At 42.7% G+C, this 128219-nt stretch overlaps 2 protein-coding genes across 8 annotated transcripts; both read left to right on the top strand.

The window, feature by feature from the left end:
- The first annotated feature begins 16799 nt into the window (after positions 1 to 16799).
- LOC105019475 (E3 ubiquitin-protein ligase HECW1) lies at positions 16800 to 83921 on the top strand. Of its 7 annotated transcripts, XM_010885695.4 has the most exons (29): positions 16800 to 17003; positions 26511 to 26568; positions 28484 to 28814; positions 28885 to 28992; positions 31054 to 31148; positions 38366 to 38441; positions 42167 to 42336; positions 52429 to 52571; positions 52904 to 53007; positions 53458 to 54993; positions 58110 to 58214; positions 61294 to 61447; positions 62929 to 63038; positions 63422 to 63543; positions 64422 to 64607; positions 64887 to 65021; positions 65372 to 65486; positions 66661 to 66757; positions 67601 to 67684; positions 68316 to 68422; positions 70215 to 70329; positions 70554 to 70667; positions 70758 to 70910; positions 71901 to 71999; positions 72778 to 72907; positions 73505 to 73651; positions 74154 to 74268; positions 77273 to 77471; positions 80546 to 83921. In XM_010885695.4, exons 2-29 carry the CDS (start codon positions 26542 to 26544, stop codon positions 80655 to 80657), a joined length of 4989 nt encoding a protein of 1662 aa, XP_010883997.2. In that variant the 5' UTR covers positions 16800 to 17003; positions 26511 to 26541; the 3' UTR covers positions 80658 to 83921. The 7 variants fall into 7 exon arrangements, with proteins under 7 accessions (XP_010883997.2, XP_034145266.1, XP_010883996.2 ...); XM_034289375.1 differs by lacking the exon at positions 58110 to 58214; XM_010885694.4 differs by lacking the exon at positions 26511 to 26568.
- Positions 83922 to 85061: 1140 nt separating this feature from the next.
- On the top strand, positions 85062 to 113149 carry stk17a (serine/threonine kinase 17a). The gene is made up of 7 exons (XM_010885699.4): positions 85062 to 85556; positions 99594 to 99806; positions 110511 to 110655; positions 110910 to 111036; positions 111173 to 111221; positions 111311 to 111490; positions 111959 to 113149. Exons 1-7 carry the CDS (start codon positions 85381 to 85383, stop codon positions 112296 to 112298), a joined length of 1230 nt encoding a protein of 409 aa, XP_010884001.2. The 5' UTR covers positions 85062 to 85380; the 3' UTR covers positions 112299 to 113149.
- The last annotated feature ends 15070 nt before the right edge of the window (positions 113150 to 128219 follow it).

Genomic DNA, 128219 nt, shown 5'->3' on the forward strand with positions numbered 1-128219 from the left:
TCCGCATCATAAAACCCACTGCGGTGGTCTCCCGCACCCGCCCCCCACGCCAACGGATCCACGCCAGAGAATCTGCACACTTCAGCGTTCGGAGCTGGAGTGATGTATGGGCGCTTCTCGCCACGGTGGTCTCCACTGTGAACAGCCTGAAGAGTGGCTGATCCACCAGCTGACACCCCCCCCCCAGTGTCTCTAATGATGATCAAACAGGCCACCCCTGTTTCCCCTCCCCCCATGTGATTTCCATGCCAAACAAATTATTCTAATGCAGAAGCGTGAAATTATTCCCTCTGGGAGGGACATGCTCTCTCACCCAAAGCTGAGAGCAGAGGCAGGGACGCACAGGTGTGTATCCACGGGACGGGGCAATGTTTCCATTGATTCCTGACTCTGTGTGTGTGTGTGTGTGTGTGTGTATACATAAGTGATGAAAGAAAGAGCGTGCCTGTGTGAGCGTAAAATGTGCTTACCCGTTTTAATGTGCTTGAGTGCATGCGTGGTTGACTTGTGCATAAGCACCTGTGTGCCGAAACAGCGGGTGTGCCACATCTCTTTTACAGTGGACTAATGTCACGCCGTGGGGCCAACCTTTCACTGCTCTCCTTCACTGGTGTGTGAGATGAGCAATACGGGCACCCGCGCTACATTTCCTATCGGAGTGCCAAGGTGTCTGGCCTCCCAGTAAGCAGAAATGAACCAAAAGTAGGGTCAACATCGACTGAACACGCCTGCGATATTTACAACATATGCTCACACAATTAGCATAGCTGAATTATGCACTAATTGTCCCACAGCTTTTATGTCACACTACAGACGCGGAATATATCACCACAGGGAACGTCTCTATCCCATAGAAATACAATTACAACACTATTATCTCCATGTTCCGTTCTCACTAGACTGTGTGAGTGTGTGCCTTTGGCGTCGCTGGCGTTCCCTTCCAGCAGGTCGTGGTATTTCCCATAGTGAGTAATGGTTAGTGGGGCTGGGTGCTGAGATGAATGGGTATGGGTGACACTGGGGCTTCTGATGAGGGTGACTTTGAGTGAACAGACAAAGCCCAGCTGTTGGATCCAGCTGCTTCACTTGGCCCCCAAACACTCACACCCCCAGCTCGACTGCCAACAATGTGTTCTCATTAGTCGTTCACACAGCGATGTCCGTCCGTCTGTCTGTCGCTGACACAGACCAGACCTAATGAAATCACACTTGGATATACCAATGCAAGCAGTTTAACACACACCGTTTGCTTGGACACGATTATTCTGCTTCATTACGATCTAAAAGGTACAGTGGAGTGTGCCGAAAATGCTCTCCGGTGCGGTGATGAGATGCCATAGGCATATATCAGGAGGAATCAGACAATATTAAGACAATTTCTCATCCCTAACTGCAGCCCCGGAGACGTAATGACATTTTTATGATGCCTTGGTGCCCTGGACTCAATTACAGATCAGAGGAGACGTCTCGATGTAAGACTCCCAGCGAACGCTAACAGTCAACCAGAAGTCACAGTTATGACTCAAACAAATTATCTACTGTAATATTATCATAACTATATGAACCATTTGCTGTTAGCATCATCACAGTGGTTCAGGGACAGCGCGAGATCATGCTTAGGTACGTCACAGCACAGTGGTGGCCTTATTTTTGTTTCACACAAAGGAGAAATCAAATTACACCCTGTAGACTATTGAACCAACCTCTTATCAACGGCGTCTGAGTGGGCTATGAAGTTTCAATTTTATCCATCAACAACTATGCGAGCATTCTCTTTCCCCCCTAACAGGGCTCCGTTCACATGTACTTAACTAATTAGGATGTCTACATGTTAAGGATAATCAAGAGAAAACTGGTAGCATGCTGGTTAAAACTATAACCGCAACACAGGTCTCATGTTCTGGAGACCCAATTATCTCCAACGACATCACCAGCGCCACAGCCACCCAACCGGGCACTGGGCGCCGTCTCCCAAAACCGACACGGGCACAATATCAGATGCTGAGGCAGTACTTGACTTTTCATAATTACGTTGCCTGCCCCAACTGAATAAATAAAGAAACATGGCTGCCGGATAGACGTTGTGCCTCCCTCCAGAGGGCCCGGTGTGTAATTAAAATGTATCCGTCTCGCGGTGGAGCACCGGGCTAGGACAGCGGTGGTAGCTGCAGGTTCCGCGTTGTGCGTTAACGCGGCACGAAACATTCCGGGAGAAAACCGTGTAAAATGTCTACCAAAGACAAAGTGAACAGAGGCCTTACGGTCATGGGCACAAAAGGTCTGCTCTTGTACTTTGTCACAGAAACAAAGTTCCGACCTGTTTCTGGGCCACTGCTGGGGTTTCAGATGGAAAGTCTGTAACTCAGAGGAAGAAGGGGCAGAATGTGACGGCCCTTTATTAGGTGGAATGGTGACTCCGCTTATGACTATTAATTACCAGCGGGAAGTGGGTTGATGTGAGAACAGCAGTACATATCACATTTGAATGTCATGGTCATATCTATCGTCAAGTCCCGAGCAAATGACAGCCTAAGAAAACCCCTGTAGGATAACACCCTTGTAGATCTGTGATAAACTTCATAGTGAAGGTTGAGGAGAAAGAATATATATTTGATTATTTTTTTCTTTTGTGTACCGTAGGTACAGCCCACACAAATTATTATGTGGAGAAATAGGCCACGGTCACAAAAGAATCTCATGGAAAAAAAGGCCCCACACATGAGTAAGACAAGCTTTGCATTCAGGGATGATGTGCATATTTAATTCCAGGCCGTGCATACTTAACTCCAAGATGTTTTCCTACTACATGTAGCCTACCATCAAACAGCTAATAAATGGATGGGCAGTGCCAAAAGGCAGAGTTAGTATTCTAACCCGAACTTTGTTGCAAAGGTTTGTGTGAGTGTACAATATGTTCTTTTGTCTTGATAGACATAACGAAAAGAAGAGTTCACTGAAGTACAATATTATTTTTTTCCAGTGTCACTCTACAGTTGAGTGGGAACACTCGAGATCAGGTAAAAAGGCATTTAAATGTAAAGTTATTGAGATTGAATACACTGGTTAAGTGCTTCATCCTTTGATCAGCGGCAGGGAATATGTCTTTCCTCCATATTCAGTTTCATTCGTCTCCTTTAGAAGAGTAGGTTGATAATACAGGCTGTCCAATGTTATGCAGGGAGAATGATGCAATGGAGTTGGCTGAAGATGAAGCCAATACTACTGGTGCCGGCCCCCCTTCTAGGTAAACATGGAACTCGGTTCTGGTCCAAAAAAAGTGGATGAAATCGCCGGCAGCTTTTATTAAAAAACATTTGTCATTACAAACAATGAGCTAAAGCCGAGAGGCAGATGAGAGTTTCATGCAGAGAGGAGAAAAGGAGAGAGCGAGAGGAAAAGAAAGACGAGAGACAGAAAAAGAGAGGGAGTATGGGAGGGAAGAGAGATCGAGAGAGGAAAAGAGAGGCAGAAGCAAGTAGAAAGTTAATACATTTTTTATTTACTCAGAAATGGTCATACTGCCCCCTGGTGGTCGCAGGCAGTAGCACCATGGGACAGTGGCCAGGTCCAGAGCAGTGAAGCAGACAGCTGCGCTAGTTAAGCCAGTGAATGCGGCAGTGTCTCGGGCCCAAGGAGCAGACAGTCAGTGTCCCCAAGGCCCGGGCCATCCTGGCGTCGGTGTCCACGGTGCCACTGTCCCCATCCTCATTCCAAACATTGCACTTCTCGCCTCCCTAGTGTGTTCTTGCCTCTTAATCTCGGCCATCTTTGATGTCAACGGAAAGATAAATAGATTGTGGGGAAGCCTTTTTTTTTGTGCAAATTAGTCAAGTGTAACGGCTGGGGTTTGACAGAGAACAAGAGGGAGTGGGAGAAACAGATGAGGAGGAAGAGGGAGCTAGCTTCTCACTAAGCTTTACATCTGGGGAAAATAACCGCGGGCAACAGTAGAGGATCATTATCATTATGATTCATCCATTTCCACCATGGGGCTCCTGGTTCTCTCACTGCTGCTCTTCAGCAGAGTGTCCAGGGATGTAATTTCTCTGATGTTCCTCAGACGAAAAAGTCAAGTGAGGCTGGAGTGCTTCTCACCATACTGTCTAATCATCACACCCCACCATCGTACAGCCAATCATCAAGTCACACAACAAGAAGTCGCCACTGGATCAAGATCATTTACCTGAATGCCAGGGCTGCAGGATGAAGTCTCTAATCTTCCTGTTCTGTGTGTCATGTTTGTGTTCCCTGCAGCGGAAACAGACACTAGCGTGAGGGGAATATTTAATCCTCCGGATGGATCGATACAGAAAGAAATGAGAGCCAGCTTGGCGGCACTAGCTTTCATTGGCTCCACTTCTGAATAAAGAGGCCCTTGATCTGGGCCACTTGATGTTTAACACTTTCTTTGGAAAGGGTAAATCACAATTTGGGCAGAAACATGTCATGAGCCAGTACATATACCATGAGATCATTTCCTTTTTTCCCCTTTAGTTTTAGTCGAGAAGTTAGAGAATTAGAGAATAAATAGAGATGGACAGCAAACTAATTCCCTTGAGAGAATGTCCCCTTTTATTCTCTCATCAGAAATGGATGGATGCACCTCTCTGTCTGGAACATGCTGTGCTTTATAAACCATTTGAATGCAAAATGCTGCCCTTCAGTCATTACATTAGCAGTGGCATAAGGAACCCAGCGTGTCTCCCAGCCAGTCATATGTTCCTGGTCTCTCCTTGTTCACGTTGGCACTTCTGCACTGGTAGGGAGGATGGGGACGGTGTAGTCTCCATGCCTCCTTGTACACTAAACACCCAGCTAAGAGGTCTGGACTGCTAGGACACTTCCCCTGCATCGAGGGAGTTGTATGCACACTGTTTTTGTATTCACACAATCACCACAGATATTTGGGTCAACAGCAAGTCATGTATTCGATGTAATTACACAGCCCCAAATATTAATCATTATGACTTTTACCACCAGATGTCAGCAGAGCCTCACCCTCAGCGGCATACCAGACCTACAGGATGCTCCGGTTTGCAGAGAAAATAGAAAAGAGAGATCTGTACGGTGACTGTTGGACGTTAACAAGGCATTATTCCATCTTAACTCCTCCTTTACATTTACTTGATTGGTTGAGTAGTGCAGAAGAGAACCTTCCACCAGGGAACTTCCCGGACATTTAAATCCCTTCTCACCAAGACCATTACATGGGAGATCTAGTTTCAGGCAATTATTTGAACACCTAGTTCAGTACAGACCTGACCCATCACAGGGTAGTGGTATCCAATCATTCAAATGGCCACCAATGCATTTTTAAATAATGTATATTGTATTATACAATATCCTGCATAACTTAGCAGAATAAAAACATATTCAGGATATTATAAAGCAATGATATCTTTCCAGTGGAGTTTTGTCGGAGAATTATCATCATGATGTCTATGAGAGAAAGGTATATTGATCTCTAAAGAAGCTTTTATAGTCTTTCGCATGCCATATGAAAACAATGCTCATGGGTGTACGCACTTATATACAACTTTCGCACGAAGTACGATTTATAATTCAAGACAATTGGATCAACAGCGTAATGCCTATTAGAGCAATCTAAATATGAATTATGTAGCAGGCAGTCATAACCTCGGAGATCAGAAAAGGACGCCAGTTCTTTTTCCCCCTATCATGCTCATGTTCTAACTTAAATACTTATGTTACCCCCAGACTCTCTTTCCCCTCAGGGTAATAAAATAATAATCTGGGACATCGTCCAAGAGCCATCCCTTACATAAAAGTACAAGATTTGTTACAAAGTACAAGATTTGTTAGCCTGTTAGATATCATGAACAAGACACCTTATATGTAGTCAAATATTGGTCAGTCACATGTCAGTATAGATGCCATTCTTTTCTGACCCTGGTGGCAGTGAATGAAAATAAAGTTAACTTGGTATGTTTTTTACATTTGATGTAAGGCAGGTTTACTTGTACTGAAGCAGTGGCAACTCTTCCTGGACACAGAAATAAAAATAAACATACTGATACATTTATAGACCTGTCTTTGGCACACCGTATTTTAAAATGACAGATGGGCAGCTGTGTCAGTGAGAAAACAATCTAGGGAGAGCAAGAATGTCCAGACAGTAATGACCAGAGTTGTTGGGCATGGTGAACAGCTACTAGAAAAAAGTACAAGATTTGTTACAAAGTACAAGAAATCTACTGATAGCCTGTTATTTCCCACCATTTTCTCACACAAACCACAGGCTGTTCATCCCAAACATTGTCTACAATGCTATCTGATTATGTTTATATAAAAAACAATAAAAGCCTGAGTTTAATAATCACATATGCTATGTTTATCTTTGTTCAGAAATGTTAATAGCCAAGTTCAATCAAGGCATATAAGTCCAGATAGTGCATTCCTTCCAGCGCAGAGGGATTACAGTATACATTTTCTGGTTGAGTAAGCATCATGGTAAGAATCAGAATGACATTGGATGTAATTCAGCAGACACAAATCTAGACATTGACGGTGCAGATTCAGCTAGGAGTTGCTCAAATGAAGCAGGGCCTTAATCATGCAATGGATATTATAAAATTGTGTAAAAGTTCAACAAAATGCTTGGGAATTTATTCCCTGGTTTACGCTTGCCATTTAGCAATGTTTTGCAATATTTCTTCCACTAGCAAAAAATTCCTTTTCTGTCAAATTTGTTTTGGGAAAAATAATACAGTTTTCCTAAATAGACAACTAACAACACCATAATGAATAAAATATTCATCTGTACAAGTACCAGTACAATTCTACTCTAGGTTGAAAATGTCAATTGAAATCCAGGGGCAAACAGCTAAACCGGTTTTACAGGATGACACAGTAATCATTAGTTGTATCACTCATTGATTCACAGTATTGCTATCGTGACACTTCTCAAGTACCTGCAAGTTTAGGGAAGAGATAGCAAATGGAGGTCTGATAAGTCTCCTTACTCAACATACTGTAGCTCTACAATGGTTGTCTTCCCAGGGCTGCGCTCACACTACCACTGATGCATTGCTTGAGGCTGTTCTAACATCCAGTTAAAGTAAATGCAAGCATAGTGTACATTTTGGCATATTTTAGTCCTAGGTGAATTTAGTATTAGCCAACTAAACCTCTAAAAAACAGGCCAACTATACTTGTTCAAGGTGTATCTATGTATAACAGAAAATGACATGCTCTCATTAACATTTATGTCAAAACAACTCTTGTAAATTAACATATGTTTATTTCTCCTAGATGGCTGTGGCTGACGTGTGGCTGGGAGTTCTTTTGGGCGAGGTATATTAGCCAAGCACAGCCCAGGGTGATGAGTTGGAACTGTCAGCAGGGATTTCCTCGTCTCCTTATGCTCTTGTGTCTCCATCATGCATGGTTGGGTGCCTGCAAAAGCTAACTGAAAAAAAACAGAATGGCTTAATACCCTAAGCCCACTGGTAGTTGCTGTATTGATATGTACTGTGTAATTAGACCCTGCATATTAATATATATATAGTACATACAGTGCCTTGTATAAAAACCCATGTATGAAACCTATGAACAATTCTCTCATCTTATTGAATTACAAATGTAAGTAACATTTTGTTCCGTTTTTATTTTAAACATACAATGTCAAGTCAATTATTGTAACGCTGGGCCATAGAAGGGCAGCAACCCAGCAGCAGGACCAGTATCTGTTCCTTTGTGTGTGGAGGAACAGGAAAAGCACTGCCAGAGCGCTACAAAATGATCTCCGGACTACTGGTTTCCATGAGGGTGGCATGAGGGCCTGATGTCCTCTAGTGGGACCTGTGCTCAAAGCCCAGCACCGTGCAGCTCAATTGGCATTCGCCAGAGAACACCACAATTGGCAGGTCCGCGTTTGGCACCTCGTTCTCTTCACAGATGAGAGTAGGTTCATGCGCACATGTGACAAATGTGAAATAATCTTGAGACGCCGTGGTGAACGTTATGCTGCCTGCAACATCATCCAGCATGACCGGTTTGGCGGTGGGTCAGTGATGATCTGGGGAAGCATATCCTTGGAGGGTCGCACAGACCTCCATGTGCTAGCCAACGGTACCCTGACATCATCAGACCTTACGCTGGTGCAGTGGGCCCTGGGTTCCTCCTGGTGCAGGACAATGCCCAGCCTCATGTGGCCAGAGTTTGTAAGCAGTTCCTGGATGACATAGCCATTGATGCCATTGACTGGCTCTCACGTTCCCCAGGCCTGAATCCAATTGAGGACCTCTGGGACGTTATGTAACGCTGCCAAGTAATGCCACAGACTGTCCAGGAGCTCACTGATGCCCTGATCCAGGTCTGGGAGGAGATCCCCCAGGACACCATCCACCATCTCATCAGGAGCATGCCCAGATGTTGTCGGGAGTACATACAGGCACATGGGGGCCATACACACTACTGAGTGACATTATGAGTTGCCCTGATGAAATTCACACAAGTTGGAACAGCCTATGATTTCATTTGTCTACTTAGATTTTCGGTGTGGGCTGGAATCCAGTCCTCAATCGGTTGGTGATTTTGGTTTCCATTGACCATTTTTACATAATTTTGTTCTCAACAAATGACACAATGTACATTAAATATTTTGATCTTTAATATGTTTTGTTCATCAAGACCCTGTGTGTGGTTTAAGTGTTCCTTTAATTTTTAAGTGGTGTATATAAAATATGTAGAAATTCAAATAGTTACAGTGTATATAAATAATATTACAAAGCAAGGGTGTCATTGGAAGCAGCAAACTGAAATGACTATCAACCAAAGAAGAACAGGCTTAAAGATGCTTAAAGAGAATTAAATAACTTGGTTCTACTGAGTTTAGTGTTGAATATGAAGGGAGGGCCAATTAACCAGGGTGAAAGGTCACAATGTTGAAGGGGGCAGAGGTCATAAAGTGGATGGCAGAGTCGTAAATTATGTCTACGTTACGGAGTAACTATGTAGCTACAAACTTAAAGATCACATTGCTGTAGTCGAGGATTGACAGAATGTTAATTTTAACAAGTGTATACTTGGCAGCATGTATTGTGGATTTTTCTGGATTTAACTTTCGACTGCAGGTGGGCAATGTGGGTAGTGAATGAGACTCAGAGGTTTTGTCAAATACCAAGGTATTTGTAGGTGTTAACATACCGAAACCCAGTTCCATCCAGGGCTTTCAGTATGTATCCAAGGCTGTGATTAAAAAGCATACATTTAGTTTTTAGGTAGTAGATGGAGGTCAGCAAAGGCATATTGGATGTGGTTAAAGCTGTGTTGAAGGGTGGGCAGCAGTGAGGGGACAGTTGTGTACAACGTAGTTTCAACGGCATAGAGACAGATGAGGGAGTTACCGGGAGCAAGGGAAATGTTTATGGTGAGCACATAATCAGAGAGGTTATGAAAACTTTCATGAATATCATCACTAAGCAACAGCGTCACAAAATATAAAAATAAACAGCTGATTGTTTGGCTGAATGGTCAAATTTTGGAACACTTTAAAGGTGCTTTGCTATTGGGTAGCAGGCAGACAATTTCCTCTAGGCTCCAATTAAAGGTGTTGTAAATAGGCCTGACAAATAATCTGCTATCAACCATAGATTTATACCATCTAGGTTGTCCAGGTGGTTTATGTTCATTGATGGATTGCAATAAGACTTACATTTCTTCACACACAAACTTTTCTGAATTCAAAACTACAGAGCTTGTGCTTCATTATTTCGTAATTGATTCATGAATATACATACATACATACATCATCTTCTGCTTCATCTGGGGCCGGGTCGAGGGGGCAGCAGTCTAAGCAGAGATGCCGTAGACTTCCCTCTCCCCAGACACTTCCTCCAGCTCTTCCGGGGGGACACCGAGGCATTCCCAGGCCAGCCGGGAGACATAGTTCCTCCAGCGTGTCCTAGGTCTTCCCCGGGGTTTCCTCCCAGTGGGACGGGACCGGAACACCTTCCCAGGAAGGCGTTCCGGAGGCATCCGTAACAGATGCCCAAGCCACCTCAGCTGACCCCTCTCGATGTGGAGGAGCAGCAGCTCTACTCTGAGCTCCTCCCGGGTGACCGAGCTTCTCACCCTATCTCTAAGGGATCGCCCAGCCACCCTGCGGAGAAAGCTCATTTCGGCCGCCTGTATCCGGGATCTTGTCCTTTCGGTCATGACCCAAAGCTCATGACCATAGGTGAGAGTAGGAACGTAGATTGACCGGTAAATCAAGAGCTTCGCCTTGTGGCTCAGCTCTTTCTTCACCACGACAGACCGATACAAGACCCCTAGATACTTAAACTCCTCCACTTGAGGCAGGCACTCACCACCAACCTGAAGTGGGCAAGCCACCCTTTTCCGACTGAGGACCATGGCCTCAGATTTGGAGGTACTGATTCTCATCCTCACCGCTTCACACTCGGCTGCAAACCGTCCCAGTGCATGCTGAAGGTCCTGGCTTGAAGGGGCCAACACGACAACATCATCCGCAAAGAGCAGAGACGAAATTGTATGGTCCCCAAACCTGACACCCTCCGGCCCCTGGCTGCGCCTAGAAATTCTGTCCATAAAATTACGAACAGAACCGGCGACAAAGGGCAGCCCTGCCGGAGTCCAACATGCTCTGGGAACAAGTCTGACTTACTGCCGGCAATGCGGACCAAGCTCCTGCTTCGGTCGTACAGGGACCTAACAGCCCTTAGCAAAGGACCCAGGACCCCATATTCTCAAAGCACCCTCCACAGGATGCCGCGAGGGACACAGTCGAATGCCTTCTCCAAATCCACAAAAAACATGTGGACTGGTTGGGCAAACTCAATATCTCCAGCCTCCCTCGGGATCCAGTCGAAGCTCTGCCGGAGGTGGGAGTTAAAGATCTCTCTGAAAGGAGACTCAGCCAGACGTTCCCAGCAGACCCTTACAGTACGCTTGGGTCTGCCGATTCTGTCCAGCTTCCTCCCCCGCCATCGGATCCAACTCACCACCAGGTGGTGATCAGTTGACAGCTCCGCCCCTCTCTTCACCCGAGTGTCCAAGACATACGGCCGCAGGTCAGATGAAACGACAACAAAGTCGATCATCGACCTACGGCCTGGGGTGTCCTGGTGCCACGTGCACTGATGGACACCTTTATGCTTGAACATGGTGTTCGTTATGGACAAACTGTGACTAGCAAAGAAGTTCAATATCTCAACACCGCTCGGGTTCAGATCAGGGGGGCCGTTCCTCCCAATCACGCCCCTCCAGGTGTCACTGTCATTGCCCACGTGTGCGTTGAAGTCCCCCAGTAGAACGATAGAGTCCCCAGTTGGAGCAATTTCCAGCACCCCTCCCAGAGACTCCAAGAAGGTCGGGCACTCTGCACTGCCGTTCGGCCCGTAGGTACAAACAACAGTGAGAGACCTATCCCTGACCCATAGGCGCAGGGAAACGACCCTCTCGTTCACCGGGGTAAACTCCAACACATGGTGGCAGAGCTGGGGAGCTATAAGCAAACCCACACCAGCCCGCCGCCTCTCACCATGGGCAACTCCAGTGTGGTGAAGAGTCCATCCTCTCTCAAGGAGTGTGGTTCCAGAGCACAAGCCGTGCGTAGAGGTGATCCCGACTACCTCTAGTCGGAACCTCTCAACCTCACGCACAATCTCAGGCTCCTTACCCGCCAGCGAGGTGACATTCCACGTCCCTAGAGCTAGTTTCCGTGTCCAGGGATTGGGTTGTCGAGGCCCCCGCTATCGACTGCATACCCGATCCTCTCCGCACCGACCCCTTATGGTCCCTCCTGTAGGCGGTGAGACCATGGGAAGGCGGCCCCACATCACTCGTTCGGGCTGAGCCCAGCCGGGCCCCATGGGGAAAGGCCCGGCCACCAGGCGCTCACATACGAGCCCCAACCCCGGGCCTGGCTCCAGGATGGGGCCCCGGCTGCGCCATACCGGGCAACGTCACGGTGCTCAAAATGTAATTCATCATTAAAGGGTTTTGAACCGCTCTTAGTCTGACCTGTCGCCTAGGACCTGTTTGCCTTGGGAGAATCTACCAGGGGCATATAGCCCCAGACAACATAGCTCCTAGGGTCACTCTGGTACTCAAACCCCTCCACCACGTTAAGGTGGCAGTTCATGTATATATGAATATCAACCTCAGCGTTTGTTGTTGGCTACATATTCTTGTCAACAAAAAGGTAATTAAAGTGGTTGGTAATACCAAACAGCTTTGTTATGAATGAGCCATCTGCTTCAATTAAGGACAGAGCTGAGTTAACATTTTGCTCAAAATTTAATTTAAGGTACTCCAGACCTTTTTACAATCATTCTTTACATCATTAATCTTTGTTTTGTAATCTAGTTTATTTTAGTTTTCATTTAGTGTAAGTGATTTCTCAGTTTGCAATACAATCCACTGAGCAGCGAGACATAAGTGGCATTCCCTTTTACTCACCATTTCTTTCATACTGTTTATCAACTCCACATCGTATCCATAGCATTTGGTAGTTCTTAATGGGTAAATGCTTATCCATAATTGGATGAAGCCATTTCAGGAACACTTCTGGTGCCTCAATAAATACAAGAGGTCAGCAAATGTTTTTCATATCCTCCACATAGAAAAAATTATAAAATATTTTGTATGATCGCTTATTTCCTATTTCAGGCCCAGGCAACAGAGGCTTGTTTTTTCTTGATATTGCTATATCATAATCACAGCATTCTATGGGTGTGGAGTCTGTTTATGAAACAGACTTCTGCAGTATTAGATGTGATTTACTCTCTGTAAATACACTGGAACTGTAACATGACTGCTGACCTGATTATATGCATTGATTGGAGAGGTCAGCTTGAATATATATATATATATATATATATATATATATATATATATATATATATATATATATATATATATATATATATATTATCTCACAAATGTGAGTACATCCCAATTTTTTTACAAATATTTAGTTATATCTTTTCATGCATCTTTCCAACACTGAAGAAATGACACTTTGCTACATTGTAAAGTAGTGAGTGTACAGCTTGTATAACAATGTAAATATGCTGTCCACTCAAAATAACACAACACACAGCCATTAATGTCTAAACCGCTAGCAACAAAAGTGTCAATATTTTGTATGGCCACCATTATTTTCCAGCACTGCCTTAACCCTCCTGGGCGTGGAGTTACCCAGAGCTTCATAGGTTGCCACTGGAGTCCTCTTCCACTCCTCCATGACGACATCACAGAGCTGGTGGATGTTAGAGACCTTGCGCTCCTCCACCTTCTGTTTGAGGATGCCCCACAGATGCTTAATAGGGTTTAGGTCTGGAGACATGCTTGGCCAGTCCATGACCTTTACCCTCAGCTTCTTTAGCAAGGCAGTGGTCATCTTGGAGGTGTGTTTGGGGTCGTTATCATGTTGGAATAGTCTCCGAAGGGAGGGGATCATGCTCTGCTTCAGTATGTCACAGTACATGTTGGCATTCATGGTTCCCTCAATGAACTGTAGCTCCCCAGTGCCAGCAGCACTCATGCAGCCCCAGACCATGACACTCCCACCACCATGCTTGACAGTAGGCAAGACACACTTGTCTTTATACTCCTCATCTGGTTGCCGCCACACATGCTTGACACCATCTCAACCAAATACGTTTATCTCGGTCTCATGAGACCACAGGACATGGTTCCAGTAATCCATGTCCTTAGTGTGCTTGTCTTCAGCATACTGTTTGCGGGCTTTCTTGTGCATCATCTTTAGAAGAGGCTTCCTTCTGGGACGAAAGCCATGCAGACCAATTTGATACTGTGTGCAGCATATGGTCTGAGCTCTGACAAGCTGACCCCCCACCCCTTCAACCTCTGCAGAAATGCTGGCAGCACTCATACGTCTATTTCCCAAAGACAACCTCTGGATATGACGCTGAGCATGTGCACTCAACTTCTTTGGTCGACCATAAGCTCTGGGTTAAAAGATAGTTGTGGTTAGTATTTATTGGGCCATTGTGTAATGATTAATTGGATTTCTGAGTGGAATCTGTCCTGTTAAACCGCTGTATGGTCTTGGCTCAGTTCTTGGATCAGTTTCAGGGTCTTGGCAATCTTCTTATAACCTAAAAAAGGAAGAACATGCAGTTTTAAAGATGAAATGCAAATTCCACTATTGTGGCTAATCCTCTTCGTGGCTAATATCAAATAGTCTGGGAAGCCAATATGTAGCTAGCCATCAACTAGCTAGCAGCAAAATGCTAAAGAATTGAATTAACCCACAATCAGCTGTAGTTAAAAGAAAAATAATACTGCCAGTGCCAGCCAGACTCAAAGCCATTTGAAATTATTTATGTTAGCCTGCAAAAAGCATGAGAATGACTTTGAATTCCCCCAAAACTTCTCAAAACCACAAAGTAGGCTTAGTACCTGGCAGAAGTACAATATGAGCAAGAACTTCAATTGTCTATTAATTGTCATTTGAAATGGCAGCAGAGGTAGGCTAAAGCATCATAAGAAACATGCACATTCCTCTCTCTTTCAAGGAGAAAGCCAAGGTCCTAATGATTAGTGCCCCGGTGCGTTTAACCGTCATCAAGCGCTTAAGCAGGCTTGTCATGGCCCACATTAAATGCAGTTTACCAGGATCACTGACCCACTCCAGTATCCCTACCTTAGCAGATCCAAGGGTGCCATTTCCATTGCTATTCACATAGCCACATGACACGTAGAGAAGAGGGAAATGGTCCAATATTTAACACTAACGTTCCTTATAAACCCATTCTGTGCAAGCCTGCACCTACCCAAGCCATAGCGTAACTTGTGGAACTCCATGTACTCATACCCCACAGCCATCAGCCAATCAGCATTCAGGATTCAATCAAATCGGCCTATAATGGCTTAAATACCCTGGTTATGACATCACATCCCTTTGACCTGCTCTAATTGTGTTGGTCATCAACGTAGGTTTGTATAGTATATATACCAAAATACCACAGCTAAGTGCTATGTTCAGGCACTCTGGACAATTCCCCTCTGAACTGTTCTTAGTTGTGTTGTATTGACCATGTACCACACCCTTTCTTGTCTTATTTTTAAATATCATTTGGAAGGCAACTCCCTATATTGCCTTTAGAAGGTGCGATTGTATAGTTCATGTGGGCATGCTTTGAGAGCGTACCCAAATGTGCCAGACATCATTCCCTCCTTCAGAAAAACGGGGTTATAGACATAATGTAATAATAATATTTTTATAAAAAAAACATTGTATCTGCCTTTCCCATGAAAACTAGGATAACAAAATAGTTTATAGCAAAATATTTGTTTCTGGATGATGCGCATATTTGCTATGTTGTTGATAACAAAATCGCATATTTTAATTCGATTACAGCCGCTCCTCCTAATCGGTTTTAATCCTAGAAGGTGACGGAAAAAAGCCTAGTTTCTCTCGGTCTCCCGTTGCTCAACTGTCTTACTATAGCAGTGTGAAGGTAATGTGGTAGGCTACTAATCCTACTGATATACGGGTTGCAGTCTAATTACAGTTAAAAAAGTGAGGATTCTTTTCTGGATTCGCACAACACTGCGAGAAAAAAAGACATACCATACGCAATATCTGGGAAACACACATATCAGTTAACAGAATAACAGTGCAAGAACCAAAAACAAATTACTGAGTAAACTCTCCCTCCATTTTTTATAATTCATGAGGATTCTAAAGTCATGTGCGACGTAAAATGTCCTTGTTCCGAGACAGAAACGTTTTCCAAAATGGAGAGACAAAAGCCACTTTAGTCAAGGGTGAAAATAAAACTGACTAGCACCTTGCCTGCCATGTCAACTCAAATTCAGTTTACAGTTTTTCTCGATTGCTTGAGCACTTTTGTACAAACATAATTCCCTTTTTCATGACAGTTGAAACGCAGGTCCAAACAAAAGAACATAATACAGCAAGACAAATACAGCAAGACAAAGGTTTAGAAATAAATAACACACACAAAATATTAAATACATAATACAAACTCAAGTATTTGCATCAAAAGATACAACTTTTCATCTCATGACAAGTTATTTAAAATTATCATTAGACAACGGCCCAATAAATATTAGCTACAACTATTAACCCATGGCATGGTTAACATTTTTCCACATGTTCATTGTTTCTGGATATTCATACTCTTCAGTGACATACTCCATCCCTTTTAGTAAAAATTATTTTAGAGAAAAATAAAACATATGTTTTTTTGACTTATACAATACAATATTGTACAAAATATATTTACAGTATCCACAAATGACCTATACATGTAAAGAAAAGTGTTAAGCACGCTCTGGGTTAAAAGATAGTTGTGGTTGGTATTTATTGGGCCATTGTGTAATGATTAATTTGACTTTTTTTCATGAGATAAAAAGTTGATTTTGTATTATTTATTTAAGATTTTGAGTGTGTGAATACATTTTGCAAATGAAATGTGTCATTCTGGCCAACGCTGTTTTTTGTTTGGATCTGCGTACTAACCCGGTTTTGAAAATGTGAATTCTGCATGGACAAAGGGGCTTAAGCAATCGAGGAAAGCTGTATTACCATTATAGGCCCTAGAGTAGGGCTTAATTAAACCTGACTTTTGTTCCATTTCACACTTTGTAGATTCGCTATAATTTCACCACTTGGAAATATTTGTCGCATCTTTTTACATTTATAGTTCCAACCCCCATTATGGCAATATTGTAAAATGTCGTTTTCGTCCAGTACGAAAGTGGAGGTTTATGGGGGCAGCAGAGAGGTGGGGGGAAGTAACGCAGTTGAGGAAGCAAATTGGGATTGGCTGCTGCTACATGGTACCCAGAGACGAGCTGTCGGATGGGAGTATGCGCTATTCATGTGTCGATATCAGCCAGGACGTTTGAGCTTTAATTTTCACATTTTAAACATGGATTTTCCCGAAATCCACCGCTAGACGAATCACGGATTTATTGCTCGTTATTGGAGTATGATTCACCGTCAGGTTATTTTATCCCAGGTAGGTCGCGTTGTCTCTCTTTTGTTAAATCATTGCTCCTTGGACACATTAAGCAGCCTGGCGTTGGAGTGATCTACCTCGCTCACACGACTGGATGTGCTTTGCGGTACTGTAGGCTACCGACAGTCTGACAAAAACATTGTATATCTGGGTTTAGGCAGTGTCACTCTCATTCGATTATACGGTGCCAGTGTGAGTGTTTCTCTGTCTGCACGCGAGGCTGTCCCCTATTCCTTTGTGTGGGTCTCCCCATATAATCCTCTGGTTGAAAAAGACCCCAGTCATTCCTGTTAAGTGGGTCACACGTGATATTTGATGACAGACACATGTTTATTTTACCGTGTACCAAATTATAATGACATCCCCCTACAGAATAATACCAACTCAGTGTATAATAGATTTGCTTTCAGGTACTGTATATTCCAGTTTGTGTTCTTTCTTTCTTGGCATACGAGGTAAATATCAGGGATAGTTTCATACAGTACATTTCCTGTAAGCGTTAATTTGATTGAATGTGCAGCCTGTGCAATATGCCTGCCTACAATTTTGATTTGGTAACACATAGCATTTTCTGTAGGCCTGTTGGTTATTTGTTAGCTGTGACTTTGTAGCTGTTATGTACCCCTTCATCCGACTGCCCTACTGTAGGTTTCAAACCGTTGGTCCATCACACATGTGACCGCTCTCCTTAACTCGGTTACACTGGCAATGTTTTGACTACATTGCAGATGTTGCTGTTCTTGTTAAACCCTTATCTCAAACTCATCTGAGCTGTCAATAATTTACCAGTGATTAAGCAATCTTAAGCAGCTACAGTAGCGCTAGCCAAGAAAAGTGTCATCTTAAAAGAACACAAATTGAGCCTGCATGATCAGTAAGTTAAGCTAATTTTAGGTAATTTAGCAGATTATGTTATCCAGAGCGACATACAGTGGGGAAAACAAGTATTTGATACACTGCTGGTTTTGCAGGTTTTCCCATTTACAAAGCATGTAGAAGTCTGTACTTTTTATCATAGGTACACTTCAAATGTGAGAGAAGGAATCTAAAACAAAAATCCAGAAAATCACATTGTATGATTTCTAAGTAATTAATTAGCATTTTATTGCATGACATAAGTATTTGATACATCAGAAAAGCAGAACTTAATATTTGGTACAGAAACCTTTGTTTGCAATTACAGAGATCATACGTTTCCTGTAGTTCCTGACCATGTTTGCACACACTTCAGCAGGGATTTTGGCCCACTCCTCCATACAGACCTTCTCCAGATCCTTCAGGTTTCGGGGCTGTCGCTGGGCAATACGTACTTTCAGCTCCCTCCAAAGATTTTCTATTGGGTTCAGGTCTGGAGACTGGCTAGGCCACTCCAGGACCTAGAGATGCTTCTTACAGAGCCACTCCTTAGTTGCCCTGGCTGTGTGTTTCGGGTCGTTGTCATGCTGGAAGACCCAGCCACAACCCATCTTCAGTGCTCTTACTGAGGGAAGGAGGTTGTTGGCCAAGATCTCGCGATACATGGCCCCATCCATCCTCCCCTCAATACGGTGCAGTGGTCCTGTCCCCTTTGCAGAAAAGCATCCCCAAAGACTGATGTTTCCATCTCCATGCTTCACGGTTGGGATGGTGTTCCTGGGTTTGTACTCATCCTTCTTCCTCCTCCAAACACGGCGAGTGGAGTTTAGACCAAAAAGCTCTATTTTTGTCTCATCAGACCACATGACCTTCTCCCATTCCTCCTCTGGATCATCAAGATGGTCATTGGCAAACATCTGACGGGCCTGGACATGCGCTGGCTTGAGCAGGGGGACCTTGCGTGCACTGCAGGATTTTAATTAATGACGGTGTAGTGTGTTACTAATGGTTTTCTTTGAGACTGTGGTCCCAGCTCTCTTCAGGTCATTGACCAGGTCCTGTTGTGTAGTTCTGGGCTGATCCCTTACCTTCCTCATGCCCCACGAGGTGAGATCTTGCATGGAGACCCAGACCGAGGGAGATTGACCGTCATCTTGAACTTCTTCCATTTTCTTATAATTGCGCCAACAGTTGTTGCCTTCTCACCAAGCTGCTTGCCTATTGTCCTGTAGCCCATCCCAGCCTTGTGCAGGTCTATAATTTTATCCCTGATGTCCTTATACAGCTCCCTGGTCTTGGCCATTTTGGAGAGGTTGGAGTATGTTTGATTTAGTGTGTGGACAGGTGTCTTTTATACAGGTACCGAGTTCAAACAGATGCAGTTAATACAGGTAATGAGTGGAGAAACTAACAAGTCTGTGAGAGCTGGAATTCTTACTGGTTGGTAGGTGATCAAATACTTATGTCATGCAATAAAATGCAATATAATTATTTAAAAATTATACAATGTGATTTTCTGGATTTTTGTTGAAGTGTACCTATGATAAAAAATTACAGACCTCTACATGCTTTGTAAGTAGGAAAACCTGCAAAATCGGCAGTGTATCAAATACTTGTTCTCCCCACTGTACATGAGCAATTAGGATTAAGTGCCTTGCTCAAGGGCTCACCAAGAGACACCAGTGGGTGAAAACGTAGTTACTGGTGCGGCGCTCTAATCACTAACCTACAGTATATTCCGCTCCTATCTCCAATTCTTTATTCATTTGAGTCCATAACTAGCCTGGCTGTATAGTTATAATTCTTACATCTTGCCGATCTTTGTCATATGCTAAACATAGCTCTTCCACAGGGTGGATGGGGTGGAATGTTAGCTGAACAGACCAGAACCCGGGCTAAACATAAGCAGATGAAACCTTAAATCGTCATCATTTAAATCAGTTTAGTTCACTATGATCTCTGTTAGAATATAAGGGTTATGTGTTTATTGGGTTGCAATTGCATCATGCTGCTGCTCTTCCTGAGGTGCCCACCTCAGCATCCATATCTGCGTTGTCTTCGAGTTCACCTAGCATTTAACAGACACACTCTACAGATCGGCACGCTAGAGGAGGGTTTGCTCGGACAGAGCAAAGTAGGCCGGTATTATCGACATGACGTTGTCTGACCCAGCGTTCCTTCACTCCACGCTGACCCGACCCGGTCAGACGCGACTGTTCAAGATCCACTCTGACCCCAGCCTCTCTCCTCTTCGTGGACTTGACTGGTGTTGCCTCTTACGAAGAATGACCTGCCAGGAGATAGTGGCTAAGCTAGTTTGATGATAACACGTGTTGTAACCAACAAGGTTCATATAGAATTGAGCAGATTAAGTTCAATGTGAACAGAACAGACAAAATTGTACAGCCACACGAGGAAAACTGCCAGAACAGAAAGAATAGCTTGAAACAACTGCTGCACTTATCTTTCAATGTGCTGACCTGACGCTATACTATACTGTTAAACTGATGGCACTATTTCAAAAGTGTCTTTTCACAACGACTTGCCATTGGTAGCTTGAGGCATGTTTTTGTCATAGGCTGCTGCTGACATGGCACATTCACGGTTAGGGTAAATGAAGAGACTTGGGATTGGGGTGCCATTTTGGATGCAGACAGTGAGTCTGAGTCAGATTTGAAACATTACCATTGATACTGTCACCCTGAGTCAGGTTTTACTCATCAACACTGATAGTGTCAAACAGAGTCAGGTATTACTAAATCAAAACTGATCTCACATGGAGAGACAGAGGAATGAATATTTAGCTTGACTGATTAACATAAATCTTTCCTCCGAGGGTGGATGTTATGAGACTCACCATCCAGATAAATCGTATTACTAAGTTGTGCTAATGTAGATGAAATGAAGTCACATCACCATGCTCATTGTGGTGACCAGTAAATGCACTGAAGGCATAGAACACACTATGAGATAATAAATAGGGCTGTGGCTTTGGTCTCTGAACGTGGTTTAAACTTGATGGTTTGTGAATGGACTTTTGTTTTGACTGTGTGCAGGTGGCTGTGTGGCAAAGACGTTAGGCCAACTTCATAATCTCATCACCCCGTGGGAGAATCCAGATGTGTCGTTCGCTGCCTTTTCCTGGTTTTGTAATCTTATTGGTTTAGTATGAAACATGGGCTTTGCCTGACACCAACCCAGTTGTATCGATTGTACTCTTCAGGAAAATTTTAGGACAGTGTTGTTGGTTCATAGATTGCTGATTGTATTCTGTTCAAGCAGAAAAACAGAACAGACTCTTATGTTTATACCGTGAATATGCAGAATGATATGTTAGTGTCACAAAATTTACACTTAAGTGAAATTAATTAGTGAAATTGGTTTGGTTTATATCAAGGCGCTTTTCATTTTAAAATGTTCTCCAAATCCTACAACTGTAAATCAGTGGGGTTCTGTGTAAAAGCAGTATTTTTATACCACAGTAACCCTCTGAGCTCTAGTGTAGATACAATAAATCTGCGCTTGCTTGTGTATAATGTTGAAAGGTAACACGCCAGAGGCAGAATATAATCATCTACTTGTACTCCCATTGCAAAAAAAAGATGACCCATATAGACGTGAGTCGAAATGCTACGCTTCATGTAAAGCCTATTCAGATGAGGAACCTACTGTATGTTTCTGGTCCACTTCCCACTGAGTCTGCAATATGTGTAGCTTAGCAGAGAAGATGACTGAGTTTGGAAAGTTTCCACTAGACTATATAGCTACAATGCCAGATTCCACTGCCACAAATCCCAAATTAGGTTTAAAGTTAAGGTTAGTTTATATTTAGGGTTAGGCATGAAGTTAACAGTACAGTTTTATCAAGATCAGGGTTAGGCTGAAAATGAAATGTCACAAACGCAGCGTTATTTTGGAGATTGTCTATTAATAGTGGCATCCTTACACCATGTTAAGTTCACATTTACTTTACTTATCGATTAAATACGGTTCTGATTCTAATTGAATGTATCTCGAGTGTAAAATTCAGTGAGGTTGTAATTGTTATCAAGGCGTTTTGTGTTAGGGTTTACACTCAGAATCTTCCCACTAGATATTAGACTGATGTCAGAATTAGCCACTGCCCATTTTCCCAGAACGCCTGAAACCATTTGAAAGCTTATCTACAACAGCTCCACCGCCCCTCCATCTCCGCCCACCTCTGGCTTTCGTAAGCTAATGCTTGCATATTTTATTGTTTTTCCTGGTCCTGTTTTCTCTGTCTTAGGTAATGGACACTTGATTGAGTAAGGTACGCATTTTCCTGGGATGTGTTTGTAGTCCCATCTAGATCTCTTCAGATGAACACCGTAACTCTATGTTGCTCTGGATAAGACTGTCGGCAAAGTGTTCAGTTGTACAACCAGTTTACAGTGTGACTTTATTCGCTCTTTACTGAAATGATATGGTGGCCTAGTGGAGTCAAGTGGCCTAATCGGCTGGCTCTGGTACACATCTGCTGCTGCAGCGTGGGTTCTGGACCTACTTTTGACCTACTGCTCTCTCAGCAAAACAACCCTCTATCTTTCAACTCTTTCCCGTCCAAAAAAGTGTATCTTTAAATAAAAAATGAAAACACAGTTTAACAGTCAGATGTTATTCTGTGTGTTTGGAGGAGGACATAAGGCTTTGACAATGAATCATTGACAGTGTACAGACCTGTCTGCTGTATGAGGAAGGCTACCCATGGGCCAGCCGTCTAGGGGATTCATTAACACTATGGATGGAAGTTAGCAGCATGGTGTAAAGCTTTGTTGAGTCATCACAACTCTAGTGTGGGAGGATTGAGAATGCAAACAGGCAGCAAACAGGCAGCCTGGCAAGTCGTTTCTAAGTTGCTTAGATTAGAACTCAGGCTAGAATTTTGTGTTACAAACATCTACATATCGTTTCTGTACATTAATGGCTACAATGCACCGTTTTCTTTTAATGTAAGAATCTAATGTGCCCAATTGTAGATATCCATACAGCTTCATGCACATACCATGTTTGTACATAGCCTTTATTTTTCAGATATACCATTCCTGGGTTTGATGGAAAGATACAGCTGAGAAAGATAGATGAGAGTCTAACAACAACAGACCAGCTTCCCCGCCCGGTATGACTGGGAGTGATTGATAGCAGAACAAATATACTGATGTAATCAAAGTGAATAATAAATACAATTGTAATGAATGGCTACTCAACAAAGATTTTGCCTAACTGCTTAACTGTTGTGCTGTTATTTAAGAGTTCTAAAAAGACAGTTTAAACTCTTTCCTGACCAGTGGTCATTATGTCAGTGCTGATTACATTAAAGAAAGAGGACTTGTACGTTCCACACACATATAGAAGCATTGGCTGTTGAAGTTGATGCTCATTATATATGGGCCGATATTAACCATACTGTAGGTCGATCTTTGCCAACATCTCAGTTTGCCTTGTGGCAAATTGCCGTTGAATTATGCACAACGATAATGATAATCTTCCCATGCTCTTCTACTAATGCGACTACATGTAAAACAGGAAACATAATGCTGTAAGGGGCTTTGGTCTCTTTCCTACTCAGCCGTGAAAGTGTTGTTCAGAATGCCGTTTTCTTCTAACATGGCTTATCAAGAGTAGTGTCTCAGAGCAAACAGAAGTGTATTTCCCAGAACAGGTACACTACGTTTGGTTGTGGTAAATGTACATATTATTAGGATACAGCATTAAGCAGCATTGTATAAAATGTCCATCATCTGAATGTCATTCCACTGCAGTTGTGGTGTTTGGGACAGTGTACTCAAGAGGTTATGTTTAATGTCATATAGGGCTTTAGACATGATTAGATTAGATTCCACTTTGTCATTGAACAAGTTCAAGTACAGTACAATGAAAGGCAGTTAGCCTTATGTATAATATATGTGACAGATGTGACGTACAGATGCGCAATGTATGGATGAGCAATGAAGGCAAATGCAGTACAAATGGCAATACTAAATGTGCAATCGAAGCAAATTGGAGGTGTGGCATTACACTGATATGTACTGCAGGGATAGCAGCAATGAGGTTCACGAGGTAGACGTGCATGTGACAACTGAAAAATGCAAGTACAGTCCCATTTCTAAATGTGTAATGGAGGTAAACTGAAGGTGCAAGGTGGCATGTGCAACTGAATTGCAGGGATAGCAGCAATGATGTTCCAGAGGTATACATGTGCATGCAACAATTGAAAACATCATTATAATACTTTACAAAGCAGTTTCAGAGTCCAGTAGTACAAAGGGAGTAGTGCAACAAGGTCCCTGAGTGGCAGAGAAACCCATGGATAGTGATGGGTCATAGAGTTCAGCAGGGTAACTACCTGATGGAAGGAGGGCAAACAGTTTGTGGCGTGGATGTGAAGGGTCCCTGATGATGCCACGCGCCCAATGGAGACATCGCATGCGCCAGCGGTCTACAATGGCTGGGAGCTGGGCACCAGTGATGTGCTCAGCGGTTTTCACCACCCGTTGCAGGGCCTTCCTGTCGGCCATGTAGCAATCGCCAAACCACACTGTGGCACAGTTAGTCAGAATGCTCTCAATTGTGCAGCAGTAAAAGTTCACAAGGTTCTTAGAAGGCAGGCTGGCCTTCTTCAGCCTCCTCAAAAAGTTCAGGTGCTGCTGCGCCTTTTAGACCAGGGTTGGGTTCAAGGGCGCCAGGCCCTTGACCTCCCTGTAGACTGACTCGTCATTGTCACTGATCAGGCCTACTACACACTAACGTCGTGTGCGAACTTGACGATATGCTATGTTATACTATGTGGATAAAGCTGCGTTGCTGAGTGTACATTTATTGGATCCCATGGTTTTGTGGAATCTGTTACCAATCTGCTCCTTGGTTTCCAGTCATAGTAGGACGCTCATTGTCTCAAGTGCTGGAATATTTAAAGCATTGTCCTACGGTCCATCCTCGAATCGTCTTCTGTTGTCCTCTCGATCTGTCCACCTTCTTAAAGAGGGGAGAAATCAGAGAAAATTAGATTGAGGTCCACCTTGCAGCAACAGTCATTGAATTCCTGCCTATGGTGTCTTTTCAGACACTGTTCCCTGCTGCGTTAATGTGATCTGTGACTGTACAATTCAGCCGTGAGCTCAGGCCCTTTTAAAGCCTGTCTCATCTCTGCTCCACTGTTGCTCTTAGCTTTTGCTCTTAGCTATGCAGCCGACTATACTGTTACCACAAGGCCATCTCTTTACCATCTCTTTAGCTGTGTGTATTCAAAAGCAAGACCCCGCAGTTTTTAATCTGCTTAGGTTACACAGCTAGCTGTCTTTCTAATACAACCAATTCCCTTCACACCTTAAAGACATAAGACCACTATCTAAGCTTTCTTCTTTAATCTTTTTTTTTAGGCTGTGTATAAATGAAGTATTTCTGTCTGAACTGCTGGTGGTTTCCTGGAGAAATCCTCCAGACTGTAGTCCGCCCAAAAGAAACAGCAGAATAATTTCTTTTTACCTCTCTCTCACCAGGCTGTTGTCCGACTCCATTAGCCCTGTTACTGAAAGATCAATGCTGATGAGAGCGCGTTGGCTCTTCCAGCAGAGAATGGAAATGTGCTTAGTCTCCACTTAGAACGAATAACATTTGAAACCTGATGAGCCATGTGTCTGAAATACTGTTTTATTCACTTATGCAGTGGAGGAAGAGACGGCGAGAAGGAAAATTACAGAGAGATAGAGTTAACAGGGTTTCCCCTAGTAGTTTTGTTGGTGGCAGTGAGTGGATATGGCCAATGGTGCATCCATTTTTTTTTTTATGAAGGACACAAACATTTACAAACAAACAATAAGAAAATAGGGAGCCCATGACACCATACATATGGATTTGTGAATTCTTCCTGCCTATTTAATATTATGGAAACACAGATTAAAGAGACTGTTAGGGATAGTGGAATTGATCATAGACGTCCCTCCAATTATTTGACCTTCATTAGCAAGTTTTTTTTTTACCTGCCATTTACCTGTCACTAGGTAGTCAATTGAAGCATATAAGTAGTCTAGACTTCAATGCAAGTTGGCTGCCATGTGTATACTGGAGTCTAGGCTGTGCAAAGTATCTACCCTAGTCGGCCTGTTTTTCTTGCATCTATATTCTTCTGTGTTTGTCCCTTCGAATCAGAGTCTACATAATGTGTTTATTCTTCTCGTCTTTCATCTGTCTGTTTTAACGTGGTCTGTTTGTCTTGTTCTGCCAGTGATCTGTCTCTATCACAGTTCTAATGCCCGTATCAATAGGCTACTCCATATTTGATCTGATGAAGATCTAATATGAAACTTTTGCTTGCTTTCTCATACCACTAGCTCATTCCAGGATCTGCACATCTGGGACATTAGTTTAGGTATATTTAGTTTAATCCCAGTAAAGCAGTTCGTTTTTAGTAATTTAGTCCCATGTAAGCAAGCTCAGTTCGTAGAGGATGGTGCTTGAAACACAAAGGGCGGTTTGCTTGATTCCCACAGGGATCACTTTGATAACATCCAGGTGTATGGCCCTGGATAGGAGTGTCTGGTAAATGACTTTATGCAGTTTAGGGATGCCCCATGAAATACCATTGTGGCTCTGTGTTGCTTTCCATGCTGATTAACCCCATGACCTTTTCCTCAGGGTTTGATGTGCTTTGAGTTGACGACTCATAATGCTGCTGCACCTGTGTAGTGTGAAGGTCAGTGTCTTCCTCCCTCAGTACCATCACCATTCCCCATCAGCCGCCACCACTCACCCGCTGCAACTCACCCGCCGGGCTTCTTCACAATGTGTGTGTGCTCCTTCGGGGTTCTGGTGTTACTACCGAAGCGTCTCCATCCCCCTGTCACTGTCCTGATGATGCATCTGCCCCTGGGGTCAAGCTTTTACCCTGGGTCTGTTTAGTAGGGAATTGTTTTCACTCGACTCTGTGCATTGAAATACACAAACAATGACCTAGACCAGCTAAGTTACCTATGACCCCCCCCCCCACACACACACACACACACACACACACACGCGCACACTAAATCTTAGGAATGCTACATACTTTGGGACAAAATATTTTGGGACTGGTAGAATAACGATAAATCATTCAATATGATTTGTGACAGACTGTAAATGTGTAATTATATTGATTTCACCGTTATAATGACTAATTGGCCTAAAAATGCTAAAAACATTGCTTGTGCTCTGAATGACTTGTCTTCGGAACTGAATCTAGAAAATCAGGTGTGCTAGTCAGTACTTGAGGATTAGGGCTTTTCACTAGAACTGTGTCTGAGTAAGATGAGGTAAAGCTGGATAAGTTGATGTTAATCTGGTTGAGTCATTAGTGTGTTCCTTTTAGGAGTGAGTTACATGGTCAGGTGGGTCATCGGTCGCTCTTTCACTGTGGGACGGTTGCTTCTCCACACGTAGAGAGGTCTTGTTCTCCGTCTGATGCTGTATTCCGGGCGCCCTGTTCGCTCTGTTGATGTGGGCAATGAGGCAGCGGGTGTCCTTAGGCCTTTATGAGTGTTCTGTGCGTGACAGATAAAGAACGAATTATCTCTGGGCGGTCAAAACAAACGAACGCAGCCTGGTTCGTCATCATTGCTGACACTTTGCAAGGATCCAATGAAGCTTCCTTAAGGAAGACTGTGGTCTATCTTTCAGCCTGTCTTTTTCCAAAACAAACTGTTCATATGGAACCATGGCCTATAGATTGGGGTCTTGTGTTCCACCTCAACTGGCAGTTAAGAAGAGTGACATGCGTGGAATTCCGTATATGAGTATATTTAATCTAAATTCATGTCATTATAAAATGGTCCTGTAATTTAAACGACCTCAGTCCTCAGTCACCATCGTCTCGCTGTAACAGATTCAGTAATATGTTTTAAAGATTAACAATATTTCAAAACGTTTCCTCCCTACTGAACAAGACCCAGACTGTGTTGCTCGCCATCAAATGAACATTTCCGTCAGTGACCGAACTCCTTCCACAACCCACCAGTCCATCGTGTTTGTGTGTGTGTGTGTGTGTGTGTGTGTGTGCACGCCTAAATGATGTTTCTGCCAGGTCCTCTGAATTACTGTAATTATCCTGCTACAACTAACAGCTAATAACCTCCGTATTTATAATGACGTGGAGTGGCTTGCCGAATGGTTACAACTGCTGCTGGGTGGAATGATGCCACTTATTCAGTGAGGGACGTTCACTTAACTTTTCATTTGCTGTTATCAGTCCATTAATGCCATGCTGGAAAGCTTCAACGTCTAAACAGATTGGCAATGATCGCCCATTGGAAAAGGAGTTGCGATAAGTGCTCCACATTGTCAACCGACAAATCCCTGAGCTGGCACTGGCAGAAACATTTTCACTGCATCAGTCAGGATGTGAAATGGTAGTATCCAGACCTTAGGATCTGTCCAATATGATGGATGGGTTTTGTCTTCTTGAATAATGTACCTAGAGAATGTGATGGAAATAGTGCTTCCTGATTCACACCTGACCGAGTAGCTCTATAATCCCTTACGTTAGAGGAATAATCTGATCTGTCTTCCTGTATTTACACTACCCAGTAGTACATGGTGTGTCTGTTTTGTCTGTTTCTCACCTGTGGCCCCTCCAGAACTTGTACCAGAACAGGTTCCTGGGCCTGGCCACCATGGCGTCGCCGTCGCGGAGCGCTCAGAGCCGGCGCCGCTGCAAGTTCTCTGGGTCTCGCTACAGCTGTAACCCTGAGCAGTACCAGAACGGCGGGCCACGCCATGACCACGCCACCTCGCTGGCCCTGCAGCACCGCTCCACCAGCGACGCCGACCTGGTCACCTCAGACAGCCGCTCCGCGCTGACGGTCAGCACCTCCCACTACACCATCGGCCAGTCCCAGGACATGCTCATCTGCTGGGACATTAAGGAGGAGGTGGATGCCGGCGACTGGATCGGCATGTACCTTGTCGGTGAGTAGGGCTTCCAGTCAGAATGATCCTCGGAATGTCCTCATATATAATCTTGTCTCTGTTCTTTTAGATGAAGTGCTGTCAGAGAACTTTCTGGACTACAAGAACCGAGGAGTGAATGGCTCCCACAAGGGCAGGATCGTGTGGAAAATTGATATCAGCTCTTTCTTTGCCGATTGTAAGTACCTTCCATAACCCACAATACTGTTTGAAATGTTGTCGTTTGGTCAACTGTTTGTAGGTATTTTGTACTGCGAAGAATCTTCCTGTTTTTTGGTGTTTACGATGTTTTGGTTCAGCATTAAAACCCGGACTGTATGTAAAGCATGTTATTTTACACTGGGAATGGGATTGCTCATTTCTATCCCTTAATGTTGTTTTCTTAGTAATTATACTACATTGGAATGTTTACTGGCCTAAAGAAGAGAATTCTCCCCTCTGCAGCTCAAGTTTTGCTCAGGGTGATTCATTTACACATTCTTGTGGGACATCAGGCTACAGCAAGCAGGCAGGCTGATTTTTTCTGAGGGCTGCTGACATTACAGTAAGTCAGACTCCAAACTGGGTTGAAGATGTCTGCAACTTGACAACTTCACTACCAATTCATCAGCCCAGGAGAAGTTTTTAAAGATATATTCTGTGATTATGCAATATAGCGTGTGTACCATTTTATAACATCGCTAAACTAGTGCATAGACATTCATCGCTATTCATCTCGGACCGGGAGATAATTAGCAGAACTAATGTATATTGGTCACATGGCTGATTAATGGCTGGAACTAAGGATCAGTGCAAACAAACCATCTGGTACAATTAGATTTTTTATACTTTTCAGTTCAAACGCTTTAGATTTTACATTGCCTTATCTACTAGTGTGACAGCAAAAAGGCACAAGCCTAGAGAGAAAAAAAGCCTGAAGCCCCTGTGGTGTCTGAGCCAGGTGACTGTGCCAGGAATGCCTGAATAAGGGAAGCCCTTTTTTGCGTGATAGTGCGGCTGCGAATTTCCAATGCTAGCCTTCTGAAATAAATGGTTGAAAATGGTACCCTATTAGTTAGCTGACAGAGGAGCAGGTGTGAGCTGTTCTCAGACAGAGCCACACACACACAGGGAAGGTATGTGGGCCATTTCATTTTTTTTGCTCGTCTCGGATGCTCTGTTTTTAGATTGTGTGGTAACGGCGTTAAGAGATTTTAGCGGGGCAAATTCACCTGAGACTCGTTCCTGGTGAACACCACCACTCACCAGTGTGACAATGTGTTTTTGCTTACTAAAAACCTAGTGTGGGTTCATTACTCTTTCTCTCTACCTCTCTCTCTCTCAATTTAAAATCATATTACTTTATTGGCATGACGTGACAACGTGCACAATTGCCAAAGTATATCAGCAATAACATTAATTACCAATAGTACATAATTTAATCAGCAAGAATAATTATTAGAAGGATAATAAAACATATAATCTCTCACTCACACAACGGTCAAGAATACACAAGTCTACCCCAAATTGATTTCCTCCATCACATATGAGAGCCAATGGCCCTTATAGCCAATGTTGGCTGTGTTGAAAGAATTGCATTACAATTGATAGGAAAACTCCCCGCCCAGATATAATACAGTGATGTTGGAGTGATCACTGGATTATAGTGTCTCCCTAATCAACGGTAGGAGCTTGTCATGTGGGTACTTTTCCACCAGCCTGATGGTGATTTGTCAACAAAGGAATTAGGGTTGGATCATGTTGTCTGGAATCCTGCCATCACCTTACTGACTCCTATCCTCTTTTCCCTGTAATCCCTTCAGTTCTCCCTCCCTCTCTGTTCTTCCCTCTGTCCCTCCCCTCATCCGTCCAAACCGGGGGGGTCACTAGCTAAAAACAATATGCTGTTGCCTGACCTTAATCTCCCCCGTTTCCCTCGTTGTTCTCTATCCCCTCTCTTTCTGCTCTTTTCCTTTCTTCTTTCTACCCCCAGGCTCTGTCTTGTTATTGTCTCAATTTACCCCCCTCTCCCCTTTCTCTTTCTTTCCCTCCCTCCCTCCCTCCCCCCCTCCCTCCCCCCCTCCCCCTATCTCTTTGTGACACACTCACTGGATTTGATTTTGTAAGCGCTGTTCATGTTTGGGTGGTACATTTGGCTGTGTATTGAAACTAGTAATTTTCTTTCAATTGTCTCCCTTTTCTCCCTCTCTTTCTCTCTGTGTGTGTGTGTGTGTGTGTGTGTGTTTTTCTTCTCTTGCAGCAGAGACAAAGATCTGTTTTAAGTATTACCACGGTGTAAGCGGAGCGCTGCGCGCCACCACCCCGAGTGTGACAGTGAAAAATGCATCTGCCCCCGTGAGTGTCAGCACAACAACACACCCGAGTCTGAACCACTCTCCTCTGTCCGCCTCCCAAATGCTCTGAGTAGACGTTGCACTTAATCACATCACATCTGAACGCGGCTAGTGTTAACAGCGTTATAGGTACAGATCTAGCAAAGATCTAGGATCAGCTTATGCGGGTGTTTTAAAAAAAGGTCAATTTCAAAACCCATTGGAACCACACCGCCTGCTATATAAAGTAATGTCTGTTAGTTCTTATAGTAGCTAAATCTACAGTAGTCACCTACTGATCTATGACTGCTGCCGAGAGGGTGCAGCTACGGGGCTCATCTCTCAGGAACCTCTTTTCTCAGGCACCTCTGTACTGCCACCTACTGGGAAATAGGTAATAACTATGTAGTTACTAGTTTATCAGGCCTTTAAAGATCCTATTAATGCTTTCCTTCAGCCAATTTAACTTTGTGTTATTTTTTTAAGTACAAATGCACTGGGTGATGATTCTGAATTCACTGACGCTGACTTTGCAGAGCTACTGCACGGTAGATTGTGGCCTTAGTTTGCCTCTTCAGTTGCCTAGCTTGCTGGCCTGTTTAGCTTAGTGGATTGTTCATGGTGCAATGGTTGTGTTGTTTGATTTTCACTGGAGGCCTGTACAAAGTAGAACAAAGTATTGAAATGTTTGCAATCAGTGTAAGTCACTATGAATAAAAGCATATTATGCTGAATTACTGGAATTAAAAGGTTTCTAATTGGCTCGCTAGCTAACTGCTAGTTAGCTTTGCTATGATCTCAGCTTCCTCGCTTACTCAGTTCCCTCTATTTTTGTGCCTCTTTTGCCATTTCATTGAGAAAATTCTCATTGTGCAGGGAAGTAGATGCATACCAGGTTGGTATGGCTAGGTCCACTTTCAGGTTTCAATCAGATGAAGCTGTTGTCACAGTTACTCTTGGGGAGAATGAGTGTCAGCGTCTCACGCATGCAACCCGCCAAACAGAGTTCACATTACTGTTCGACCAAATCATGACATTTGAAAAAGGTTTAACTATGAAGGTCACACTGAACTAAAAAATCTAAGAAAAGTGTCTCAAAGGGCAACCATTTTGGTCGCAGTTTAGAGATCTGTTTTGCATGTTGGCCAGTCATTATGTGGCTTTTTTAGACCATTTCCTGTCCTTTTGCATTGATTACTGAAGCCCATAGACCTGCAGTTGACTATTTTTGCTTTCTATATCAACATTGGTTTCTGGCACTTTGGGCAGTCTTTAAGCTAAGCTAGCGATAGAGTTACCGCCTGCCGTTGTGCTGAAGTGGGCCCGGAAATGCTGATCAACCGTAAACCTGATCTGACTCTGGTTAAAAATAACTTCACCTCCCGGTCAGAGAGAAGGAGCCAGGCAAAACTGAGTTGGTTGAGGTGGTGTTTATCACGCGGGTGTGGGCGGAGCCTAGGGCCACTAGCTTCAGTGCTTCATTACAGTACTAAGGTCTGTCAGGGAGATGGATGATGGAGGAGACACGCTTAGCTGCATTGGACCGATGAGACAGTGTGCGTGAGTGGACTGTTAAGGCATAGCGTGTGTGTCTGGGATTAATGGAGTGGCTGCCAACAGCTGTGACCAATGATGTCTCCTAGAAGCTCTGAGAGGAAGAGCGGCAGGAAGAGGACTCTGCTCACCTGGCTTGCCTGGGTATGGCCTCTTTCTCTCTTCTGCTCTTTCTTCTTCTCTTTCTCTCTCACTGTCTACTTTTTCTCTCTCCCCTTCCTTTTCCCTCCTACTCCTTCCTCCTCTCCCTCCTCTCTCTCCCACTCTTTATTGTCTCTTACTCAGTCTCTCTCTTCTGCTCATCTCTATCCGTCTTCTATGGACGTGACAACATTTCTTACATTTTAAACTGCTGTGTTCTTATTGATTGTTTGTTTAAACAATAATAAATAATAATTAAATTCCATGTGAATTGGCACATGTAGTTTGTTGTTTTCGTCAAATCACATTGGCATCAAAGCGCACTATACCTAAATTCATTATAGAGCCTCTGTGTTGCATTTGATAAGATATAACCCAGCAAATCAATTGTAGATGGAATTAAATAGACAGAACTAAATGTTATAATGAAAAGGGCATGCTGTAGCACCAAACAGGTAGGCTGGCTATTGAGCTGATAATCTGAGAGGTAGTGGAATGTAAAAAAAAAAACATTATATTCTCTTCTAAACTAATGTTAGCTAGCTAACTTTATCTTATTTCTGTTTGATGGAGTCACCAAAGCTGCTATGTAATAAGAAGAGATGATGCATAACAATATGTTAGTTTACCAGGCCAGGGGACATGGTTGTTGTGTCTCTGTCCTCTCCTTAACTTACAGTACACCGTATGCTCTGGTCTCCAGAAGGTTAATGCTTCTCCGGTCGCAGAAATGTTTTAGTACAGTTGCTAAAACATGTTGATTTTTTATTTTTTTATGATGATTGGGACCTATTCGTGGTAGTAATTTTTTTCGTTTTTGATTGGTGAATAAATCAATGTTTTTTAGTTTGGGCATTTTCATTAACTTAAGGGTTCTAACATTACACCCTGACCACCTTCTACTCGATTTCTCTCGCTTATATCGCTTTTTCTCTCTTCTACTTGATCTCTGTCATCTACTCAATCTCGGTCTCTTCTACTTTTTCTCTCTATTATCTCTTTCCTTCTGTCTTTCTATTTATTTCACAATGTCCCTTTCGCTATCACTCATTTAACCTTCATTTCTCTTCCTCAACATCACACTTTCTCTGTTTTCTGTCTCTCTGTCTGTTTCTCTCCCACTTTGTCTTTCCCTCGCTCATAACCTGCGTGACTGGATCTATTCCCTTGTTTCCTGTCACAGTGTGATGCTTGACATCCTGGTATCTTTGCTCTCTTCTGCCCGAGGGCGTAACGGTTTAAAGGATGGAGCGATTTGGCGTGCTGTGTATTACAACATTTGTATTCAGCGTTGATGTTGTCAACAAGTACCAGCTGTCAATCTTCTAAATCAAATTCATTTTTGGTTTTCTTCTTTTCTGAAATCTACAAAGTAATGTCTTTGTCATGTGTTGTTGTTTACACACTGCCAAGCGGCAGCTTCTTCAGTTTAATCTCCGATCACACACACACACACATGCACCAAGTCCTATCTGTGTTGGCTTGGGTTTTTCCTGTCGAGGGACTCTCATGCCAAGAATTAGCTAGATAACAAATGGCTTTCCTGAGCAAACTAGTGTTATTTTATGAATAACACCAAACATTTTCTATAGCAACTAGATGTGTTTTGTAAATTACACTAAATGCATTCTAAAACATCTACTCCAGACATGTTCTATAATATCATCCTTAATGCTAATTTGCTGAAAACTGTGGTCAATGAGACCTTATAAACCAGCTGATCTGAATGCTGCTTTGCTGATTGCTGTGGGAGATGAGACCGTATAACACGGGTATGACATCACATCACTTTTTACTGCTGTCATTTAATTTGCAACATACCACAGCGAAGCACAGTGTCCAGGCATTTCATGATGAGTCTTACCTAAGAACCGCTCTTAGCTGTAATGTATTAGCCATGCAAAACCCCTAGTGCCTTATTGCTTAACTAGGCATGAACTATAGCTATTACTCCAGATGTTTTATAAATAACACTGAACACTTTCTTAAGCATGTACTTTAGATGTTTTATAAATAACAGTTCAATAAAAGAAAATATCTTATCATCCACAGAGCCAGAATGGAAACATATATAGAAAAAGTCCTTTTGATCCATTGGGCAGCCATATTGTTTAAATCCCAGATCCCTGACTCTGGATGATCCAACCATATTGTGCTATTGTTTTGAGCATCTAATCTGCATCTGCAGGGGACAAGATTTGTTTTTGTGAATTCATTGGAATGTTATTTATCATCAGGGCCATCTGCTTCCCATTGCCATCACAGTAACTATTTGGGACTTTGTTGTCTCCTCCAGATGGAGGGGGAATCAACCTATTTCACTCCCACTCTGACCACACATTCAAAGCCCTCTATTTTATATGGAAACCTGGGTAGGTTTCCTGGTTGCTGAATGCTGGTGACATCAGATAAAATGCAGAAAATGTGAAGCAAAAGAACCAATTTATAATAGCAGTAAGCGTTTTTCGTTTGTAGTACACGACCAATAGACCAGGGCTAAGGTTGTAGCGTTACACCACACCACCTCACGTTTTAAAAAATGAGAGGAAGTTATTTACAGAAATTATTGTTTGTCTTTACTCTTCCTCAATTATAGAGTTGCTGTACTACGTGGCTCTGTAGTGCTGTTCCCGTACGGCTCTTGACCGTACGGTTCTTTGTGTACGGCTCTTCCCGTATAGCTCTTCGTGTACATCTCTCTGTATACGGCTCTTCGTGTACGGCTCTTCTTGAATGACTCTTTGTGTACGGAAAATCTTTTAACTAGTGCATAGGTCTTCGTGAACAGCTCTTCGTGAACAGCTCTTCGTGAACAGCTCTTCGTGAACAGCTCTTCGTGAACAGCACTTCGTGAACAGCTCTCTGTGAACTGCACTTTGTAACATAAATGCCTCTTCATTTATGCTGCTAGTTAATGAGCTTTAGGGGTGTTTGTGGCTGTCTGCTTGTTCTTTGTCATGGGTCTGGTTCTGAGGGGTGTCGTTATGCTCTGTCTTTTGTGAAGTTTTGGTTTAATGTGATGCTGAAATCTGTGTTTGTGTTTGTTTGTGTGTGTGTGTGTGTGTTCATGTACAGTGTCAGCATAAAGTATACGTAGTGTTTATGTCTCCATCCTCACTGTCCTCTAGTCCAAGCCATTTGTACCATTAACTGGCTGACTCAGGGGGCTGCTGTGTAAGCTTTTCACTCAATGGTCCGCACTGCAGAGAAGCATAGCCCTCTCTTCTTCCCCTTTCAATATCTGCCTCTGAATCTGCCTCTGAATCTGCCGCTTTGCCTCTGCCTCTCTCAGTGTGCCTCTATCAGGGACCTATTTAGACCTGGAATACTAGGTGGTAAAGTTAATTATTAGGGTAGAATAGAAACCATTGTTGCATTTGATCTGTGACCTAAAGCTATTTTTCACTCAGAGGTGGAAAAGACCTGAGGTGTAAAAAGGACAGGTCTCAGCCCACCTCCCAGTTTGTGGCTTTAACAAACACATTTCTACCTGTGTAACAACATCTTTTAACAGACACCCTTCTATTTGTTTAACGACCTCCTTTAACAGACACGCTTCTACCTGTTTAACGACCTCCTTTAACAGACACGCTTCTACCTGTTTAACGACCTCCTTTAACAGACACTTCTACCTGTTTAACAACCTCCTTTCATCAGCAAACCTCCTGCCTTATCTGGGTGGAATGTGATGACTCTAGTCCAAACCTGCACGCTCTCTTTCTCTTGTGAATTCTGTCTCTCTTCTCTTTCTTTTGTCTCTCTGTCTTGTATCTTTCTTTTCTAACTCTTCTCTCTGTCTATCTTTTTTCTCTCTTTTGCCTGACATGGTCTCTATTGGTGTCTCTGCTCTCTATATATGCTGTATATTGTGATGATTCTTCATTTGAATTTGATTATATCTTGTATCCTCTGAACTGGAAGATGACAGAACAAGGACGTTGATATGTTGGAGGTGTCGGACAGCTCCTCTGGCTTCCTGTGTGTAGCTTTTAGCCTTTAATTTAATCCACTTTCATGGAACAGAGTACTTAAACATTTGTCCAAATTGGTTCAGTCACCTTTGAAGGCCCAGTGCAGTAAATGCAGTGGATTAACCCAGTTTTCTTGATGACACTAGGTCATCAAATTAGGATGTTCCCTAGATTGGTATCCATTGATTGCTCGAGGAAATGCTGATCTTATCGCAATTGACCAGTGACTATTCTATCCACATAAGCGGGTGGGCTCTAAACCAATTTATTACCCAATTAGGGGTCTATGTATCTATCGTTCTCAACAAAACGGTAAGATGATATATCTTTCCCCATTGAAATATGTGCAGACTATGATTATTTGACATACAGTGATGATTTAAACTGCATGGGCACTTTGCTGACTGCTGGGCGATGCATGTTGAGATATTACTTCAAATGTCTTCCATTTGGTAAAAACATATTGCATGTCTTTGAAAAGCAGAAATGACAAACCCAAACAGTCAGATGGCCATCAAATGTTTTGATTCTACTCCTGTCCCTTCTCTTGACCTAAATGTATTATAGAAAACAGGACGGTTGATTACTGCCACTCATTCATTATGTTTGTCCATGTTGTATTTAATGTGTGTTTGTCTTTTTTTTTTACAATTTGTTATTGCCAAACTAGTGCCATTTATTTTTGAAACATCTGGGGTATAATCTGTTTCAATAGACATATTCTGTTGTTTGTACTCGTCAGGGCCTAGCCTCAGATTTATTTAAATGTCTTTACCTACAGCTGATCCTGTAACCTGTTGTTGAGGTGTTTGCTACCTTGCCTACACTTTGTGTTTCTGTTCATTTGCATTTAAGGCTTTGGTTTTAGAATATCTATTTTTAAATGTTCATTAAAGTCAGCTTTAATCAAGAAATTAAATGGGTTGTTGGTTATATTAGATTTTTGACTCTGTTAATCTCTATTGTCCAGACATGGACTGTACACCCACATGACGAAGGCAGACAGACAGACTGTACACCCACATGACGAAGGCAGACAGACAGACAGACATAGACTGTACACCCACATGACGAAGGCTGACAGACAGACATTGACTCTACACCCACATGATGAAGGCAGACAGACAGACAGACACACACACACACTCCACTGTGTCAGAGCCAGCTGATGGGTTGCAGGTGTGGTGTCTTCCCATTCAGAAAGGCATGGAGGAAAGGCCCTGATGCATAGACACTTCTCCCTGTTCTGAGAAGGGCTGTCCCTGGGGACCTCGGCCTGCTCCTCCCCTTCCTTCCTGGAGACTGGATCAATGGATCCCTAATGAATGCAAGGCTATTGATCCCCCGGCCCTCAGACTGGCCCACTGTAATGGCCCTTAAGTACTGGATCTCACTTCTCAGAACAGGACAGCATGGGAGGAGGAGGAGGAGGAGGTTTAGAAGTGAGGAAGGAAGTAGGCAAGGGGAGGTACTCATGTAACTCACTTCCTACTGAATGTTGCTTCTTTCGTCCCTGTCTCTCAGCCATTTTTTTTTTCATTCCGTTTTTCTTTCATCTGTCTCTTCCACACAGGTGCTGAAGCCTGTGGCAAGCCAGGAGGTCACGTCAAGTCTTGGCAGTAGGAGGCTCATCAGCTTTTCGCTTTCAGGTGAGACCCTTTTATTCCCTCCATCCTTCCATCCCTCCATCCTTCTATCCATTCATCTGGGCCTGCTGCTGGGTATTCAGATTGTTATTCCTTGGTACCATTCCTTGATTGTAGTGGGGTATACAGAATTACCTGGCAGTACACACATGTAGTGCTATTTATTTCTAGTGTGAATACAACAAACTTGCGATTTCCCATACCAGAGACTAGCTTAGTACCAACAATTGCAAACTTACAATCTAGCTGGAGGGCCCAGACACTTAAAAGAGGAGATGTATAGAAGCTACTCTACAAGTTATAGTCAACTTTAGGCTATGATACAGTAGGTTGCTATGGGAGGTTGACATTTTAGGTGCTCCAAAAACGTGTTACTCTTTAGGGTTTTAGGCTTGGTGTCTGTATATGCACTTTGTGACAACTGCTAATAGTTGATTAATTGACTGAATGTTTGAGTTGTTTCAATCATGGAAACTGTCTATAGAATCAATTATTTCTCCCTTTCTCCTTCCATAGTAGGGGGATAGATTTCATCTTAATCCAGAGGTGAAGATACAGATATTCTCTCTGTTTCAAGGCAATATGTGTCTGTGGTGTTTTGTATGTTTCTTTTTAGAGGTTGTTTTCACTGTGCTCTGTTGAAAAACCAATCGACCCTGGACTGCCTCGTGTCTGGTTCCTTGACACGCCATCCCTTACAAATATCAATGAAACTGGAAATCTCACTTAGCATTCTATGGATAGGGTTTCTGGACCAGGCTGCTATTATGATATCTACTTCCAAATATAGGTTGTCTTTGATAGGCCTATTGGAATGTTCCATTTCCTTTTTTTGAACACATTTAATATAGGTTTTCATTTCCTTTTTATCATATGTACTCTTCAAATGTGAGAGACGGAATCTAAAACAAAAATCCAGAAAATCACATTGTATGATTTTTAAGTAATTAATTTGCATTTAATTGCATGACATAAGTATCTGATACATCAGAAAAGCAGAACTTAATATTTGGTACAGAAACCTTTGTTTGCAATTACAGAGATCATACGTTTCCTGTAGTTCTTGACCAGGTTTGCACACACTGCAGTAGGGATTTTGGCCCACTCCTCCATACAGACCTTCTCCAGATCCTTCAGGTTTTGGGGCTGTCGCTGGACAATAGGGACTTTCAGCTCCCTCCAAAGATTTTCTTTTGGATTCAGGTCTGGAGACTGGCTAGGCCACTCCAGGATCTTGAGATGCTTCTTACGGAGCCACTCCATAGTTGCCCTGGCTGTGTGTTTCTGGTCGTTGTCATGCTGGAAGACCCAGCCACGGCCCATCTTCAATGCTCTTACTGAGGGAAAGAGGTTGTTGGTCAATATCTTGCGATACATGGCCCCATCCATCCTCCCCTCAATACGGTGCAGTCGTCCTGTCCCCTTTGCAGAAAAGCATCCCCAAAGAATGATGTTTCCACTTCCATGCTTCATGGTTGGGATGGTGTTCTTGGGGTTGTACTCATCCTTCTTCTTCCTCCAAACACAGCGACTGGAGTTTAGACCAAAAAGCTTTATTTCTGTCTAATCAGACCACATGACCTTCTCCCATTCCTCCTCTGGATCATCAAGATGGTCATTGGCAAACTTCAGACGGGCCTGGATATGCGCTGGCTTGAGCAGGGGGACCTTGCGTGCGCTGCTGGATTTAAATCCATGACGGTGTAGTGTGTTACGGCGTAGTGTGTTACTGTGGTCCCAGCTCTCTTCTGGTCATTGACCAGGTCCTGTCATGTAGTTCTGGGCTGATCCCTCACCTTCCTCATGGTCATTGATGCCCCACGAGGTGAGATCTTGCATGGAGCCCCAGACCGAGGGAGATTGACCGTCATCTTGAACTTCTTCCATTTTCTAATAATTGCGCCAACAGTTGTTGCCTTTTGTCCTGTAGCCCATCCCTGCCTTGTACAGGTCTACAATTTTATCCCTGATGTCCTTATACAGCTCTCTGGTCTTGGCCATTGTGGAGAGGTTGGAGTATGTTTGATTGAGTGTGTGGACAGGTGTCTTTTATACAGGTACCGAGTTCAAACAGGTGCAGTTAATACAGGTAATGAGTGGAGAACAGGAGGGCTTCTTAAAGAAAAACTAACAGGTCTGTGAGAGCCGGAATTCTTACTGTTTGGTAGGTGATCAAATACTTATGTCATGCAATAAAATGCAAATTAATTATTTAAAAATACAGACCTCTACATGCTTTGTAAGTAGGAAAACCTCAAATACTTGTTCTCCCCACTGTATATAGTTAAAGGGTGATGGGCTATTATGAGGAACAAGAAGTGCCAGAAGACTAAGCATTTGCGTTCTTTTTCACGCCACTAATCCCTACCCCAGAGTCAAAATCTAAAAGCTGTCCCCACTCCATCCCAGCTTTCCTTACAAAACAAAAAAAATCACCCCAAACCAGCACTCCAGACGATTCACCACACGCAGTTAATTCAACACACTCTCTTTTAAACACACATCCATCTTTTAGGTCTGCCACTCCGCGCGGCTATAGCAACTGGTCGTGCTGTGTCCTCATATTTCATTCATAACCACTTATTTCCCACTAAGTCACCCTAAGGTCCACAAGCCTGCTACAACCATGTGAGCGTTAACAGTGACTTCTCTACCGAGCCGGATAGCGGTAACTGCCATCTCTCATCCCCTCAAACTCCCCCACCCTCCCTTCTGCCTCTGTTCTCCCTGTTCGCTGCCACGGCCACCTCCCCCGAGGGATACCCAGTTTGTACAGTCCTATTAATTTACAAACAGACAATTGGGTTTATTTGAGTAGAAGGGAGGGGAGGGAGTGATTGCTCCTAGTCAGAAAGGGGGCTCTCCTGGCCCAGGCTGTTGTTCGTGATTTATCGAGCGGCCCAGAGGAGCTAAAGGCAGCGGTCATGCAGAGATAGAGAGATGGAGAGAGAGGTGGAGGGAAAGGAAAGGAGAGAGACAGATGGTTTTGAGGCTCTTTTACATCCCCAAACAGTCCTCACATAGCTCCAGGAGAGCAACACAATTAGACCCAAACTAAGCATGCTGTTGCTATCGAGAGAGGATGCCATAGGCAGAACTGACTCTTGGTGGAAGCTAGGCTGTTTGCACACTGGCCACTAAGAGCTAAACCCCTGCCAAATGTATGACCACATAGGAGACATGTTTACCTTCGATCATACACGAATAGACTCCCATATGTTTGGTGGAATTTCCGATGCTTCATTTTATTAACGTTTTTACCTATGTTATTCTTTATTTTTAGCTTATTTTCCAATATTTTGCCGTGTCTAAACATTTTATTATATTTTAATGATAGGCCAGACTTAGGACACAGAAACGTAGAGGGTGATGGATGGATGGATGGATGGATGGGTGGAGGAATAAGGAGAGAGTTTGGGATGGTGGGGGCAAGATATAGAGAAAGAAAAAAACCTGCCACCACAAGGTTTGATCAGTAGATTAGACTAGACAGCTGGTGTAAGGACCAGGGTTTCAGCCTAGAACCATCAACTTTCAGATCCATAGCAGTTTAGAGGAACACAATTTAATTAGGTGGAGGTATTTGTAGTTTTTGTATTTGTAGTTCTTTATTCTTTCATACCCACCCTTCCCTTTCATCATTTTATGTATACATTAAATCCAATAAACTTATTTGACACAAAACACAATGTTAATATTTTCTCCCTCTCTCTCTCTCTGTGCACAAGACATCCAGGCGGTAGGGCTTAAGAAGGGGATGTTCTTCAACCCTGACCCCTACTTGAAGATTGCCATTCAGCCTGGGAAGCACAGCCTGTATCCTGCACTGCCCCACCACGGCCAGGAGAAACGCTCCGGCATCGTCTGTAACACCATCAACCCCATCTGGCAGAGAGAGGTAAGACTCACTCATATGGTTGACAGTGGTCAAGTGGTTGTCAGTGGTCGACAGTGCTCTGATGTTTGACAGTGGTCTTGTTGTTGACAGCGGTGTTGTTGTTGACAGCGGTGTTGTTGTTGACAGTGGTGTTGTTGTTGACAGCAGTGTTGTTGTTGACAGTGGTCTAGTGGTTTAGTGATTGACAGTGCTTGACACTGGTCTAGTGGTTGACAGTTGTCAATAGATTTTTTGTGGTTGACAGTGGTTTAGTGGTTGACAGTGGTCTAGTGATTGACACTGGTCTAGTGGTTGACAGTGGTCTTTAGATTTTTAGTGGTTGACCTCAGTTTGTAGTAGTGCATTAGTTGACACTGGTCTAGTGGTTGACACTGGTCTAGTGGTTGACACTGGTCTAGTGGTTGACACTGGTCTAGTGGTTGACAGTGGTCTTTAGATTTTTAGTGGTTGACAGTGGTTTGTAGTAGTGCATTAGTTGACACTGGTCTAGTGGTTGACACTGGTCTAATCATTGGCAGTTGTTTAGGGGTTTTGTAGCGATTACCTTCTTTCTGTTGAGGTTGGTTCCTGCAGAGACATGTTTTGGGTAGCCTGGTTTTTCGAGGTTAAAGCTGAGGACAGACCTATCCACTCCATGCCTGTTGACTGGGACATGATAACAACATGTTTTTCTCCTTAACGGTTCGAGATTGATGGCTTCTCTAGGGTGTCATATGCTGTGTTTGTTAAGGTCCCTTGTGTCTCTCTGAATTGAATATAGTTCTACCCTGACACATGTCTTCAGTGAGTGGCAAAGCTGAGAAATGGATGATATATATGAAACAAAAGCAGATGTTTGTTGTGTTTCTGAGCTGTGAAGTAAAGGGGACTGTGAGAAAAAGGACTGATGGGCTTCTGACTGACAGGTGGTAATCTAGACTGGTTTCCATCCCTCTCAGACTGTCAGCCTGTCCCTGCTGCACTTAGCCTTTCCCTGGAATCACTTCTGAGTAAGACCATTGCAGAGACAGGCCACTGCAGACCATTTCCCTGATAATGTTTAGGCGGACCTGGGAAACACATTTCACCTTGATACTGTACCTGTAAAGTGTCTTCTTAACAACGGGTGGACGCACTCCTTGTTTGACAAGGTGCATGGCTTTTTAGAATTCATGTGGTGCATGCTAATTTCAGTTGCTTGGTAACGAAGGTCATTTTCCAAAGTAATGCTTTGTCCTTGAACAAAGTGCCGAAAGGCGAGAAGTAAGCGCCACAGTGGAAGTTCAGGAACTGTGTCAGACGAGCTGCCGACCTGCTGTGCTCATTGGGTAAGCTGTGTTGTCGCCGTGTGTCTGTCGAGGACTCGCGTTTGAGATCGAGATGTCTGACTTCTTCACGCAGAGCAGTGAGAGTCTTGAAAGAGGGATCCCCAGAGAAGCAATGTCTTTGAACAGGATGAAGGACTAAAACATCAGCCCTTGACGCATACTGATCTGATCCCTCCATTTTGTTCCAACACTCAGTCTGCAGTCTGTACAAGATGTGCCAGTCTTCACACTCTGTAGCAGGGATCAGTGAGGCGATTCTAGACAAAGAGCCATTACTGATTGATTGTTGGAATTATTTTCGGTTTAATTGCCCTATTGTGTACAATTGTTTTTTTGTCACAGCCACACTGGTGTTTGATTTAATGGCTTACAGACCACCCTAAACGGAACATGTATGTTTGTATGCGTCTACACATACGTGTGCTCAGGAGTTCCTCTGCTGTCATCACAGACTGTGTGGGTTATGCCGTGTCTACGTCACCACCCACAGTGTCCCTGTGTATCCCCCTGGGCCCTGAGGCAGAGGACGGCTTTGGCACCGAGCCCCTCCCCGCAGAGCGTAAACAAAAAGCATCTGTTCTGCCCCGGAAATAACACCAGCTCCAACTGGGTGACTTTGACAGTGCGAAAGAAGTGTAACTGCATGGACATGTATTTACTGCTATTGTATTTTCTAAACTGAATATTCAAATGTTGTTGTTTTTCTGAGTGGAGTTTAGCTAGGACAAAGAGTAATGTGGCCGAATACATTTATTTTGAATGTGTGGATGTTCTTATGTTCACTAAGTTTTGCTGCTATCCCAAGTGTGTTCCGTTTCAAACAGTGTCTTGGAAATGTCAGTCATGTTTGGCAATACCACCTAATCCCCCTGTCTCTTCTCACTTCACCAGCTTAGCTGTACTGGGCTTAATTACACATTTGGTGGTGTTCATTTTATGGCAACCCACATTCTCCGCTTTCAAATTATTTACATAAGGTTTGCATAACAGAAGGCAGGAGTGATTTGACACCCAGGGTCCTGCATTACTTGGTAAATTATATTTTCTGGTTTTCTGATATGAGGCACATAACACACATTTTATTTATTTCTGAACCTAATCAGAATGATTTGCTCTCAAAGGTATTCAGCCCCTTGAACACCTTGAACCCCATATTTACGCCATTCCAGCGTGGCTTTGGTAGTATGTTTTGGGTCATAGTTCAGCTGAAAGATTAATCTTTTCCCAGGTCTCTTCACAGATATTTTTTACTTTTCTGCATCCATTTTGCCCTTTTAACAAGCTTTCCAGGCCCTGATGCCGAGAAGCATCCCCATAGCATGATGCTGACACTACCATGCATCACGTTCGGGATGGTGTTCCTCTTTTTCTTGGTCTCAGAGTCTCCCACATACCTTCTGAGAGGGATAAATCCATTAGCTATGCTTTGGGGGTGCTAATACAGTACAGGTTGTACTTTGAGCGAAGACTTCAGGCTGTAAGCTTCCTCTGTCTGTGATATAAGTGATTGATAATGTGAAGGGCACCCTGACATGACTGTCGGTTAGATCAGTAGTGTAGAGGCAGTGACATACACCACACGTTCCCTTAAAGAGATTGATGAGAATGCCATTTCACAATTTACATTACCAGAGGAAGATGACAGAACCTCGGAGAGGGCCTGATTGAGAGGGACGAAAGAATAAAAGCAGAGAGGCGGAACGATAGTCAAGGAGAGACAATAAGCAATAGAGCAAGCAAGTGATCATGACGAGGAGCCGAGACAGAGAAGTGATTAGCTTTCATGGAAAGATGGAATACTGGTAGTAGCACAGGATTGAAAAAGATTGAAGAGGAGGCTTCATGTTTTTCATTCCCATCCCTTTTTGATTGCCCTCAGTGAATTGGTTCCATGTGGGCCAAGTCAGTGCTTTTTTATCTTTCACCATAGATAGCAGCAGTAACATCAATGCAATGCTCCCATTCTGACCAGACATGCAGTTTATATGTGCACCGATGAGACGGCACCTCCTCTATCATTTAGAGCAGTGTCTGAGTAGTCTGGTCATTTATATACATCGTATATGAGGGGATTTTTGGCCAACATAGCTTGGTTAAGGGATGTCCTTATTAGTGTCTGTACATCTTACCAAGACAAATGTCATTGATTTCCGGAATAGTTCAGAGGATTCAAAATACGTTTTAAATACTTTTTTTCAGTAACAAATAGCTATGTTGAATTACTTAAATGGGAATGGCCGAATATCTAAGATTTGTTAAAGTTCTTGCTTTAAGACATTTGTTGAACTGTCTCAATGCACATAACTCTCTCACTCAGGGAGAGCAGGTCCAAAACGGCGCAAGGTCAGTGTTAGACGGTAACATTGCTCTCCCCAGACTAAAGCCATTTGAGAGAGCTTTGTGAAATAATTATCTAAATGAAAACTGTCTCAGTGAAAACTATATTGGGGAACTCAAATCAATTGTGTTACATTACACATAATTTTTGTGATGGATGTCAGTTAAAGGTTTTTAAGTTTGTCTTCTCCATAGACGACATGTGGGCTTAAATATGCTATACTGTTTAAACGAGAGCCTTTGCTCATGTAGCAACAAACATTATAACTGACAGCTAGTTCGACTTTGGTGAGAGGTGGTATTGATAAACTAACATTTAAAATCCTCCAACTTGGTTTAAATCTCCAGCGTGGGAGCATTTTGGCATTCCAGTAGGCTACAAATGTGATGGACAGATAGGAGTTAATGAAACATTAAATGCGTGTTAGCACTGCTCGACGAAAGGGGCAACAGCTGCTAACACCTCAAAAATGTTGACGCATCCACGCCAACATCATCACCCCGTTTTCTTTAAGGATTATGTATATAATTCATTACTTTTTCTTTAAGGATTATGTATACAATTCATTACATTTTAATTACATTTTCTTTAAGGATTATGTATATAATTCATTACATTTTCATTACATTTTCTTTAAGGATTTTGTATACAATTCATTACATTTTCTTTAAGGATTGTGTATTTAGTTCATTACATTTTCATTACATTTTCTTTAAGGATTCTGTATACAATTCATTACATTTTCTATGAATTGGTCAAAAGATGGCATTTTGGATGGAACACTTCTATTATGCTGCTTTTGTAGACCTTGCTTCTACCCAGTTTGATTTTCTCCCTACAGACTCTAGTGGACTAGTGTAATTTCTGTAGACATCGTTGCCTTCTTTGTCTTACTGTGGCTGTCTTCTCCATGACCATAAATGTCCTTTAGGCTTACACCCTCTCTATGCCAGTAAAATGTACTGCCTGCCACCTAATTTATATGGCCTACTCTCACAATTGCTCAGAGGGAGAGAGTAACATTGAGGGTGTATTGCAGCTCAAAATGTGGTCAACATGATGCGTTTTTGACAGAGGTGGGTCACTAGATTCAGCTGATCTTTGTTGTTGTTGATGGTCAGGTTGCCGGAAAAATATTTATAATAATAAATGTGGATTTTAAAGCCAAAAGTCTAATTAGCGACAACCAGCATAACCTTTAGCAACTTGCTAAAACTAGTCATAAACGTATCCGTAATTCGCCTAACCTATATATTATTTCTTCAAAACTAGTTATCCAGTTGTCCATAGGTTTACACCATCTATCCAACAACCTACAAGGTATAGTGTATATGTTTTTTTCCTGTCTACTTGTGGTTTATGCAGCTGTAATTCGAAATCCCTGCATTTATGAAAGACAAACAAACACACAAACATGAATGCCCATACATACATACATACATACATACATACAACACTGCTACCTAAAGATAAGAAAGAAAAAATGAATTAATGAGGCATACATAGTGTAATATTATGCCTCATTAATTCATCAGCTTGCGTTTTTATCAGTGGTATCAAGTGTGAATAGTATATTCAGGAGGTGCATTTACTTAAAGATGTTTAGTAAGTAAACTGATCACATTGAAAACACAAAGCGGTACCTTTACTGTGAGATTGAAGAGTAAAAGCAAACTGGTTCACCGCAACTAGGAGATGTACTGTACAGGTTACCAGGACAACCTCCTGATATCCTCTGAACATCCTAACAACTCTATATTTATTTACAGGGTTTTCTGTTCTGTTTAACAAGACAAAAACTGAGCGTAGATTCTTTAGATCTTAGTGGCTATTCCCGTCCTGAAGCTTTGTCCTCCACCATCCCTTCATTTTGTGTCTTGTCGGAAGTGTTTAGAATGTGATATAGTGCAGACAACCCTGTCATGAATCAGCCCTGTGACCTACCCCTGGCCCTAGCTAATCTTTCACACTCTGGCTCCTCCAAAGCATTTAGCTCTTGTCACAATCCATCCCTTCTGGCGTGTTTCCCACCCCCTGATTACCTACTGTAGCTGTAGTTACCTAAGCGCTTGACTAAGCAGGCCTGTCTGACTCGGCAAAAGGCATTCAATCATCAAACGCCCGATGAGGAGTAGAGCATGTTGTTGATGCTTCTTGAACATTGGAACATGCTGTCTGAACACCGATAGATTGTTAATGATTTGGTAAGAGGGAGTGTTAATTCCCCTAGTGACACTCCATGCCTTTATTATAATGAAAAACATGTTTTGAGGCCGATTGTTTGTTTACAAACATTGTAGTTGTAAGCCGAAGAGGCATTTAAAAGTTGTATTCTTTACGGGGGAAAAATATCAACCAAAACAAAATATATGTAGGAGATAGCCCCTTTAAGCCTAGGTGTATACATAATGTTAACTGCTAGCTCTAGGAGTTGGTTTGAAATTGCCATTAATTCAGAATTGTGCAACAAATCTAGGCACGTGCTGCCTCTCTTTTGCCAAAATGATTATTCTAGCCTGAACTGCGTGCGTTTAGCGTCGCCCCACTGTGGGATAGCGTCACAGATGGAGCAAGCCGCTCCTGCTAAACATGCTAATCAGGACAGCTGCCACACTTAGTACACAAAACTTTATTAATGCCTACTCTAGGGGTCATGGGGAGGCTTGGAACTGATAGAAAGACTTACTCGGCCCACCACAGCATTTGCCTTGCTTGCATCCAGTACTAGAACACAGCAAAGGCTCTGGATCCTCTCCGGTGGGCTGGTTTGTTTACTCTCTTTTATGTGTTTGCACGAGGAAGTAAGGCTAATGATAGCTAGCACAGAGCATGTTGTTGTTGTTGTTACTCCTTAGTGACTACACATCGCCACGTAGCCTAGACTAGGCAGAGAGGTTTACTTGAGGGGAACCATCTTAATTGGACTGGAATGTTAGAAACCTCCCTTGCCGGACTTTAAGTGACAACAAACAATGTTGTGAAAGTTGCTCTATAGAGAGATGCTTTTGTTTTGTGGTGAGTTGCTAAGTAATACACTCTCCCCTAGCAACTGGTCTGGTGGGCTTTGCTAAGTTTAGCTTGGCAGCTGTGGTTAAGCAGTGTGACTCAATAAAACGACACAACTGTATAGTACTGTATGTGCTAGAGGTTATTCCATAGCGAGCCAAATATTTTTATGGCACACTGTATTGCACAGTAGGCACTGCGCTAAGGCAGTGTTTCCTCACTGCAGTAGTCCCTCTGCTAGATGGATGCATGCCAGAGGAATGCCGAGACATATGGAAAACACATTTGCACATGTGCAGGCATAGCCATAGCTTCCTCAAATCAGGTGTGTAATTACACACCGCATACATAATTTTTTATCGTCAGGGTAACAAAAAGCTTGCATCTCAAAAAAGTCTACTGAGACAAACATGGTTTGTGTTTTGCTTATGCCTTCTTCAAGACTTAATTGAGCCAATTTAGCCAGCTGTGCCTTTAACACTCCCAGCCTCCATTTGGCAGGCCTGTTGCCACAGGAATAGAATTAATTCTATGTATATGCGTGTAGTCATTGGTGTGCAGTACCTATAGAGAAAATAGTCCTGGGCTAAAACATTGTTTAGCCTATAGATTCTAAATGGAAAAGCCTCCTTCTGCTCATTGCGTTGGGTGCTGGTGTAACTATGTGTCTGTCTACCGTTATGTGGTTGTTTTCCTGTGCGTTGGTTCTCCGAGATGGAGGAAAGGGCTGTAATTTTCAATTAAAACCGAGCGCTGCGGATGATAAAGCCATAGAGGGAGGCACTGCTGGGTGCAAATTACATTCAGCTGCTACAGATTGGATTTTAAGGGGTGGTGCAGAGGGGTATGGGGGTGCGGTGCAGCGTTAACTAGGCCAGCACACGGAGAACAGTGGCTTGGTTTGTCGCTTTCAGTGAGTAGCAGCCAAAGCGCAGCAGCAGTCCAACCCAGCCGGGTGTTCCATTAGAGAGCAGTCCCATAGTGAATCGGTGTCCTGGAACCATGACCCGGTCAGACAGTCACAACTGCTTGGTTCAAGGTGCACCCACTCAGCCATCCTCTATGCCAAGGCCGTTTTTAATTCTGCTGACCTGCGACCGACTGGCTGCTCCGCAGCAAATCTACTTTAACGGAGGACAAGCCTTGTTATGTCTCCCAATAGTTACCTGTGCTCTGGGAGATTGCAAACACACGTTGCTCTTCTTACGTACATTTGAGAAGCTCCTGAGCACTACATTGATAGGCCAGTTAGTTTCACGGTCTTGGCGGCTGTATTGCCGGGTTCTCTTCATCTGCTTTGCTCACTAGGCTGAATCCTCCTCCGGTCTCTCCAGCCTCTGGGTGGTGTTCAAGGCTTTCTCTGTGGTTTTTGGCTGAGGAAAGCACATTTAAGAACCTTGGACAGCGCTTAGATTCTGCCACTCCATGCCTGCCTTCATTCAGTACCCTGGGCAGCGGCAGTGAGAGGGAGGGGAGACCATGGAGCGACCGTATAGATTTAAAAAATAAATGAGAGTGAAGGAATGGAGAGCATAGAGGGATCGAGACAGAGGGAGTGAAGCAGTGAGACGTAGAGGCAAGACATGGAGGGAATGATTTTACATTTCAAGGCCCCGTCCGCCAGGAAACCAGTGTTGTCATACATTAATCATGACATAATACAAGCTCTGCGCTTCATTACAAAGATTGCCCTGCATGACGTCATCTCCTGCACAACAATACTATTATTTATTTTTAAGTGTAAGTGATTGTGGAAATCTTGGCCCCCGTGTTGACCATGTTTTTCGAAGGCATCACCTCAATGATCGCTCTTTGATGACTTTCACTGTATAATAATTTGTCATTGGCAGAACCATGAAAAGTTGAGATACTTTTGAAGGGATTCATTATTTAGGGTCCACTTAACAAAGATGTGCTGCGTCTCCTGCTGGTTCTTGTTGCTCCTTTGCTAACCCACAATGCCTGGCAGTAAAAAAGTGTCTTTAATTATTAACAGTTGTGCATGGAGTGTGTAGAAATTATTCAAGAAATAAACTTGAACATTCCTGGTAAAATGTCCATATACCACAAATCTTAGATATTGCTAATATAAACCGACTACCAACATAATTAGAACAGCTAGAAATGCTTTGCGGGTTAATTTTCAGGATCAATAACTAAAGAATTCCACAGTAGAATTGTCTGATCTGGTTCCAACCTACAGATAACAGTGTGGAGTTGCTAGATTTAATCCTCCCAAAATGTTACCTATTGTTATTTTGGTATGGTTGCATGTTTAGTGCAGTTACAAACAGTCAAAATTGTATGGCGATTTTGACAATAATTCTATAGATTTTTGGCCTTATCTTGGCCTTAGATAAAGATAGAGGCAAGCTACTTCAGTTACTCCTTCAGACTTAGCCCCCAGTTGACATATCCAAAGCACCAGTCTCAACTCTTAAGCTTTCATAGTTTTCACAGAGGTCAGGGGTCGTTCTGTAAGGATAAATTGTGCATTTACAAGGGTATATTGCAGGATCAATAACTGAACAATTCCCCTGTAAAATTGTCTCATCTTGTTACAACCTATAGATACAACTATATGTAGTTGACAATTTAAAAGTTACAAACTGTTACCCATTGTTATTTTGGTATGGTTGCATGTTTAGTGCAATCACAAACTGTCAAAATTGTATGGCAACTCCTTCAAGACTAGTTTCCAGGTGACATATTCTAAGCAATAGTCTCAACTTACAAGCTTTCATATTTTACACAGGGGTCAGGGGTCGTTCCATAAGGATGAATTGAATGCTTTGCGGGTAAATTTAGCTAAAGAATTCCTCCGTAATATTGTCTGATCTGGTTCCAACCAATAGATTTTATACTCCCACATAACTAATTTGTAGATTTGTTACATTATCTTGGGTATTGAACAGGTTAAAGGTAGGCTACTTTTGCCATTACTTCCAAATGTTGCCAATTGTTGTTTTTGCAGCATTGCCTGTTTTTTCTAGTCAGGGTTATTTATGGTAATGGCCCTATTGGAATGATAAGACATGGTTCTAACAGCAATGAAGGTATGTTTTTAAAATATCTATTAACATAAATTTAGTTTTTAGGGTTAGGTTAGGGTTAGGTTAATAGAGTCAATGAGTTTTTGTGTAATTATATTACAGATTTCTAGTTTTAATGGTTTGTAGTTTACAGGGCATAATTACAAATGGACAGGAGAGATATGTAATCTTACAAGGAATACATTTTGGTCATATGTGTATTTTTTCATATGAAGCAGTAATGGCCCATTGACATGAATGAGAAATGAATGGGAAAAGTCCAGAGTGCAAAGAGGCCCTATAAATATTGAAGTAGCCGAGATGCCCTACCGAGTAGTCGAGAGGCCATGTTTCAGGTAGCCAAGATGCCATTACAGATATCTCTCTCTCCCTCTCTCTCTGTCCTCAGTGCTTCAACTTTGTGTCTCTGCCGACGGACGTGCTGGAGATCGAGGTGAAGGACAAGTTTGCTAAGAGTCGGCCCATCATCAAGCGTTTTCTGGGCAAGCTCTCCATGCCCGTGCAGAGGCTATTGGAGAAGCACGCCATTGGGTAGGTGACCTGAGCTCACAGCAACCCCAGCCACTAACACACACTCCTGCCCCTTGGTCAATTCGCTGTTGAACCCTGCTGGTTGATCTTGTTCCCTCCGTGTACAAACTGCACGTTGGACCAGTTTGCAAGTTGGTTGGGTGGAATGTTATGAATTTAAACACGATGTATTTTTCTGTACCGCATTTCTCTCCCTCCCTCCCTTTCACTCTCTCTCTGTCTCTCCCTTTCTGTCTTTTGCTTTCCTTTTTCTCTCCTTTGAACTTTCTCCCTTCCTCTTTTTCTCACTCTCCCATTCTCTTTGTGTCTTTCTCCCTTGGTCTTGACTCCAGGGACAGGGTGGTGAGCTACTCTCTTGGCCGCAGGCTGCCGACAGATCATGTCAGTGGACAGCTACAGTTCAGATTTGAAATAACCTCTTCAATTCACCCAGCAGGTCAGTAGCACTCCTTTTCTTTGACCCTTGACCCTCGGCCTTCACTCCTGACACAGTCTACTTGAAACCTAATTTAAAACCTTAGCAGCAACCTCAAACACACTCAACCACAATTCTGACTTTGTAGCTGTTATTTAATGGAAACCCTTAACCTCCCATCAGTTCATACAGCTCACTATTTTATCCACTTTTACTCAATTACTTGATTAAAGTAATCAAGATGAGGTCAGGTACTGTTTTATGGACCATATGATTAAGAACATTGATCTCAGTGGAGGTTAATGAGAACAAGATTATTGTTAATTGGTACTGGAATGTCAAATACATTTATTTTATGCCATGGTCATAATTCAATCACTGATGTTAAATCCAAAGTGTGTTTTCTGCAGTTGATTACATTGGGTCCCTCCCCATGTCTCCCTTCTAAGATAGCCATTCATCTTCTTTCAGATGATGAAGACATCTCTCTACTCATGGAGTGCCCTTTGGTCCTCCAACCTAACCAGCTAGAGGAAGCCCAGGAGGACCCAGATCCCCCTGTAGATCTGCCCACTGATGACACACTGAGCCTAGGGCCCGACACTCCCGAGCTCCCCCTGGATGGAGCTCCGGATCAAGAAGAGCTGGAGACCTGTTGCAGCCCAACTGAAAACACAAACGCCTCCCCCTCAGAGGAGGCTCATCCTGGGGCCGAGGAAGCGGTGGAGGAGCAGGTCACCCTGGTTGAGATGGAGGAGAGTACAGTTAGGGAGGTGCAGGTGTCCTCATCAGAGCCACCGACTGAAATTGAAGGCCAGGACCAGGAGAGAGGAGAGGAGGAAAGAGGAGAGGAGGAGGGGGAGAGGAGAGTAGAGGAGGAGGAAAGACAAGGGGAGAGGGATAGAGGTGGGGTGGGGGAGAGAGTGGAAGAGGAGCCTCCAGCCCAGTGTGGGGAGACGGAGTTGAAAGAGGGGGAGGTCCATGGGCATGCTGGCCCTGAAGGTGTGGAGAGACAGGTGATCAGTGAGGAACCTAACAGTTCTCCGGAGGAGCCACTGGAAGGTGCTGCGGGGCCCGAGCCGACTAAGGAGGTACCAGAGGTGGTGCAGGAGCAGAGACAGCCAGGAGTAGTAGAAGCCGGGCCCCGGAGAGTTGACTGTCGCCGCCCGCCTCGTGCCTCCCCGCCCATGCGGAGCACCCTGCGGCGCAAGAACCGCCCCTGTTCGCTGCCCGTGTCGGAGCTGGAGACGGTGATCGCCTCGTCGTGCGGCGACCCGGAGACGCCTCGCACGCACTACATCCGCATCCACCACCTCCTGCACAGCCTCCCCTCAGCACGCCAGAGGCAGGAGGATGGGGGCGATCCAGTGACTCCCACCGAGGAGGCCACCACCGTCAAACCTACTTCCAAGGAGGGGGAGGAGGAGGAGGAGGAGGAGGATGAGTCCCAGTCCCTGGCGTCCCCCTCCCAGGTGCGTGAGTGCCCCGGGCCCTGCTGTCGCAGTAGGACTCTCCCCCGCAGTCTGTCTATCGAGCGCCTGTCGGAGCTCAACCACCTCCTGGATGGCGGGGAGAGGGGAGGGAGGACTCCACACCCACGCCTGGAAAGCGAGGAGGCGGAGGGAGGCTGCCGAGGAGTGAGGGGCAGCGAATGTGAGTTGTGCGACAACTCCTGCTACAGCACCTCCTGTTACAGCACCAGTTGCTACAGCACCTCCTGCTACAGTAACTCGGGCTACGAGGGGAGAACACGCTACTGCAGCCACACACGGCTGTCCTCAGTGGACAGCACACGCCTCTCAGAGAGCACGGTCTTTTCCTCGCAGGACGAAGAGGAGGAAGAGGAGGAGAACAGCGCATTTGAGTCAGTGCCGGATTCGATACAGAGCCCCGAGGCCCAGGAGCCTGGAGACGATGGGACCCCTGCAGATTGGAGGGAGGAGAGGAGGAGTGGGGGGAGTGAGGAGTCGCCAGGGGCCGGACCCAGTCACAGGGTAGCAGGAGGAGGTGAGAGGCTCTTTATCATCACTTTTTCACTTTGTGTGTATATGATGCCTGCTAGGCTAGGTTACTGGTCATAACGAAGGGAAATGTTTTCTACTACACCGTTTAAATGGGGAGAGGTTGAGACTGAGTGTCACCTTGTTACAGTCTAAAAGTGAACATTGTTGTATCCAATTGTTGCCAGCTCTGTGGATGCTGATTTTGGTTGATTTTCCTCCTGGTAGAACTAAGTGAGTTCAGCTTGTGTATACCAGGTTTATACTTGGCAGGTCAACACCCAGCCAATAAGTAGGCACAAACCATGCCCCGTCTAACACCTTGAGCCAGAATTAACCAGAATCAAAACACACCTTCTCTACATCTTTGCTGGACAAAATTACGTTATTGTTTATACTGTACAACACATCATTGGTGCCGGCAGAATAATAATGAGTTACTCAGAACCTAATGCGTAATAGCAGGTCCTCCTCCAACCCACCATGAATAGTCTGTCAGAAGGAGGGAAAGAAGGGAGTGGAGAAGGAAAGAGAGACTGAACAGGAGAGAAAAGGGTTACAGACTGGGAAAGAGCGAGAGACAGAGGGAGGTTTTTATCATGGTTTGACAGAGCAGTAGTGGGTTGCACAGGAGAGCACATGTTTGTTCAGTACAGACAGGTGCGCCAATGCTGTCAGGGCCGCTCTTATTATTTTCCTGCCTACTCCCGCTATCTGGCTGACCTCATTTCAGTTTCACAAACAAAAAAAATGAAACAAGTGAATGTCAACTCAACCATCCCACCTGGTTCTGACTCTTATCATTGTGTGGTCGAAAGGTGACATGATATCAGAAGACGGAGGTCAGTAGAGGGGGGTGAGGGGTTTTAGTTGTTTTTAGGCTTCTGGCAGCCAGACCAGACACATGGGGCCTGGCTGTTGTTTCTGGTCATAAGCGGCTTTAGTTCTGTCGTATTGTTTTTCTGTCTAGGTATTTTGTGTCCATGTTTGGGCTCTGTAGCGTTTGGTCTTGAAATTGTGGTTCAGTTGCTGGTTAAGTTAATAAGAGAAAACACAGCTACACAAAGTTTTCACACTATAGCTTCATTCACGTTAATCACCTTGACATTGCTGATGTTGAGGGCCATGCCTTGTTATTTCCACTGGCTGTATTTAGCCCTGAGAGGAAGTTAGTTTTAGGGTAAAAGCTGAAAATTAATTGTTTTCTTTCAGTTTAAACTCCTGTGTTCTGAGCTTCCCAAAAGTTAAGTTTTTTTAGCATGTTGACTCTCAGCAATAGGCTATGTAGGTCACGAAACTGAGCAAAAAAAAATCACAGCCCATTTTTTCTACCTCAATCAGCACACGGCAGGATTGTGTCTGGGTTTTATATGTTTTTCCTCTCCGTTCCCATACACTTCAAAGTCTTCCTTCCTTAATTATAGTTGCTTACGAATATTTCTTTGAACTTCTGTCACTGAGGTAACTGGCTGTTGTTATCACTGTAACAGCAGGAAATGTATTTGTATTTGTGGGGTGGTCATATATGTGACTGAATTACAACCTGCTCAGTAGAAATCCTGTAGTTACATGTTCAGTAGACACCCTGTAGTTACAACATGTTCCGTAGACACCCTGTAGTTACAACATGTTCAGTAGACACCCTGTAGTTACAACATGTTCAGTAGACACCCTGTAGTTACAACGTTCAGTAGACACCCTGTAGTTACAACATGTTCAGTAGACACCCTGTAGTTACAATGTTCAGTAGACACCCTGTAGTTACATGTTCAGTAGACACCCTGTAGTTACAACATGTTCAGTAGACACCCTGTAGTTACAACATGTTCAGTAGACACCCTGTAGTTACAGCGTGTTCAGTAGACCCCCTGTAGTTACAATGTTCAGTAGACACCCTGTAGTTACATGTTCAGTAGACACCCTGTAGTTACAACATGTTCAGTAGACACCCTGTTGTTACAACATGTTCAGTAGACACCCTGTAGTTACAGCGTGTTCAGTAGACACCCTGTAGTTACAGCGTGTTCCGTAGACATCCTGTAGTTACATTTCCAGTAGACAACCTGTAGTTACAACATGTTCCGTAGACATCCTGTAGTTACCACATGTTATGTAGACACCCTGTAGTTACAACATGTTCCGTAGACACCCTGTAGTTACAACGTTCAGGAGACACCCCATAGTTACAACATGTTCTGTAGATATCCTGTAGTTACATGTTCAGTAGACAACCTGTAGTGACAACGTTCAGTAGAAACCCTGTTGTTGCAAAATGTTCCGTAGACACCCTATAGTTACAACATGTTCAGCAGACATCCTGTAGTTACAGCATGTTCAGTAGACACCCTGTAGTTACAGCGTGTTCAGTAGACACCCTGTAGTTACAGCGTGTTCAGTGGACACCCTGTAGTTACAGCGTGTTCAGTAGACACCCTGTAGTTACAGCATGTTCAGTAGACACCCTGTAGTTACAGCGTGTTCAGTAGACACCCTGTACTTACAACATGTTCAGTAGACATCCTGTAGTTACAACATGTTCAGTAGACACCCTGTGGGGCCAAGCTGAACCAACCCAGTCAGTACATATGACATTCTTAATGGTAAAGCCATTTTTGTTGGGGTCCCTTTGTCTTTTTCTCTTTTCTTTGCTCTGCCACACATCACAAAAATAACTGTGTATTTAGTTTATGGCCCCCTGAGCTGTAGAGTGCTCCAGAAATAGCATGCAGCATTATTACATTTCAGTAACACAGTATCCATTCTGCACAGGTAATCACGTTTCTACCTCCAGATTTATGTAACCCCTTCCAATAAGACATGCTGACTACAGGGGAGGGGGTCCTTTCCCTCCTCAGTTTGCTCACAACCCTTCACAGACTCCGCCCCTGTTAGATCAGAGGCTCCTCCCCTGTTAGATCAGAGGCTCCTCCCCTGTTAGATCAGAGGCTCCTCCTCTGTTAGCTCCAGCCAGGCTCCCCTCCTGTCAGTTCACAGGCTTCCCCTTGTTAGCTCACAGGCACCCCCCTTGTCAGCTCACAGGCACCACCCTTGTCAGCTCATAGGCTATTTCTCTGTTAGCTCACAGGTTCCTCCTGTGTTTGTCCTCCTTCTATGTCTGCATAGGAGATAATTCCCCGCCATGCAGTCATCCTCCTTCTGTCAGCCAGGTTCCTGCTTTGCGACCTGACCCGCACCATTACCCAACAGTAGATGAACCGTTGCCTCCAAGTAAGCCTACATCATTCATCACCCTTACTCTGGAGTGTGTGTGTGTGTGTGTGTGTATGTGTGTCTGCGTGCGCATGAAATGTGTTGTCACATTCATGTGCATGTGGTCATTTTTCCTAACATTGATCCATAGGGACAGGCATGGCCGTCTTCCCTATCCATCTCTCCATCTGTCACTAGGTTGACTCATCCCAGATGTTTTCAGGCCAGAATGGCTTGACCCTGTAGTCGTTTCTGGTCCTTCAGCTCCCACTGGAGTTTCATGTCAGACCCGGGGGATTTCCTCACCTGGGTTGCAAGAGTTGGTTTATTTATTCTGCTATGTGGCACCCTGGGGCGCTGTGCATCTGATCATCTTACATATAAAGTGCCACAGCTCTTCACCGCGGCAACCGCCGTTTCCATAGTGACATGCGGTGGAGAGGCAGTGCAGGAATGGAAGTCTATTATATGTTATATCAGGTTTGGCCTCATATGAAGCTCTGGTGGACTACAAGTACCATGAAACCAATTGATAAGATGAATGTGACTGATGCTGACAAAATGTAGTTTTCCAAACTAACATCCGCATTTGAATTGCATAATAATTCAAAATATGATCCTAATCAAAGATCAGTATGAAAGTTTAAAAATAAATCCCAATTATGACTTTCTCTGCAAGGAAAGAATTTCTCCGGTTTTGTTCTTTGTCTGTATTGATATTGGGACTTGGTGCAATGTCACACCAGCCTATCCCTGCTGAGCTTTGGGTTTTACAATTAAATGGGCAGCCATTCAAACTTAAAAATAGCCTCCGAAAACCAAGTCAGCAGGGAGTTACTGGGGAGAGATGTGACAGCCACAAATAGAGTGCTGCTGTAGTAGATGGGACATTCTCCCAACTCATTAGCATTATGTAGAGCTGCTGCTGAGAGGTGTTTTGCAGAAGGTAATGTTAGTAATGTGCTCACAACCTGAAGTAAACACTAAGACTGTGTTTGTATTTAAGTGCATGCATGATTCAACACGTAATGCTAACACACACACACACACACTTAATACAGTACATGACTGTAGACTGAAAAAATCCTCAATTTAGCCAGTGGTGTATCTCGGGTGTCCATTTCAGCTCTATTTCAACAATTATTTTGCTTTTTGGGGAATAAAATGTTCTGCTGATTCTTGTTAAGTTGGTCTGCTCTGTAATCTGGGGGTTCCAGTCCACTTCCTGGATGAATGTGATGACCTGAGAAGACCTCTATCTTTCTCACTGTGTGTCCTGTCTTGTTGTGGCATGTGTTGTTAAAGCCAGCGGTAGGTTTCTAATCCCTGAAGGAATCCTGGGGGAGGGGGGGGGGGGGGTGCAACAATGAGGAGAGATATGGGACAGGAGAGAGTGATGGATGTAGGAAGTGTTGGGATGAAGATGTTGGCGTGTTGAGCAGTTGCATCAAGTGAGAAAGAGATGCGGAGGGAAGGACAGATGGACTACAGGGATTTGGCGAGGTTGATTCTGAACCCCCCTTTTATTGAAAAAGAAGATGGAGGACAGTCAGGGAAAGGGAGCAATGAGACAGAAATGGGCTGCAGGAAGGTGGAACATGGATGTGTTGAGAATTATGCTTTTGAATAGGCAAGCTTAGTCTCAGACACTGGTCTGGTTTTGAATTGTCAAGCTTAGTCTCAGACACTGGTCTAGTTTTGACTTGTCAAGCTTAGTCTCAGACACTGGTCTGGTTATGAATTGTCAAGCTTAGTCTCATACACTGGTATGGTTTTGAGTTGTCAAGCTTAGTCTCAGACACTGGTCTGGTTTTGAATTGTCAAGCTTAGTCTCAGACACTGGTCTAGTTTTGACTTGTCAAGCTTAGTCTCAGACACTGGTCTGGTTATGAATTGTCAAGCTTAGTCTCATACACTGGTATGGTTTTGAATTGTCGAGCTTAGTCTCAGACACTGGTTTTGAATTGTCAAGCATAGTCTCAGACACTGGTCTGGTTTTGAACTGTCAAGCTTAGTCTCAGACACTGGTTTTGAATTGTCAAGCTTAGTCTCAGACACTGGTCTGGTTTTGAATTGTCAAGCTTAGTCTCAGACACTGGTCTGGTTTTGAACTGTCAAGCTTAGTCTCAGACACTGGTTTTGAATTGTCAAGCTTAGTCTCAGACACTGGTCTGGTTTTGAATTGTCAAGCATAGTCTCAGACACTGGTCTGGTTTTGAATGGTCAAGCATAGTCTCAGACACTGGTTTTGAATTGTCAAGCTTAGTCTCAGACACTGGTCTGGTTTTGAATTGTCAAGCTTAGTCTCAGACACTGGTCTGGTTTTAAATTGTCAAGCTTAGTCTCAGACACTGGTTTTGAATTGTCAAGCTTAGTCTCAGACACTGGTTTTGAATTGTCAAGCTTAGTCTCAGACACTGGCCCGGTTTTGAATGGTCAAGCTTCGTCTCAGAAATAAGCTTAGTTTCAGAAACGTCTCAAAAACATTGTTAAGTTCGTCCTACAGTTTATTCCTACAGTTATTCCTGCAGTTTTAGTGCTAGTTATTCCTACAGTGTAATTCCTAGTGTTATTCCTACAGTGACCACCAATCTGGCAAGGACTGCAGTCCTTGAGGGAACATATTACCTACTTTGGTGCACTACTTTTGACCTAAACCAGTGCACTATTTGGAGAATAGGATGCAATTTGGGATATTACCAAATATAGGGTTTGATTATTCAGTATGTAAGTTCAAAATACTGTATTTCGTTGACCTCAGCCAGATTACTTTGACACAGACAATATCCCTCTTTCAAATCTCCCTAAGTCTCAGGATCTCCTGTCTCTGTCCTTTACTTCTGGGACTTCTGCAAAAAACATGCTATTTTGTTAATCCTCCCATTTTGGTCTGGATGTGTAATATGTTGTTTATACGTGCATAATGTAGAATCATCATCCCACCTCCGTTAACCACGACATTCCAGGATAAAAAGTGAGTGGTTTTGATGACATGGCACGCGTTATTCCGGGTGCCCGTCTTTACAACCAGTTGGCTGAAACTCCCGGAAGGCCTCTAAGTGTCCCAGCATCTCTGTACGTGTGTCCATTTTGGCAGACTGGGAGGCGCGGATCGACAGCCACGGGCGGGTCTTCTATGTGGACCACGTGAACCGCACCACCACCTGGCAGAGGCCCACCCACGCTGCCTCCAAGTGTGCCGGCATCCAGCGCTCCGGCTCAACCCAGCAGATGGAGCAGCTCAACAGACGGTGAGACGGCGAGAAAGGAGGCGCGGAGGAGTCGGAGAGGAGGGTTTAGTAGGGTCCCTGTTAGGCCCTGTCAGGGTGTCTGCCTCTCTGTACGGTATTCTTTATTAATACTCCATACATGGTTTGGGTGACTAATAAACACGTGGACGTCACATCTGTCAACATGTCCACATGACTTCATGAGCCCCACGGTTTCAATATGGCCCCCGAGAACATGTTGATGGACTGCCTGTACAATCGTCGCTAATCTTTGCCGTACCTAATTCAAAGGCTAGACAGTGAGATTCAGCCATGGGTCTATTCCGAAGGTCGTGCTGTGAAGGATAATTAGTTTTCAGACGACTTACCTGGTTAAATAATGAATGGTTAATCAAAATTAAACCTGGCCTTCATGAGACAAAAAGCAAGACATGAGGAATTGATGGTGATGGAAGGAGGATGGGATTGGACTGGACCACTGGGAAATAAAGATTAAAAGAGGAGGCGAGAGAAATGGGGGTAATAATGAAAGTAATATTAAAGGATGACAGCCCCACATAAGACTGCGGTATGTACAACAGAGTATCTCTTAGGGTGCCTTGCCTTAGTCATACGATGTGCTGTCCAATTGGATTTCCAATGATGTGCTTGGTAGCTACAGTGAATAACCTCAGTATTAAGGTTTGTGTTGTGCTTCCATCTAGTGGCTATGCTGAGAGCTGCAACCTCAGTCCCCACCCAGCAGCCATTAATATGGATGTACTTCCTGTACTGTATATGGTGTGGTGATACCTTGCCTCACACTTTGCTATATTAATGCATTTACTGTCGCCAGGGCATTACCTAATAGGGATCCTAATTAATTCAATTGAAATAAATCTCTACAAGTGTGTGCATGTTTGTGTGTGTGTGTGTGTGTGTGTGTGTGTGGACGTGTATGCTGGTTAGTTTGTAATTTGTTTTTAAGATGCTGAGGGGCCCTTTTCTTTAATCTTACAAGACTAATTTGCCCACATTAGATTCAGGACACACCTTCGAGCATGAACTCATTTCTCTTTCCACATGCTGACCTCGTTTTACAAGGGTCCCCCGCTGACCAATGAATTAAGAATAATAATGTGAGTGATGATGGAAATTTGATTAGACATTGCCCAAAAGGCCCTAAGTGGATTCCCTGCATTAAGTAGAGCGCTTGTTATTATACATTAGGATCTGTCGTGGGATTATGCTTTCAAAGTGTGAAGTCAAGTTAATTACTGACAACAGGTTCATACTACACACTGCCAGAGGGGTCAAGAGTTGCCCTTGTAGTAAAAAAATATGTTTGAACGAAAAAATGGTCTATTCCTGAAGGCGTATCGTGAATGTAATGTGGGCAGGTCACTGTGGAACATTAAACACAGGAGGCCAATCAGAGACAGTCCGATGATGCCATCACTACATCATCACAGATTTCATTGTTCCACTGATGTACAGTGACATCATTTCCTGTTCCTATCCAGATACCAGAACATCCAGAGGACCATGGCGACGGAGGAAGAGTGTGGGGTTGGGAGGTTGGAGAGAAGTGGAAGCATGGAAACTGAAACTGCCTCTCCTCCACAGGCCACTGGTGTGTAGCTAGACATAATTCTATATGATTACATGGTCTGTATAATGTAATACTGTACACATCTGCTGGGCTCCCAACCATCACTCCGTTTCTGTTGGAACAGATGGTCGGGGGCTGGTTGATTATTATAATAATTACAACAGATCATTGGTACCCTTCAAATTGACCACTAATAAGTCCTAAAAGACAGTAATAAACAACAATAATGCCTTGATTACTTTGAAAATAAATGACATGTTGTCTCTTTATTTAAAATTCCTTCCTTTTCTAGATAGTATACTAATGTGCTTCATACCTACAACCTATACTAATAGTATTATAGAAATTGTACGTATTGTACAAAGGTTATTATGCTGTGTCTACCCCTGACCTCTGCTGTGTAGAGCCAAGAAGCGAGGCCCCTTCCTCCCCCATCAGCAATCAGAAAGTCACCCTGCTCCTCCAGTCCCCAGCGGTCAAGTTCATCACCCACCCCGAGTTCTTCACCGTCCTGCACGCCAACTACGTAAGTGCTATTTAGTAAGTGCTATTTTCATGATCAGGTGGTCCTGCCAGGCTTACATATGTGCTCTATGTGCTATAGCCTGGTGATGGGGTTCTGCCTTTTGAGTACCTCATGGTTCTGCCCTCTTAACAAATCAAACTTTCCTACAGGGCCGGCACATTTGGTTCAGTCTCTTTGTATATTTAGAGTATGTTCAGAGTATTGCAGCCACTATCAATTTACAGTGTCACCCGTGTCCTGCCGCTGTCCCCGACGACACAGTGTGTGTTAACAATGACCTTGTTACCGTAGTAAAAAGGTTTGCCTTGTTCACCTTCCTCCCTTGGAGCACAGAGCAGGCCTACGCTTGTTGCCCTAGTAACAAGGCCCCAAGGTTCCTGGTTCACTCTCTTTCCTCACAGGACATGTCATACACTTTGGCACTTCAGGTCTATTTTCAGACAATATGACACTGCTGTTTCCACGGTAAACGGTTGTTGGTGTGTTTTAGAATCACTGTCCTTGTGACTTTACTGTTGTCTTTGTACCGATGGGAGATCTATTAGTCTGGTTATTGATCTTTCAATGGCTGGAGTCAAAGCCAGCAGAGCAGAAACAGACGTTAGCTGTGTGACGTGTGAACTGAGGGAGTTGCGGAGACTCTTCCCTGGGTTCACAGTTGATAGATAGTTGATCTGCTGGAAAGATCACGACTCTATGTAGTGCCGACAGTCAAGTGCCAGCTCGGAACTGGCGCTCGAAAATCTGTCTGACGCTGAGTGAAGTTTTTGTTTCACGCTAACGTCAGTCTGACATCATACTGTACAACGCTGTAAACACACCTTGTACGTCTGGACTGAAAGAACACGTCGCAACCACTGCTTGTGTCTCCAACCCAGGGTGCGTACCGGACCTTCACCAGCAGTACTTGTCTAAAGCACATGATCCTGAAGGTCCGACGGGACGCACGCAACTTTGAGCGCTACCAGCACAACAGGGACCTGGTGATCTTCCTGAACAAGTTTGCCGACACTCAGCTGGAGCTTCCCAGAGGCTGGGAGATCAAAGCGGATCCACAGGGCAAGGTAAAGGGTGCCTGGGCCCGTTGTCGCCGAGCTACTGTAGGTGACCCGGGACTGTCGCCCGTTTATCCTTACCACTAAACCAGAACCCAGTAGAAACAGATGCAGCCCATGTTGGTTCTGCTGGTAGAGCGCAGAGCTTGTAGAGCCAGGACCGTGGGTTCCATTCCTATGGGGCTCCGGATGTACTCGGTTCTGGATAAGGTTGTCTGGGAAATGGTGGTGGTGGTGGGGGGTTCTGCGGGAGTTAATCTGTTTGATTTTTGTTTTCCTTCGCTCTAGTCGTTTTTTGTGGACCACAACAGCAGGGCCACCACCTTCATTGACCCCAGGATTCCCTTACAGAACGGTCGTCTGCCCAACCACTTAACCCACAGGCAGCACCTGCAGAGGCTACGGAGCTACAGTGCAGGAGAGGTGAGTGGGAGAGCACTGCTGAAGAAATGTCTACATTTTAACTTGACTGACAACTCATTGATAATAGGTCCTTCAAAATTCTTGACCTGGGGTTTTAGTTCACTCCCCAAATCTTCTATTAGAATAGACCCACTGCTGTGAGTGATCATTCAGCTTATTAATATTTATTCCTATATAATGATGATGAGGACGGTGGTAATTCATTAAGAAACAATATAGCATTTATTTATTTTTTTATCCTTTTGACATTATCAAACTTTTTTTGTGTTGATCAGTGACAAAAACTCCAGATGAAATCCGTTTTTGATTGCGCGTTGTAATGGGCCACTGTGTTGTCATGTTTGTCACAGGCATCTGATGTGTCCCGGAGTCGAGTAGCGTCCCTGATTCACAGACCTGGGAACAGCCTGGTTGCTGCTATTCGCAGCCAGTACCAACAGGACTCCACAGCATTAAGTATACCATGTAAGTAGAACCAATCGTTCTCTTCTTGTCGTGACTTTGCAACACATTCGATAGTTATTTCTTCCTAGTCATAGTCAGCTTTACTTTGTGCCTTTGTGTCCTGGCATTCAGCAGACTTTCCAGCAAATATTCCAAATAGACCACATGTATATTATTAAGTATGGCTGGTTTCATGCCAGAATCCAACTGTTCTACTGTACCAATGCAAGCACTTTAAAAAGCGCCTACTGACAGCAAAAACAAAACCAGAAGCAGCCCTTCTGTCTTTGACGAAGGTTGCATGACTCCAGAGCTGTATATTTAGTGACTGGGACCCGTGTGGTTTTGGCATGAAATTATGAAAGATTCACGTGACACTTTAACTTGGTGTAGCACTTCATCTGTAACTGAAAGTCAAGAATTACAACAGCATTCAAGCTTCTAAAAGATGGTCTACTTCTCAACATGCATGACTGTACATGATTCCATGTTATCCCCTGAGGAGTGATCATTTCTCTTTTTTCGTAATGACCCTTTAAACTGATCCTGAATCAGCCGGTCCAGCCTTAGTCCCAATGCAACGGTGCTCAGAGACAGGCTGGCGTGCCACGAGGATTTCTTTACCCAGCGTTCAATCCCTCATGCTGTAGGTCTATGCATGCCCCCCAAACTCCCCTCTCTGTAATGTCTGGGGCAGTTTAGCCCTGGAGCCCTCTGTAATTATAAAGCCCAGAGCGCTGCAGAACACCTCTTCTCTCTTTAGCCATGATTAAACTAGGACATAAGGAATAGGGTTTCACTATGACGGCTGTTTTTCAGCGGATGTGACATTTGTTTTAGGCTTTTAGTGTGTTGTGTGAATAGAATTAACTGGGTGGACAATCTCATTAAATAAGTTGGACTGTACGAGTAAGCCAAATAATTTTGGTATTTCATTGATCAGACCAGGTCTTCCCGGAATTATGCTCACAATCTAGCTGCTGTCCAATGGGCACCTGCATGCTGATTCTGAAACTCAGCTTCGGCCTGCTGAGAAACTCAGCTCCTGCCTTGAACTTGGGATACCTCGTTTGCCGTCTGTTTCTCTGTCCGATGAAAGTCATGTGTTTTCATTTTTGTACTGTTAACTGTAATATTTCATTGGAAATAGAATTGCAGCTCTTTATTCCTGTTCCCCGTGTCCCCCATGCAACAGCTTACAATGACAAGATAGTGGCCTTCCTTCGCCAGCCGAATGTCTTTGAGATGCTTCAGGAGCGCCAACCCAGCCTTGTTAGGAACCATGTCTTAAGGTGATGCTCTATAAGCCATGGTTATATTCCATTACACATTGTGTTGAAAGAAGGTTGATTAATACATTGTTATGTCTATATACTTTTTTGTATTTTTACCTTTTTGTGTTCAGAGCGTTCAGATCCAATATGTTCAGTAAACCATTTATATGTACTGTTATGTAATATGACTTAGCTTTTAATTATTTGGATAATATACATTTCTTATGGAGACTTGAAAGCCATATTAAACCTTCATGCTGTTAAAAGTGCAATTGCACAAGTACTGTACATTCCGACTCCATTGTAACAACTAACGGCCAGGGATTTAGTTTCCTCTGCTTGAGTGCTGTGCTTATGCTTAGCATTTACAGCCTCAGTAGTGTGAACAGGCAGGGTCTCATAATTGGAGGGCGGTACAATGAGTTTCTGTTTAGTATGCCTGAGGCCTATTTGCCTTGTCTGGGAGGTGCAGAAAGCTGATGATTATCTTAAAAGCATTCCTGAACACAACCTTATCATGCTCCACTCAATCATCTGGAAATGTAATGCATTAGGAGACCCACTGAAAGAGAATTAACTTTTCAGGAGACTTCTGCGTGTTTAGCAATCACTCTTTATCAAAGATAAAGGGAAAGGAAAATCTAAACATGCTATTTTGAGAGGTTGCAATTATATAGTTCTATATCTGCATTTTGGTCTACCTGCTTTTCTAAATACCCCGATTCAATTTATTTAAAAGTCTGCCAGATAGTCCACACCTTCCACTACTAGTGTTCTGAACATTCAAGCCAATCACCTCAGAATCATATTTTTTCACAACTGGCTGAATGTTTGAATGCTCCTAATTTGTCTGCCTCTTAGAGAAAAGATCCACTACATCAGGACGGAAGGTTCACAGGGGGTGGAGAAGCTGTCTTGCGATGCTGACCTGGTCATTCTGCTGAGGTAATTGTTGTTGTTGTTTTAACACTAGACGGTTGTTGTGGCCGGCTCAACGGGGCTCCGGCATCTGCTGCCTGGATTACTGTAAACCCAGATCCTCCAGGCCCACAGCAGATAAACAGCTCATTTACTGTGTCTCGCAGCCAATTGGATTACACCCTTCACGTCAGCATGCTCTATTACTGTAGGCGTAGTACAACCAACAGCCAGCAGTTGTAATGTGATTGGTTTATACTCCACAGATCTGCCAGCAGCCATAATATGATTGGTTTATAGTCGGCAGACCAGCTAACAGCCATAATGCAAATGGTTTATATTCCACAGAACAGCTCACAGCCATTATGTGATTGGCTTATATTCCACAGACCAGCCAATAGTCGTAATGTGATTGGTTTGGAGCCCTCAGAACCAGGCAGACATAATTGCTGATTGTTACAGTCTGTCCACCATGCTGATGAGATGAGAGCGACATCCTGTAATCTGCACAATCTACCATAGATCTACTGAGAATACACTTCAAACACATTCAGACATTTTTGCTTTACCATGAAATTGGATGGAATAAAGATATCTCTTATTTGGGTGAACAATCCCTTTAACAGTCTGTGTGCTCTCTGTTGTGTGTCCTTGATAGCCTGTTTGAAGAGGAGATCATGTCCTATGCCCCACCCCACTCCTTCCAGCCAGGTTACAGCTTCTCACCCCGCTGTTCGCCCGGATCTTCGCCCCAAAACTCTCCAGGTGGTCCTTCAGCCATTTACTTCAGCAGCCAGCCAATTGCAGGGATAGGCACAGACCTGTCAGGCAGGGATAGGCACAGACCTGTCAGGCAGGGATAGGCACAGACCTGTCAGGCAGGGATAGGCACAGACCTGTCAGGCAGGGAAAGGCACAGACCTGTCAGGTAGGGATAGGCACAGACCTGTCAGGCAGGGATAGGCACAGACCTGTCAGGCAGGGATAGGCACAGACCTGTCAGGCAGGGATAGGCACAGACCTGTCAGGCAGGGATAGGCACAGACCTGTCAGGCAGGGATAGGCACAGACCTGTCAGGCAGGGATATGTACAGACCTGTTAGGCCCACCTCCAGGCCTTCAAAAGGGAATGTTTCTTGTATGAATAGGCACAATTTATTCAAGTGAGGGAAACCCCTTGGTGCACACTAAGGACATAAGCCAGTCAGGATCCTAAGGACTAAATGAATCATGTCATAGCAAGCACCACTTAAGAGTTAACCTCATTAGCAAAGTGGAAACAGCCAGCCACCTCTTGAACCAGAGCTTTTGTTAAGCCCAAGCACCACTCAATGCAAAAAACTATTAGTGATTTCAATGAGCAGTTGGGTTGATGATATCAAAATCCTGTCCTAAGCCTTTATAAAGATTGCATACGCATAATTGCTCTAGCTACAAAAGGTCAGTGAGACTGTCCTGTGATCTCCTAGCACCAGTAATTAATTAATATGATCACACTGTGAAAGAGAATCCAGTAACACACTGCAGCAAAGAATAGGGAAAGAAATCTGGAATGCTACAGCAAACGTGTACAAAAGTCTTTTTTTGTCTTTGACCCATGTGATCCTTGCCAGAGATATACTATCTTGATTGTTGCTACCTGACCATTTTATGCAGGTCCACAGTAGTCATGAGAAAGGTGGCCAGTTATCTGGAGTACTTTATCACATAGAGGAAGCAGAGCAAGGGGGAGGGGGATGCAGAGCAGGGGGAGGGGGAAGCAGAGCAAGGGGGAGGGGGAAGCAGAGCAAGGGGGAGGGGGAAGCAGAGCAAGGGGGAGGGGGAAGCAGAGCAAGGGGGGGGGAAGCAGAGCAAGGGGGAGGGGGAAGCAGAGCAAGGGGGAGGGGGAAGCAGAGCAAGGGGGAGGGGGATGCAGAGCAAGGGGAGGGGGAAGCAGAGCAAGGGGGAGGGGGAAGCAGAGCAAGGGGGAGGGGGATGCAGAGCAGGGGGAGGGGTAGCAGAGCAAGGGGAGGGGGAAGCAGAGCAAGGGGAGGGGGAAGCAGAACAAGGGGGGGGGGGATGCAGAGCAGGGTGAGGGGGAAGCAGAGGGGGGAGGCCAGCGGAACTAGACTGGCAGGTTGCAGGCTCAAACTTACAGTCATCACACAGACAGATTAGCAGACTGATGGAGTCGTTAAGGGACTATTCAGGAAGCGACTGGGTCATCTCAGGTCAGGAGTTCACGATGAGTGCCTGGGGGTTCAGGTAATATTAGTCTGACTATTGATGATAGCAGAGGAGCTATTGATGGATAAACGAGAGCAGGACACAGTGAGAGGGAGACAAGCCTGAGTTGGAATGAGGCTGCATCTTCTCATTTCTCTGTCCAACCTGAGCTTGAAAATAACACAACAAACCACATTTGATTACACTATCTGGAAAGGTCTGTTTATAGCTGATAGATGGTCTTACTGAAGTATATTTGTTTAGGATATTACAGTCAGCGTATATTTGTTTGGTTAAAAGCTGTCGCTTACTCTTTGTGTGTGTGTGTCTGTGTGTGTGTGTGGTTTGGCAGGCTTACAGAGGGCCAGAGCACCAGCTCCATACCGCAGGGACTTTGAAGCCAAACTGCGCAACTTCTACAGGAAACTGGAAGGCAAAGGCTATGGCCAGGGTCCTGGCAAGATTAAGTAAGTGTGTGTGTGTGTGTGTGTGTGTGTGTGTGTGTGTGTGTGGGTTTGGGGGTGCAGCTATCGATACTGAGACACTGCTCACTAACACATTTTACGGATGTGAATCTCACACATCACATCAGTTCGGAGTGCCTTGAAGCACCAGTGTGACAGTGTTCTGAATTTGAATGACAGTCCGCCTGCCACTGACTCTTCTCTGGTTACCATTCAACGTGTCCCAGACTAATCATCAGAAGGGACCATCTGTTGGAGGGCACCTTCAACCAGATCATGGCCTACTCCCGCAAGGAGCTGCAAAGGAACAAGCTCTATGTAACCTTCATGGGAGAGGAGGGGTAAGACTGTGTGTTTGTGTGTGCGTGGGTGTTTGATTGACCAGGTTTCCATTGACATTGACCTCCATCTCCCATCTCCACCTTCTCCAGGCTGGACTACAGCGGCCCCTCCCGGGAGTTCTTCTTCCTGTTGTCACAGGAGCTGTTCAACCCCTACTACGGCCTGTTCGAGTACTCTGCCAATGACACGTACACTGTTCAGATCAGCCCCATGTCCGCATTTGTAGAAAACCATCTGGAATGGTGAGGACCAGAAAAATGGAAACCTGATTCCAACGCCACACTTTCCCCCTTGAAAAGCATTGAAGCAATTTGGAATTGTTGGTGTTGTGATGGGGTATGACAAAGAATACATGTACTTTTTGCTGTTCTTATGTAACCAGTTTATACTGTCTGAAATGACTGAAATGTAGGAGGATTTGACCCCAACCCTTTTAAGGACTGATACACCAATGTAGCAGAGTGGATGTTTTATATTTGGATTAGCGTCATGGTAATTATTCCTTTGTTTAACCATTGCAAAACAGATGTATTTTTCAAGGGAGCCCTGACCAATTAACTATTCATTGATAGGGTTATATTTTTGGCATTGTAATATCACCGTTCAGCTGGCATAGGCCATCAAATTGTATAGAGTAATTAAGGTTTATTTGGATTTTACTCACGGAACTAGGGGAGTCATAAAAATCTAAACATTATTGAACCTCAATATTTATTCCCTTCTTGACACAAGACTCTATGACAGTTCTAGTAAAAATGCTGTAACTACTGTGTGTTAAGCCTGAAGTTTAGATCCTTTGTTATGAACGGCTCAAATTACTGTGGGCTCTGGCTGTATATTAGCATCGGTTGTAATTCTGAGAAAGGTGAAAAATTGTTCTGACACGTAGGCGACACTGTGATATTCCCTTTCTGAATTGAGATCGAAATGCAATGATTATTCTTCTAGCATACAAAATGGCCACATTAGCATCCCAATTAGCCTGTTAAAAACAAAAACAGAAAGGGGAATGTTTAAAACCTCGCATTTGGCATTCTGCCAAGTCGGACTTGAACACTCTACTAAATTAGTCCATTTATATGATCGCCCGTTAACATTTAGTATGTCTTGAGAAAATCAACTTTCCTTGAATAGGAGATTGTAGGTCTTCTGATGTCACATTTTGAATGATGAAGTCATTTTTGTTCGGTCCAGGATCATGACCTGTCTCCCTTGCCTCCTTGCATTCATAGGTTCCGCTTCAGTGGGCGTATCCTGGGCCTGGCCCTGATTCACCAGTATCTGCTGGATGCCTTCTTCACACGTCCCTTCTACAAGGCTCTCCTTAGACTGTGAGTGCATTGACCACACACAGACACAAACAGCTACACACACGTTGTACCATAATCTATACTAGGCACTTATATACCTTAACTAATCCCTTTCAATTTATTCACTTATATCTGCCTTTTGGCACATCTACCCCTCAGACAACTGACAACTAACTCGGTACAAATGCCCCCCTCCCAAACATTACCCCCCTCCGACACAAACAACTTACAACTGCGTCTGTTCAGTTACCCCCCTCCCACACAAACAACTTACAACTGCTTCTGTTCAATTACCTCCCTCCCATACACACAACTTACAACTGCCTCTGTTCAATTACCTCCCTCCGACACAAACAACTTACAACTGCCTCTGTTCAGTTACCCCCCTCCCACACAAACAACTTACAACTGCCTCTGTTCAATTACCTCCCTCCCATACACACAACTTACAACTGCCTCTGTTCAATTACCTCCCTCCCACACAAACAACTTACAACTGCCTCTGTTCAATTACCTCCCTCCCACACAAACAACTTACAACTGCCACTTTACAATTACCTCCCACCCATACACACAACTTACAACAGCCTCTGTACAATTACCTCCCTCCCATACACACAACTTACAACTGCCTCTGTACAATTACCTCCCGCCCATACACACAACTTACAACTGCCTCTGTATAATTACACACCACACCATTTGTACAGAAATTGCACCACTCCGCACTTTGACTAAGGAGTCCTACCTTAACATAACTATCAATCGAATAACCAATCAATCTGTGATGTTCCTACAGAGCTACTGACCTGAGTGACCTGGAGTACCTGGATGAGGAGTTCCACCAAAGCCTGCAGTGGATGAAGGACAACGACATCACTGACATCCTGGATCTTACCTTTACCGTCAATGAGGAGGTCTTTGGCCAGGTGAGTCTGAGTTAAAAGCATATTAGTGTCTGAAACATGTGTGCTATTACACAGCAATGTTGGAAAAATGATGTAACTGAACACTTTATTGCTTTTTATTACTTAAGGAATTGTTGTCATTGCACACTATTTATCCAAACTTTGTCACTTTAACGTGAATAGAGGACATGAACACGGAGATGTTTGTTGGACTTTCTGGGAAGTGTTGCACTGCAGATGGTGGTCTTAGAACATGGATATATCACAGTGGAGCGGCAGAATATTAGGATTTAGTGGTTAGTCCCAGTGAGGGGTCTGTCTGAGGAAGGCCCAGAGGACTTTGACTGTCTCTGCGGTGCTTGACCAGTTACTTTGTGGTATGACGTAACTGTGGAATACTCTATCTATAAAGTATTACATTTTACTGACCAGGACAAAACACACAAAATGATCTGGAAATTAAATGTCATGGTTAATATCTGCCTACCACAGCATATTCAATGTTTTGCTGAGAGGTCTAAGAGTCAATAGTTGTTTTGGCTACAACCTGGTCCCTGTGTCATACACACTTCATACATACTCAGTACTCTGACATCAGTGTTTCTTTTTCCATTTCAGGTGACAGAAAGGGAGCTGAAGTCGGGCGGCTCCAACCTGCAGGTGACGGAGAAGAACAAGAAGGAGTACATCGAGCGCATGGCCAAGTGGAGGGTGGAGCGTGGGGTGGTGCAGCAGACTGAGGCCTTGGTCAGAGGTTTCTATGAGGTACTGGACCGTTCCAAAACCAACTCACTTGTCCTTTGGTGTTGGGTAAAGGATTCTCTCCATCATGTTGCCTCTGTAGTTCCTTCAGGTCTGAAAATGTCGAAGGAATGTAGGGTCTCTAGTTGAGTGGTCTAACTTGTAGTTAGTTGTGGCTGTTTGTCTCCAAAAATCATAATAGTTGGGGAGTATTATTGTACATGTACATACATTCTGACAACGCACTTTGCTTAGCATTGTAATGGGCCGGTTTCTATTACTTTCACAAATAGAACTGACTACATTTGAGGAAGATATTCTATGAAACAAAAATCAATGACTGCGTGAATGCTGGTCATCCTCAACAGCTTTCGACTGTCATTTGGAGGTCCCCAGAAGGGAAAAGGTTGGAGAACCGATTCTCTGCAGGAAGTTCCAGATGCATTGTTCCATCTGGTCACTGCCTGGTGAATTACATTCACATCCACCGACATCCCTAACCTTGATTCAAACCATCCATACGCAGGTGGTGGACTCTCGCCTGTTGTCGGTTTTCGACGCCAGAGAGTTGGAGCTGGTCATCGCCGGGACGGCTGAGATCGACCTTCATGACTGGAGGAACAACACTGAGTACAGAGGAGGTGAGGACGTTCAGTCTAGGTCAGCGGAGGTGTCTGATCTACCACCACATTTCATTGTGTTTGTAAAATGCAAATAGCAAATGGCGCTTCAGTATTTCTGCACATGTAAAGCACGAAGTGGTGTGGTGTATGGCCAGCGTGCCGAAACCTCTTATGTGTAATATTCCTGTTAGAAACCAGGTACCAACATAATTGGTACCAAGGCTTTCAGCCAGTAAGCAGTTAGGGTTCGAATCACTTTGTGATGTGTTGTGCCAAAAACAGCTGTTGGTCATACACAACGTCTGCTTGTGCATTTTTTTCTCAATTATAAACCCAGGTGGTTTAAATAATGAAGGCTAAATGGCTTGAAGCCGCGTTATTTAAGACAATGTACACGGGTTATGACCTCACATACATTTTACTGTTCTTATTGCGTTCAGAACCAGTTTACAATAGCAATAAAACTTATGGGGTTTATGGTATGTTGCCAGGATGAACATATAAACGTGAATTACTTTTATTTTGAAGTGCTGAATCTTTAAAGGTAAAAATACTACACACCACTGAGTAAATTGTTTTTGAGGAACTCCAGGGTTTCCTTTAGGATTCCAGGGATACTCAAACTATCAATAATTCCTAGAGTGATGTATAGTTGAAACACTGTAATGGTAGTTCATGCTCTGTTTAACATATTATATGTCACTTTTTGGAATAATCAATCAATGCCATTTCTGCATACATTTCTGCAGTCCAGATGTTCAGAATGTCATGCCTGCTAAAATACAGAAACAGTAGTCTATGCCAAGTAAAACATCCATTTCACAGTTTCTTTTGGTTCATATGGGCCATGTAACCTGATGTATAGTAAGGGAATGATATCACCTGATAGACAGAACCTAATGGACAGTAAAATGGCCTGATGGATGGTAAGAGAACCATATCACTTGATGAAGAGTAAGTGAACACGATGGACAGTCAGAGAACCATATCACCTGATGGACAGCCAGAGAACCATATCACCTGATGGACAGCCAGAGAACCATATCACCTGATGGACAGCCAGAGAACCATATCTCCTGATGGACAGCCAGAGAACCATATCACCTGATGGACAGCCAGAGAACCATATCACCTGATGGACAGCCAGAGAACCATATCACCTGATGGACAGCCAGAGAACCATATCACCTGATGAACAGTCAGAGAACCATATCACCTGATGGACAGTCAGAGAACCATATCACCTGATGGACAGTCAGAGAACCATATCACCTGATGGACAGTCAGAGAACCATATCACCGGATGGACAGTCAGAGAACCATATCACCGGATGGACAGTCAGAGTGTGCCCCTGGGCCTGACTGTAGCCATGTCATGACTTCTGAGCCCTGCTGCAATTTCTCTTGAACTCCTTTCAACTGACATGTGGCACAGAGGCCAGTGGAGGGGCCGGCAGAGGACGAAATGCCCATAAATATTCTCACATCATTAATCACTCGGACGGTCGTGCTCCAACTGCCAGCCCTCCCATCTGGCTGTCATTAAAGCTAAGCTCCTAATTGGCCAAACTCAATCAACTGCTCAATTGGAGCTGTTTGACCCGTTGTTTGGCCACGACTTCAGTCTGCTGTGGATTCATGGGATCACGAGCAGGACTGGATAGCCTGCAGCCAGCCCCTTCTCACCACAGGCTCCAAAGTAAACAGTGCTCGGTTTAGGCAGCCGTTTGTCCTATAAAGTTGGAGACGTTAACATGGAGAGTTACTGGTAAAGATTACATTTTCCCTCAGATGGAAACTGTCTTGACAGGCTTATGAGTATTGACAATATTGGGCTGTTCTGTGGCAAATTTCTCAAACACTAAGGCTGTGTTTATGAAGAGAGACACTTTTTCTTTAGCAGCTTTGGTTAAGCACAGTGTTCAGTCCACCAGTGACTACACAGCAGTCCACCAGTGTCCACCAGTGACTACACAGCAGTCCACCAGTGACTACACAGCAGTCCACCAGTGACTACACAGCAGTCCACCAGTGACTACACAGCAGTCCACCAGTGACTACACAGCAGTCCACCAGTGACAACACAGCAGTCCACCAGTGACTACACAGCAGTCCACCAGTGACTACACAGCAGTCCACCAGTGACTACACAGCAGTCCACCAGTGACTACACAGCAGTCCACCAGTGACTACACAGCAGTCCACCAGTGACTACACAGCAGTCCACCAGTGACTACACAGCAGTCCACCAGTGACAACACAGCAGTCCACCAGTGACAACACAGCAGTCCACCAGTGACTACACAGCAGTCCACCAGTGACTACACAGCAGTCCACCAGTGACTACACAGCAGTCCACCAGTGACTACACAGTAGGCCACCAGTGACTACACAGTAGGTTCCACAGAAAGCGTTGCAGGATGGGAAGATGGAAATGTGGAAATGGGTCGTCATTTCCTTCAACGTCTGAAATGGAATACTGTTTTGGTATCCAATCAGCATGGTCCATTAAACCTGAGGAATAGTAACAAGGAAACATATTTTATACATTTAGTAGAATCATTTTAAGATCTAACAGTATTGTGGGAAATGTATTATACTATAAACCATTTAACTATTTGACTGAATGAGATACACTTTCTGCTGTTTTGATTTCTGATGCCTTTTTCTGTAAATTCACTAAAACCCCAAACTGTGTTTTCAGGACACATAAAATACGCGCCAGTGTTTACATTCAGTAACTACTGTACTTTGGGTGTTTCGGGCTTCCTTTGTCAGTTTAAAAAAAACATTCTGTGTATGATAACACTTACATTTGTGTTTAAATATGAACAAACTCCAACTGGATCTCAGGTTGGTTGAACTATATACTTTCATGGTATCATTAGACAATCATACTTCTTTGTATTTCTACTTGTACAGTATCAGGTTGGTGCAGTGAGGATATCCAGGGTGTGGAAGTCAATTACAACCACACAAACTGACCTCACCAACGACCCCACTCTCTTCTGCCATTCCACAGGTTACCATGACGGCCACATAGTGATGCGTTGGTTTTGGGGTGCAGTGGAACACTTCAACAACGAACAGAGACTGCGTCTGCTGCAGTTTGTGACAGGCACTTCCAGTGTGCCGTATGAAGGTTTTGCTGCCCTACGGGGAAGCAATGGCCTGCGGCGCTTCTGCATCGAGAAGTGGGGCAAGGTTACATCGCTACCCAGGTATTGGACAGGAAATATAACCAAGTACAATCTAAATGAGCATCTTCATTTGGCTTTAGAATCAACTCCTTTTAAGATAATTACACCTGTTCAAAACAAACTTCATTATTATAATCAACTAGTACAACCTTATTTAAAGCCACTGGACTACCTAATTAAAATCCAACTGGACTGGCTTATTAAAATCCAACTGGACTGCCTTCAACAAATTCAACAACATTGTGCGTATGTACATATGTAACCAATATTGTGTAAGTCTGCATACTTTTTAATTTTTTTTAACCATAGAGATTTCTTTTTCAAGTGCGCCATTGCCAGTAAAATAGGATATATAGTCAAAATTCAAAAGAAACAAGCGATTCTTATAAACAGTGGATTGTTTTGGATTTTTGCAATGAACAGTTAATTTCATTGAAGGATATTGGAAAGAAAAGGCAGAGAGAACCGTGAACCTGGTTATGGGGGCAACTGTCCGATAACCATATACAGCTCCGGAAAAAATCAGAGACCACTGCACCTTTTCCAAAAATGAGATGATACATTTTGAAATAATAAGAACTTTAACTGGCAGTGTTATTTCTAAAGTCAACACCGCAAAAATGCAGTTAGTTTAGTTACTGTATCATTGGAATGCAGGCTTAAAACCAAAATGTTCACTTATTTCAGGTATTAGTCCTTTTGACCCAATTCACTTTCCTTACCTTAGGCATACCTCCTTTAGAGTATGCGATAGAGCAGTCAGCTCATAGAACAGGCTTTTAGTGCCAGTCAGAGAAACTGGTAGAACCAGGTTATAGGACCAGTCATAGAGACAGGTAGAACCAGATTTTAGTACCAGTCATAGACCGTTAGAACCAGGTTATAGTACCAGTCATAGAGACAGGTAGAACCAGGTCATAGTACCAGTCATAGAGACAGGTAGAACCAGGTTATAATACCAGTCAGAGAGACAGGTAGAACAAGGTCATAGTACCAGTCATATAGACAGGTAGAACAAGGTTATAATACCAGTCATAGAGACAGGTAGAACAAGGTTATAGTGCCATCCAGAGAGGCAGGTACAAACAGTTTTGTTCTAAAACATTTTGGAGAAATATGAAATTTTTTAGATGAAACATTAACAATAAAGGCATATAAAGTAATGTAAAATGTATTCTCATCAGCAGTTTGTCAGTTATATGTGGTGTATTCCATTATCTTCTGTTTGTTTTCATTTCTTTTGTTTTGTAGATGTGGAGTTGGATCATGCTCAGAAATAATACCAGGATATGAATATATACTCTGTAGCAGATACATTCATCATTTTTACAAATGGGTGGTTTAAACCCGTTTGTAAAAATCAAGCCCGCTTTCTCTTCACAGACACTTGGGTGTAGAGAACTGTTCACATTCATGTTGAAGTAATTCAACATGCTCTATTATCCAAAGCCACCTACAGTTAGTGGGTCCATATGTTTTGCATTTTAGCATACTCACCTAAACCGTTTGATAACACCTGCTTGCTGATGTTTTCAATTTTAACATTGGCTTTGTGTGCACTAATGAACACTGCCCCGGTCACACAAGCGTCATTGGTGTCTGAACCAGGCGAGCTGCAAGGTAGGGAACACAGCAGTTATTATGACCACTCGCTACTGCCAGATGTGAAGAGAAAATTGCTCATATCAGTACTGAATAAGTGTTGTCATGAAATTGCAGAAGTGCTTTGTAACACTTGCTTTACCCTGGTTTCAAAGTTGAATTACTCACATTCACATAATAGCAGATGTTGTTGCAGGTGTAGTAAAATGCTGGTGTCTCAGGACCAAAAACAATGTATTGGGTTAAGTAAAGTAGGACTAAATTAACCAATATTAAAGAGCATACCATTGCATCGGTACTATACAAAGATTATAAACAGGATGGAAAATAAAGTTATATTTGCAGTCCCTCCACATTGATAAGATTGGTAAGATAAACAACAATGACACTTTTTCACTCCTTTTTGTTAATATTTACCTAGGGTGCCAATAGTTCTGGAGGGCACTGTATTGGCTCTCTTGGTTTAACATTTAGTGTGATATATGGCATGTCAATGTCCACACCCATACATTGGGTGCTGTTATAGGATACTTATAACTGTATCAGGTAATTTGACCTTGCCAGACCTGCTTTGTTCATTCACTTGGCTAACAAGCCAAGATCTAATTTAAAGCTTAATGAGTCAGCAGAAACGCGAGGGGGTCCCATTTCGCTGTAGAGGAAAAGAAACTGGCAATGTTTTTCTTGGTATAGGAAGTACAGCATCAGCAGGAAACAAGCTTAATAAGGCTGAGTTGTAGAACATGTTGGCCTTTTCAGTCATGGAGACATCTGCCCCAAAGGCTGGAATTATGTGATTAGTTTAAAGATGAGGGCGGAGTTTACGTCACGACTGTAAAGACACCCAGTTGAAGTTGACATTGAAAAACGGTTAAGGTTAGAATATGGTAATAGTAGGTCTCAAGTTTAATGTTCAGGTTTAGGGTAGGGATAAGCACTACCCTGGTCAAATGTCCTCTCGGAGCTTACAGCCCATTTGAAATCGGTTAGGATTAACATTGATGAAACCAATGACATCATTTCTGCCCTGGGGCCAGATCTGCCTCCACTCCAAGGTTCCTGACAAAAAAATGGCAAACTGTAATTAGCTCTGGGAATGACTTGACTAACAGGGAATTATTCAAACATTTCTCACGGCTTTCTCATGACTGATGGAAGGGGCAAACACTGTGCATGAGTCAGCAACTGATTTACAGATAAACACCTCATTCAGTGTGTGGCCATGCCAGACAACACTGCAGTATAAGACTGTTACTCAGCATGAACATGACTCTCGTATTCAGAATGACTTACGCGGTGAGTGCATACATGTTCATACTAGCCCCCCAAATGGCAATGGGAACCCACCACCCTGGTGCTGCAAGCCGCTTTACCAGGGGAGCTACACGACTCTGTGGTCAAACTAGTTCTGACAGATGAACATCTTGGGCACTAATTCAGACTGGGGGCTCTTTTGTGACACGGTCGTTTTACACTGCGCTGCTTTGTTTCAGGGCCCACACGTGCTTCAACCGGCTGGACCTCCCCCCGTACCCTTCCTACGCCTTGCTGTATGAGAAGCTGCTCATTGCCGTGGAGGAGACCAGCACGTTTGGCCTGGAGTGACCCCGGAGCCCCGCCACTCATCTTTTTTCATATGAACTCTGGACAAATGCTACCGGCCTTCTGTTTTCTTAGAGTAACGTACCTGAGGACTGGGTTTGAAATAAGTCGTATCAAATGTATTAACAACGTGCATGCGCCGCGTCACCTCATCTGGGAGAACAGTGTGCGTGCAGTCGCTGTGAGGGGGGCTAGCACAAACCGACATGTATGCAACGGTGAGCCTGGCCCACGCACCCCCCTGCTTCGCCCGCCATCGTGATCTCATCCGTTTCACGTCGCCCATCGGGCTGTGACACTATGCAGGGGAGGGGCTTGCTCCACCCACCAACCGCAGCCCGCGCACCCATCGCCTCTGAAATCATCACAGGAAGTGACATTCGTTGCAACCCCCTTGAACAGTTGTCGTGTCCTTTGAGGAGCACCACAGGAATTCTTCTCCATTCCCTATGGTACAACCAGTGACAAAACCCAACCGTGCTTTTGGGGCGTGTGGGAATTCATGTAAAATGTAATGAACATGTTTTTTGCATGTTTTAATCCATTTCTAATCATAAGGACCTCACTGTTTTCCTCAGAGTGGATAGGCAGGTACTGAAGAACTGTCACTCCCGCAGCTACAGATGTGTTTTGTCCAGGAAAGATACAGTGCCTGAGTGACTGACTGTTTTTGCCTCAATTACTCATTGTATGTGTTTAAAAAAAGCACACCTCCTACTGGAGATTCCAGTGCTGTGGTGCATCATAGATGTTGTTGCATCATGACAGTAGTTATAGACACAGTACTAGGAGAGGAATGCCAGGTCAGCTGGATGATGATCATGATAATGTCACTGGTACTGGGTTTGAAAGTAAAAGGCCTTGCTCTTTCCCTGTAGGCATTACAGGGACATTGGATTGATTTATACAGGTAGCCCAACTACTGGTCTTTCGACCAATTAGATAATATGTTTACCAATAATGTGAGGCAAATGATTGGGCTTTCTGTGTAAACACAGTCATTGAGCTCACACTTAAAATAATAGCCTTGTCATTCCGACCTTTTGGACATGGCAATTCAGGGCCAACAGCTTATTGACAGAGCGATCTCAAATGTAGAGGAATATGAAGCAGCTGAGGACGCACTCAGTAACTTGGATGGATCGTAACACTGTTAAAAATCACTGTTCCCGGACGGTGTTGACTTCCATTATTTTGAAGGTCTCATCCTTCGCCGTTTTTGTCAGAGTATGCACCCTGAGTGGCAGTTTCCCCAGATACCGATTAAATCTGGTCCTATGTTGAAGCTAGCTCAAAATTAGATTCTCCATTGACTGTGATTTTTATTTCAGGGCCTGTATTTCACAAAACAACTAATATTAAGAGTGCAGCTTTAAGATCTGTTTTTTGGATCAATTGTCTAATATTGATTTAAAAGGCTAAGCTGCTTCTAGATCTGCACTCATTCAGAGATGCTGTGGTGGAATCTGTGTTTTGGTTAGTGGGCCCTCAAAGGATCTAGTTATACCGTACAATACTGTAGGTTGATGTTAATTGAAGCTACGATGCGCACTATGATTAAACAGATTGTACATGTGGGAAAATGGATGCAACCCGAACCACTGCAAATATAAGAAATGTTCAGGGAACAAAAGGTGATTCATGTTTGTTTTGTTAGTTTTGTTTTTAAAACATGTTACATAAGTGCTGTTATTTTTCTATGATGTGTATTTATTTTCAAAGCTTGTGATGCATTATTATGGTTTCTGGTGAACCATGAGGTGGAAAATAATTGCAATGTTTTGTTTTGTAATGATTGTCCAGTATTGTTTAAAGGTTTTTATAATTATGACATAGGAATTTAAATGCTTTCAATGACAATACTTTTTTTCAATTTGTACATACATCTTTTTGTTGCTTATGCCTTCATTTTATACCTTTAAAAACAAAACAAAGACGTTTTATGTCCAAGTGCGTTGAATTGTGGGGGAATGTCGGTGTAGTCTTCCTTACCTTTGCACTGTAAATGTAACATGGCCTGTTATTTAATGTTTCATTCTCAGTATTAGGGTTAGGTCCCAGTCAAATTGAAGGCAGTCAAAAACATTATGTTTTCAGTTTGAGAAAGCATTAAAATATAAATGCCCTTTTTTAGATGACTGAAAATCAATTGACTGCTCTCAATTCATTCTAATCCAAACCCTAAACTTCAACCGTCTTCTATTTTGGTGGTAACAGATGGAGATACTGGTTTATTTAAGATGTTGAGGTAAATATTGAGTCTTTAGTGGTCCAATACACAGAATATCTGCGTACAAAATGGCCGCCTGTTCCCTATGCAGCACACCACTATTGTCCAGGGCCCTGTTGGCCCCGTTTACTATGGTCTATTCACGATGGCCCAGTTCTCTATTGACTGTTCACTGTGGGCCTTCTATGGGCCCTATTTACTATGGAACTGATTGATAACGCTGTGTACTTTATGGACCACATTCCTAATGGGTTCAGGATAACAGGAGTGCACTTTTGGATAGCGTGCAATTTGAGATGCAGACGTGTTGTGTAGAAGTAACTGTGTTGGCGTTGTTAGGGATTGTATTTTAAAAGAAAAGTGTCGTTCTGTATATGTAGTCTATTTTTACTGGCTTTATGAAAAACATAATCTATAGCATACCACAGACATCTATTATTGTCAGCCACTCTATATTAGGATATTTATTTAAATGAAATGGCCAAGATTGCCCTTAACAATTCTAAAATGATCTGTGTAATGATAATGATCTATTTAAATGCATTGATATTTTTAACTAATCAAATATTTTAAATCCTTCCAAAGAAATAATGCACCGATAATCAATATGAAATTTTGCAGTATAATGCATTATCTAACTGTGCAACAGTTGGATTATGGGTACCTTATTTTTGTTATTTTTTTATTGTCTATCAAACTATTTGCCTATTTATGTTTCATGTTACATCCCTTTGAAAATAGATTATTCTAAAAGTGGCAGGAAATTGTGATGTAGATTTCTGTTTGCATCTTTGCTGGTTGATATAACTTGGTGCAGTGTCAAAAGCAAGAGCCGGTTGGGAAAACATGGGTCTTTTGTTCCTTCACTTCTATTTATCCGTATCCTTAATTGGTTGAGACATTTTGAAAGATATGTTTATGATTAAGTCAGATTTGCGTAGGTGTGATAAAAGTTCACGAATGGTAAGCCTGCGCTTTCGCTCCATCTACTCATATCACTGTACACGAATGTCAATAAACAATCAGTTTGTAATTCATCTACTGTATTTTTCATTCTAGTTTCCTGAGTTGAATTTGAGTTGAGTTGAGTTTGACCTTCAGGGCCGGTTTCGCAGACAAGGATTAAGTCTAGTCTAGGACAAAAAAAATCAAGTTCAATAGAAAACTCAGTTGAGCTTGTTTTTTTAGTTCTAGACTAGGCTTAATCTGTCTGTGAAACCGGCTCAGTGTTTAGACCACCTTCAGCATGGCCCACACAAAACTAAAACATCAGATTTTCAGGGTTATCTTATTCAGCTTCTGTCTCCCTTGAAAATAGTATGTTTGAACTGTTAGTTGTTTCTTTCATGCCTGTTCCCTTACATTAACTGAAACAGATAGTATAGTCCTTTACAGCCACTGAAGCAAAAACATTTTCAGTTTTTTTTTTCATTTGTTCCACACACACACACAAGCGGACTGGTGTGAAATGAGCATGTTTTTACATACATTTGCGTCACAGCCAGAGGATCAGACATTCATTGAAAGTGTTTAATTTAATGGCCTAAAACTAACCACTACAGTAGGCTATCCGAGTGGGATCAGGATTAAAGACACTGGTGAAGTTTGCTCTGGTTGCAGGGGTGAAGCAATTTTAAGTAGGCTAGCGAAGCCCATTCTACTGAATACTGAGGCTGCAGATATGTGCTGCAGATGTACACTCCTGTCCTTCACCAGAAGGAGAATTCGATTTTGACAAAAAATAAATGGCCATGCAAACTGCCATATTATTAGAATCGGCTGAGATAGGTGGGACAGTCCTGCACATGTAGCTGTCTGGTAAGACAGTAGCTCTCCCGGAGCCGTATTGGAAAGCCATGGTAAAGATTTCACCATTACCAGTACTATGACAGTTGATGGAGATCAGATCTATTTTCATGTTATTTTTTTGCCATCTATGAACTCTGTGAGCTAGCGGTTGTGTGCTGTTTCCGATAACCAGTTACGATAAGCTAAATTAAGACAACTGAGTCGGACTTGCCACCGCGCGCACAGGCACAAGGCATTATCTAGCTGTTGCGAAGAGCCCTCCCCCTGCCTTCGGTAAAGTTAAATGCGCCACCTTATTAGGTCAAATGGCTTGTCAATCAAAGAGTGTTACCACGGTGACAGGGTGCAAAGTATCTGAATGGTGAACTTGCATTCGTCCGTTGTTCAGACGGATGAATGTGCTGGCTGCCTCGCAACACACTCAATGCAGTTTAAAAATATTGAAACGTAGTTGCGCGCTTCGACATCCAATGAACATAAAAATAATTCCCTCATCTGCAAAATTCGTGAAGCATGAGTCATTATTTTGTTACTCCTAAAGCAGTTACAAGTACACTTACTGCTTTTGTAGTAATTTGAGAGCAACGTTTAGCCTCCCGGACTTTTGGGTTGTTAGCTGTTTGCTTTGTTTGAAAGTGACTGGAGAATCCAAGCTGTAAAATATTCAGTCTTCACGAAATCTACGCGATGATTCCTGAATGTACCCGGAGCAGCGAAACAAGGAGCCGAACGCGTTGTCACTATGGTCAGGCAGCCGAACCAAACCAGAACCGTTGTGGTCTACTTTCCCAAATCAAAACTCCTATCAACAACGAACCATTTACTGACCACTACACCATCATTCCGGGCAAAGAGCTTGGCAGGTAACAAACTAAGTCGTTAATTGGAGTGGTAGTGCCATCTGGTGCTGAGCCTATCTATCCGACTTGTGAAGTTTTCTCTGGATGTTTCTGTATTTGCGGCATATTCTGGCTTTGTCCCAAACATGTTATACTTTTTTTTTATATAGCCTATAGCAATGCTCTGTGTCCCAGCTGTCATGTCATAATTGTATCTGAATGCACACACGTTTACTAGCATTTATTTTGTATATTTAAAACATTATGGAATGTTTTTCGGTAGGCAAGCAAGTTTTTGAATTTGTAGATCTGTGTGAATTGCGTCCGTTTCAGACTGGATATGGAATCAAGCAATGAGTTGATGCAGTGTTTCATTTTGCCTATATGTCACAGGCACAGCTGCAAAATCATGCAGCCCTTGTTTGTTTGGTTTGAGAATGCTAAAGCCTCAGACTATAGCGATGGGCTTGTATTTCCCCCTTTAAGGTCACTGAAAGTCATATCTTTGCTAAATGCTTGAATCACAAGGTTGGCTAACAAGTTTGGATGTCTGCTGAATCTTAAACTACCCAGTTGAAATACGCAGTTCTTAATATTTTTTAAGTGAGGTTCTCAAGAAAAAGGTTCCCCGGAAATGGTTTACTATGTATGTGCGCATATGTGCGTATTTTTGCCCCATGTCATCAAAACCACTTGGTCTCAAACTTGAAATTTCGTAGCTAACTGATTTATGATAGTGATTATACTTATAGACTAGGCACATTCTGTATGAAACAAAAATATTACACATCCTAGACTGCATCTTAAATTACTTTTATTTAATATTTTACTTACCCGTAGGTCAGGTCCAAAAGTCACTGTTGTAGGTGGGGGGAAAAAAAGAAAATACTTTCTGGTACTGTACTGCTGTTGGATCAGTTGACCTGGGCATTGCATTAATGAGTTGTGTATTGCAGAGGAGTTTTTGTAATCTGCTGCAACTGAAGTTTTGCATGCGCACTTTGTAAAACATACATATATGTATGTATATGTGTGTATGATTCCTCCCACACAGGTAAAGAGAGTATTTACTTTCAAAAGTGTGGTTCTTGCTTTGCATTTATTATATCTACATGTCTGTAACCCTTCAGCTACTCTGCATGTGTTCCATTGTGTAGCCATCATTATGGTGTCAATGTGTTCTCTACCTCCTGAAACATTTTCAGCTCATGACCCAAAGAGAATTCAAATCTTTCTCAAATGACCCAAATTAAGAAGAGTGTGTAACGCCACTCACTTCTTACGTGCCCGTGGGCAACTTTGGGTCCTGACCCATAATTTAAGAAACTCTGATCAGCTATCGAAATGCAAACATTATTGATTATTGGGCTTGGATGCCGGCAGTCGGTGTGATGTAACTCAGTCAGTACAAAAGCTTTCAATGATTTCAAATGTTCCATCAATGCCAATGCCTGGCACCGATGGCTGTGTTGTAGCAGCGCCATAAGGAAAGTATATGGCAAGGGCTGTATGTTTCAAATTGCCTTCCAATTTAGCAGCATCTTAAGGTGTCCTCCAAGTAAAGGTTGATTACCTTTTCCCCTGAGTGACGCCAAAGAAAATCCATCATAAAGTTTTTTGCCATTGGCTCTTTGTACATCCAAGCATCATCACTGAATGGCTTTAGTCCACTGCTTTGAAGTATGTGCTGAACACTAGTAGGTTTCCATTTGTTTGGTGACTCATTCTCAAGACCACATTTTTCTTTATGAAGAAAATATTTGCATGTTTCCGCGAATCTAACTTTCTGGATGAGGACCACTGCGTGTTGATGGAGTGAACAAAAAATTACTTTCATCAAGTCTCATTCATTTTCTACTCTACTGATAGTTTTGTCACAAAATGTTGTGGTAAATGGAAAATATGCCATCTAATGTTAGTCTGAATTTGGCACTTACCAGCCAACAGCTGTGGGTAGGCTTCACTAGGCTACATGATGAAGGTTACTATGGATTAGAGCTTTCGGGATAATTTCTGTTTGTTAAAACAGGAGCCACTTATCGGTCATAGCAACCAGTTAATTAGGAGTGTCGACATCTTTAATGTGCAGTGGACACCACCCTGTAAATTAAAAACAATGACGAACAAAATTAGTGAATAAAAAAATGTTGGACTACTAATGCGTAGACTGTTGATTTTGGTGTGTTTTTGTCGGTAGAAAGATCTAGGCCATGTGTATTCACTCAGCTCTGCTAACATGGCTGCTATAGTCACAGGATGGTGGCATTTGTCATTCTGCAGAGCAGCAATCAGACTACCTGGCAAACAATACTCAGCCATCTGACAAGCACTGTGTTGACCCAAGGAAGACCAAGTAGAATAAACATATTTGAGATTTGATCAAGGGCAATTCCACGCAAACATCAGCCTGAGCATCACAATAAAAATAAAACACATATAGTGCATACAGTCTTCAAGGTTTACAGTATGTTGGAATTGCATGAATTCTGTCCTTTTTGGCGTAACAAATTATTCCAGTCAATCATGTTTCCTCTCAGAGCATTCTTTCCCAACTCAAATCTGTTCTGAAGTGTTAGTTTTGACGATCATATGTGAAAGGCAGTGCAGGCCAAATTGAAGTCTTGTGAGTTTTGTTTGCTTGTTTTACGGTGTTGTAAAGATGGAAGGGGAGACTGGGACTGGCAATTGAACATTAAAAATGCTTTTCAGGAAATGTTTTTGGACTTCATCAACATGTCTCTTAAAGCAACCTCTTACTTAAGTTTAACATCAATTGTTTTCTCTCTTCCATTATTAGTCTTCTCTTGTAGCATTTTGATAATCCTAACTTCATAAAGGTTGTGGATGTGATAATAATATCAATGTCTTAATATTAAAAACATTGTGACAAATGTTTTATGACAAATCTCCAATTTTTAAATGTCTGTTGAGAATGACTAAAACACACTAGTTTTTAGCAACCAAAGGCATTCACTTCAAAGTGTTCAGCTAAGCCACATCTAAATCAGATCACCACTTCCCAGTGGTCAGCTGCTGAGGAAGTGTACTTCTGGTGACTGGTCACAAACATACTCAATATGAATGATACACCACACTACAGATGCTGGTGTCTTAGATTAGAAGAAGGGAAAAAAAACATTAATATGGACGCCAAATGTTGACTGATTTGCTAAGCCACATTTTTGATTGCTTTAAAGTGAGGTGGATTAGAAGTGAACAGACTCTTCCCTTTATCTTGGTTGTTGCTGATTAGCCCTGTGAACCCTTTGGTCATGAGTCATGTCTGTGTGTGTTTTTATGGAATACACATCTAGTTACTGGCAGGAACCAGTGGGACAGGGAAAGGGCAATTTTGCCAGTGGGGCATTTCATGGATCATGGGGTGTTTTTAGACTAAGTCCATAAGGACTTTTTTCAGGTCTCAGATTCTGCTTAAATTCATGGCTGTCTTGAAATTACCTCTGTTAATGATAAACCAAACATTTCCCATTGAATTTAATTAGGCCAAATCAAGCATGAATGGCATAGTTAGCTGGAGTTACATAATGGTTAACAATTTGATAATTCCCATTAAATTGAATTAGGCTGAGCCTACGCACATGATCAGATTATACATAGATACAGTACAGTACAGTCATAAGGCATGGATGTCATAGAAGAAGCTATAGTAACTTGTTGCTTAATCAAATGTTATTTTTCATACACAATGCATATAAAATCAATACAAATAAAAGCATTACAAATTCAATTAAAAACAGGATGTCAAATCAAAATAAGAGGTTAAAAACTTAAGAATTAACACAAATAAGAGGGAAAAGCAAAGTGGGCACTTAAACCAGATTTTAATAAATGAAAATACAGTTGTAACATGATTTCACAGTTTTAAAAAGCTGCTCTACAGTTTGCTACATTTGGCAATGGCTAGTATGAAGACCAGTAAAGTTTTATCACTTGGGCAAGGAACATTAACCTACCATGTTTGTCTTCCTGCCAGAATTCATGCACTAGCTTGGATCATGCACAGATATATAATTTGTTTGTTTTGCCTTGTTTGCTAATGACTGTAAATAACGTAATTAAGTTATCTGGTTGTAATGCTGAAGTGAACACTTGACTGATTACCCTAGTAAGCAGTCTGTTTTCTGCATTTCTCATAATATGGTCTGGTGGTTTTCGTATGTTTCCCATCCAGAGACTATGAAACTGGATATGTAGGCTGAAATTACAGTATAAAAGTATTCACCTCCCTTGTTACAACATAAAATGAAAATAGATTTTCCCCAGATTTATTCCCACTGATTAATTCCCACTGATTTATTTTAAATAATGTCATGGTAAAAAATTAAAAATAATTCTGAATTAATTCAATATAAAATAAATTGATTACATAATACGTAAGTATTTCCCCTGTTGCTATGACACCTGCATAAACTGTAGTGCAAACAATTGTCTTTTAGAAGTTACGTAATTAGTTGAAATGAGTCCCCCCCCCCCCCCACGCACAATTAGTGTGTCACATGATTTCAGAAAAAATGCAGCTGTCCCTGGGAGGTCTCAAGGTAAGTTAGTCCCATTAACAAAAACTACAGTGATGATGAAGGAAAATTCAAAGCAAATCCAAAATAAGGTTCCTCAAAAGCACCAATCAGGAGTAGGGATGTAGGAACATTTCCAGATCAGACCATCCTCAAAAAGTATCCGGACTAGAAGGGTACTAGGCAAGAGGGCTATGACAACTCTAAAGGCGTTAATAACTTCTATAGCACAGCTGGGAGATACTGCATATTGCAACATTAGCCAAGTGCTTCCCAAAGGCAGACTTGTATAGGAGGGGGGCAAAAATTACAACTATTTACATTACATCTTGGCTAGAGTTTTCCAAAAAGAGAACATTCTATGATCTGTTGAGACCAACATTTAGCTTTTTGGCCTCAACAATATGTGCAAGTCTAATAGTGCACATCATCCTGAGAACACCATCCTTACCATGTGAAGCATGGTGGTGGCAGCATCATGCTATGGGGATGCTTCTCTGCTTCATGGCTTGTGATGATGGAGGTCAAAATGGATGTAGTAAAGTACAGAGAAATTTTGTATGAAAACTTGCTTAAGGTTTGCAAGACACCTTGGACTTGGGAGAAGATTCACCTTCCAGCAGGACAATGTAGATTATATTTTTCGCTGACATTTGACATTGCTAATTAAATCCATTTTGCTTTCATGTTGTGAACCAAAAATGTAAAAGTCCAAGGGGGATGAATGCTTTTGACCGCCACTGTATGTGTTGTGCGCATGTCATCTTTTACTTCAATGAACTGTACAGAGACAGAAGTGTACAGAGACCTGTTGAGGATAAAAGCATGAAAGATGAATGCCTGGCTGAAGCTCTGAGAACGTTCCATCTGTGGCGTGGCATAAACCCTCTGCGCTGTATGCAGCTGTTAGGTGTGAACTGCGTGGTCCTGTGCTTTCCAAACTCTAGCACGTGGATAATTGCAGATCAGCGCTACAGCATTCCACAGGCTTCCTGCTCTAGAGGAACCTCCCTGTCCCCATGGATCAATACCAGAACCAGAACCTTTTCATCGCCATCCAAAATTACCACATTGGATGCAGGAACATTTGGTCGTATAAAGCAAAACACTGCCCTAAGTGATTTTGGAAGAATTTCTATTTACAAGCTTGTAGTTGAGCGTTGAGCTCCTTGGTTATTTTCAACTTGACTCAACTTTGTCTTAGGCCTATATTTCTATGGCTATTTGAAGCTTTTAACTCTTTTTTAACTTAAGCCATTTTCATATCATTGCTACTGTTGAAACAGTGTTTCGGTGCTTTCTCTGTGTCCATCACGTGCCTCTGACAGCAAACTAATGAAATCAAGATGGTCCCCTGTGATGATTTATACACAGATCATAAGGAGCGGCCCTAGAGATCCTGTACTTCATATGTCTCTGTCCTGTGAAATGCATCAGTTTTTATTTCCATGTCACATCATCTATTTTGGTTAAGTCCTTTTCAAATTAATAAAAGTAGGTTAGCCCTACATCTTCAAATTATAGCCATGAGAGAGATTCTGTCCTTTAACACGGTTTCTGTCCTTTAACCCAATTGAAGCCTGTGCACAAGACTAAAGGCTGAAGTGCATTTTTTAGTTGTTTGTTTATTTGCATAATTGTCTTTGAATGTGTAGAGGAAGGTAGTAATGTTTTGCCCACAGCATTCCAGTGTTCAGGGGAGTCCTCAGTCTCAGAAATAGTTTTTTTTTTATAACTCTAAGGACCTCTGTGCCTAGAATCTTGACAGCCAGGCAAAAGTACACCATAAGGTAGTCAACCCGGTTAATAATTTTGTTTGGATTTCACTGCTGGGCTTGCTGGCAAAATCTGCTGGACACCAAGGAAATACACAAACGTAGAGCAGGAGAGGGGGACCTTTTATCCACAAGATCCCTCTTTGCTTTCACATGTGAGAAGAGAGGATGGGAAGCACAGTCACGCTATTACTTCCTCCTGTCTCTCCAGTGCAATCTAATTAAGTAGATTTCACTTCCTACATCTGTTACATTCTTCGGCAAGAAATCTCACAGTTCCATCAACAACTCTGCATTATGTTTTGTAATCAACACAAGGAATGTCATTTTTTTTTGCATTTTTTTTCTTTCTCACAGATTTGAGGTCCTATCTGATATTCTGTTACCTTGTTCTTTCAGCCATACTGAAAAAATCCTGGTAATAAAGTCTGCACAGAAAGTGTTCATCTCCATATAGGTGTGGCATCTCACCCACATCTCTTATTTTGGCTGATTAACCCCTGTGTAACAGAGGCTGAGTCACACTGAATCAACACTGTGGTGTTTTGGAACAGGCAACACAGGGGACAGCTAAGAGCTAATGCCCCAAGGTATTCAGAAAATGTACCTCTCTACCCAAACGGCATGTGAGACTCTAACACCCTCCTCTTTCTTTCTGTCCCTCTCTACTCCTCACAGGATTCAGAGTTCATTCTTCCTCCATGTTACAGCCACAAAGTAAACAGGCCTCTTTCAGTCCTGGCGCTGGTTAAACGCTCAGAGGGCCCCTTTCCTCATTGGGGAAAACAAGTGGCTGATCAACAGGAACACTTGGCTATGCCTTTTTGTTCTCGAGGTGAGGAGTCTATCCTCCTTCCAAATTCAGCCAACTAATCATTACCTAAGACCCACGCTCTGTGTGCCTGTTTCAGATTAATTGAGCTCTTTCAGAGATGGTGGCAATTATGCTCTGCAGGTGAAATTGCAAACCAGTGATAACAGGCTTAACCAGTTGATTAACCAAAAACGCGCTGGCATTGACAAACTGGTGAAACAGGATAACCAAACCTGGAGCTCCTTTAGTATTTTCATATTTCATTAGAATCCCCATTTGCTACAGCCAAAAAAGTGTTTATCCTGGGGTCCACAAAAATCATCAAACTTGACATAATACAAGATATTAATGGAAAAGTAAAGTATTGAATACATTTATGTAGACAATAAAATATTGCAGTCATTTTTTACAGAGATGATTGGCTGAGCAGGCATTGATAAATTCTGACTCTCAGCATCTTGTTTATCTCAGGCTGTGACCTTGGATTTTCCATTAGCGTGTGCGTGAACCATTCGTAAAGACCATCTTTATAGGCTTTGCAATTATTTGTGAGATGAATGACGACAGTCTGAGGCCTCTCAAGCTCAAGCCATGAAAGTGCAAATGTCATCCGCACTGCTCCGTGAAGTCCTCCTTGTCCATCATTTCTGTGGCACGTTTGTGTCAAAGGTGAAATGACGCGCCGAATGTTTTCACCATATGCCCATTGACACATACCAGTTAGATAACCAGGTCACTCCTTTAGTGTTTGACCAAATATCAGCAACTTTGGCGACATGATTTTAGAGGTGGTCAAAATCCGGCGTCCAAACAGGTCAACTTTTTCAGCATATGGCTGTCCACATCCAGCCGATTTACAGCCACCTGATGACCTCTTCATTAAGTGTGACTCTGCCCTCCTCAGCCGTGTGTCACTCTACAATTGGATAAAGCTTGTAGTGCAGTTAGAACCCTTTCAGAGTGGTCTGTTTTGCCCAGGTTAAATGAATAAAGCAGATGGTTGAGATATGTCTGCAACTTTAGTCCAGAATAGAGATTATATTCTTGGCATTCCCCCACTTCTGTATATTAACCTACAGATTTGCATTGAGGTTTTCCCTCTTACTGAGTGGAATGTTTTCATATCAAGAGGAGAGGAGCCATTTATTCGTATCTGGCATGGTGCCAGCAGCACTGTCTCATTAAATCCACCTTCGGTTTGGATGCCTGCCAATGTAAAAAGTTGGGTGAAAATAATGAGAATGAGTCAGGAAACTGAGTGTGAATATAAATATGGATCTTTAGCTAAGAGCTCAAATGGACCAAAGCAGAGGCAGAAAATGTACTGCCTCTTTGGGTCGGTTGGTCACTAGATATAAACTACAGAAAAGCCATCTGCTCTAAATCAGACTGTTCCTTTACATTGACCTTAACCCACCAGTCACCCCCAGTCTCTGCACAGATGAAAGCCATCTCTTTCAGGGTGTTGTCCGTGAGGCCACTGGCTTTGGAAATGTGCTGACGTGACTGCAGAAAATGCCGCGGTTTGTTTTAAAAGGCACCGGAGTCCCAGATTTGACCAGTCTCTCCAGCATGCATGTGCATTTAAATCAAAGACGTGTGTGAGCTGGCTGAACTTTGAACATTGGTGTGCTGCTTGCATTTATGGCAGTCTGTTGTGTCTTTTTCTCAATTCCCTGCTGATCGTTGCCCAGTTATATAATAAATAATTTGTCTCTCACTTGAAGTGAGGCAAGCCATAGTACAATATTCCGGACCTAGGCCTTCCGCCCTATCCACAGTGTCTAGCCTCCACCTTAAGCACAGCACAGATTCATGGTTGACTTGATGAACTTCACACACCAGTAGACCTGGAAAAGGCATCTGGAAAATGTTGCATCCCCGCCTCATTACTTGTAGCTGTTTTGCAGCTGGACAGAAACAGGCTACTGTGGAGACTTTCAAGTCTGGATCGCACCCCTGTCACCACACCATACCGCACACAAGTTCTACATGGCGGTGTTTTCCATCAGACCCTCATCCCAGCTCCCCATTTCTGCACTGCGACAAGCTTCCAAAAGCGCCTGCCACAGCCGCAGAGTCTGGGTCAGAGCGTCAATAGTGGTGGAGGTACGAAGGAATCCTCAGTCAAGCTGTGAAGTGCAGCAAAAGCCTATTAGATCTGCTCTTTAGCTAGTTTCAAAGGTGCGGAAGTTGCCTTATAATGCCAAAACAATTTCCTCTGAACTTCAATGACCACACAGCCCACTAAGTTTGGTTATTAGTGCCAGGGATTATGAGATTACGTCTGTTCCCGGCATTCCTTGTGGGCTGTCATGGGACGCTGTGAATAGGGGACCCCCACCTCTGAAGAAGTTAACGTCAAGTGCATTCCTTTTCCCCAGCTCCAGTGTTCAAAGTGTCACATCACCGAATCAGGATCATTGCCACAGTCTCTTTTGTCTTGTCCCGTTTCTTACCGTTCCCCTGTCTTCAGTGGACCGCCCGTTTGTGTTTCTCAGCACTCGCCCGTCGAGGCAACTAGTAGAACTTGAATATGTCTATGTGAAACTTAAACATTCCAAGCACCTCTGCTCTGTCAGCTGACAGCAGCTGTTAAATTGCTTCTGGAGTCATGGCTCTCTCGCCTTTATGCGCACAAACTCACTTTGGAGTGTTTCTGGGGTGAGGAATGACGGGACTTACAGGGAGTGACAGGTACTGTAATCTTATTAGGTGTTTTAGTAAGATTGTATGTACTGTACAGGTCCCTGGCCTTGTGACATATTGGCCTTGCTCTGACTGTGTCAAAGCCCTGTCACACAAATGTCAGACAATTGTTTTTAATGGAATATCTCGATAGACATACAGAGCCACCGTTAGTCCTGTGCTCCAATGGCATGTTGTTTGCTAATCCAAGTTTATCATTTTAAAAGGCTAATTGATCATTAGAAAACCCTTTTGCAATTATGTTAGCACTGCTGTAAAATGTTGTGCTGGTTAAAGATAACTGTCCTTCTTTCGACTAGTATTTTCAGCATCAGCGTTTCTGTGTTTGATTACAGGCTCAAAATGCTCAGATTTTTTTTTTAATCCATCAGTCTATTCTTGTTCTGAGAAATTAACGCTATATTCCATACCGAAAATTGCCAATAAACCAAAGATCGCGTGCAATGATCTGTAGTACTTCCTTCACAGAACAGCACAAACTGTCTCTAATCAGAATAGAAGGAGAAGTGGGAGGCTCCGGTGCACAACTGAGCAAGAGGAGAAATACATTAGAGTGTCTCGTTTGAGAAACAGACGCCTCACAGTTCCTCAACTGGCAGTTTCATTAAACCGTACCCACAAAGTCTGGGGTGCTGGTCTTCAAGGAAGATGACTTCCCCTGTCCAGTGTCTGTGTTCCTTTGCCCATCTTAATCTGTCCTTTTTATTGGCCAGACTGCGGTAGGGGTGTACTCACTTTTGTGGCCAGTGGTTTAGACATTAATGACTGTGTGTTGAGTTATTTTGTGGGGACAGAAAATTGACACTGTTATACAAGCTGTACACTCACTACTTTACATTGTAACAAAGTGCCATTTCTTCACTGTTGTCAAATGAAAAGATATAATCAAATATGTGAGGGGTGTACTCACTTTTGTGAGATACTGTATATAGTATTTGCAATCATGTCTACATGTAATCAGTGTAATGAATGACATGGTCTGTTTTCACCTGCACCAATGCAACCAACTCCAATGTTCTAGCTAAAGTTAGTGAGGCTAGCTAAACCTCTCTTGTTATAGCGTTAGCTAAATAACAAAGTTAATAGAGGAGAAAATCGGACCAAACCAACCTTCTCCACAGCAACCCAGGCTGTCAATGGTGGGTCATTTAAACAGTATCAATGTTTTACTTGACATTGGGAAAGCGTGTATATTACCAGTACATTTCTCAATAGATTCTGTGTTATACTGGCTGCACTACATTGCACACCACCCTTAGAACCAATGGTAATTTAGGTAAATAAGCACTCAACTTTGCTTTGACAATGAAGAATTTCTTCTCTTTCACCTCCCAAACAATTGCATTATTGACCCACCCTGATCGAATGTACAGAGCTGTCTGTACTTCTGTGCGCTTTTATTTTGGTAGCAGTGTGTGTAAGAGGATTGATTCTCCACAAGGTATGTACACATCCCCAAAGTTCAGCTCCAGCAGGGATGTCACTGTTTTTAACCATGTGAATAACACAATGGGTGCTGTCACGTGACTGCAAATTATGAATTCATGCTACTGTGTAAGAGCCCCCACTCCAAAGAAACCCAACTCGGGAATTTAATCTGAAACATTTAGCCTAACTCAATGTACTAGGCTCTGTAGATTTCCCACACAAGCCAAAGAGGTTGGATTTATAAAAATCTGTAATAAATGTGTGTGCACTAGCCTTGTTCTACCTGACCCATGACTCTCACATGAGCTATGACCAGCAGCGCCGACCGCCTGTCCTTCCCCGAGGCTCCAGGCTCTCGCTTCATGGTGTGTTATGAACACTATGGCTTTGTCAAATCAGGAACTATGCAGTTTTTGATTACAGTCATGTAGGGATAATTCGTTTTTGCAATTCATATGCAAGTCAAATCTAAGTCTCTTCAGACATTTGCTTCTTGTTTTCCCCTTTGAGCTCAGTTGTCTGAACGTCACCAATGAACTCAAGACACAATTGCTCTCATGTCCTAACAACATGACCATCCCAGCATGGTGGTGTTAAGCAGACATGACTGCCCTGAACTTGTCATTGCAGCTGTTGCTGGTGTTTTCTCTTGGCTGGCGTGGTGATGGCAGATTTATCCCTCTTTACATCCAAGTCTCTTACAGCAGCCCGATATTTGAGATGGTGCACACCAGTTGACAATACTTGCAGACTTACCTCAACCTTACAGCAGTTGCAACCTGAGACATACAGTATGACCACTGTGCCCATTTCACAGTAACTCATCCTCCAAGGCCATGTTTCCTTTTCTTATTAGACAGATGAAAGATTTTGGCAGGTGGTTAGAGAGTCTGACCAGCGACTGAAAGGTTGGTATATCAAATCTGAGCTGTAGGAAGTGAGAACTCTGTTCTGTCCTTGAGTATGAGCGTGTTCCCTATTTGGTCCTACTGTAGGTCAGCAATGTATGTTAATGTGTTCTGAGTCAACTTACCTGGGGATAATAAGGGTAAATGATAGGTAGTGAGATTTCTGTGGATGTTCAAGGCTGGTGGGGGATGATGTTTAGCTGGATGTTTACTTAACAGCTTGACCCATTGTTTCAGAGGTCAGTCTCCGTAGAACTGCCACTTTGTCTCGGCATGAGCTGCAAAACATTTTGTGTGCATTGGATATCGCTCGCAAAATGCTTTATCAGCCACCCGAAGTAACCTCAGCCAGTGATTCATTCTTCAAACTTTTTTACAAGAGTTTTATCGGCTCTTGACTTTCCCGCTGCTAACCTCTATCAGTTCACGTAACCTTTCCTTGTCCTGTCAAACACAATTCCCCTTAGGTGTAAAGTCAATACCATTGTACTGCACAAGTGTACATTTGCAGCATGCTTACGTTTGTTGGGCTGTAAATCATGCAACAAACAATAAGCAGAGGCAAACCGTATCACGGTTCACAGCCTACACTGTTTAGCAGTGTTTTACCCACATGTCTCTTCAGCATGCTTAGATCCTCAGGCTGTATTATCACAACTCTTTAGTTACCAAGAGTCCTGAATCTAATGAGCCCGTAGGTTCCGTGTTAGAGCATTAACGGTGAACAGTAGCTGGGGACGGGGCTGATCTGGTCTTGTCATCTTCATAAACTCCTTTCTCTCCGAAAGGTCCCCTGGGCAACACACTTCCTGCGTCCCAAATGGCCTGTGTATCGCACAATGTCTGTCCAATCTGATAGTAACTATGGTTAAATGTACACTAAATAATGAATAGGATCCCATTTGGGACCCACGACACTCTGTGTGTTTTTCACACCAGACCAGGCCACTGCATCTTTGCAGTTCACTTTGAAAGTGGGTCATTGCCACAAAGCAGTCTGCTGTAAGAACAAGGGAAAAAGGGCCAGTTTGGGTTTGGGGGATGAGGGATGACTTCATCCTGTAGTAATGCTGAAGGGACAAAGAAAAGTTAATCTCCAACGATAACAAGTGTTCTGGTCTCAGAAGCATTACAGCACTTCTCTCTCTCACTCACACACACACACACACACACACACACACAGTAACTTTTAAATTAATTAATAAATTAATAAACCGAGTCAGAATTGTTCTAGTGGTTCAACTTAATGATTTCATTTGGTTTGACTTCCTTCAGTTACCACACTGAAAAGGCTTTACCAAAGTCTCTAATGATGTATAGCTAAGTTTGTTCTACATTGCAGCAGGCCTTTCCAGGAACCCTCTACAGTAGCTTTATTCTCTTCCATAATAGAATGCTAACTGACAGCTTGTTATTGTAAAAGAGAATGTGGTGTCATTCGCTCACCTGGATACAGTACAACTTTACATCACCTACGAATGTTTGTTTTTCTTCTCCAGTAGAACTGACAGTGTTGTTCAATGGAAGCTTCCTGAATGTCTGAGATGTATGGTGCCCCTCAGGGAAGCTGCCTTGGGCTGTTAACTTCTCAATATTTACAGGAAGCTCAAATGGGGATGTACGCTGATGATTCCACTAAACATGTCGGCGCCCAATGCGGGAGTCTCTAAATAATGTTACAGTCCGTATCAGCATGAGTGATAAATAAATGCCACAAGCCTGGAAAACCAAAGGTTTAGGCTGGTGGCATCTCTTTGAATCTAGATGTCTTTAATGTAGTCGCCGTGGCATCTAATGTGTGAAACAAATGAAAACATAAAAGCAAATAAAATGATTCCAACAGAAGAAAACACAAAATGAATGAACCTAATGCCCTCTGTGCCTCTCCTCAGGGGGAAATTTGCGGTGGTGAGGAAGTGTGTGGAGAAGTGCACAGGACGGGAATACGCAGCCAAATTCATGAGGAAGAGGAGGAAGGGGCAGGATTGCCGGCTGGATATCATCCACGAAGTGTCTGTCCTGGAGCTCGCCAGGGCCAGCCAGCGCGTGGTCAACCTGTATCAGGTCTATGAGATGGCCTCAGAGATGGTGCTTGTCCTTGAGTTGTGAGTATAGTACCGTATAGATATGAAGATGCATCGTAATCATAGATGATGATGATGATGCATAGACTTATAATGTTCAATAAAAATGTTTCTACACTGTAGATACCTTAGTAGTCTAACATTGCTTCATCTCTTTCTTATCGACACTCAACAGAAAACAGATTAGATTAGATTAGATTCAACTTTGTCATTGAACAAGTACGAGTAAAGTGCAAGGGAACGCATTTAACATCTAACCCGAAGTGCCAATATAAGAAGGCAGAAAATGTAGTATTGAGTACATGTATTATAAGTGGATGTATAGATGTGCAATGAAGGCAAATACAGTACAAATGGCAATACTAAATGTGCAATTAAGGCGAATAGAGGAAACTTAAGAGACAGGCTTCACCCTATATAGAGAGTGGAATGGGGAGTGTTAGAGTGGGCTGTAGTAGAGTGGAATGGGGAGTGTTAGAGAGTGGGCCATAATAGAGTGGAATGGGGAGTGTTAGAGAGTGGGCTGTAGTAGAGTGGAATGGGGAGAGGTAGAAAGCCATAATCCGGTCCCAAAGCCCAGGGCGGTACTTCATATGCCTCACTGAGCACTGGTTATTCCAACAACGTGCCCCCCCCCCCGCACCCCTTTGGCTGGTGTCTGCTGCACGAGATTGGGTGCGCACCCACACAGGCATTGTGTGACATATTGGGTTTCCCCTGTGTCACATGCTGACATTGAACTTTGGGGTTGTTAGAGTGGGACTGTTAGCTGTGGTAGTTAGCTGTGGTATCCATCACATTGACTGACTGGCTGGTTTCCCAGACAGGATCCATACTGGTCATTGGGTTCCCTGGATTGTACCTAATAATAACCTCTATCTTGCCTCTGTTGTCTATTCTACAATGCTAGGATATTTTTTTTATTACTTTGCTTAATGCATGTCATGAAAAATCTGTGTTGTGAACCACTACGACCCAGTCCCTGAGAAAGGAGTTAGAGGTCACAGCTCTTTCATGAACAGATACAGTATTTTATTTTTCATTGAGATATTTCATGTTGTTAGATTGCCTCCCCCCGTGCCTGTCCTCCCCCCGTGCCTGTCCTCCCCCCGTGCCTGTCCTCCCCCCGTGCCTGTCCTCCCCCCGTGCCTGTCCTCCCCCCGTGCCTGTCCTCCCCCCGTGCCTGTCCTCCCCCCGTGCCTGTCCTCTCCAGTCACTGCTGCTTGCTCAGGGTGTGGCACGGAGCCATTGGAATCATTCACACACACATATCCCCTTGGTGGTCACATTTCCCGTCTACAGACCTGGACCCTTCAGTTACCGTGGTCCCTCTAATCTGCCCTCCCCGCCTGCCAATGGAGTAGTAGTGGCGCGTTCCCTATTGATATGTCCCCCATCCATCATGGCCCACTGCTGATCTCTTCTTACTCAGGGCAGCCTGTCACTCTGGAGCAGGCTAAATGCTTAAGCTTTCTTGCTCCTTTGCGTTCGCTCTAGCTTACAAACAAACACATACACACACACACACACACACACACACACACACACACACACACACACAGACTGATCCAGCCCAGCATTACTGACACATCAGACCATAAATTCTACTGTTGATTGGACTATCCTAGCACCATCAATTTCTGCAGACTGTTTTTGGAACAGCGTTGCTGTTTTTAATCGCTGTACGTGTGGGTTTCTTCTGTTTCTCCCACTACTGTAATGTTCCATAGAGCCAGTGGGGCGCCCACCTAAGGGGCGCATACACACGCGCTCAGCCAGTCCAGTCTGATTTTTAGAACCGCCGACGCTGACGGTCCCCACAAGGACGTTTCAGTGAGGTCAGTTGCTGTTCTGTGGTCCAGAAGTCATGTATCCAGTCAGGAAGGGAGAGCGGGAGTGTAGCGGGCACGAAGCCTCACTGTGTCTCACTCACCATGTGAATGCTTTCAGTGGACCATAAAGAACATGCCTTTTAATCTATGGGTTTTAAGGACCACAGTCGCAATGCTTCAAGGCAAAGTTTTCCTCTTTTCCACCATCGCTTCATCTCTTTGCCTCCACTGTTGATGTCCATGTGCGGGCCTAAGCATCGATGCCAAAACATTGCCGGATAAAAGCTGGCTACGGTTCGTTTCAGTAGAGTGATCCTTAGTACATTTGTATTGGTTTGTTTTTCCTCTTAAAAGGTGCCTAAACGTGTTCCAGTACAACAGGCTGACTGGGCATCCTTGTTGTCTCAGGGCTAAAGCAGCTTGGAGTGGAGCCCTGTGGTGGCTTGGTCTGGGTGGGAGCAGGGGGTTAGCGTTTGCAGCGAGATAATTGATTGGCCTGATGGATTAACATCCCAAGCTAATGACAAGGGTACCACACTGCTGACCTCCACTGACGGTCACTCTGGTCCATATAGAGCCTCTCCGTGACTTGACTGCTCAACTACACAGTGCTATATTATTTGCTTTTTAGTGCTTGTACTAAACTTGAGCCTAATGTATTTTCATTTGATTAGAGTCAGATCGGTCTGTTGTTAGAAATGTAGGAATTACATTTTGTTTGTGGCGTGTATTAGAATGTAATCTTTCAGAATAGAGTCTGTAAATTGCAACTGAACTCCCTGTAGTATTGTTGACCTGTTACAATTCAGTTGACTTTACCCTAGCCCTTCACATGGACTACCCATCTATCCTAACTCTCCACATACAAACATGTGAAGAAGGAAGTAATCAATGATTTATAAAAAAAAATCATGGTGCGGATACAGTGCGGATTCAGTACCTGTTGTTCCCCCTTTGTTTGAAATAACTTCATGTAGCTATTTCATGTAACTGTTTATCAGAGCTCTTACATTGACTGGGGAATTTCTGCCCTTGCCCTTTCTCTACAGTACTGTATTTTCGAGGGATCTCCAGCATGCATGACCACTTCATATCTGCCAATATTTCAATAGAATTAAGATCAAGGCTTTGACTCTGCCATTCCATAATCCTCCATTTCTTCTTTTTGAGACATTTGGTTGTAGCTTTGCTTCTTTGTTTTGGATCATTGTCCTGTTGCAAGACCCATGTTCGGTTAAGCGTTTTGACAGATGACCTCACATTCTCCTCAAGAATTCTCTGGTACAATATGTAATTCATGGTTGAGGCAATGATGGCAAGTTGGCCAGGCCCTGAGCCAGCAAAGCAGCCCCAAACCTTAATGCCATCACCTCATGCTTTATGGTTGCTATGAGGTTCTTCTGTTCAAAAACAGTGTTTGGTTTTTGCCAAAAAATGTAATCTGGCATTGCTTCGGAACCACTCCACCTTTGATTCTTCTGTCTAGAGCACATATTGTCCCAGTAATTTGGGGCTTTATCCAGAGTTATTTTTTGTGCCAATGTCAGTCATGTCTTCATTTTCTTTTATGAGGCTTCCTTTGCAGTTTTTTTCTAACAGTTTTTTACTTTAACATTGTGGCAAGAGTGTCCTGTATATTTCTTTGATGTTACCCTGGGGTTCTCAGAGATTTCTGTGAGCTTCTTTTTGTCTGCTCTTGGGCTGAGTTTGTGCGGGACAACGTGTCCTACATGGATAACCAGTGGTCCAAACTTTTGTCCATTTGTAGATGATCCATCAGACAGTGGTATGATGTACTTTAAATTGCTTGGAAATGGCTTTGTATTCCCTCCCAGGCTCATGGTACTCAGTCTTTCTACTCAGTCTTTCCTCTGATAGGTCCTCTAATGGGTTCTCTGATCATGGAATAAGACCAGAGTAGAATAAGCTTCTGATCTTTATGGAAGGCCAGACCCTCCCAAGTTACTCTTTTATTTACCTGATCAGTGCTTTTATGCTGTAATACAGGGCATGGTTGTAAAACAGACCTATGCCTCAGTTGATTTCTTTGTATATTTCTTTGCCCCTGTTATCAGATTTTAGCCATTTTATATTATTGTAAATTTAGGGAAGTACTAACTTTTTCAGCAAAAGGATATTGCATTCCTATTCATTTTAATTGCATAAATGCTTTCAAAGTGTATTTATTTATTTTTGTTTTAATTTTTAAATTGGGTTGCCTTTAAATAGATGTGCTCAAATATCCATGTGCACCTTTCAATATAGATAACTGGGTTTTTTATAACATAGAAGGAACTAGAGCGGAATGCACTTAGCCTTTATTGGGATCTGGCACATGAAATCACTGGAACAAGAGGAGGGGGAGGCAGAGAGGACGGGCTGTAATAGACGTTTTTCTTCCCTTTTTCCTTGTGTCTTTTTTTGGGACTGCTGGTGGATATTTTGGGGCACTAGGACAAACCGTGAGGACTGGGGGGGAGGGGTGGGGATGAGGGTCAGCCTGTTATTATAGAGCTATTCATACAATTACAGTGTGAGGTGGAAGGGGGAATTTTTGGGAGGGTGGAGAAGGAGGTGGGGCAGTTAAAGAGCCAGGGTCATAAGCTGTTTTCCTGGCAGGAGGGTGAGGGGGAATGGGGGCGCATGGGCTGAGGGGAGGGTTCATGTCCTGAGCGAGGGGGGTCGCCCCTCCAGTGAGGTTGCGCTGAGCCCCTCTGCCCCCCGTGGCAGTCAGTCCCTCCGCCCACTCTATCTATTCACAGCCTTTTTTATTCTCTCTATTCTCCACCATCGATTGAAGTGGTTAGCCTTTGTGTCATTTATCCAAGAAGCCCCCCCAAAAAAACTTACCGGAAATCTAGAGTTAGACCGGGATGGATACTGCCTTTGGGTTGGCTGAAGTGGGTCAGGGATCGAGGCTAGATCAATCCCACCCCAGCAGGGTATCATTGATTTAATGGATCTATGGCAGGGACAACTTTCTCTCCTGTCAAACTGAATACCAATTTGTGTCACTGTCAAATCATCCCCCTCAAAGATTGAAAAGCTTTACTTTATGTATCATGGAATGTCATTACATTCTTCTTCATTGCTTTTTATGGGTAGCTTATTGTATATCATTTGTAATTAATCTTATGTTGGATAGTTTTTGGTTTGCACACCTACAAAGAAACCACAAGGGGACCATTAGAATAATACAGTACTGTATAAAAAAACACTCTTTTTACAGTCATTTTCCAGGGCCAGTTTAACCTGTGGGGACATGCAACATAGGACATATTGCGCCTTGAAACAAGTGTCTATTTTTACCTTACTACTAGCTTAAGAACAATCAGAAACAACCAGTAAATATCCACAGTTAATGTTTCAAAAAAATATCTTCCTACAGAATTAATGACTGACATAAACCATTTAAACTTTTTCACAGGTCCATCTATAAGTTTACATTGACTTTTAAGGTCCTTATACTTGCTTTAGCCCCTCACGGTACTATCCCTCCCAAAACCACCCTGGACTAGCCTTTTCCCCTAGATCTCTCACCAGGCCTCTAAGAGCAGCTTAAAAGTCATGACCTCCTGAGGGTCATCTAATGTCAGATTGTCACCAGGTCATAAAGGACAGGACCGTTAAAATGGGTTGATACACTGACAGGGGTCCTTGTTGTTTTAAGGTCCCTTAAGTAATTATTCATTCCTGTTGCACTGAGAGATGGAGCATTAATCCTATAAATGATTATAGCCAGAATATGTAATTTTTGATTTACACAAGCAATAAGCTATGTCATGTTTTGTGAATGTGGAGTGCCGTTACAGTGGTTGTCCACACGTTCCTATTTTATAATTTAAATAATGTGGAAATATATGACTATCATATCTTTTTTCTGCATGTCATAGTTTTGGTTATTTAGCAAGCAAAATGTTACCTTTGTGTAAGTGTGAGGTTCAAATAACCGACAATGCAATGCTTTCACTAGACACGCTAGATAGAAAACTTATCTACAGTATGCAATAATGTCAGCATGTCTAAGTTAATGAAGCTATTTTAATTAGCTGAAAGTACATTATACATTTTGTAATTCTTTCACTTCGTAAAGATCACTTTTCTATTTGTGTGAACCAGGTTCTTTTGGCATTTTGCAACATGTGCTGCAAGTCTGCTAGCATATTGATGCAGCAAGATTAGAGAACACTGCTTTGCTTTATGGTAGTTGGTGGTTGAAGGAAGAAAGGGTATTCATTTGACGGCACACTGCATATTCAATACGTTGGCATGACAGATGGATGCCTGTTTACTGGCTGATTTTAACTGCAGATAACGTTCTTAGGAGTGTTATGAAATGTGATTGCACTTTATCCCCATCTCCAGGGACCAGTCTATAGCTATGATGCATTAATACACAGTTTTTTAGATTTCAACGATGAAGCACTCAGAGGTTAAATCATGGTGAAAAAGATATTTGACACTCTGATGGAACATAGGCTTTGACCAAATTCATAGGAGTTTTATGGTTTGTTTCTGGGGGCGGATTACCCGTTTAAGTGTTCGTGTCACTTTGTGTGTGAGTTTGAGGATTTGAAGTGGGCTTCACTCCAAGCCCCATCACACCACAGGAATATAGCAGCAACTGGCCAGACGTGCCCTCATCTTTAACAGCAATGACTTTGTTATAAATCTGCCAGATTTCTTTTCCCTCTCAAACTCTGGTACACATAGTGTTTAGACTAGAGGCTTGAAAAGGCTGAGCTAGGCTGTAATTACTGGCCATGCTAATGGAGAAGCCAATGTGAGCCTTCAGTGTCTGTGGGGAATACAGAGATACAGAGAAACTGTCCTTATAAGCCCCAGCTACTGGGAGCCATTTTGGTTCTGCTCCATGTTGTGTCTAATGACTTGTCAATTGCTGGGCTTCATACTGGTGCAAAAGTTCTTCTTGAATTAGCTCTGTTGTTTTGGCTAACAATTGTCAGATTCGGATTGATACTTTTGGAGATAGCCTACATGTGTCAGTTTCTTTATCCAAATGTCACCTGCCGGTCCAGCATGCCGGTAGTGCCAAAATTGTGGGATCATGGTAAATAAACCATCATCGTATAAATAAAAGTGGGTTTTTTGCCAGCCCAAGGCAAGTACAAAGAAATCCACTCAGCTCAGTCCACTAAGGTTTTACTTAGGCATGTCCAGTTTGGCACTTAACATGAAAAAATAAAGCGAAAGAAAGCCACATGGACTGTCCCTCATATTCCGCCCTTAAGGGACAATGAAGCATTAGGCCGACGCTAGGCTTATACCTGAGAGATGAGCCTGAGACACTGAGCCGAACAACTTCTGTTCTAAAAAGTACTCATAACTGGTGAACTACTGTAACAAATGAATAAGAAGCGAACTAGAGGCACGAGAACTGGCGTTGTCGTTTCCTGACCCGTAGCTGTTGCCTCCTGTTGCGTATTCCGTCTGGGGCGGTGCTTCACCTCCCGGAGGGGATCGGCTGCACCTGTTTTATGATGGACAGGGTGATAGCCGGTTACTTCCCCAGGTGTTCTCTGTGATGTCTCACTCCCCTGTACTCACACGTCAGGCGGGGCTGCTACTGGATCTTCCATTAACTGTCCCACCAAATGACAGGTTAGGACTCTGGACCCTGACTATACAGAGCAGATGGTTTTTACCATGGAGTCAGGAGGTCTCTCTGTGGAGATTTCTGTTTCAAATCCGCTAGTCACAGACACTGCTCCCACTCCATTACTACTCTGCTCTTGACTGACCTCCCCTGGTCAGGCAGTAGAACTGCAGGCGGGTTCTCTCAACCTCGCCGTTATGTTAACAAATCATGTGTAGTTGTTGAAGGTATATTCATCTGCTTGAAAGTTGTTTACACAGACCAATTATGTTATCTTCACTTCAACACTGGAAATTGCCTTATTTTTTCAATTGCATAACTAGTTAAGTTAGTTTAAATATGTCCTAATGTTAAACAAATCCACCTGGATTTATAGCTAGAATACCCTTTAGGCACATGTCACCCTGAGACTGAGTGATATCCTGGACCCAACGAGGGACACTATGTCAACACAGTAGCCATTCATGTGTGCAATACAACACAATAAAAAAACCTCGCCATAAAGAACCATACCAGAGAATACAACACAATACAAAACCACACCATACAGAACCATACCAGAGAATACAACACAATACAAAATCACGCCATGAAGAACCATACCAGAGAATACAACACAATACAAAACCACACCATACAGAACCATACCGGAGAATACATCACAATACAAAACCACACCATACAGAACCATACCAGAGAATACAACACAATACAAAACCACATTATACCACAGTGTATTACCATACAGAACCACACCATACAGAACCATACCAGAGAATACATCACAATACAAAACCACACCATACAGAACCATACCAGAGAATACAATACAAAACCACACCATACAGAACCATACCAGAGAATACAACACAATACAAAACCACACCATACAGAACCATACCAGAGAATACAACACAATACAAAACCACATTATACCACAGTGTATTACCATACAGAACCACACCATACAGAACCATACCAGAGAATACAACACAATACAATACCACACCATACAGAACCATACCAGAGAATACAACATTTTTCACCCTTTTTTTGGGTCTCTCTTTCCAATCTAATTGAGTTGCAGTCACTTCAGGTGGAAGGAAATTGAGTTCCTCTCAGGTGTCACGTTATGTGTGTTGCAGTGGTCACATGGGGTGGTGCATTTGTTTCCTAATAAGGACCTAATAATGTATACAATTATTATCTAATAAGGACCTTTTAGTTCCTTTGTGATAATTTTAGGCAGTGGTTTAATACAAAAAATACAGGGTTTTTATTACCACCTGAATAGGACCTTCAAAACTCATTTTATCCCATGTTATGCAAAAACGACGTGGCATTCATGTGTGGAGTCAAACCATGTCAGTAGTGGTATTGTAGTCCAGCTATTTATAATCAGTGGGCTAAGTTAGGCTACAGCCCTAGTTCTAAAGATCTCTCTAGCCAAATGAAACATGGCCTGGGCCTTCCACACACTCCCCTGATCTAGATACTGTGGCTGTCTATTTCCTGTGTCTCCCATGTGGGATGCTGGAATAGACTGAAGTTCAAGTGCTTTTAAAGCCTCGATGAGTGTTGCAGTCTTTTTCATAGATATTCTTCATTAGCTAGGACAAGTTCAATTGGTTTTGACTGACATACCAATTTAAGTTTTGGAAACAATTGCATTCCATACAGCTGTACAATATCTTGTGCGTACACACACACACATGCACAAAGATACATTATGATGCCTTTGAAGCGCACCTAAGGAGTGACCTTGGCAGGTGAACCAGCAGGTTTTACCTCAGACTCACATAGAGGACCCTTGCATCATTATAAAGCACTGTCTCTGTCAAAGTCTGGAACGGATCACTCGACAGCTAGCATGGCCCGGGGTGACATCACCTAGGTGGAGGGATAGGCTGTGAACACTCTGGAATTTTTACATTTACTTTGTTGAACTGCAACAGATCTGTTCTCCAAACGGTTAAGTGCATAGCTCAAGGGCAAATCAGTTTCACTCTTCACCTTGCATTAGGGATTCAAATCAGTGACCTTTCAGTGACTAGCTCAACGCTGTAACCTGTACAGTAGTCTTCTTGTTACCCTGTATATTAACTCATTGTATTGTAAAGCAAAAATATCGACCCAGCTGGAAGGCATCATGCTATCTGACTGGACAAAACCATGAAAAATTGTCATTAGTCATTCACAACGTGTTTATTTAGGACAGGCTCCCCCTGAATACAGAAAACCCCTGACCCAGGTCAGGACTTATCCAGATGTTTTCCAGACATTATCCGGAGCCGTGGATTCAACACGGATGTGCCTTAAAGATGCAGTCTGCAATATTTGCTCTCTGGCTGATAAAGTGGTGTTATCGAGCCAAAGAGTGTACCAGGTCATGTATGTGCCGATTTGTGCCGCATGTCATCAAAACCACTCTCTTTCAAACATGGAATTTCGTGGCTTACTGATGTAATTTAGTGATTCGGCACATACAGTACCATGAGTAAGTATTTGCCCCTTCCTGATTTCAAATTAAATGGTTTCATCTTCATACAAAATGTAATATAAAATGAAGAGAACCTGAGTAAACACAAATCAGTGTATAAATTATTATAATTGTATTTTTAGAAGGGGAAAAAATTATCCAACACCAACTAGCCTTGTGTTAAAAAGTGATTATGCAGCAGAACATTGACGGCGAATAGTTCAGCGTGCCACTGTCCAAGAAAGGTTGAGAACCACGGCCTAGATGGTGTGGAGAAAAGCCACCAAGAAGGTTTGGTGTCCTGCTGAAAGTCAGTACTTCATACAAGATGTTTTTGTGTGTGTTGTTGGTTCTGTGTTACATTTCTGCATTGAACTAAAACACATTATCTGACCCAAGCATTTAACATGCCTAGCTAAAGAAAACACTATACAGGAAATGTACCGTATACAGGAACGCATACAGGAAACGTACCGTATACAGGAACGCATACAGGAAACGTACTGTATACAGGAACGCATACAGGAAACGTACCGTATACAGGAACGCATACAGGAAACGTACCGTATACAGGAACGTATACAGGAAACGTACCGTATACAGGAATGTATACAGGAAACGTACCGTATACAGGAATGTATACAGGAAACGTACCGTATACAGGAACGTATACAGGAAACGTACCGTATACAGGAATGTATACAGGAAACGTACCGTATACAGGAAACGTACCGCTTGTGTCTGTGTACAGAAAACCGGCAAATCCTTAAGCTTTGTTCTTCATGTCTGTTTCTCAGTGCGGCCGGTGGGGAGATTTTTAACCAGTGTGTAGCGGAGAGGGATGAGGCCTTTAAACCGGATGACGTCAAAAGGCTAATGACCCAGATCTTAGAGGGGGTCTGTTTCCTCCACCAGAACAACGTAGTGCACCTGGACCTCAAGGTCAGTCTTTTACCAACGTTTTATCAACGCTTCCTTCAGTATGGCCATAACCTAGGCCAACATTTAGTCTATTAAGGCCTTGTTTCTACTTTCCCAGATTCACATGGATACGTACAAGTACCTAAATGTGTGTGCGCAATTTCTGAACCCATGTCTGAATAGTGAAATGGCTCGAATGCCAAAGTGTTACACCATTCCTTTAACCCACCTAGACCTCTGCATTAATGCTGCTGTCTCCCTGTCCTTATCTCCAGCCCCAGAACATTCTGCTGACCAGTGATGTTCCTCTGGGGGACATCAAGATTGTGGACTTTGGTCTGTCCAGGATGGTGAACAGCAGCCAGGAGCTCAGGGAGATCATGGGAACCCCGGAGTATGTGGGTGAGTAGAGCATCAAACACACACTGACCTGACCTACGGACATTTTGTTCTGACCACCATGTTCACTGCTGCGCTTAGCATGTCCAAGGTAACTAAAGGGATACCTAAATTGTATGAACTGATTTCTCTCTCACAGCTCCGGAAATACTGAATTATGAGCCAATTAGCACAGCAACAGATATGTGGTGAGTGGGATTTTGAGAGGTGGGCTTTTATAATGATTCTTAAAGAACGTGTCGGTCTGATTTTCAGCGTGTCTGTTTGCCTTTGACAGGAGCATTGGGGTGCTGGCCTACGTGATGTTGACCGGCATCTCTCCATTCCTAGGGGAAGATAAGCAGGAGACCTTCCTCAACATCTCCCAGATCAACATCAGTTACCAGGAGGAAGAGTTGGAGCATGTAGACAGGGCCGCCATCACCTTCATCAAGGCTTTGCTCATCAAAGAACCACAGTGAGTAATGAGGGCTTGGTAAGTGGAATGGAGGACCCAGCTGTCACCATTATTTTGACTGTTAGGGTTGACCCACGGATCCCACTTATCTATCAAATGCAATGTGGCGATTTAGCACAACACTATAATCCTCAAACGATTACGGTTCAACACATACAGGCCATATAAATAAGTATTCTTATTCAAACCTTTTCAGCTGGGTCCCCTTTTTTTCCACAAGGGTTTTGGGGGATCTAGTAACACCTTGAAGATCTGTCAATTTCCTCTTTACATTTTAATAACATTAATTAAATGTTCATCTCTTAAACTGTGGACTTTAAAACCACTGCTGTGAAGTGTAGAAGAGGCCCCTTGGGCAATCAAAGCCCCAGCATTGGTGTTGCAAGAGCCATGCTTGCTGAAACCCTGTGGAGGACAGGGATGTGAATTTCCATTGGTTCCCTGGCCTCACCACCTTTCCCCCAACAGAAACCGAGCCACAGCAGAAGAGTGCCTGCAGCACCAGTGGCTCCGGCCTACAGAGCCAGCGGAGAAAGAGACCACTGTCCAGGTGAGAGAGACGATCAGCCCCACGGAGCGCACCTCAGAGCCAGCTAGCCCAGAGAGCCCCATCAGAGAGGAAGAGGAGGAGGAGGAAGGCCCAGTAACAGAGGAGCTGATCGTCATGGCTGCCTACACACTGGGGCAGTGTCGCCAGTCAACGGACAAGGAGGTCATGACCCCAGACCAGAAGGCCATATCCAAGCGCTTCAAGTTTGAAGAGCCCTTCAGCGCTCTCCAAGAGGTGCCTGGGGAGTACATCTACTAAAGGACAGACACACCTTAGCCTCTAAACCTGGGTTCCTTGCTTTGATCCTGGGTAGAAACTGGTATGTGGTCTCCATGCTAGAGCCTGAGGAAACATTTCACCCTTTATTGTCCAACTTGTAAGCCAAACCTTTCTTGTTGGTCAGTGTGTTTTTTTTTATGTTTGTGCTGCTTTACTATCCACGGGAATTATGAGAGTAAAGCCCTGTTGTAATACCTGTTTGGTTTTTGGTTGCTTTTTACTTTGGTGCTTGGAGAATTAGAGAAGACTTGGGCCATAAATGGAATTGCATATTTTTGTTTGTCTGATTGTTCTATTTTGTCCATGTTTTATCTTGCCATCTCTTAAGACAGAGGTCTTTAACCCACTCATTAGGGAGACCCAGATGTACCATAATTGTGCAGCCCTGAACAGGCACAGCAGATTCACTGATCAAGGGCTTGATGCTTAGCTGTCCAGTCAAATCCAGTATCGGGAATAGATCAGATACATGGAATGTCAGTGTGTCCCTGGGGACAGGGTTGAATACCTCTGTTAAGTTCTGTTTTAGATATCTTCTATAAGGGTTAAGCAAGTTTTGCGTTGTTCAGAGTGTATATCTCAAACCAATACTCTTTATAAAGCCATTGCACGTATATGACTCCAAACTGGGAAAATCCAAAGGTTTTAAGTTCTTCAGCAATAACTGCAAATCATTTACACTTGTATATGCAGAAAGTGCTTGTTTTCCTTTCATAATTCCTAGTAGTTTGATAGTTTGTCCCTGTCAAACGAGAAGCCCCTTTACTATGGGAACACATTTGTACATGAATGTCCTGATACTGTAAATAAAGAGAAGTCTCTAACCTTTTCAGGGTGTCATTTCATTTTCATACTGTGATAATGATAACACCTACTAATGTAACACAATTGTCGATGTATAAACTAGTAAAACCCAACAATTTGGTCCCTGCAAGGTTTTATGCCAGTCCCCAGAGGGAATAAGCCTTTTTCTGGCATTGGGGTTAGGTTTTTCAACTCCATTTCAGATTTTTCCTTTTACTTAGTAATTAATTGCACTCAACTGGAGTCCAAGTTCTGAATTAATTCTTCATTTAGAAACAAAAGATGAAAACCGGCAGTGTTTTGTCTCACCAGGACTGGAGTGGGAGAATAGCCCTGGTTCAGGGTAAACCTTACAGTTGTGGTTGGTGCTACAGTTAGGGTTAGTTTTTGTTTAGGCAGTAATGCTTCGGCATTAGAGGGAGGTTAAGTTGAGATGTAAATGTTGCAGTAGTGTTTGAGTTACCATAACAAGTGTTTTTCTCGTTCCCACAATGATCAAAAAACAAAGGTGAGTCGTCCTTCCCTCTTCCTCTGCCTTTTCTCCTTCCCTCTCCCTCCATCTCTTCATCCCTCTCCCTCTGCGTCCTCCTTCCCTTTCCCTCCCTCCCTCTCCTCCTTCCCTCATCTCCTCTCCTTCCTCTCTCCCTCTTTATCTCTCCTTCCCTCTCCCTCTGTCTTTCCTCCTTTCCTCTCCCTACAACTCTTTAATAATTGGGTGAGCAGGGTCCCAGAAATCCTTAAATGACTCATTTTACAGGACAAGGTGAGTAATAACTGACTCGCAGCAATAATGTCATGTTTGTTATTTCCATTATAGAAACAAAAATACACCAAATAAACACTAGATGGAGGTGTTGATTCACAACACATCTAAAATGTTAAGTAATGGACATGAATGTGATTGGTACTCTGAAATCACTCCGTTTAAATGTAATTATATCAATCGAATTTTCGTATTTTATGAAGTCCTTTTTAGATCAGCAGTTGTCGCAGTGCGTTTTTAGGTTCCTAGTCTGAAACCCCAAAGAGCAAGCGAGAGTTCTCTTCTTAGGCACCACCTTATCTTTGAGGCCCTGCAGTTTCACACAAAATAACAGGTTTGCTTTGACATAACTAATGAATTTCTCATATTTTGAGACATTTGAGGAAATATGATGAAATGTTTAGGTTAAACGTTTATTGACTTGCTTGTCTTCTGATCATGCAAAAAACATAGAAGTGTCCCAAAAGGTTACTCTTATAATCTTTACCCAGCACAGCCAGAAGAAAACTGGCCACCCCTTAATCTGGTTCCTCTCTAGATTCCTTCAAAATTTTGGACCATACTAGAGTTTTTCCTAGCCACTGAGATACCTCCTCTCATGCATGTTGCATACTTACTGCAATGGATGGTGGAAGAGGGGAAAGTTTTAATTGACCCTACTCCCTTAATTTAGCTTGGCCTGCAAATATGGCACATGTGCTCATGTCTTGAGAGGATTAGAAATCCTAGCTGACTGGACATCTTACGTGAATAGCTAACATTGATCACCTGTATAATTTCGTTGATCAAAGTTTTGATTTTATGGGGAAATCTTTAGGTGGACAAATAAATAATCATGCCCCTGTTAATCTCTATGAAGTTATTTGGCTGGAGAAAGAGAACCACTCAAATTTGGACTGACAAATCAATCAATGTTTTGGACCTACCGATTGTGCTTTTGCATTTACTATTTACAAACAACGCAGACAAGCTTACTGTATATATTGAGTTCAGATGGGAAATGGCAGTTGAACTAATCATATTCTTTGAGAATAAATGAATTCCATTGTTGTATTTCATTTTGTAGATTTTCATATTTTGTTTCAGTAAAGTAACTACCAAAATGAATAATTATCTTTTCAGTTCTCTTAGCCATACTGACTCTACGGGCGGGTAAAAATGCATATAAATACACCTGTCAGAACACTGTCAAAAATGAAGCACAGCACCAATTACATGCTGAACATGGAACTCCTGATGAATTGTTGTGACAGACTCGTTGACATGAGGACATTTGTCCACAGCTCCACTGACAGCTAAAGTCTACATTTAGAAGACACAGAAGCTTACCCCTGTAATATCTCTCCGGTTACTGTTCCGGTTTATTTTGAGTAAATGTTCTAACCAATGCATGTAAATTGGTGATACTCCAGGGCTATCAGTTCATTCATATTCAGAGAACAGGTTCATTCATATTCAGAGAACAGGTTCATTCATATTCAGAGAACAGGTTCATTCATATTCGGAGAACAGGTTCATTCATATTCGGAGAACAGGTTCATTCATATTCGGAGAACAGGTTCATTAATATTCGGAGAACAGGTTCATTCATATTCGGAGAACAGGTTCATTCATATTCGGAGAACAGGTTCATTCATATTCGGAGAACAGGTTCATTCATATTCGGAGAACAGGTTCATTCATATTTGGAGAACAGGTTCATTCATATTTGCAGAATTGACTCATTTAAACTGCTCTGATGTGAAAACATATTGGAAAAGATAATTACGGTCAATGCTTATTAGCAGAGCTTGTTGTTGGCAGGAACTCAATGGAGTTACTGTTCTTAATTGAATATTTACTCTGTCACCTACAATGTGTATCAAAAACCTGCACACCCTTATTTAAAATGTATCTTTTGTTGATGTAAAGGCTGAAATCAAATCATGTCAGACCTAATACTTAATAATATTTTATTGGAAACAGTACCAGCACCCAAAATTAATATCATGTGTTTTTTTCATTCCTATTCATGACACTGGTCATGAATCTATTTATCTCTTGCTTCATTAGGTAGGTCGATTGACAACCAATTCTCTTTTCAGTGACAATCTGGCTAAAGGCAATCAGTTGCAAGATGAGAAGACAATACAGAGGAACATCAATCAGGTTAAAAAGGAAATAAATAAAAAAATAAACAGATAAAGACTATCTAGAATGCAATAAACAACAGACATTAAATGACTCAAAATACAGCAGGACATAATGATATGTTTGGAACATTCAGCAGGTGCGTTTGGCAGATAACAGCTTGTCTGGTCCGTTTTTTAAGTAGTGAGGTGTAACGAAAGCGTCAGGATTAAGGAACTTCTGCAATGTATTCCAGTCATTGGCAGTGGTAAACAGAACTGAGTCTCAACCAAAGGGAGCTGTGGGCTTTAAAAGTGGCTACAGTAAAATATGAATGGAGCATGCATGTTACCTAAAAGAGACTTGTAATTAACTTGGTACCAGTGAGTCTGGCTTTGTGTATGTAGGGAGGGCTAGTTAACAAGAGTGTAATGTTCACGGTGGGTGATGGAGGTTTTTATACTGGTGATTATAAAGCAGCCAGTCCTCTACAGGCTGTGCCTGGTGGGAAATGTAAGAGTTCATGGCCATTAAGGCTGGATCATTCATCACGATGTTCAGAAATAATACTTAGCATTAATAGTAAAATATTACAGCAAAGATACTGGGGATTGAGACTGGGGAGGTGGGGGGGGGGGGGGGGGGCATGAAACACTGGCCCTGTGCCAAGATACCCCTGCACCATGTAATAGGATCGGTTGCTCAGTATCCCAGCCGTTGTGGTTAGTCAATCCTGTGCCTTACTGGTGAAAGCAAGAAAAAAAGAGGCAGAATCATATTCAGGCTTAAAATGTAGACATTTCTCTGTCTTTGGGTATTTTCAAGGTGCAACAGGAGGCAAAGCTCTAATGAGGCAGCCAATCAGAGGGGCCCACAATAGTTTTTTTGTAACCCCAATAATGTTGTTGTTGTTTTGCTATATACTATTTATTTAAGAAAATGCTTATGTTTACATTTAAGTGGTAACCATTTGCATTTGTTTTGACATCATAGTGCATTTTTACAAGCGACAAATTTGTGACGGCGGTGTGTGTGCGTGGGGGGGTTAACGTCAGATCTTGACGGCCAGTTAGCTTAAGTGAAGATCAGAGCTGTAGGAGATAGCTTGGTAGGTAAAGTAACAAAACTTACTAATGGAACATCTCTGTCAATGGGAAGAGGAAACAAAAGCAAGACATTAGAAACTGAATTTGTACACTCGACAAACGCCTTTAGCAGAGTGTTGAGCAGGAGCATCAGAATGACATACGTAACGTTACAATGACCGGAGCAGCATCACGTGAGGAAGGTGGGGAGACAGTGATGATGATCCACATCCAACAGCGAGGCCTTGTAACAACAGGTACGAATTGTTGCAGCCTCATAACAAGCTCCTGTTCATCATGGTTGATGATCTGTACAGTACTTAAATTATTCGTACAGTAGGGTGGTATTTTTGTTCAGAGTTTCGTGGGAAATACTTTTGGTCTGATCAACTATTAACCAGTTTGGTGATGCTACTGCGAACGTTATGTTAACGTTCTACTAACACCGCGTTAGATTTAAGCATGAAAGCTGGTTTAATTCAAAAAGCTAGCATGTAAACAAACTGCACGCTCACAAGACACCCACGGGTTTAGTGGTGCAACTGCGAACATTACGCTAATGCCCTCAGCAATTCATTCGTGAAGAAAGATGTTCCACTTCACGAAACGAAGCTGGGCGATTCTCCAATGTTGGTTTATCAGTTTTATTACACGCAATTGTTTAAATAGCTGCTCCTCTTCGAGTTTTGATTACGTGCACAATGGCGCTGTAGTTTAAACGAATAGTAACCTCTTTTTGTCTCAATCGGATTTATTTAAGTCATTCAACACAGCGTAATAAGCAATGTATCCAGATTGTTTTAATTTATTAATTTGCGCTCACGTGCGAAAAGAGCCGCGGATACGGTTACGAAAAGGTTACACTACAGCCCTATGATCCCTCACAGAAAATATTAAATGGGCTAACAGAAAATATTCTGTGACACAGCCATTGCAAACATCAACACATTTCAGCCAAAGCTGTCTGAAAATGAATGGAAATAATGGAGGCGATTGAGCCTGTCTCAAAAACATCTGAAATTAACAATATATTTGGTGGGTGATTTGCCTATTAAAAAAGCACGCTCACATGCCCCCATTTGTTACCTTGTTTTTTTTTTTGTCTAGCTGTGGCTTAAGTTAGCGGAAGTTTGCTATGGATGTTTAAAGAACTAAACCACGGATTTGTTTTTCTCTTTGCCCATAGATTACTTTCAGGGGGATATCAAGTGTAATTGTGCAGTGAAAGAGTTATTTTTAAATGGAACTGAAACTGTTGCCCTGTAGAGTGCGCCATATCACAATGTTTCTTTGTAGTGTGATGTTGATTGGCCTTTTGCAGTCAAACGTTGAAAGATAGTTTTGCATAGTTGAAAGATAATTGGTGGGTTGTGATAATTACAAAAAAATAGACACATCAGCTGTCAGAATACATGATGTTTCCCCCTAATGGCACCCAACGTAGCAAACTACTTTTGACCAGAGATCAATGTTCTAAATATGGTGCTATTTTGGAGCCCAGTCAGTGTCGATGTACATACGCCCCATGAAGTGTAGCTGCTTCTTCAGCAATAGCTAATGGGGATCTAAAAAAACAAAAAGTGTCCCAGGTTAAAAGTCATCCATCAACACTCATCCCCTGTGTCATCCACCACTTCATGTGATGGATAACGTGTCACTGTAAATCAGTATCTACTAGTATGTGTTTCTCTGTTTAATCAGTATCACACATTTTGTCTGTCTCTCTGTGCTGGATCTTCATGGTGCAGTAAAGCTACCCGGTAACAACATGCAGCCCTTGTCAGTGCATTGAGTTATAGCCTATCATTACCAAATCAGTGTTACTTTGTTTGGCGATATCAACTGGAAAATAGAGGTCTTTCTCTGCGCTCTTTCACTTGCTCTAGCGCCCTCCTGTTTTGTTGTTGTTGATGATCCTTCAATTTAGTCACCTAATGAAATAAAAAATGTAGAGAGTCAATTTCCACCCACTGAAACTATGTCTTTCTCTCTGGTGATTTCTGTTTGTTTTTTCAAGTAAAAGAAGATTAACTGCTGCTCCCATTTGCAATCACCAAAAGAACATCATGCCCAGGTCTTCTTAGTTCAACTTTTATAATGTCAGTTACACTATTTAATGTGTCCAAATACTTTAGGCTAGCTGTTGTCTTGGTTATCACATTCTAGCAGAATGCTGTGGTTTTGTTAGTTTTAGGTTGTACACAGTTTGCGAGGACAAACATGCTTGACTTGGGCCAGATTCAAAGAAGGCTCTATTTGCATAATAAGAATAGGCCTCGGCTTAGTTCGAACCGCTTCAGCATATAAAAGAGGCAAGAGAAGGCAGTGGTCTGATATCTTTAGTGATGCTTATAGGCCATTCAGATGTCTAACTTTTCAGCGGTTCAGCTTTCCGACTTGGAATTTACTCTTGAACTATACTTAAGTTGTAATTACTAATTGGAAACGGAGAAAATTTTGTTAGTTGAGTTGGTGAGTTGTGATGCTTCATTACGTATCATTCACCTTTTCAACCATCAATGTGGAGATACAGTATGTAGCTACTTTGACTATAGTGTCAAGTAAGTTAGCAAGCAAGCTAGCTAATTTTATATTGCTATCATCTAATTGGTCTTATATTTTAGTCTGACTTCAAAAGCACAATCATGTCAGAATTACAACCACTGACTTCCCTTTTTCCCCTACCTTGACCTTGGGATAGTTGAGACTGGGAATTGCCAGGGACCACAGCATACGATTTTATCATGATACTTAGATGCCGATACAATATCAATTGTTATTTTCCGGGTTATGTATACACTATTTAAAAATGGTGTTTTTTATTATCTTTCCATTTACTATACAGAGGGACCATAAAAAATTGACAACAGGCTATGAAGGACAAACATTGATATGATTCATTGGTATGCCTGGCTGTGTGCTCTCCTCATTACATTATAACTTCCTAGCCATTACCATGACAACTAGACTTATGAATATGAATTTGGCGGTTAAAGTCTCCTCGTCTCTGTAATCCATTTAGAGGAGAAACAGTTGTCTGCCTAATGCTCAAGTGCTGAATTGTCCAGTTTAGAGTCTGCTAGCCCCACTTGGGCATTCAGAATGGCAACAGACATTGGTCCCTGTCTTACCCCTCACCGAGCTGACTACCCAACGCAGACAGTTGCCTTTGATTAATGTTGAGGGCCTTATCAATGACGCCAAGGCTAATTGTAGCCTTTGGCTGTAATAAGTTCCTCCTTCATATCTACTCCAAAATCCTAGCCATGTCCTCCAGTGATGATAATTAAGCAACTTGAACTGGTGCAGGTTCGTAGCAATTTACAGTGTAAAAGTACTTGGATATGATTTGGAGACTAATTGAATTTGTGGATACGCAATGCCAACTGATTTCTGGATGAGACCTAAGAATACGTGTGAAGGTGCACTGGAGAATACGGAACAAACCTGGGGTGGGGGGGGGGGTGCATCAGTGAATAAAGTGAACTTAAATGGGTGCACCAGTGTATAAAGATGGCTTTATTGAATAAATTATAATGTTACAAAGAAATATAGGCTTACTGACAGTTAAAAAAACATTTTTAATTCCTGATGTTAAAAACCAGATGTTAATACAGACTGCTTGTGTATTCCATCATTATTATTATTATTGTACATTCATTACACCACCAAAGGTGCCAGCCTAATCTTGGGAGTTTATAGGCTTGAAGTCATAAAATACTCAACACAATTATTGCAATCAGCACTGCTGGCAAATGCATTAGCCTAATTAAGTGATACAGAGGCTGATATCATTGTTCTAAATTAATTACAAATCCAAAACAGAGAATAATTGTTTGCGTAAGTATTCATCCCCTTCTTTCAATATTTGCCAGAGGCGTCTTTGGCAGCAATTAGGGCCTACAGCCATGAGTGTATTTGGATCGGTCTTCACCAGCTTTGGACATCTGGACACTTCCTGTTAATACGTCTTTGCAAAATTGTTCAAGCTCAGTTGGATGGGGACCTTAGCTGAACTGCAATTTTCCATTTCCGTAAGTATTTCCATTTGCTGCATCCATTTTGCCCTTCAGTAGCTTTTCTGAGGATAAAATGGATGCAGTAATGTTGTACCCACCTGCTGTCCTATGTCCAAGTTCCTGGTTAGGGGGTGGCAATGAGAAAATGGAGTGGAACTGGCTTTGAGAGACAGAGTTGAATACCGCTGTCATAGGATATTTTTTCACTCATTCTAAGAGTCTCCCACATGCCACATTCTGGCAAACTGTAGCCAAGTTTTGATGTGAGTGGTTTTCTTTTTGCCGCTCAACCTTTAAGCCCGCTTCTATGAAGTGACCAGGCTATAGTTGCTATGTGCTTTGTCTCTCCCAGCTCAGCCATGGAAGACTATAACACCTTTTGAGTTGCCACAGGCCTCTTGGTGGCCTCCCTGGCTAGTGACCTTCTCATCCAGATAGAGTTTTGAAAGACAGCCTGTTCTAGACAGGTTCACAGTTGTGCCATATTCTCTCCGTTCCTTAATAATGGACTTTGCTGTTTTCTGGGGGATATTCAGTGCCTTGGAAATTTTTCTTTTGAAAAACATTGCGTTGAATGTTCCTTCATTTTCATGGTGTTGTTTTTGTTGGAAATGTTGCCAACCAACTGTGGAACCTCCCAGAAACAGGTACAGTATATTTAACCTGAAATTATTTGAAATGCCTTAACTGTACACAGACTCCATTCAACTATTTATGTGACCTCTAAAGACCATCTCGTTCAGGTGTGTCATAGCAATACTTATGAAATCTTTATGCAGTCTTTATGCGATACTTATGCAGTCTTTATGCAATGCTTATGCAGTCTTTATGCAATGCTTATGCAGTCTTTATGCAATACTCATGCAATCTTTATGCAATACTTATGCATTACTTTCTGTTTTATATCTGCTATTTATTTTGAGCAATCTGGAGTGGAATTCTTCACTTAGACATTATGGACATTTGTTTTTGATTAGTGGCATATTTATTGTGATTCAATGTTGTAACATAAAACCCGAAAGTCCAAGGCTGGTAAATAATTGTCAGAGCCACTCGAGCTGTCCACTTTCTGCTCTGTGAAATATCAAATCATAGGTTTAATTATAATGAAATAAATACACATTGAGGCTGCGCATTCACCAAATCAGCCTCCAATGATTCCGCTTCCCTATCAAATCTCTTCCACGCCTCATTGTTACTACGACAACAGTGTAGCTAACAGCCAGCAATTTCACAATGTTCATTCTTTCAGTGAAATATGGAAAGATTCCCTATTTTACGGAACTGGTGGCAACCCTATACTCATTCCTCAAAATCTCAAACTCCCAACAAACCACACTAAATTACAACCCGACTACTTCTAGTCTCTTCCCTATGACGTCAACGTCCTGTGATGTCAACCATGAATGGACGGTGCGAAATTCACATAAAATTCTAATGCTAAGGATGATTAGAGACAATCTGAGATTGTCTATTCATGTAATAGTACTGATCATTAGGACTGTTATAGTCATGTTGTTCTACTGTGTATTTGGCCGGCCTCCAGTGGAATGAACTGTCTACTGGCTTCAGAGTTCTTTGGGAGAAAGAGAACTAGCGATGGGGAACAGGGCGCCAGCCTTGTATCTGGGAGGCTCTTGTCTATACAAGTAGTTTGTTTTGTTCCTGTACTAATGATTAGGAACGTAACGGTGTGTGTACAATGATTAGACACAGTTTATGTATTAGACTGTGGCTGTTTTTCATTGTCATTTTTAGGTGTGGGGATGCAGACCTGATGGGCTCATTTCCTCCTAAACTTTTCACTCCGTTCTCGTTGTGTTTTAATGCATTCACTTAAATAATGTGAAACTTCTCAGTATGTGTGTATTAAGGTATTAGATTTCATCAACAAAACTGGAACAAAGAAAAAGTAAAACATTAGGACACTATTTGAGCCACACAACAAAATAAACAGAATTTACTGCCTATTTAAACATGCCTTTTTAAACGAAAGCGCAATCGATCTGAAATAATTGGCCAAATTAAAAGCAATACCTATTGCTGGTCGATACTGAAAGCAGCAGCCAACGTGATGGCTGATATCATTACGCTTCACTATGGATCTGCAACAAGCTGTGAAAGTTAAGTATGACAGTGATACGGGTCAAGATAAAATGCAAATTGGATATGTTATGATTAATGTGCAGTATCTTTTGCCGAAACTTCCGGAGAGATTGGACGTACGGAGGACTTTCCTCACCTGATTAGGACTTATCTTTGCTTTGTTCTTTCCAAAAGCAAGTAATTCCCTTGGGAAAGGGAACTGGAGGAATGAGAGGAACATATGCACAGAGAAAAAAGAGTGGGACTAGGTGGAGTGGAGATGAGACCTCCTGTATTGGCTACTACCTTGGCTCAGTAAGGCTGACTATCCAATATAAAATGTTATTGGATTTATGGATGTTTGTGTCCCAGGAGAACAGTTGGATGTGACTAATTGTTGTGCAGACAACATATATTTAGAGGCATTTTGCAGTATCTGTAGAAACATGTTTAAAAGAGACAATTTCCCTTTTTGGAAATAAAGTTTTATATTCATATTTAATTGGACTGATGGAACATTCATTTTTTCTGAAATACACTGGGACACAAATTAACCTGAGTTCCCATTTTTGGGTCATATTTTCACACATTAAATATGTCTTAAAATGGCTTCATGTTGAATTCTTGATTGTATTATCAGAAGAAAAAAAAATCCATTAGGCGTATATATCTGCAGAAATTGTGGAATGATAGTGTTCCACAACTATTGCTCACCAGAAATGGTCTAGATGTTTACAAATATGCCTCTTAAAATGCCAGACCGTAACAAGCCAGATACCTTGGTAATTTCCTGGCTGCTAAAATGCGGGATTGTTCAGTCAATTTCTGCTCAAGTGTGAAGATAAGCAGTGAATAGTTTATGGAGTCATTGTGCCAAGTAAATATAGTATTTACAGCCTTTTTATGCTGGTTGACCAAACGTGAAAGACTGTTCATATAAACAGCCATTTGTGTAAATAAGCTAATTTCCATAAGGGTGGAGCATATTAAGGATGTACCCTTTAACCTTAAAATTGTGGTTGTTTTTTGTAATGTATGTCTTATTTCAGTTTAGTGTTGTTATAATACAGCTTTCAGCTGTGAAGGAGACCTTGGTCTCAGTTGATCTCTGTATAAATAAATAAAAAAAATAGAACTCCACTCATCAAATATGAACCACTACAAAAATTATCTTAGCCTCCACGCCTGAAGTATAACCCCACTAATACAACTATGTTATCCTTAACAAATCTAATATTAGATAATATATGGGCTTAAGGCCAACTTGTGATCCCAACAAATGGGTGTAAGGCCACCTACTGTACGGGTGTCCATGACCCTTGTGGTTTAATATTGTTTACACTCAAGCTTACCCTGATTTGAGAAGATTGTTCCTTTGATAGTTGAAGGTCTCTGACACATTCTATCTTGACATGCATCTGTGACATTTATCACTGGAATGGTTTTCAGGAACTATGCACGTGGAACTATGCACGTGGGAACAGCTGCTCTGGTCAAAAATGAAATACGATATTAAAACAACTCCCCCCAGCATTTCTAATATTTCCTAGGGTGTGGTAGATGTATTGATGTTTGCTGTGTGTGTGTGTGTGTGTGTGTGTGTGTGTGACAGCAGGCACATGCTAAGAATGAAGACTTCCATTAGAAGATTTACATCCCAATTGCTGGCAGGTAGTACCCAGTTGCCTGGCAATCTCGGAGAGAACAGCACACCTGACTTAATACGGTGGTTGAATGGATACACAGATGCTGATTGGATGTGATGGGCTGGTTACATGGGGAGAGTGAATGTCTAATCACTGCTGCAAGGCACACCTTGTACTGTATATAGCCTGAGTATTACATGCTAATGCTGTTATCCTCCACAGTACTCTAATAGTGGTCCTAGCCTCAGGATTGGATTGTTATTTAGTACAAACACATCCCTTGTTTAGAACTGGGGAAATGGGAGAAAGCTCTGGTAGCCAATACATTTGGTTGTGATAAACAGAGCAGTTCATTTGTTTCTTTCTGTTAATGTTGCTCTAGCTTTTCAACAGTTTAAGATAAAAAATTAAATCCAAATGTGATCACATTCCTGGTAGATAAATTGTCTGGGACATGAGTGTGTCTGCTGTTCCCTAAAAAACAGAGTGGACAGAACCAGGCAGTGAATTAGACCGACGGAGAAAATGTCTCCAATTATGATGCACATTTTTATAAAGAAGAATCACACACAGTTCCTGCCTAATGATCTTTTTTGGTGTTTTTCTTAACCTCCCAAATTGTTTTGATACATTTCAAACCTTATTCCCTTAAGATTAACATAATACAAATACATTTCAACTGGCTTTCATACTAAGAAAGTTGGTATGGATATGTTGTCCAGTGGTTGCACTCCTGAATCCAGGGTTCATTACCAATTTCGGCGCTCAATTTCTCTGTCCACATCACCTGTGACTCTGTTTCCTACTGTCAATGGAAAGCCTTGCCAAATTAGGAGTGTGCCATTAAAGAAAAAAATTGTGTTAATATAAAAAACCCAAAACCCACTTTTACATGGTGGGCCTTGAAAAAACTAAATAAAATATAGAAGTGACCAGAAGTTTGGTTACCCTCGTCATAATAAGTATCTAATATGTATCTACTTTTCTTTACTGTACAAGTCCTGCCTTTCCCCTGACTCTCACTGATTGCAATTTGTCTTTGATTCGTATCATTTCATGATTCAGAGGTTATAGGATGGTATATCCCAAGCACTGGAATTACATTTCTAGATAGTTTGACAGTGGTTGTCCTGCAGTGTCAGCAACTGTTGTAAGAGGCGGTATGCATTGGATTGGCATCATCCCGACTGTTGTTAGAGCATTGGATTGGCATCATCCCGACTGTTGTAAGAGCATTGGATTGGCATCATCCCGACTGTTGTAAGAGGCGGTATGCATTGGATTGGCATCATCCCGACTGTTGTAAGAGCATTGGATTGGCATCATCCCGACTGTTGTAAGAGCATTGGATTGGCATCATCCCGACTGTTGTAAGAGGCGGTATGCATTGGATTGGCATCATCCCGACTGTTGTAAGAGCATTGGATTGGCATCATCCTGAGGTGGGTTATGGAGATGTCCAACATGATTGTCTAGCGACTACATGTTGTGGGTTCCCCTGCATATCAACTTGTCTAAATGTGACCAACCTCTGTCTCAGAGATAATACCACCAATCAAAATGAGGTTAATGCATGCAGCAGGTTGTAGGATGCGATGCTCAATCAGTTTTTTGGACAGGCCCAGGCTATTCGGTCTGTTTCTACCACACTAACTCAAGGTTTCTTCCTGTCAGCAATTGGGCCACTCTTGGCATCCTTCCAGTTAACATCAAGATGAGGCAAGGCAAATTGGCATCTATTTATCGCAGCCAAAACAGCCTACAGTGGCTGTGGCCACTCATCTTTTTCCTTTGTTTGTAGGAAAACACTGCTTCCATGACAACAGACAGTGGTTAATATACAAGGGAAAAATCTTTTTTTATATATATTTTTCTCTATATATAAAGTGAAATTGAAAAAAAAAGGTTCTTAATCAACATGCCTGTTATATAAGGGTACAATACACTCACATAAAGGATTATTAGGAACACCTGTTCATCTTCTCATTAATGCAATTATATAATCAACCAATCACATGGCAGTTGCTTCAATGCATCTAGTGGTGTGGTCCTGGTCAAGACAATCTCCTGAACTCCAAACTGAATGTCAGAATGGGAAAGAAAAGTGATTCAAGCAATTTTGAGCGTGGCATGGTTGTTGGTGCCAGACGGGCCGGTCTGAGTATTTCACAATCTGCTCAGTTACTGGGATTTTCACGCACAACCATTTCTAGGGTTTACAAAGAATGGTGTGAAAAGGGAAAAACATCCAGTATGCGGCAGTCCTGTGGGCGAAAATGCCTTGTTGATGCTAGAGGTCAGAGGAGAATGGGCCGACTGATTCAAGCTGATAGAAGAGCAACTTTGACTAAAATAACCACTCGTTACAACAGAGGTATGCAGCAAAGCATTTGTGAAGCCAGAACATGCACAACCTTGAGGCGGATGGGCTACAACAGCAGAAGACCCCACCGGGTACCACTCATTTCCACTACAAATAGGAAAAAGAGGCTACAATTTGCACGAGCTCACCAAAATTGGACAGTTGAAGACTGGAAGAATGTTGCCTGGTCTGATGAGTCTCGATTTCTGTTGAGACATTCAGATGGTAGAGTCAGAATTTGGCGTAAACAGAATGAGAACATGGATCCATCATGCCTTGTTACCACTGTGCAGGCTGGTGGTGGTGGTGTAATGGTGTGGGGGATGTTTTCTTGGCACACTTTAGGCCCCTTAGTGCCAATTGGGCATGGTTTAAATGCCACGGCCTACCTGAGCATTGTTTCTGACCATGTCCATCCCTTTATGACCACCATGTACCCATCCTCTGAGGGCTACTTCCAGCAGGATAATGCACCATGTCACAAAGCTTGAATCATTTCAAATTGGTTTCTTGAACATGACAATGAGTTCACTGTACTGAAATGGCCCCCACAGTCACCAGATCTCAACCCAGTAGAGCATCTTTGGGATGTGGTGGAACGGGAGCTTCGTGCCTGGATGTGTATCCCACAAATCTCCATCAACTGCAAGATGCTATCCTATCAATATGGGCCAACATTTCTAAAGAATGCTTCCAGCACCTTGTTGAATCAATGCCACGTAGAATTAAGGCAGTTCTGAAGGCGAAAGGGGGTCAAACACAGTATTAGTATGGTGTTCCTAATAATCCTTTAGGTGAGTGTATATATATATATATTTGTTTTCATATTTCACCCTAATAGATTGAGACCATATGAACTACAACTGTTAAAACATAACATATATACACAAAAAAACAAATTTGAGGGGAGTTTAACCAAGTAATTCCACACTTTGTATAGAATACCAGTCAGTTCTACAGATATAACAGTTATGCATATACACATGTAGTGTTCCTGGGGTCCACCTATGCACATGTGCTGCTGCAG

The sequence above is a fragment of the Esox lucius genome, chromosome 21 (genome assembly GCF_011004845.1).
Source record: "Esox lucius isolate fEsoLuc1 chromosome 21, fEsoLuc1.pri, whole genome shotgun sequence".
NCBI lineage: Eukaryota > Metazoa > Chordata > Actinopteri > Esociformes > Esocidae > Esox > Esox lucius.

Coding starts and splice junctions, on each gene's coding strand:
- LOC105019475 (XM_010885694.4), top strand. CDS start 16,974: ATGATTCACCGTCAGGTTATTTTATCCCAG. Junction 64,608..64,886: donor AAGCGGATCCACAGGGCAAG/GTAAAGGGTGCC, acceptor CCTTCGCTCTAG/TCGTTTTTTGTGGACCACAA. Junction 70,330..70,553: donor CAGGGTCCTGGCAAGATTAA/GTAAGTGTGTGT, acceptor AACGTGTCCCAG/ACTAATCATCAGAAGGGACC.
- stk17a (XM_010885699.4), top strand. CDS start 85,381: ATGATTCCTGAATGTACCCGGAGCAGCGAAACAAGGAGCCGAACGCGT. Junction 99,807..110,510: donor ATGGTGCTTGTCCTTGAGTT/GTGAGTATAGTA, acceptor TCTGTTTCTCAG/TGCGGCCGGTGGGGAGATTT. Junction 111,222..111,310: donor AGCACAGCAACAGATATGTG/GTGAGTGGGATT, acceptor TGCCTTTGACAG/GAGCATTGGGGTGCTGGCCT.